This window comes from Eleutherodactylus coqui, chromosome 7 (assembly GCF_035609145.1).
Source record: "Eleutherodactylus coqui strain aEleCoq1 chromosome 7, aEleCoq1.hap1, whole genome shotgun sequence".
NCBI classification, from domain to species: Eukaryota; Metazoa; Chordata; class Amphibia; order Anura; family Eleutherodactylidae; genus Eleutherodactylus; species Eleutherodactylus coqui.
Window position 1 is genome coordinate 67125032 of NC_089843.1, and position 144179 is coordinate 67269210.

The following is a 144179-nucleotide window of genomic DNA, read 5'->3' on the forward strand; positions in this document are numbered from 1 at the left end:
CCTTACTGTAAATTGTAACAACGTTCATAGTTGACTACTGTGCGCGCTGCAGCAGTATGGACCCCCAAATTTTGGAAACTATTTTAATTTCAGTGTTGTTTGGGGGACCATTTTATGACGACAACAAGTTCTTAGCCATTTGCCGTGCTCTGCTTCCACTTTTCCCGCATTTCAACCACCTGTAACAAAAATGCAAACCATTTCACACAGCTACCTTTTTCTTGCCACGCTGTTTGTAGTGTTTTGGTGTGTGAATCAATTTTATTTTGGGAGTGGTGCAACAAAAAGTTTAGATGTATGCTAATGCAGTGTACTAGGTAAACTCTCCTCTCAACCAATCTAGTAGCATACTGAACGCAACATTTGGCATGCGTCAGAGTATATTCCCACAAAGATATATATCGTCAAACAGCATTTGGTTCTTTATAATCTTGTAGTGACACGCAGTCCTCTGACACGGGGGAAAAATGGTACGTCACTGTGTTACTGAATTCAAGCACGCTTGAGTGTGCTTACTGCTAATTTCCAAGGTGTCTACACAGATAAAAAGTAATGAAAACAGCGTGACGTTGACAACTAAAGAATGGGAAATGTGCAGTGAAATACTAGACTTTAGAAAGTGTATTGGCATGCAGAAAGCAGTAACCACATTACTAAACTGTCATAATGAAAAAGATTTTGACAACGCATTTCATGTAGGAGCACCCCAAGCATATAACATATGAGGGTGATAACTGTTGACAGTTTACAGCTACATTGGCGATCTGAGGATGTGTTGCGTTATTGATCTGTAATAAACAACAAAAAACGCGACGATCATGTATGAATAATTGCAACCATTTATCAAGCACGTTTCCCCAAAATTGGTTTCACTGTCACACTATGTCAAACTAGTTACTGCAATGCACTTGATTATTATCGGAAGACACAAAGCCATAAACATTACCGATGTACTTTGTCCGCTGGACATAACTTGTTTGTATTTGTTCCCTCTTTTCACACGGTTTAGGTATTGGGCCATGCACAGAAATGTCCGATCATCTTCGGAACCTCATTGTTAAGTGTATTGGAATGGTACTAGCGCAACAGAATGTTCTTAACTCGCTTCTGGAAAGGCTTGCCGACCTTGAAGAATGGAGGCAAATCCACATTGGCACTAGACTGTAGTTGTTAAATTGGTGCCACAAACATAATGTATAATGCTAAATGTATGCACTGCAAGTTCCATTTGCAATGGTTGATAGCAGTCATAGTTTTATTAATGTTGCTGCATTTATGGCGTTTTTCCTACGATACAGGATTGGCTCACAATGATCCTTCCAATGCTGGAAATTTATACACTTTAGTTCGTGGAATGCCTTAGGTGCGCTTAAAATACACCTTACACATTCATTAATATATGTAAATACATAGACTTCACGCCCTTCGTCAGACGACAGTTTTTCCAGGCATTTTGCCGATCACCACACGGATGTGTTTCTGCCAATTGCGTGGCTGTGGCCCAAGTTAATCACTCGGAAAATCGGGTGATACGCACGTTTGCTTTGAAACGCGCGGGACATGCCCAACGCATGGAATGCAATGGAGCCGGCAATGCAGCCAACTCTTTGAAAGCAATGTGCTGCCGGCGTGCACCGGATGACTTGTTGGGAAGGCCAGAAATTGATAAGCCCTTCCCTGCAATGCATCCTGGAAAGTGTGACAAACAGCCCAGAAATAAAAAAAAACAAAAACCAGCAGACTGAGTTCATGGCGGCCGGCCAGCAGGGGATGTGAAGGGGGTGCGATTCATACTTGCCTTTGGTTTGCGCAGCGTTGAGCCTATCAGGGGGAAGCCTGCCTAACACCCCCTTCCCACCCACTGCTGCCCTGCCGCTATGAACTCTGTCTGCCGGCACAAGGTGAGTACATAAATGGGTTTTTTTTTAACACATTTCTGGATGACTTGCAGGGAAGGGATTATGTATGTAAGCCCTTCCCGACAATTCATCCCGCGCACGCCGGCAGCCCATTGCTGTCAATGCCGCGACCTGTTTTGCCCGCTGCAGTGAATTCAATGGGCACACATCGCTCTTCTCTGCCACAGCTGTTACAGAGAAGAAAGATTTGTCTTCTATATGTCCTCAATGTGGTTGGCGCTGCTGCTACCGGCCCCATTGCGCGCATATCGACAAGAAAACAGGAATCGCATCAAGTTGTGATCTGCGATGTCTATTGTGATATGTCAGGGACTAGCGCATAAGAAACGGTCATGTCTCCCATTCCATTGCTAACAAATGGCTCTTAAAAAACGTCAGACACATGGGCATGCGCACATTGCGGGACAAAAAGCCGATGTGACTGAGGCCTACTAGCCACATGGAAGGCAAACGAGTCTGTGTTGTAAACCTTGCCTATGAACCTCTGTTTTAGGAGTGTGGCCACACCACCGCTATGCAACTGTGTTGTGGTATTCCACTGTTTATTGCTGCATTGCCCACTTTTTTGGGTGCTTTAATCACATTTGTCGTTAAATGTTGAAACATGTCTTTAGCTCTTGGAACTAAAAAAAACAGTTTGCCTTAACTGCATGTGAGTGTGATTGGTGCATTTGCAATGCTTACTGTAGAGATGTCTGGCGTCAAAACTGTATTACAGACCAAACGGATTATTATATAAGCAACAGCTGTACCTTATAATTAACATGTGGCACGCAGCATTGTACATTAACGTCTCCAGGTTTGTTTTTCCAGTCGTTAATACAACATTGTGTTTCTCTTAGAAAGCTGTATTTGCGGTGTGTTTTTGTGTTTTTTTTTTGGTTAACATTATTTATTTTTTTTTGGGCCTTTTAAACACTACACAAGTTCAATGACACCACATTGCCTGGCCAAATGCAAGATACTTGCAGTGCTTTAAGAACATGCATGACCCGTTATAACTTGGAAAGCTTGCTCACATATTATGGTATTTTTGATGCATTATGACATGCAAGAAGGCGATTTTTTTTTTTCCTTTTCCTGGGCCGTAACTTTTCTCCTACAGTACAGAAACAGATACATAGCTCTGTTTAGTTAGTAAACATGAGTGCGTTGTCTGTGAAACAGTAAATTGCTTGACTGTAATAATATTTGTGAGTATGCCTGCGGTAGTCCTTGAAGACTTACTTGCCGACACGGCACAGGAATCTGCAGTGAGCAGCATGCAGGAAAGGAGGGGAACACTTTCTCACACTGTTGCATCCGCTCTCCTGACTTCCCTGCTGCGACTCAACTAACAGCCGTAGCTGCCCCCAAATTTCCAGGAATGAGCAGTATAATACTCGGAGAAAGCACATTCCGTTAGCGCGCATTGCTGTTGCGAGTATGGTGCTTCCGGCCAAGTCCGTAACTCTTCACAACATATTAACATCTACTGTGGAATTGGATTTCTTTTGCTCCTTATTTTGGCTACAATGCTATAGCAAAGTGTTAAAGGTTTTACAAGTGTTTGCCTAGTAGGTAAGTGAGTAAAAGTCTAACTGAACCTTTTGGCGGATGCAAATGTACATGACGGCAAGTAGGCTATACAACAATAAGCTGCTTATTACTCAGAAACATCCAACACTTAAAGTAAAGTACAGCACTGTAATGCGCCAACTACATGCATGCTATGCTAAACTGATGTCTCTAAGTTCAGAGTTACGCGCCAATACATCATTAACACTAGAGATGAGCGAGCGTACTCGGATAAGCAGTACTTGCTGGAGTAATTTGCTTCATCCGAGTATCACTGTGCTCGGGTCTACATATTAGGGTGCCGGCACGGAGCGGGGAGCTGCAGGGGAGAGCGCGGAGGAACAGAGGTAAGATTTTTCTCTCCCTCTGTGCCGCCTGCTCTCCCCTGCTCCCCGCTGCGACTCACTTGTCAGCCGCAGCGGCACCCGAATCTTTAGACCCGAGCACAGCGATACTCGGATAAAGCCAATTACTTGCACGAGTTGTGCTTTTCCGAGTACGCTCGCTCATCTCTAAAGAACAACTATAACACGCAATAGTACTTGCAAATCAGAAATGGAGTTGATATCGCATAATGTGGCGTTAAGGAAAGTTTCAGACAATACACACTGTTGAACAAAGGATTTTACTGTAGAACCAAAAGAGTATGTACAATATTGTGGGCGTTACATAAACATATATATGCGAGGAAAAAAGCAGAACTTATAAGCGCTTGGCAAACATAAAAACTTTACTGCATCATTATTAATGAACTAATACACTTTGCCATCCAAAAAGTATACGCTCGCTAGAATTAAACCAATACGATAATCTTTACATTTTGATTAATGTTTCCAACACAAATATGCAAAGTGCCAAAGGAGATTTAAAAAGAACAAAAGTCAAACGCTGTGCAATTAATCCGAATCTGTAAGAAATTCAGTGTCCGACATATGTAGTAATGGTGTTTTTCTTGGGGGGGCAGAAGAATAAGAGTCCTTTTTCCGCCGGGAATATTTGCGCTGCCTGCGGAAAAACGTGTGCACATCCCGCGAACAACCGGCCTGTTCCGAGAGTGTACCCGGCAATGGCACCATGCTTTGCAAAGGCAAAGTGGCACCCGCTCCAGAAGTGGCCACTGGGTTTGAGGCACAACTTTGTCTAGCGCCTAATTTTGCCTCAGAAACCATGGGACCAGTTGTGTCGTTTCCAGAGGAAGTAGTCTGCCACTCGCTCCGGCCATACCGAGGATGTGTCTGTTTGGCAGCCTTTTTCCGGAGGGACTTAACTGTTTCGACCATGCCAATGTGGGGAACTGTGTCTGAAACATCTGGTGTTCTTTGGCCAGAAGTGCTGATCGGCAAATCGGTATGTAAGGCAGAGCCGACACACTGGTCGTTGGACCCAGGAGGAGGCGGAGCATCCAATTGCTGGCCCTGTGTTTCGCTGGTTACAGCTGCAGGTAAATCTGGCACATTGGTGACGGCCACGTCACTTGTAGAGGCCGCCGGCCTAACGGGTTCGCTATGCTCCTGCAGCAAGCTCTCCAGGAATGGCGACAAATCAGAGTCTGGGTCTGGCCTTATCTCTTGTGGAGAGACGGGTTCAGCAGACGGTGGCATCGAAAAATCAGCCCTTTTGGGAAAGCGCCCACGGCCGTGGAGACTCCAGTGAGCCAGGAGGCAAAAACACTCCTCAGTTGGATTCGTGCCCAATACAGAGTCAAACAGAGTCTCCACGGCCACCTTCATCTTGGGTACCAAGTTGGGCGGCAGGGCACGAAAACTGTGTACCAATGAGGCACAATAGATCTCCGCCCAATCGGCACCCTGCCGCCCACGCAGATACCCAAGCACCGCCTCATCAACCCGCGAGCATGGTAACAAGCTCCTTCTTGGCTCCTGGAATGCTGGGGGGCTTGTGCCTTGTTCCCTCGTCCGGGGACGAGCTTGTCTTAAATTGGGCTGCGCCTCATCTGTTACATCACTGGCCATTTCCTCCGTTGCAGTCTGCCTGCTCTCTCTTGACCTTTGACTGCTGGCCAGTACATTACTTGGCTGTTGCCTCCTGGTTTGTTGTGCATCTGAGTCTTGGCTCCTCCTTGGCAAACTTGATGTTGTTCTACAGTTAAAAGACAAAAACTGGTTAGAAAATCAGTATAGAACAAGGCAATAAAAAGGGAAGAAATGATCAACATTAAAGTTGTGTTATCATCTATTCAAGCAACACCAACACACGTACATATAAGACACCAGTTGAGGGTCTGAGCAAAAGATTGTGATTGCAGCAAGGGTGGCAATTCTTTGGATGGTAATCAGGATTTGATATTAGACTTTTTTTTATAATGTAAAGCTGTTATGACTGAACCATAACTTAGGCATTTTATTTTTTTTTTATTTGCCCCCAAGCGCAACAGTCCAAGCAAACTAGTGTCATACTTGTAAGTATGCGTGTAGCATTGCGCGCTTGGTCTCAAATGTGTAACAGTGCAGCCATAAAACATGACTGTGAACGCTTACACTGCTATATTTGCACCCCTAATAGGCAGTAATTCAACATTGATGGTAAACAAAATGGTGCTAATTAGTAGAAGTGTTCAGCGCTCGGACATAAAACACAATTGGCATATAACTTGCACAAGTGTTATCAAAGTAATCATTTACATAATGTGATGGGGGCCAATAAAGGAAAGTGCAATGCTACTTAACTGCACATTGCTTCTGAAAAACCACTGCAGAAAGCCTAAAAATGCACCAGCAATGACAAATGTAGAAACTGGGATACGACAATTCAAGAGGTTAGAGTTGTGTGCGTAATTTAATTATGGGGTTCTGACATGAATAATTTTTTTATGCTTTAGCAGCCATTGTTCCCTGGTCTGCCTAATGGACCCAGGGAACCCATGGGTTAATGGCTGCTAAAGCATAAAAATCTTATACTTACCTTGTCTCATGTTGTTGTTATCGGGGAGTCATCTCCCGGCAGCATATTAGCACTTTCTGCATAGGTTAAGCAGCCTGACTAGAGCCACCTGATTGGTGCACGCTGTGCAGTCACGTGGTGCCGAAGAGCCAATCAGGTGGCTCTAATCAGCAGCGCTGCTTAACCTAAGCAGAAAGTGCTAGTATGCCTCCCGGCAGGCAGTCTTCTTCCTCCAGCAGCCGCGCCGCTTCGGGATCGCGCGCATGCGCAGTGGAGAGGTGCCCTCTGACAGGAGTCAGGACAAGCTGCGTCTACACTGCGCATGCTCAGCACTCTGGAGTTCAGCCGGACGGACGGGCCGCCCACAGCAAGCACTGCTTGTGACGTGCTTGCTGTGGTGGTCCGTCCGTTGACCTCGGAAGTGCCTGACGGACGGACCAGAGCAGGAAGCCGTCTTTTTGACCGCTCCTGCTCTGGTTTAAAGGCACAGAAGAAGATGCCGGCTGGAGGGGACATGCCTGGTGATCTGCCAGGCCAGGCAAGGTGAGTACAATTTTTTTTTTTTCATGTCAGAACCCCTTTAAGCACACATTAGTGCAGAAGGCAAAACACTGCTGTACAAATGCAATCATACCATTGTTGTTGATCACAGCAGGACACGTATAGTTCAAAAGATTTACCACAAAGATTGCCAAGTGAGGTTGCAAAAGCACACCTGGACAGTTACATTTTTACCTATAGTTCCCTAGATGAATTTGGCCAAGTGTGTACTATGTAGGCGAAAGTGATTATTGACTGCATGTTTAGATAGAAAGTAACGTAATAGTTAGGGCCCAAAGAAAACAAAAAACGGCAAAACGTAAGGGAATCACACAAACAAACAATGTACTACAAGTATTTTGTGAAATTAAAAAAAAACCAAAAATTTAGTGTGGCTTTGCAGAATGTAACCAAACACCAGGGACTAAAACAGAAAAGGTGGACCCTGTGACTATTTGCCGTGTTACACAAAGCAATTACACTTGCTACACTCTGGACGTTGTTGGGTTAATGTAAGCGGAGCATATGCCACCACTTCAGTAACTCGACACCATTCCATGATGTGTAGCAGGAAGCATGCCCTTTTTTTTTTTAAAACATTAAATGGCAAATGTTATGCCAAAAAAACCCCAGGTGGTTATAATTGTTAACACAGCGCTATGTGCCTTCACAATTGACCCACGGTAGTTCTACATTTAGGGATTGCTGGTATGAACATGTGCAACAAGCAGCAAAGACTGATAAAACAAACGGTTATAAAAGTAATGCAAACATGTAATTGCATCTCGCAATAAAGTGTGCAAAAACATTTTAAAAATAGAGGGATGTGCTAACCGTTAATGTTTAGTCATAGCTGTGCAAAACAAACGTACACTGTCACGGTCTTATGCAAATTGCAGCCCTGTGTCTGTGCTTTTACAATTGGATAGTGTTGGGCTGCAAGCAAAACAACATAATGCTGATATACAAATCCAAAAGAACATGCAATATCTACAGACAACTTACGGGCCAACATCCAATAAAATGTCCAAGAAACCCAGAAGGTGGCTGTACTTGTACGGCTTTTTGGCTATCTGCGTCGAATTATGTGCCATGCGTGCCTCTCGCCGGTACTGATCGCGCGCCGACTTCCATCGGCGCTGCACATCGCCAACTGTATTTAAAAAGGTAACAATAGTTTTCAACAAAGGCTGCTCATTTAACTATAAATCTACATACAGCAAAGAAGGACTACAATGTAAAGCAAGTGTTAAAGGTGCAAACGGTATCAATCAGAAAAGTCTAACAACCGCATACGCCATTTTCAGCGAACATTTTGCATTTCAAAGTGCATATAAGGCAAAAAGAAGATGCGCATTAGTTGCGACTATGTTAAGCAAGTGTGAACAGTGCAAACGGTATCATTCCTGAAAGACAAACAATCGCATACACCATTTTGAACGAACATTTCGCATTGCACAGTGTGTATATAAGGCCCAAAAAAAGATGCGCATTTGTTGCGACTATGTAAAGCAAGTGTTAACGGACCAAACAGTATCATTCAGGAAACACCAATAACCGCATACGCCTTTTTCAAAGAACATTTTGCAATTCACAGTGTGTAAAAGGCCCAAAAAATATGTGCATTTGTAGGGAGTATGTAAAGCAAGTGTTAACGGTGCAAACGGTACCATTCTGGAAACGCCAACAACCGCATACGCCAGTTTCAGCGAACATTTGGCATTTCAAAGTGTATATAAGGCCAAAAGAAGATGCGCATTTGTTGCGACTATGTAAAGCAAGTGTGAACAGTGCAAACGGAATCATTCATGAAAGACAAAGAATCGCATACACCGGTTTCAACGAACATTTCCCATTGCAAAGTGTGTATATAAGGCCAAATAAAGATGCGCATTTGTTGCGAGTATGTTAAGCAAATGGTTACGGACCAAACGGTATCAATCAGGAAACACAAATAACCACATACGCCTTTTTCAAAGAACATTTTGCAATTCAAAGTGTGTATAAGGGCCAAAAAATATGCGCTTTTGTTGGGAGTATGTAAAGCAAGTGTTAACGGTGCAAATGGTATCATTCAGGAAAGACAAACAACCGCATACGCCATTTTCAAATTACTTTTTGCATTTCAAAGTGTGTATATAAGGCCAAACAAAGATACGCATGTGTTGCGACTATGTAAAGCAAGTGTTAACGGTGCAAACGGTATCATTCATGAAATGAACCAAAAAAATACCAATTCCCCCGGACATTTTGCTTTTCCAAGTGTGTATATAAGACCAAAAAAAGGCGAAAATGGTGCGACAATTTGTTATCATCACAGTGAAAACACACGCCACGGCTAATGACAAATCAGCGCAGCCAAACCAGGAAATCGAGAGCAATAGTTTTTGTTGCAATTCAATAAAGTCTTGCTTAGTTGGCACCGCAGCATCTACACAGGCTATGCGCACAAAGCATTTAAAAATAAATTACATTTTTCGAACTTACCCAACGTCGCACGCTGCTCATGGCTTGCACGGCTCCATTCCAGTTCGTAGGTGATTCCGGCAACTTCTCGCCACAAGGTTTCTTTTTTCGCTGTATTCCGGTAATGTCTGTGCCTTATGTCCCACAGAGGTGGACGTGCCTCGACGGCGGGGATTAATTTATTCATAATGCATGAACAAATTTTAGGCGACAGACACTGAAATCGTTCTGAAGCCCAATGTACACTGGCCCAGTCACTTTTTTATTTGCTACCATCGCTCAACGACAGGTGTGTGTATAATTAAGTAGTTAACACTTTCGCCGCTATTTCGGCTACGCATCGACAATTCTCACCTGCTGCAAGCACTAAGCAATTGTAATCAGCATAATTGCAATACACTGTGGATTTTGAAAGTATAACGCTAATACGCCGCCAACTCCGTTTTCGCACAACATTCTCGTATTAACATCGCGTATGAACGCATTTTTTCTACATCGATGACTTTACGCGACGTACATTCGCTCGTGTGCACTAATTCACTAGATGATGCCTATAACTATGGGAACGTATACACGATGCAACGTTTTTCAGCGCCGTATACACGCTCGTCTGCCCGCGCCCTCAAGGACTATGCTCAGCATATAGGTTCTGCAGTGTTGCAACACAGTTATTTCGGCCAGCACAGTCTGGCTGCCAGTAAGCTGAAAACTGTCAACATAGCAAAACGCATGAGCAAACGGTTCCAAATGTAACTTGTGCATAGCTAAAGCAGTGTCTGCGTTGGAAGTTGAAAAGAACAAAGTTGGCAGCAGCCTTCAGCTTCCTTTATTGTTGATGAGGGAAGGTCAAAACGTGAGATGGAAATCTTTATCGTTAGGACCGTTTGATAACCAAATGAAGCAGCCCGACAGAAATGACGTAGCACGAATGTATAGGTTAAATGTTAATTAAAAAAAAAACAAAAAACTTCACTATTCCCACCATTAGCATTCCACTTTGGCAACCCTGCCTTATGTTGCTTCGGTAGATGCTCAGTTTAGTAACGGTGCAAGCACGTCTGCACTTTCACTAGAAATAGATGGGAAAACAGTGTATTCAGTGTGCGAGTTAGCACTTATGATCATGATGGCTGTCTAACAAGTATCTTCGAACGGCGTGAAGGTCTGGTTTGCTTTTGTGATATTGTTTAAAAAAAACAACCTATAATTAATATTTCTAAAGGGCAAAGTGTCGTGAGTTCAAATTACAGTTTATGCAATGCGTGTCTGGCCATCCAGATTTATCTCGACCTAGTTAATGTCGCTGACCTCTTTCCCACAGGCTTAGATTTGTCGACTTCTGGAGATGCGACTGAGAATCTAAGGAAGCAGATTGTTGCCTGCACTGCAATGGTATTAGCGCGGCAGAGATTGCTCAACGGTGTTCTTGAGCGACTTGCAGACATGGAAGAGTGGCGGCAAACCAACATTGGCACAAGGCTGTGACACATTATTTCTCTGTTAAACACTAGTTATATTATACAGATTTCTTAGCTTGCCTTACTCTCTGTAATTGGTAGAATAATTTGTGTACACCTTTTCATTGCACACGTTAGTTTTCAATGCAGGTTGAAGTGCGCAAGTGGTTGTGGATGAAGATGCTTGAGCTTGCGATCAAACACAATGCTTTGATAACGCATTAGCTGCTCATGTACGATGCAAGGCTTGCAGTCTTTGTGATTGTATAGTGTTATTTTAGAAATACTGTGATGCAAAAAGCATTGGTGCATTAAGGGTTTTGTATGGTTTTACGTGTTGCCCATTTTTTGCTTACGCTACACACTGTCTTCACAAACACGTTGGACAGTAACGTAAGTTCCAGAAAGGCAGCTCTCAAGTTTGAAGTTTTTTGCACCACCCTGGGATATATAAACAACGCACTCTTGCAGCACACCTTTACAGAGCTGTTTAGTGGCACACTAAGTGTTCAGCAAAATAGCTAGTAAAACTAGTGCAAATGACGCTGTAAATGGCATGTCTATTTAAAATAAAGGCTTGTTTGCCATAAAAACGTAGTGCTAATTGATTTAATGTAATCTGATAGTAGATATTGGGTTTGTATTTTTCTAGTCCTGTAGCGATCAGTTCTGCAATAAAGTAGTGGCCCCTGAAATGTCAGTAATAGCGTTGGACAATGCTTTGTCCGAGGCAGCATGTGCACATTGACTTCAGGGTTGTTTCCAAAAAAAAAAAAAACACACAAAAAAGCGTAGTTACAGCAATGCAATACATTTGGTAGTCTCACAAGGTATGTGTCAGTAGATACTAGGAAAGAGCTGTTTGCGCCTTAAGCAGGCTTTACAGAACTGCCTTATCGTTAGTTACATGCTTCTGGACCAACAGCAGCACCTGCATGGCGTATATTGCTCCGAAGTGTGCAACTTTTTAAAGGGACAGCTGTTTTCGCAGCAGAAATAAGTGTGATTGCACCAGTTGTTTGTATCATTGAAACATAAAATTAAAATGTAAGGAATCAGTAATAGTATGAGTGCAAAAACGTTATAGTGTGACTGCTGCAGCAAGAGCTTTGTGTGCTGTGGCATGGATGCAGGTAGGTGCTGTAAGAATTGACGGGTATGTATTGCTGCAAATATAGAAAGAATTCCAAGGTTACATATATATATTGGTTAGTGTTGTTGGACACTGAGTAAAACTTTTGAGTGCTCCACTGCCGTTTGCAATGCGAAACAGAGAGCGGTTGTTTTCAACGGTATAGCCGTGTAGCCCCCAAAATAGCAGTTGCGGAACAAAGTAGCTGGACTAGGGAACAGATATTTTTGGTATAACTTACCGTAAAATCTCTTTCTCGTCACGTTCATTGGGGGCCACAGCCTAGACCATGGGATATAGCCACTGCCCTAGGAGGCGACACTAAGCAAAAAAGTTAGCTCCTCCCCCTGGCTATATCCCCCCTGCAGGCACTCAGCTAATTAGTCTGTCTGCAAGCAGTAGGAAGCCAGTGGGAGTACGATTATACATATTATGTTTTATACATACCAAAATACATATTTTGGCATAATTCTCTGCCAAACAATGACCGAAGAACAGAAAGTTCCAGCAACCGCTTAAATAAACAAGGGGTAGGTGCTGTGGCCGCCAATGAACGTGACGAGAAAGAGATTTTACGGTAAGTTATACCAAAAATATCTGTTTCTCGTCCGTATCATTGGGGGCCACAGCCTAGACCATGGGACGTCCACAAGCAGTCCCGAAAATATGTATATTGGGTGGGCATGTAAAGTTTGACCGTGTGGTCAAAGGACCGCCGTCTGCAAGATCTTCCGGCCGAGCGCGGCGTCCGATGATGCAGATATGTGGACCTTATAAAACTTTGAAAACGTATGTAAGGAAGTCCAGGTGGCTGCCGTACACACCTGAAGTGCCGAGGCTCCGTGCCGGACCGCCCAGGAGGTCCCTACCGCCCGTGTGGAGTGGGCCGTAACCTGAAATGGTGGCGTGCGTCCTGAGGTGCGATACACCTCTGTTATTAAGGACCTTATCCACTTAGATAGGGTGACCTTTGAGGCTGCCGAGCCCCTCCGGAATCACGAAGAGGGTGTCAGTTTTACGGAATTATTTGGTTCTTTTTACATGGATCAGCAGCGCCCTTACCAAGTCCAGGTGGTGCAGCGTTTTTTCCCTTGTGTGTACTGGCGTTGGGCAGATGGAAGGCAAGACAATTTCTTCATTGATGTGAAACTCCGAGACTACTTTCGGTAGAAACTCTGGTGATGGTCTCAGTACCACTTTATCTTGATGGAAAGTCATATAGGGGGTCTGTATAGACAAGGCCGCCAGCTCCGAGACCCTACGAATAGAGGTAATAGCGACGAGGAATACTACCTTCCAGGTCAGTAGTCGCATAGGAATCTCTTTCAGCGGCTCAAACAGTTGGTCTGTCATAGCCTCCAACACGAGATTAAGATCCCATGTTTGAACCGAGGGTTTCAACAGGGGCGTCGTATGGGCGACTCCCTTTAGGAATGTACGCACAGCCATTCTGTTTGCGATTGGCCTCTGAAACAGCACCGTCAGTGCTGACACCTGCCCCCTTAGCGAGCCTACCCTTAATCCTATTTCAAAACCCGATTGTAGGAATGCCAGTATTCTGGCCACCGAAAATTGCATCGGCTGCACTCGCCGCTCCTCACACCAGGTGAAGAAACGCTTCCAGACTCTGTAATAAATAGCCGACGAGGCTGGTTTCCTGGCCCGTATCATTGTCTGAATCACCTTCTCCGAGTAACCTTTTCTTCTTAACACCTCGGTCTCAACGGCCAGGCCGTCAAATGTAGAGACCTGGAATCCGGGTGTAGCAAAGGCCCTTGGGATAGCAGGTCTCTTCGATCCGGTAGGTGCCATGGTGTGTCGGTCAACATTTCTATGATGGTCGCGTACCAGCTTCTTCTTGGCCAATCTGGCGCTATTAATATCGCTGGTTGCCCTTCCTGTTTGATTTTCCCTAGGATTCTTGGTATGAGAGGGATTGGTGGAAACACGTACAGGAGTTTGTATCCTCCCCACGGGATGGTCAGTGCGTCTGTCGCCGCCGCTTGCGGATCCCGTGCTCAGGCCACAAATGGAAGAATTTTGTAATTCAGTCTGGACGCCATGAGGTCCACGTCCGGTGTACCCCATTTCAGACATATCGTCCGGAATACTTCTGTGTGCAACCCCCATTCGCCGGGATCCACCGTTTCCCGACTTAGGTAATCTGCCACCCAGTTGTCTACTCCGGGAATGTAGACTGCTGATATTGAGTTCAGATGATTCTCCGCCCACGTCAGTATGCAAGCTACTTCGTTCATTACTGACGCGCTCCGTGTGCCCCCTTGATGGTTGACATAGGCCACAGCTGTGGTGTTGTCCGTCTGGATGCGCACATCCTTCTTCTTGAGACTGGACCCGAAGTGCCGGAGAGTCAGGTAAATGGCCCCTAATTCTAGGATGTTGATGTGCAACTCTCTGAGACCAAACTCCCTGAACAGACTGGCCCCCCAGTGTTCCGCCCCAGCCTGAGTGGCTGGCGTCCGTCGTCAATACTACCCATCGTTTTGGGCCCAAAGGCCGTCCCACCTGAAGCCTCCCAGGTTTCAACCACTACTTCAACGCATCCTGGACTTGAGGGGTTATCCGGATTCATTGTTCCAGGGTCAGTGTGGACCTGTTCCAGCGGGACAATATCAGATGTTGTAGTATCCTTGACCGGAACAGGGCAAAGGGGACCGCCTCGAAGGCTGCTACCATCTGGCCCAGAATACTCATACAGTGTCTGATGGTTAGCGTTCTCTTCTGCATTAGAGACTGAATACCGTGTAGAAGCTTGTCTACCTTTGTTTGAGGTAGTAGAACTCGGTGCTGGCTGGTGTCGAATATCATGCCTAAGAACTCCAACCGTTGTGCTGGTATTAGGCACGATTTTTCGCGGTTTACTATCCAGCCAAATTCTTCTAAAGTTTCCATCGTGACGTGTAAACTCCTGATGTTGCCGTCCCGTGACGGTGCTTTTACTAGCACATCGTCCAGGTATGGTATGGCCGCTATACCCTTTGCATGGAGTAGTGCCATCACTGCTGCTAGTACTTTCGTAAATACTCTTGGGGAAGTTGACAGGCCGAATGGCAGAGCCGTGAATTGAATTTTTGGTGTGCTTCCCGAATCGGAATATGGAGGTATGCGTCCTTGATGTCTATTGAGGACAAAAATTCCCCCGGCTGCATGGAGGCTATCACGGATTTGATCGCCTCCATACGGAAATGCTTTGTTTTGATGAATTGTTTCAGTCTCCTTAAATCCAGTACTGGCCTGACCCTGCTGTCTTTTTTGGGCACTAGAAAAAGATTTGAGTAGAACCCTTGCTTCTCTTGCGCCCCTGGCACTGGTTTTACAACCCCCTGTGCCAGAAGATTTTCCACTGCCAATTGTAGGTTGGCTGCTCCTTCCGGGGTGGCAGGCACTCTGGACTTGCAAAACGAATTTTGTGGCAGAGTCGCGAATTCGATCGCGTACCCGGATGCCACGATCTCCTGCACCCACTTGTCGCTCACGCGTCTCCACCATGTCTCCCGAAATTGGGAGAGCCTGCCCCCCCCCCACCCTGGTGACACTGGGTGGGGGCGGCGCCTCATGCGTTCTTTGATCCCGCCGCCTTAGATGTTCCAGGTTGGGATCGCCATGCTTGTTTCGTCTTGAAGGTTGGACCCTTCCTTGCGTCTGTCGGGGTCCTCCTAGATTGGGACCACTGCCCTAACCCAGAACAGGACGAGAAACGCCGAAATGACCTAAAAAACGGTTTCCTCTTCAATGGAACCTTTTTCTTTCTTGTTGGAATTTGTGGCAATGACGTGCTTTTGCCGCCTGTGGCGTCCTTTATCAAGTCATCTAACTTAGGTCCAAAGAGCCTATTTCCCTCAAATGGCAACTTTGTTAGGACCATCTTGGACGCTGAATCGGCTGACCAGCTCTTCAGCCAGAGGCTTCGCCTTGCCGCGACAGATGCGTCGGATGCCCGAGCCACGAACGTAGCTGCATCTAGCTCTGCTGCGCATACGAACTTGTTCGCTTGTATGAGATTGTCTGTTGCTTCCAGTAGTTCACTAGGTGGAGCGCCTGCCAGAATGTTTTTCCGCAGCTGTTTGGCCCAGGCTATGGACGCTTTACTGACCCATGCGGCCGCGAAGCTCAGCTGCAGGGCGGTGCCCATAGCCTGAAACACTGATTTCGTCAATGTATCCAGTTTTCTGTCTTGGGGATTAGCCAGAGTTGCCACTTCGGCTGTTGGCAACGCCGTGCTTCTAGATAGCCGTGACACCTGCGGATCGACTACTGGGGGTACCGCCCAACCCTTTTTCAGACTTCCTGGGAATGGGTATGTAACTTCCCAAGTTTTCCCAGGTTGCCTAAATTTTTTGTCAGGGTTCTGCCATTCTTTATTAAGGACATCCGCGAAATCCTGATGGTCTGGGAAGACCTTCGCGATCTCCTCTGCCGTCTAAACGACACCGTAGAAGGAGTCGTCTCTACTGGTTCCTCCGTTACTTGGAGGGTTTCTCTTACAGCTATTACTAGGCTGTCCATTAGGCTCGCCAGCAGCGAAACCTGTTCATCGTCCAGATCAGAAGCAGACGAGACCACGGAGCATTCGTCGTCTTCTGACCCACTGCTCTCGCCCGCTGTTTGGGCTGTATCCTGAGAAGCCCGCGAGCACGATGCTCGGGGGGAGTCATGGCGAGCCCAGGCCGGTCTTGCAGAGTACCGGGACCGCGAAGAATGCCTTGACCTGTGGTAAGTATGGATGGACTCCCTGGAGCCATGGGAAACATGAGTCTCTCGACCGCCTGGACTTGGAGGGTCTAGACGACCTCCTGGTATGGCGAGATTTACGGGAGGTGTCCTCGCTGCTGTGGGACCTCCTTCTTTTACGTGCCCTCCCGCGCGCATATTCCGAAGAGGAAACCTCCGAGCTGGATTCTAACCGGCGTAAAATCGCCGCAGAAGATGTGACCAGGCCGGAAACGGCAGCGGACAGGGACCTCGCCCATTGGGGTTCGGGCCCTGGCTCCACAGGGGCACCGGGATCCCTGGAACCGCGCGTGCCGTGGTACACTTAGCGCAGCGGGGGTCGACTTGACCGCAGGCAAACTTAACGCTGCAAGCTGTGCAAGCGTAATGCTTCACCCTCCCCTTGACCGGGCTGGAACCCTCTGATCTAGGGTCAGACATGGCAAACAGAAAACCTCCGGGTAGAGGGGATGCTACGTACTGCCACAGGAGTACCTGCAGGGGAAACGGGAGGGGAGACACCGCGAAGTGCTGCCTTGGCAGGGCTTACCCGGTCCAGCAGCTTTTAGTGGTTCCCCTGATCCAGCTGGAGCCTCTGGTCCTGAAGCTTGAAGGCCGTCAGGAGTCGACCTGGGTCCACCACACGGAAATAGTAGTGTTGGTGACCCGGCAGGTGTGTGGCAGGAACTGCTGCGGTGCTGCTACAGCTGCTGGTGCCCGTTACAGAAGGTGCTGCTGCTGTCCGGGTGCTCACTCTGTAGCCAAAAGTCTGCAGGGCCGTATAAGGGCTGGATGCTGCTGTGTGCTGTGAGCTGCGCACAGTGCTGGGCTCAGTAGTGCCAGACAAACGGAGTCCCTTGCTGCTGAGAGCGGCCATTCCTCTGCCTGGCTGCTTCTTTTAAGTCTACCGCGGTCGGAGGGAGCGTGGCTTGCCCCGGAAGTGACATTTTTCGGCCCTAGCATCGGCGCCCGGAAGTGACCTGCCCAGCCAGCGCCCCGGCGTCCTGCTAGCATGCCGTGCTCCTACCCCTGCTACCGGGAGAGCTGCTGCTGCCATCATGATGTCCGTTCTGCTCCATTACGTCCGCCCTGAGGTACCGTGCGTCGTGTCAGGGAAGACACAGCCTGTCCGCACATCGACCTGTCTCCAGCAGTGCTGCCCCCTATGCGTCACTAGTCAGACAGTGCGCTAATCCAGGGAGGGGGAGCCCTATGGCTGGCGGGTAACCGACGCCAATGCACATTGCAGGGTCGGGCCTCTTTTTCTTCTCTGGGTGAGACGCCGCAGAAGTGGTGGAGACACCCCCTGCCTGCGTCTCCCCCGGGAGGCCAGTAGAGCCAGGGAAAAGCCCCGACTCCCTGGATTCCCGCGAATAGCCACGTCTGCCTCCTAGCAGACACTAAGCTAAAGACTAATTAGCTGAGTGCCTGCAGGGGGGATACAGCCAGGGGGGAGGAGCTAACACTTTTTTGCTTAGTGTCGCCTCCTAGGGCAGTGGCTATATCCCATGGTCTAGGCTGTGGCCCCCAATGATACGGACGAGAAAGATATGTTGTAACGTTGCTACGCATTTATGCAGAAGCACAGCGTACGCTCAATATCTATGTGTGGCTATAGGCAAAATGTTGACGTAATACTTGCCATAATTTAAAAGTCATGTTTAAAAACCTGTAATTGTTCAAACAGAAGGTGTAAAAGTACAATATTACATAGCAAACATCTTGTGAACAGTACCAGAAACGCGAACAAACAATGAGTTGGAGAAACGCATCAGAATTTTCTAAACTAATTGGAAATCAACTTGGGGAAACCCCTAACAATGTGTTTCTATAAGAGTTAAGATTTCTTGTTTGTCCATCGTGTTGATGGTCAAACAGTGAAATCTCTGTGTGGGAAAGCATAGGTGCGTCACACGCAAAGATGGCAGCGGTAATGTGGTGCGTTATTTGCCCAACCAAAATCAGTAAGCCGCACAGCATGAGGTTGCATACTTTTGTATTTGTGGAAAAGGTTTCCTCATGGATGTTTCCCCACCTCAAAAGTAAGTCAATTACTGGGAATTCCTGAAAACTAACCCCCGGTTTCAATGGAAGAGTTAAACATTTGGACTATAATGTTAAAGTGTACAGCTGTAGACACCGTTGAAGGGCAAATCATTGGCTTTGCTCAGGTCCAATGAGCATCTACCTTTAGCAAGTATACATTTAGGATTATGAAAAACAAAAGTAAAACTACCCAACGGGAAGATAATTATTGATAATGTGCTGCTGAACTAGCTGCGAAAGTCGTTTCCTACTGGAAAACTGATGTTTAATAGAATGCTTGCAATTGGGCAGTGACATAGCGGCAAACTGAAATAAGAAAGATATTACGAATGCATATGTCAACGGTTGATGCATGAACGTGGAACAGTAGTCGTTGACAATGCGTTAAACCCATCGATGCAAAATTTCAAAATGTATTACATTTTATTTACAAGAACTAAATTTTGGATTTAGGTTCAAAGAAAAAAACACTGTTTGGATAACACATTGCATTGTTGTGGGACATACAGCAACTGTCATTCAATGCTGTCCGGGAACCTTTGTGTTGCCAGCGACACAAAATTTGCAAGCTAAAATGCGCTGGGTGTGTTAAGCGTGGCATAACAGTAAGATAGAAACCGTTAATCCGGTTCGCTTTCTGTTGATGTTTCATGTGGACTTAGGTGAATGTTAGACAGTGGACGCTTGCCCCAACGACAACGCTGCAAACGCTCAATGCGCTGTGTTTTGGCAAAGATAGTACTGTCTTTTGCTGTTTCAATACTGGGTAAACGCAATGGCGGTAAATTACTTGCTACAGTGTCAGCACGATTAATAACTGGAGATTTCTCTATTACAGCACTACTAGCTCCAGCAACCGCGGGAATGCATTTGCGAGCAATATATCGTCTTTGCTGAATGTCCTCCTCACTAGTAGTAGTCTCCCATCCATGGCGAACATGCTGGGTTACGGATGACCTTGATGCTGCTTTCCATTGCAATTTCACCTTTGGGAGGCTTGGTCTCTGACACGGCGTTGCCAATTGCTTTGGTGTACTGTTTGGCCTCACATTTTGGGGAGTGTGTAACTGTTCAGGGTTTTCCGTTGCCGGGCTTGTTTGATGCGGTGCAGGACATAAATCATGTGGAATGCTGCCCTTCGTGGATCACGTGGGCATCATGGCTGGTTCTTGCAGTTGCGACACGGTGCATGGATGGTGGCGCACTGGTTGGAGCAGGTAGTTGTGGGCTCAGCAAGCTCTCCAAAAAAGGTGAGAAATCTGATACAGGTTCTGCCCCGTGCTCCAACGGGTTGACAGGTCTTGCAGGCGGTTGTGCGTTATAGTCTTCCCTGTTCGGGTAGCGCCCGCGGTGTGGAGACTCCATTGCGCCAAAATCCAAAAGCATTCTTCAGTTGGATTTGCGCCTATCGCTGCCTCAAATAGTCTCCACGGCCACTTTCATTTTGTGTACGAAGTATGGAGGGAGAGCGCGGAAACTGGGCACCAAAGAGGCACAGTATAACTCTGCCCAGTCCGCGCCCTCCCTGCCACGCAGGTACCCAAGAACCGCCTGGTCAACCCGTGAGCACGGGGACAGATTTGGAGGCTGGTGCTGGTCTGTTCGTGGAGCTTGCTGCTGTTGTTCTTCAGCCTCGTTCTCTATGCGCTCGTGAATTGAGGGCTCTGAGTCGGAGCTTAGGTCGCTTATCTTCCCTCTACGTCGACCTCGGTGGCGTGGAAGTGGAGTAGAGCCAGCACTCTGCTGCCTTCCCTGCTGCAATCTTGGTGCCGACTGATCGCCCGGTGGCAAACTGCTGGTAACCCTGTGCAAAATGAGAAACAACATTAAAGAAATGTGCAACAGCAAGGAAGGCAAACAAATTATCATTAAAGGTTTATCATTTGTTAAAAACATATGTTACTAGCCAATAAGAATGGCATGTAATTACTGTAACCAATAGTCAAACTTACACATTTACAGTGTTTTCTGTGGGGATTAGGTGATAAATTGGGGCACAGCCCAAATACGTAATTGTAAATCAACTGCTAGTTCCGACAACTGTACTGTTCGGGGTAAGCCGTGCTGTTGCTAAAAATGGTAGGAAGAGAGAAGGTGCAGGAATAATGCTAATGTTGCATTTGGACAAACTTTCTGGCCTTGTAGTAACAATCGACTGCCAATTGCTTTTTCGCAAACAACAAACGTGTGTATTGGATTACAAAAATAAACTGTAAGCCCTCGTTTGATCAAAGGCCAAACAGTGACCACTGGAAGTATACAATTACCTGTTAGTTAAACGGCTTTAGCGCCATTTAACTGCAGGAAAAAAATTAACAGATATTTGGCTTTCACAATTATTTGAAACACAACGGTTGTGAAGGTCATAAGCAAAGGAAATAAGTTTGCTTTCCTTGCAAGTAAAACTACAGTTAGTGTAATAGTTAAGCGGGATAGATAGGACACCTTGAAAAAAGACAATGGCCGTGGACTGCTGCTAGCTCTGGGAAATGTTCCGTGATTCTCTCGTAATAGGAATGTAATGGCTCAGTAGCCCAAATAACGTGTAGACAACGTTGTGAATGTAGATAATCAGTAGTATACAAATAGTTATTTGGACTAGTGTTGGCAGAGCTGCACTGACCGTCCGACTTCCCCCTCCTTGGTGTGGTAGTTTGACAATGCGGCACAGTAGGTGGAAGCACAAGACGGCGAAACGCCTGGTAAGCAAAGCGCTCAAACATAAAATTGCAAAAATCCCAAATTTCCTGACAAGTAACTGAAGGATTGCAGTACTTTAAAGGGGTGCGGTTAGGAGTCAGCTTGAATTAAATTGTAAAAAATAATGTCGCGTTAAGTTTTAGGCGTGTTAGCACAGCGCAGCGTATTGTATGAAGCATTGTAGTAACTACACTCGCCTGCGCTTGCAGTGAACTTTTTACTACCTTTTCCCTGTAATGTGGCGTGTGGAATTAGTGTGTGATGGAAGTGCACATTTGCTGGTGCAACTTATGGCCGGAACACTACTAAAATCAAACATATTGTTCAGCAAGTGCATCGTACTAATGGGCGCAGACGTTACAGCTAGCACATTATCCAACTTATTTTTGAGTTAGCAAAGTACAAAGCAATAGACATGCGCATGAAACTACTAACACGAGTATATAGCTATGGCGTGCGAACAGCTTTTGTAAAAGGGCAATAAAATATCGAAAAACAATTGCAGGGAAAGGTTGCAAATGTGCAATGTAACTTCAAAATCGTTGCCTTTGTTACTGTAGCATTGCGAGTAGATGAGGAATTTTACAGCAAATACTAATAATTGTAAAGCTAGGCTGTAAAACAACTACAACTCTGACAGTGTGTGTCCGTCCACAAATAAAAGTGAACGGCTAATTGCAAATAAGTTGCAATTGTAATTGCAACAGCCGGCAATTGCAGACAAATATGTATGTTATAATAGAACTTGATCAACGTGAAACCAGCAATGACAGAATTGCAATTCAAGAAACAATAAGGCTGCATATTTAAAAGTTGTGTTATAAGACTGAGAAGCAATTGAACGACAGCATTTTTTTAGACTGAAAATATTAAGCACACTCAAAAAATAAAACCATTTTTATTAAGGGTCTTGAAAAAGTGATGTGGCACTGCGTACTTCAGCAGGGTAGTTTGGATGAAAGTGCTGCTTTACTTTCCAGCCATTCCATCCAGCCATACAAGTGATTTGCAGTGCTACGCAAGTCGTCTTGTTTGCGTGTTTAAATAGTACAGCAACAACCACGAGGCATAACATTTAGAAGTTAATTAGTAGTAAAGTGGGTCACCAAAGCTACATTTGGTCAATGCTGAAACATGTACAGAAGTCAGGGGGAAAGTTTTGCTATTGCAGTGCAATTGCTGCAGTGGGAAAAAATATGGGCGCTTTTAAACCTTAAAGGGGTTGTCCCGCGCCGAAACGGGTTTTTTTTTTTTTTCAACCCCCCCCCGTTCGGCGCGAGACAACCCCGATGCAGGGACCTAAAGAAAGCTTACCGGAGCGCTTACCTTAATCCCCGCGCTCCGGTGACTTCTATACTTACCGGTGAAGATGGCCGCCGGCATCCTCTTCCTCCGTGGACCGCAGCTCTTCTGTGCGGTCCATTGCCGATTCCAGCCTCCTGATTGGCTGGAATCGGCACGTGACGGGGCGGAGCTACACGGAGCCCCATAGAGAACAGGAGAAGACCCGGACTGCGCAAGCGCGGCTAATTTGGCCATCGGAGGGCGAAAATTAGTCGGCACCATGGAGACGAGGACGCCAGCAACGGAGCAGGTAAGTATAAAACTTTTTATAACTTCTGTATGGCTCATAATTAATGCACAATGTATATTACAAAGTGCATTATTATGGCCATACAGAAGTGTATAGACCCACTTGCTGCCGCGGGACAACCCCTTTAAATGTAACAGCCATTCCAGTAAAGGCAATTAATTTGTGAACAGGTGCTAGCGCAACCAGGGCCCCAAGTAGATACAAAACAGAAGCCTCAAACTTACAAGGTGCGGTAAGTGAAGCTTTCAAGGCTACTAAACAGCAGCAGCTTCCACGCACAGCTACAGTGATAGTTCAGAGCGTCCAAAGAAATTTACAGTAAAGCATGCACTGACACCAAGAGATTGGACAGGAAGGAAAGATGTAGAGCTGATAGTTCAAGAAATGGCAACAAAGCAACTAAAACATTGTCTTGTAATACTTACGCTCCAACATCCATTAGCACGTCCAGAAATCCAACCAAATGTGCATTTTTGTATGGTTTTTTGCAAATATTTTCACCACTTTGCGCCAGCCGGGCTTCACGCCGATATTGGTCGCGGGCGGATTTCCAGCTCCTCTGGACCGAGACCACTGTTGAAAGAGTACATGTTTATTATAGTTAAAGTTAATGCCATTAATTGCAATTGTAGACCTTTCAAATTTCGCCTTAGTTTTCGCAAGTTGTTGGTAAATGGAACATAACCAGCCTACTTTCCAACTCAGCTAAGTAGTCAATGTTTGTACTTATGCACTAACAAAAAGCACCACAGCTATCACAAAAACTGCACAAGAGTACATAAATTTTTGCAGTGTATGCGACAGCCGCTCGCATTACTATGAGAAAAAGCAGACATGAATTGCGTATAACTTAGCACTGCAAGTATGTTTTAGGTCTGCAAACAAAAGGGGTAATCGGGGTGTTTTTCGCCGCAAGGGGCGAAAAATCTAGCGCAACGAACATTTGCAAAGACTGTAGAAATATATGCGACAGTATGGATAAAATGTTCTTACCAAATTCCGCCCTCTCTTGATGGTTGGCCGAACGCCACTGGTTGGCGTGAGTCACTTGCGCCACTTCTCTCCAAAGAGCGTCTTTTTTGTGGACATTTCTGTAGTGCCTATGCCGGGTGTCCCAAAGAGGGGGACGCGCTTCTACAGCTGGAATGAGTCTGTTCCTCATGGCAGGCAACAGGCACCGTGAAAATGCTGAAGCCCAAAGCGCATAGACAGTTCATAACTTTTATATGCTATCACCACCTATCGCCAGGTGACGGCATAATCAGGAGTTAAACAGCTTTTCAGCGACAACAACATCGCATCCAACATACACAGCTGTTACATCGCCAGTCACTGCTAATCGGGGAAAGGAGCAAAACCTGTGCTATAAGATAGACGTACGCGTCGATACGCCAGGCGCAGCGTTTTCTTACGACGGTATCGTATATACGTCGCGTACATTGCGAATGATTCCGGTCGGCGACCTTACGCGACGTACATTCGCTCGTGTGTACCAGCACATTGCAAGGCTATTGTCAGACTTGCGACGTATATATGCTTCGTCGTTTTTTCGTAGCGTATATGCGCTCGTGTGAACGCACCCTAATGGATAGCTGTATCAGCTTGTTATTAATAGCTGGTGAAACACTTAAATGCGAATCCATCATGTCCTACCAATCTTGTGGTGATAATGTATGGATGTAGGTTTTCCATTTATCATATACGGCTAAAGGTTGTGACAAATATGGGCTGACAGTATGTGTATATAGTACAGACTTCAAGCCCTTAGGTCCCTGAGATTTCAATGTTCCTATGGTGGGGTAAATAGATATTTTACCTGAGGTAGTGGGGATTTGAGAGTTTAGCACATGACACAGTTGAAAATACATGACCCGGGAAGGGCAGACCCACCTATGCTGTAGCCCCCTCCGCAATAACAACACAACAACTTTCTTTGGATAAATTGGCCTTGGCAGCCAGTTTATTACTAACAATAAATAACATTGAAATTATTACTCAGAAAACCAATTACGGGGGAGGGTCCTTGGAGCCACAAAATCTGGTGCAACTATACCACTCTGAAAAATACTTCGCCCCACAGCCGGACTACCAGGCTCAAGGACAACATTAACCGCCCATTGGGTGGCTAACACTCCCATTACTTAAACCGGAGGGAGTCTACTGCCCCCTCCACCAACCAAGTAACCGCACCAGACAGCATCCAATATGCTAAGGAGGGAGTCTAAGCAGGTGAGCACTTTGCCCACCCAACTCCCCCCCCCCCCCAATTTCCACTGACTCCAAGGACCCCCCCACCCGCTAAAGCAAGCACGGCTTACCCCTAAGCCTGCGCCGCCCCCAACAAACCCAATGCCCTCTCTATCCCTTCTTGAATCCCAACTACCCAAATGTCAATCCCAATATCATTGAGGTGAACACCGTCTCCAGCCCAATAGTTACCTTCCACTTTCTCCAAATCGATATGCCTAACACGGACTCCTCCATTCCTTGTCACAAACGCTGAAACATGCCTATTGAGCTTCACCCTTGCCCTATTGATTCCTACTAATGTCAGGGTAAATTTTAAGTACAGCACCAATCAGGCCCACCCCACTTGCCCCGCTGCCGGCGGTAAAGAAGAAACCACACGGAGGTCTGGTATAGTTTCTCACACGGGGACATGACTGCGCTGCGCGCTTTATTACAGATTACATGAGATCTTATACCCTTTGGTCTCATAACTAGGAATGGGTGATGGGCTCATTGGCTAAAATTCACAGCATAACCATATATGGGAAGTCCGGATTTCCGGCCTGAGACAGTGAAAGTTATGTACGTAGTTGAACAGTCGTTATCTTGCTACGGCGCCTCTGGAAAAACAGCCAAGCACACGGCCTTGTCCGATTCTTCTTTGCTGTGTTTAAAATACATTTTGTCTTCGCCTTGCAAGGCCTCTTGGCATATCTGATGTAAGGCGACATATAAGTTTTTTTCTCATTTTAACTTTGAATAGAACTTGCATACAGGTATAAAAGCATAAAGAACATATGGCAATATATACATATACCCTCACAAACCCCCCTAAAAACTTATATGGAGATCAAGCATCAGACCTTGCACTCTTCCTCGGTCGTCTCTCTCCCTTGCGTCAGGGTTTCTCCACTGCCCGTAAGTCCCTACTCCTAGGAGGGGGGATCCCTACCTCACCTCAGAAGGAGGCCATGGATTCCCTGGGCTCATTTCCGGGCATCCATACCCTCTATCTGTATGAGTTAACACCCCGCAGAGTGCCCCCTCGCTGGAACCTATGGTCTTCTGCGCTGTCCCTAGGCATATGGGAATTCCACTGACAATTCATCTTAGGAGACCGAGGTAGGTGTAGTACTAGTCCATCTCTCCATTCTTCTGGTAACGTACGTGGTTGGCATTGTCGGAACTGGCTCTTCATCTTTTTCAAACAAGGGAAATGTTGGTGTCACATTGTCCAGTCCCTTACTCATACTCTTTTTGATCAAAGGGATAATACACGTACAGGAAATTACATACCCCACCTCTTTCTGCTAAAATCATATCCACGGCCACTCTGTTTTAGAACGCCATGGATGCAGTGGGCCCTTACTGGTCCGCTAACCCTTATAAAGCATCCCTGGTGTAGTTTACAAACCTCTGCTGATTGTAATAGATATAATTCATCCAATCTACATTATTATTAACAGTGACAAAAGCAAATAAGGACTCAAAACCTGCTTTAACCTGATCTCTAGAATTAAATTAATCTCGCACCCCCCTTGGCACTCCTATTACATCTATGTATACATGTGGATCAAAGTTATCACCTGGAGTCTCAACTTATCTCTTAGCACGATGCGGTGTTGGATTCTCACCCTCAGTGTAGTCTTCATATTGCACATTTGATTGTATTAATTTGTTCTGTAACAGGGGGCTAGTGTACAGTAGTCAAAGGTGTGTGTTAGAGGAATTGTACCACATTATAGCATTTAAAGGATATGCAGGATCATGAGTTTTTTGCAGTGCGAAGTGTGGATCCAAGTGGGCTTTCCTTCGAGCTTGACTGCAGTTGGGGTGGTAAGCAACATCTGGTAAGGACCTTTAAACCGGGTCTCTCTCTCAAACTTTTTCACATAGACCCTGTCACCTGGTTTTAGATTGTGATACTCATCTGTAGGACCTGGGAGAAAAGCAGAGACTGCAGAATGCATTATTGACAATTCCTTGGAGAGGCCTAGGACAAAATTAACAAGAGAATCATTCCCCAAACTCGGATACTGTGGCATGTACCCTCCGGAGAAAAAGAAAAACTAATGGAAGACACTCAATTCAAGATTTGACCATTTTCTTCATTGCCTTTTGGATCTACTTTCCCCCTACTCCGCGGGCGGTAGGGTGTGTGAAAAGCCTGGCATATACCCAAAGCAGACATGATGTGTTGCATTATTTCACCTGTGACATTTGTACCTTTGTTTGACTCAATCACTTCCGGTACCCCGTATCTGCGGATTACCTCAGTCATGAGCTTCTATGCGGTTACCTGCTTATTTACTTTGGTAACAGAGTAGGTCTCCAACCTGAAAAGACATCAACAACAAGCACATATTCATACTTCCCAACAAGTGGGAGCTGAGTGCAGCCAATTTTCAATCTCTGAAATGGGTAGAGTGGTCCCGGCAAGTGTGATGTGGCAAATTTACTTCTGCCCTGTTGCTTTACGGCAAAGATCATGCAAAATTGGACAAATGATGCAGCAGCTACAGAAAACCCAGGAGCCACCCGTCCTCGTTCAAGCGTCGACACCATTGCTGCTTTGAGAGGTGTGTCTTTCCGTGCGTCAGCTGGGCCATCATGGGGCACAGGGACCGTGGTAGGCAAGTGCTGTTGACTGTTCACCATATGCCGTCTCTTTTTAGTCCATTCGTCTTTTTCTTCCTTGCTTTCTTGTAACTGTAAAGTCTTTAGCATATCAAAGTCCAAGTTCATATCAAAGTCCAAGTTTTTTGTCAAAGTCCAAGTTTCTTATCAAAGTCCAGGTTTAGTCAAAGTCCAAAGTTATTGTTAAATTCTTCTTTTCTTCTTTCTTCCACGGCTTGAGGGCCGCTGCCTTTGCTGTGTAGTCTGTGATGGCGTTGCCTCTTGCTTCTCCGGTGTAGGAATTGGTGTGAGCTCTCTACTTTGTCAGGTAGAAGTAGAGCCTCTGTGAGGCTCTGCACCGCTGCATCATTCTTAATTGGCTGTCCTGCTGAGGTAACAAACTGTCTGGCCTTCCATTTTGGGCCGTAATCTTGAGCCATGCCAAATGCATACCTGGAGTCAGTGTAAATGTTTGCCGTCTTACCTTCTGCCACTCTACACGCCTCAGTGAGGGCTTTTTTAGTTCCGCTTCTTATACTGCGACATGCGGAGGCATTCTGCTTTTAGGACATCTTGTTGCATGACCACTGCATATCCAGTGTGGAGTCGTCAATCACCCTGGGTACCATCTATAAAAAACAACTCAAAATATGCATTATTAACAAGGGCTTTCAGTAACTTTTTAAAACTTAAATTTTCTTGTTGCATCACTGCTAGACAATCAGGCTGGTATTTTATTTCAAAAAGATCAGAATCTTGTTGCAAAAAATTTAAAAATGGCCGATTTGCAATACCTAGATCATCTATGCCTTCTCCTCCCCCCTTTGAACCAGGGTACTCAATTGTAAGAAGAGTAATAGCCGGGTTCAAGTTAGTACCACATTGTAAAAAGATTTGATGGATGCAGATAAGGCCTGTAAGATGTTAGCACCAATAACAGAGACATGAGTTACATCAGGGCAGAATAATCTACAAACATCTATTAATATTGCAAATGTGATATCCCTTTAAGCAAATTCATTATTAATCTGATCCTGCCTGCAATGTCTAATCAAATTTGAGAGAGAGAAAAAACAAAAAAAAACTTTTACTAGCTGCTCAAGATTCTCACCCCCTCCCTTGTCGAGAAGAGGGATGAAACATTACGTACTATTACATCATCTAGCTCCACCCCTTCGATACTGGCTGCGTGCGTCTTTTTTTCACCTTCATTTAAGCTCTACAGTCTAAGCATCCACATCTCAAACAAGTAAAGTCTTATGCATGGGGGGGGGGGGGAACTTTTATCCCCAGTCATTAACTCTCATCCATCCATGCGCTCAAGTCTGCTTTGTCACCCCCTATTGAAGGTGTACCAGTACATACAGATGCACAGACAAAAAAAGTTTGACAAACAAACCTACATCAGTTGAAAAACATTGAGGTGAGTGCTATAATGTTATAAAGTACATGATTCTATTGAGATGAGATTGTGAATGAGCGCTATCTTTGACAAATTATGTGAAAAAAATTTGCTGAGTGACTGAGACATTCTATCTTTCTTATTTACTGAAACTATTATATGCTGTATTAAACACTAAAGTATTTTGGAATGCGTGACCCTGAGCTTAGAGTGAATCTGAAAGCCCCCACCTTTGTAAAATATCTGTTATCTCTCTACAAATATGACACACAGACTGAACAGAGTTGTTTTAGTTTAACTATTCCCTGCATTTGAACTCATAATTAACACATATCCTGGGACCTTGCAACATGTTCATTTTCAACCCCTGTATAAGTAAGAATATATCTTAGAAATTGCTATATTTCCTGCCTACTAAGACAGTATAATTAATTAAATTCATTTCAAGCCTCCATTCCATTTAAGCAAGCAGATATTTTCCAGGGTCAGTATTGCATTCTCTCTGCTTTGTTATCGCTTGACCTTGAAAACTAAACACAAGCTCTACAGCTTCATGTAAACAATCTTTCTCATCTAAAAGCAAGCTCAGTTAACTATTTGCACATACAGTATATACATACATATATATCTATCTATATCTATCTAGTATTAAACACCTTTAAACAATTATACACCTTTAAACAAATAATGTGTACATACTTAACTTTCTCTGACTATCTCTCTGCTTCTCACTCCAGCACTTTCTAGCAAACCTTGATCTTTCAAGGCACGCTTCTTGGTCCTAAAGACCTCCTAGTCACCATACTGTAATCTACCGTGCGGGTCCTTGTTACACATTTTCATAAGTTTTCTTACATTCTACAGATTGTGACCCTTGTCTCTCCGCCATCAATTGATCCGCACGGCGGCAGCCCGTAAGGGGCTCTGTCTTCTTTAATAAGGTCTTACGCATATTAGAACATCAACAACAATAATAATAATAACACGCTCCATAGAGTGCATCCTTCTGACCCGAATTGTCAGCCCCTTATATATGGCAAAACAACCGAAGGCATCTTCTTCTATGGAACCAGTCCCAAAGAGTGCATCCCTCTCCACCATCAACAACTTAACTAAACTAAAACCGAGGGTCTCCTCTTCTATGAGACCTAACTCATAGAGTGTATCCCTCTCTGCTAAGCCATAACTAAACTAAAACCGAGGGTCTCTTCTTCTGTGGAACCTGTCTCACAGAGTGCATCCCTCTCCTTAGCTAAACCATTAACAACTAAAACAACCGAGGGTTCCTTCTTCTGTGAGACCAAATGAAAAAGAAAGAGAAAAAAAATTCTGCAGATACAACAAACAATCTCCACTATCGTTAAAACACTACGGACTTCAAAGTACAAATAGACTACAGACTAGTTTCTGGGTGAGCGATTGGTGCGCATATCACGGTCAGTGGTCCATGACGGCAAACCCGAAGCCCACACGAGTTACCGTGTAGAACTCTTAACCCAATCCGTCCGGTCACAAACCACAGATAGTCCCTCCTGCTGCAAGACTCGCAGTGTAAAACACAACATAAATATATGCTGGTCTTACCTGGAGTTCTGTGAGTTGATCAGGCTCGGTTTGCAGCAGGACGGCTTTCCCGTGGCGTGGATGCGGGTGGAATGCGTTGTACGGCTCCGGTTTTGTCGCCCCAGTTGGTTGCGCCAAATTGTCAGGGTAAATTTTAAGTACAGCACCAATCAGGCCCACCCCACTTGCCCCGCTGCCGGCGGTAAAGAAGAAAACACCACACGGAGGTCTGGTATAGTTTCTCACACGGGGACATGACTGCGCTACGCGCTTTATTACAGATTACATGAGATCTTATACCCTTTGGTCTCATAACTAGAAATGGGTGATGGGCTCATTGGCTAAAATTCACAGCATAACCATATATGGGAAGTCCGGATTTCCGGCCTGAGACAGTGAAAGTTATGTACGTAGTTGAACAGTCGTTATCTTGCTACGGCGCCTCTGGAAAAACAGCCAAGCACACGGCCTTGTCCGATTCTTCTTTGCTGTGTTTAAAATACATTTTGTCTTCGCCTTGCAAGGCCTCTTGGCATATCTGATGTAAGGCGACATATAAGTTTTTTCTCATTTTAACTTTGAATAGAACTTGCATACAGGTATAAAAGCATAAAGAACATATGGCAATATATACATATACCCTCACACTAAGGAACGGGCACCCCTCTAACTCTTTCTTGGTATAATCTCTGACCATACCACTATCATCTGAGGGAACAGGCAACGTAAACGCAAAAAATCGTACTGTATGTCAAGGCGCAATTCTCGCGCCGGACGATTCCCCAAGTCGTTCCCTCCCACGTGTAGCACCAAAATATCTGGACTACTGTCCATTCTGGCGTAAGAGTCCACCTGCCTCAGCACCTGGCCCCATTTCATTCCCCCTTCTCCTAGCCAACGCACTACGACCGCTTCTTTGCTAAACCCCAACTGCCTCCCCATAGGACGAACCTTTGCCTTCTCTGCAGCCCAATAAACGTACGAATGGCCCATCAGCCAGACCAACTCTGGATCCCTGAGACCTGTAAATGGAATAAAACCACAAATAATTCCACAAATCACCCAACCAGCTGCAAAACAAAGTTTTTTTTGTTTTTTTTTTTATATATACATAACCCTCACATTTACTGCCACTTACACCAGATCCGGACGAACATATAATTGAAATCTCCTCGACTCCCATCTCCCAATCCTCTTCACAACCTCTCCAGATAAACCCAACCGTGTCGCCTCCGTCACAGCCCCTATATGAAATGAATGTGACGAATATCCTCCTCCAACTAAACTCAAAGCCGCCACGATTCCCTTTAACACCGCATTAAACTGATAGCACGACAAGAAGGCCCCATTTCTGTGACATGAAAATGGTCCCCCAACCCCTTGTCGCAACTCCGCATATTCCTCAAAGCAACGTACTGGACACATCAATGCACCTGCACCAAACACACTTTTTTACCTTTTCCAGCTTGATCTGTTTTTGCCCGTCGCAACCAAATATGCAACACTCTGTCTACCAAATCTATGTCCCCAAAATCTAAACCCCCTTTTACCAACTTACTGGGTGACAGCAATTCACTCAACCTGAATGCCCCAAAAAAATGCAAAAGAAAATGCACAGCGAAACAACCGCCTTTCATAAACATGAACAAAAACTCCCGAACTCTGCCCCCATCCTCTCCAACAACTCAAAAGTAATGGGACGCCTCCTATCCTTCTACCGCCTACCCCTCCGGAACCCTTTCAATGCCTGCCGCACCAAAAAGACTTTAGTCAAATCCCGCAGCCCTCTAAACTTGAAACCGAATGCTAACCCTGCTATAAATCGATTGACTCTCGCCACTGACCAGCGCATAATAGCTACGTTTCCCAACCAAGCCAATAGCGCATTAGCCTGCTCATCTTCTGACAAATCCCCCCCCAAAGCCCCCAACCAACGCTGCCAATCCTCTCAAGCTGCAAGATAAGTGGTCCATGTGACCTGTGTCAACGACCAGGCAATCAGCTGCTCCGCCGCACGTCGACCACGTTCCATAGCTCCGGTGGACAATGCAGACCCTCCCGTTCCGCTTCCGGCGCCAACTCCCGAAAACGATCCCACTGAAAACGAGAAAGGGAATCTGCTATATTGTTGTCCACCCCCGGAACATGGACTGCGACCACCCACGCGGTCAATGACAAGCAAAGCAAAACTAACTGACGCAATAAATCAACCACTGGCGGCGACCGAGCTGACACGCTGTTAATCACTTGTACTACTCCCATGTTGTCACAATGGAACCGAACCTTCTTGTTCCTGAACCATTCCCCCCAAACCGACACCGCTACTACAATTGGAAACAGCTCCAATAACACAAAATTTTTCACAGCCCTGTATCGCCGCCATTCCTCCGGCTATTGACCGGCACACCATTGCCCCAGAAAAAATGCCCCGAAACCGAAAGCCCCTGCCGCATCCGTAAATAACTGGCAGTCAAAATTACCCACCGCCTGGTCGATAAATAACGACCTCCCATTGTATTTTACCAAAAAGAAGACCAAACCGCCAAATCTGCGCGGATCTCCGCTGAGATCTGAACGAAGTGATGACCGGCCTTCACTCCCGCCGTCGCTCCTGCCATTTTTCTGCAAAACACTCGCCCCATTGGCATAATCCGACAAGCGAAGTTTAACTTCCCGAGCAACGACTGTAACGTTTTTAAGGTAACCTTTTTAGATCGAGACACCGTCTGCAAATCTAACCGAAGTGAATTCAATTTATCCTCCGGCAGGCGACATTCCATCCTTTCAGTATCAATTGTGATACCAAGAAAATTCAGACTCGTAACCGGACCCTCAGTCTTTTATGGCGCCAGAGGAACACCAAATTTTTTAGCCACCCACTGCACCGTAGACAACAGGGCACTGCACACACCGGAACCTGCCGGACCAACACACAAAAAATAGTCCAAGTAATGCAAAATAAATTGCAAACCGGACACGTCCTTAACAACCCACTCCAGGAAGGAACTAAATGCCTCAAAAAGGGCGCAAGAAATAGAGCACCCCATTGGCAGGCATTGGTCAACAAAAAACTTTCCCTCCCAAACACACCCCAATAAATAAACACTATCGGAATGAACCGGAAGCAACCGGAATGCTGATTCAACATCTCTTTGCCAGCAGTGCCCCTCTACCGCATCTCTGCACCCATCTTGTGGCTGCGTCAAAAGACGTGTAAACTACCGAACAGAGTTCATCAGCTATCCCGTCATTCACTGACTCACCTTTTGGAAAAGACAGATGATGAATCAATCGAAACTTTCCCGGTCCTTCTTCGGAACCACCCCCAATGGAGAGATTACTAAATTGGGAACCGGAGGAGACGAAAACGGCCCCGCCATGCGTCCCAACAGCACCTCCTTCTCTAACTTATCTCTAACAACCGACAGAAATTGTAATGCTGAACGCAAATTTTTTGACGCGCAGAGCACCCGATGCGTAGGTGCTGGAATTTTAAAACCTTCAGAAAAACCCTGCAACAACAACCGGCCCTTTTCTACATCAGGATACCTATTTAGAAAGGGGGCCATCTCGTGAACCCTCACCGGCGTCCTCCCTTTTCCCGTCTGTCCCTCCGGTCTTACCCTTTCCCCGTTTAAAACATTTGGAGGCCCCATGGGACGTTCCGCTACACACGGAGCAATTGTGTTTAAAACGACAACTTGCTCCAAAGTTACACTGGCCTTCATTATATTGCCAGCAGAAACCCGCCTTTCGCACTCCTGACGTCCCGCCACTCGCGGCAGAGCTTCCTCCACTGCTTGCGCCGGACGGACCGGCGCTCCCAGGAAAGGACTGTCCGTACCGCGTTGGGGCCATCACCCTGAGCCACAAGCCAATATCCTTGTGATCCCACTGGATATTGGGGCGCACTGCTTTGCGCTGCCGAAATTGTTCGTCATAGCGCAACCACGCCTGACCACCTTATGTCCTATATGCCTCTCCGATACAGTCCATATAGCAGAAGAGGGCCGAACAATTTTCGGGCGCCTTCTTTCCAATGACCCCGGCCAAAATAGCAAACGCCTGCAACCAATTTGCAAATGTTTGGGGGATAAGTCTCCACCGTTTCTTTTCCTCCTCCTCTTTTTTTTGACTCCGTTTGCTTTCCTTTCTCTAGATTAAATTTTTCCAGAGGTAGCAATGAAAAGATCTCGACGTATTCGTCTTTCCAGATCTTTTCACGCACCTATTTCTTCAAATGGGCCCCCAGCGGACCCTCGAAGCAGACATAAACTTCCCCTTTGGCCCTGTCGTCTAACCTAACTGCTTCCTCATCCTTCTGCACTGCCACTGTAACCCGCCCGGCACCGTGACCTACTGATGTACCCGGGCCGTCCCCTATCCCCGACGCACTTCCGCTCCTTACCGGAACCCAAGCCGCCACCGGAGTCGGGGTTAATAAACCCGCACCGCTGTCCCTATCACAACGCTGCAACAACTCCCGTACCGTCCCTAACAATTCCCTCAATTCACCCCCAAATTCACCACCCACTCCAGCAGCACTCGCACCCCCCCTTTCATCCACAGCAACACAATCACGTAAAGCATTTAACATATAAGACATGACTCTATGCTCACCAGGCTGCATGGCCGCTGTGTCACCACCAGCCGGATCCCCGGACATCATCGCCGCGTCGTCGCTCCCTGAATCTTCAACTTCTCCTTCCTCCAGCCTCCAGCTCACCTGCCGCACTCCTACTGGTCCCCGCTCGTTGCTCCTGACCCGGAACAAACACTGCTGACCGGACTCTGTGTGCGCTGCTCCCGCTAGCGCCCTCCACATTCTGTCGCTGACTGACCAAAGGTTGTTGCCCCTTCTTGTTCAGCCTGGTCCGACCCCTGGCCGGTACATCGCCACGCGGGGCCACCGTAGGGAGGCTCCTCCTCCCACTGCTCCGATCGCTGACACCGGCCCCAACGGCCGTTCTTCTGCTCTCCGGCTGCTTCCCAGAGGCTCCCCCAGCCGGTACATCACTAGGGGAGACCTTTGTTCTGTCCTGCTGCCTGATGTCAGATGCTGCAGGCCCCGCCCCCCGACCGGAGTGAGGGCCCCTGCTCACCGTGCCCGCCAGCCGCCTGACAGGATTCCTTCTGACCTGCTGCTCCCTGCCCTGGTCCTTAGGGAGAGAACCGCAGCCCCGAGGGTCCCCGGAGGGGCTCCGCAGCCACCGGCGAGTTGGAGGGGTGACCTCATCCTCCCTCAGTCGCGATAGAGGTCTGGCCCGCCACGACCTCCTCTCCTGTACTGCCGGAACCACCGCACCGCCGCTGCTCGTACCTAACATCCCGGCCACCTGCTCTTGCAGCCAGTCCTGACCGTGGATACCGTCCGCTGCCCTGAGCAGTGTCTCTATCCCAGACATGGTAAGTGTCACACTTGTCACTCTCACTTCTAGCTCTAAGATGGCGCTGCCTCACACCCCCCTTATCTTATATATCCCCCCACCTCCTAAATTTTCTACCAATCAATGCCATACCACCCTTAGGGTGCGTTCACACGAGCGTCGCCGTTTATGCGCTGAAGCGTGTGCTACGTAAATGCGAAAAGTCGGTCGTATTTTCCGCCGGACGTTTCCCTTTGTGTCGCCGGTACACACGAGCGTCGCAGCGTTTACGAATAAACGTCGAAAAATTATGAAACCCTGAAAGCTGTGTCGCATACTGCTTAATGATGTAGGCCAACCCCTTGCCATCTCACCTGTATTTACTCTGTTAATCACTACACACTGTCTGATCTTTGCAGCAAGAGACACTGTGTTGAGAGTGTGTTTGTGCTTGGAATACTGGAAATATGCTCCCCATCACGAGACAGGATGCTGCAGCGGTATGGCTTGTGCATCGCCGTTTTTGCAGCAGGCGTAGAAGACACCACAGCGTTCCTGAAGTGGATCTTGCGTTGGGGCAGAATGCCACACCAAACAGTCAGCGGAGGAGACGAAGACATCGACGCTACTGGGTGCACCCCATAATGTTGTCGGCGCATAGTCATGATTTTTTCCAACACATGTATGGCGATTTACGAACGTACCCAGAGCAGTTCGAGTTGTTTTGCCGGCTCTCTATTGCACAGTTTGACTGCCTTCTTGAGGGTCTGCGTGTAGCTCTTACACGCCAAAATACTGTGATGCGGAACTGTATATCACCGCAAGAACGTCTCTTGATAACGTTACGGTAAAATATACTTTTTTTCCTACACCTGCAACTTGTGCACCTAATATTAGAAATTGCACTTTTAGTTTCAAAAGTTCAATTATTCAATAGCTAAACTTGACGTGTTAGTAAGCTGTGGTTAATGACACAGTAATGTTGCCATTGGATGCCGTAAGTTTGAGAAACTTTGTGTTACAATGTCTGCTGCCTTTGTCCCTCACTGTGGCTTTGCCAAATCTTATCGGTGAAAATGACTTATGATAAGCAGTTGTGCATCAACATTTACATCTATACTCACTGGAAGTGTATGATAGGGAAAAAGCAAAATTCAATGAACATATTTTTCAGCTACGCAGCGGGACTGTTGTTAAACACTTTGGCAATAATCTTGTTAAATGTTGGTGCCTTCGATTTAGCAATGGGCAAAGGGAACACGTTACACCTTGTCTACTGTCTTTTAGATACTTGCAAAAGCCCAGCGTGTGCAGTGTATTTGCATTCCTTCGATGTTCCAGCATACAGAAGCTCAAATGTTTGTTTGTTTTTTTTTTCCTTAATGTCACATCTATGCAGCAGTGCCATGCATTTTGTAACATTTTTTTTTTTTTTTTTTCAACACCTTTAACCCATTTATGACCAGCCACTGTATATATACGGCGGCTGGTGCTGGGCTTAAAGGACCACCGATTGTAAAAATACGGCGGTGCTCTAAGCCTCCTGCCTCTGCAATAAGTCAGAGGCAGGTACGGGTTATCAGCTGTTAGTGACAGCTGATAACCTGGAGCAGAAGGCAGGAGGGGTTTTTAACCCTTCCTGCCTTCTGCTTCCCCGATATACAGTGCTCAATGAACACTGTCGGGGCAAAGTGAAAGTAAGAAGTTCTTTCACTACGGGAGCCTCGGGGGGTCATGTGACCTCCCGGGATTCCCTGCTACTGCAGAGCTGGAGGGTCAGACTTAGACCCTGGCAGCTCTGCAGGTGACTAATGTCACCACAGGGGTTGCTTTCCCCTGTAACTGAGGGTCCTATGGACTGCCCAGCTACAGTGGGAAAATGTAAAATAAAGTTAAAAAAAAAAAAAGTGAGTGTCCCCCAGAGGTCTTATATGACGTCATGGGGGACACAGATAGTAAAAAACACAATTACATAAATAAGTAAAACAAAACAACAGAATAAAACAACAAAACATACATAAAAAAGAGAATAACACAAAGCAGACGCCAACAAAAACCGTCACCGTATGCGCCCTATAAACCAAAACCATACATACTATATGTCAAAACGTCCGAAATAAATAGAGGAACCCATTTCCATACTTTATTTTAGTGTAAATATAAAAATAATTTTTTAAAAAACTATAAATGTTAAAAAAATCATTTTTTTTAGCATTTTACCCCCAATAAAACTAAAAAACGGAAAAAAAAGTCAGTGAAAAAGATATTTAAAAAATAGTCCTATATGTCACGGAAAAAAAAACGCAGCAAAAATAATTTTGGTAGCTAAAGGAAAAAAAATAGAGCAGTAAAACCGCCACATGGGTAAAATCCCTAAAAAGTGTCTGGTCCTTAAGGTACAAAACAACCTGGTCCTTAAGGGGTTAAAAAACTTTAAGAAAAGTGTCTTCTCTGCACAATTGTGCAGTATTGTTTGGCCAAACAAAGAAACCTCTGTTAATGTACGCCACACGGCATACATCCCAGCTCAGGCATATTGTGTATCCATGCGTGAAAAAGCCTGTAAATGCAGATGCAGTGACGGGTGGTTGTTAAGGTAGGAAAATTGGTTTACGCACCTATTACTTTTTATATTGTGTTTCAACAAACTTACATATTGTTTGCCTTGAGTTTTCTACAAAATTCAAGCGTAACACCCAGGATTTGCCATTGCCAGACCTGGTGAATTATTTTTCTTGTTTCTCTTTTCTGTTCTTTTTCTTGGAGAATATAAGGCACAGGGCTGGGTGAAGCCCTCCCCCCTCCACGGAGCCCCCCCTTCTCCTGTTTGAGCAGGCATTCCGGTTCTGGGGAAGGAGGGGGAGCTCCGAATATACAATCCAAGATTCGCATAGTTATTGTTGTTGCTACAAGAATATGCATATTATTTGTTTAATCAAGTTCTACCTTCCAACGATTTGCATAACTCAATAGATGTGAATTTTTCATGTTGATATAATACCTGTAAAAACCGAAAAAGTCAATAAACTTGATTTAAAAAAAAAAAAAAAATTCAAGCGTAATACAAAAGTAGTGCATGACTTCTAACCTTATGCCCTTTTTTGTGTTTTATAGGTTTCTGGCAACCGGCCATTCGTACGCTGCCCTGAAGTTTGCGTTTCACAGGGGCCGCTCGACTATCTCTACGATAGTAGCCGAAACATCAACTCTAATATGGGAGCATCTCGTTCCAATAGTCATGGCCCCTCCATCGCAACAAGATTAGCAAGACGTTGTGAGTGCCTTCTGGGAGCGGGCCAACTTTCCAAATTGTCTAGGGGCATTGGACGGTAAACATATACGTGTTCAAAAGCCTCCGCACTCTGGCTCCAGATATTTTAACTATAGGCAATTTTTTTCAGTGGTCCTTCTTGCCGTCGCCGATAGCAACTACTGCTTCCGCATAGTTGATATAGGAGCATATGGAAGTAGTGCTGACGCACGCATTTTTAGCACTTCACGAATGAGTAGGAGGCTTTTGGCTGGCCAGCTTGCCCTTCCTGAACCACGTGCGCTTCCAGGTATGACAGAGCCAGCCATTCCTTTTGTTTTTGTGGCTGATCTTGGCTTTGGCTTGTCAAATAATGTCATGCGGCCCTTTGCTCGCAGAAACATTGACACCAGGAAGCAGGTTTTTAATTATCGGCTTACACGTGCAAGGCGTTTTGTGGAGTGTGCGTTTGGATTGCTGTGTAACCGCTGGAGGGTTCTTCACACTTCAATGCAACTAACGCCAGCGCACGTGTGTGCTGTTATTAAAGCTGCCGTGGTTCTGCCTAACTTATGTAGGCGAAGTAATGTTGAATGGAATGCTGTTGATGGTCAGTTTGCAGTTCCTAGTGCAAACTTAAACCTGATTCAGTATGCAAGGCCTCAGCAAACTGCTGTGCGAGTGCGAGACACCTTTGCTAATTTTTTCCTAAGTACGCATGGACACATTCCCTGGCAGATGGATCATGTGCAGGGAGGCAGTTAAGCGTGGCATTTCTATCAGCATTTTTTTTTTTTTAAGCCTGTTATCTGATAAATATTAAAAACTCTTTTTATTTTTGGCTTTTTCAAAATCAAATGTTAGGGATTCGCAAGTATCGAGCACCCGTGACGTGGGTTGCGAGCTTTCACATAATATGCCTTACAGTTTTGTTGGAGCATTGCATTCCTATTGCAATTCAACAATTAACATTGCACTGCATATTATGCAACTAATACCTCGATGTTACATGTTTACACAAAACAACTCACTCCAGAAGCTGGCAGTTAACAATTATGCGCTTAACAGCGACAAGCCTTTTGCATTTTAAATGTAAGCACATTACAGTTTAGTTTTTCAATCATTGCTGCAATAATTATTATTATACACAGTTTAAAAGGATCGCTGCCAATTTCACTGTGCAGCTGTACCCTCAACGTGCAAAGTTCCCTCAGAGTCTGAATTTTTTTTTTTTTTAAACTTTGTTTTAACAACGTACACCTGATTGGTGCTTCGAAAAGGTATTATCTGCATAACTGTTAGCAAACATAATGCCATAAATGCAACGATTAGGATTCTACAAATATTAAATGTATGTAGCAGTATGATTGCTGCAGTCACATTTAGCCGCTGTCAGACAATTTACATCTTTTTGCTATTTTTGCTTTACTACTGCCTGTGGTATTGGCAAAATTACCAGTCTCATATAGTAGTTGTAAAAAATGAGATTACGGAGCAATTGGGAATCGTTACCTGGCGTAAAACATCGTTTGAACGTTGCATATCCACATCTGCTCAATTGCGATCAGTGGCCTTGTGAAATTTGTAGTATAACTGAATAGTAAAACTAGTTACTATTCTTGTGGGATACGACAATGTCTGGTTTGCACGTTTCCACTGCTACGGTCGTTGTTAAAATAAAAAAACTTAACGTTTGTTTAGTTCAGTGTTTCTCAACTCCAGTCCTCAGGACCCCCCAACAGGTCAGGTTTTCAGGATTTCCTCAGTATTGCACAGGTGATGTAATTATTGTCAGCGCCTCAGACATTGCCACAGGTGTTCTTACTATAGGAGATCCTGAAAACATGACCTGTTGGGGGGTCCTGAGGACTGGAGTTGAGAAACACTGGTTTAGTTGTTAATGGAAGATTCCCTATAATCTGAGTACACCTTTAATTAATGTGTGTGTGTGTACGCCACAACCACTTATAAATTGTCTTACTGTTACCGCGCCGCTACAAAACACCACATTTTTTACCTTTTTTTTAAGCTACACCATCAACAAATGGAATGATTGCTGCATTGCATCTATACTCCCCTTTACTCGCTTTTATGCGCAGCTCCACTTATTTCTTCAACCGCCACAACAAGCACCAAGCAGTCATTATACGCCATTGCTATGTGTTATGACAGCATTAACATGCTCAATTGTTTTAGGAAAATTTGGCACAGCAATGTAACATGTGCTAGACCTACAACTCAATGCAACTATTGTAGGGCCAAAGGTAAGGCAATGAAATTTTCCAAAATTTCAAAAAGGTAGTGATGTTACATTTTGAATTTAAATAGTTTTTCAAATTTATTGGCGATAATCCGTAATGCTGCTATGACGCAGTGTTCTCCATTTGGAAGAGTGTTAAGTTGAAGCAAATGATGTCATGCTTGCCTAGAGCAACCCACTCTGTAGGAGGTTTTGGTGTTTTTTTGACGAAAAAGGGTTAAAAAAAAGCATAAGGAACGTCCCACTTGGCACTTGACATTTACACCTTTATTGCATAGCAATGTACAACGGCCCACATTAGTACATGATTATGAATTGTGTTTTAAGTGCTGGAAAAAGCTTGGACAATGCAAAAAGAACGTTTACCATAAATCCTGCAAAAAATTAAGAAAATGGTGGTTTATATAAACATTTATCATACTTTGCTGGAAGCAAGTTTTTTTATGACCTTGTTTTTTCTCCTGGATTTTTGCACCATACGCATCAAATTGGATTTTCTATATCCCTCCTCACTTTAATGGCAAGCATGAGTGTCAACACTTTTACACCTTGCCTCTATTTTTTGTTAGGTGTGGACCTGCAGCCCGAGATTGGAGAAAGCCCCGACGTCAGGCAAGCTATTGTGAGCTGCACCGCTTCACTGCTTGCGGCGCAGCATAGCATATCGTGTGCCCTAGAGCAGATAGCTGAGCTTGAGGCATGGAGGGAGGAACAGCTCGGGACACGACTGTAATTTAAATGATTTGTTTATTTCCGTTGTAATTGTTTATACAGTTGTACCAATGTACATGTTGTTAAAAAATTTTATTGCATTCCATAACGTGGAAACATTGTTGGCGTTTTATGAAAATAGAAAAAAAATTAATATATAGTAAAAGATTATTACAAATATATGAAAACAGATGTGCATTTTATTGCTATACTTCTTTTTCCTCTTGCAAAACTAATGTGTACATTCATGACAATCAGTTAGCACATTGCACATTGCAAACGGTAAAGTAACATAGTATGTAAGGCCGAATGAAGACATTGTCCATCTAGTCCAGCCTGTCTATCCTACTGTGTTGATCCAGAGGAAGGCAAAAAACCCCAAGGCCAGAAGCCAATTAGCCCTTTTGGGGGAAAAATTCCTTTCCGACTCCCTAATGGCAATCAGACTGTTCCCTGGATCAACCCCTAATAGTTCCTACCTGCCTATATACCTGGACTGACCCTTACCTAATATTTATATCCTGTAATATCATTCTCCAGAAAGACATCAAATCCCCTTTTAAACTCCTCTATGGATTTCGCCATCACCACTTCCTCCGGTAGAGAGTTCCACAGTCTAACTGCTCTTACAGTAAAGAACCCCTTTCTGTGTTGGTGATGAAACCTACTTTCCTCTAATCCTCTAATCGGTTTCAACAATGATTACTTTCTTTCTTTCGCCCATCTACTAAAAGAATAACGCCCGATTTAGTAGTTTACATACATCGTATCTAACTACAATTTGAACACCACCATAATTTAAATAAAATAAAATATATTAAATACAAATAAATAGTATCAAATGTTACTCTATATATAGTTTATATTTTAGTATGCCACATGATAAACTTAATGTAAAACCAACTATTACTGTAAAAACACATTATATCCCGACAATTCATTCTTCATTATAACATGACTTCTTAAAATTACTATCAATAAATATTAAAATTAATTTCATATTTTCTCCAACATTTCGTTGAGCCCTGCGGGAACTAATGTATTTAGCCTATAGATCCAATACATTTCCTTTTTTCTCAATATTGAAATGGATCTAGAGTCTATGCATTCTAATGGAGTTACTAGCATTTTGGATGCATCTCCATCATGGATGTCATAAAAATGTCGGGAAAGGCTATGATTCCGAACATTTTTTAAAATATTCTGCCGATGATTACCAACTTTATTTTTTAATTTATTTATTGTTCTCCCTACATAGTTCAATTTACAAAGGCATTCGATGAGATAAATAACTTTGGAGCTATTGCAATTCAATTTTTGGGAAATTTTAAAAACCACATTTTTGTTGTTTAAAACCTCTGTTCTATTATGTGAAATCAATGGACAGCACTTACAGTTCCTTTGAAAACATTTAAAAACCCCAGTTTTTTTTTAAGTATCATATTTATTTTTGTTCTCATTTTTATTCTTGTTGGGATTAGAAGGAGCAATTATATTTTGTAGACTTTTATTGCGTTTAAAAACTAAGGTCGGTTTTTTATCTAAAAATTTTGACAAAAAAGGGTCACTCTGTAGAATTGGCCAATGTTTACTAATTATTTTTCTTATTTCTTTATTATCATTATATCTAGTTAAAAATATTGGATTTATTTTATCATGTTTTAAAAAAAAAAATTTTTCTACATTTTTATTTTCTTGATTTGTCGGGACTAATAATTTTTTATGTGCATCTTCTATTATTTTTAAGGGGTACCTTTTTTCTTTAAATCTATCCTTAATAATTTGTGCTTGTTTATTAAAATCATCGTCGTGATAGCAATTCCTTCTCACTCTTTTTAGTTGACTGTAAGGTATGTTATTCTTCCAGCTAGTGGCATGACAGCTGCGGTAGTCAAGATAAGAATTTTTATCAATCTTTTTAAAATGGGTCTTACTAACTAGTTTATCATTAAAAGGCATTAAAACTAAGTCTAAGAACACTATTTTATTATAACTAAAATTGTATGTGAACTTTAAATTATTGTTGTTCCTATTTAAATAATCAATATATAAAAGAAGGCTCGTTTCCGACCCCTTCCACACTAGTAAAATATCATCTATGAATCAGCGATATAAAACAATATTATCGTTACTTATTTTATCCTGTTCAAAAAATCCCATATATAGATTAGCTAACGCGGGTGCGGCTTTACAGCCCATTGCTGTACCCTGCGTTTGTAAATTAAATTTTTTATTATAAGTAAAATAATTATTCGTTAATAAAAAATCTATAGCTTCTAAAATAAATCGTTTTTGGTTTATGGGCATCAAAGGATCGCTATCTAAAAAATTTTTTATAGCTAAAATACCTAATTGGTGAGGGATGCAAGTATATAAAGATTCAACATCTAAAGTGCACAGAATATATTCGTTTTCCCATTTAAAATTTTTTATTAAATTTAAAAGGTGGCCTGTGTCTTTTAAAAAAGTTGGGAGTGTTAAAACATATTTTTGTAAAATTCGATCTATATATTGTGCTAAGCCACTCGTACAGAATTTACTCCGGAGATGATGGGTCTCCCCGGTGGATTAATTGTGCACTTATGCACTTTAGGTAAATGATATAAGAAAGGAGTCTCTGATTCTATTGATGTAATAAATAATGCTTCTTTCTTTGTAAGACTATTATTTAAGAGGCCTTCTTCTACCAATTTTTTTAGTTTTTTTTGGATAATTTCTGTAGGATCGTTAGGCAATTTTTTATAATTGTCTGTGTTGTTTAGCATTTTTAAATTAATTTCATCATAACGGACATAGTCCATTATCACAATGCCCCCCCCCCCTTATCAGCCCGTTTTATCACTATTTCTTTATTATTACGTAAATCTTGGATCGCATTTTTTTCTTTCATGGATAGATTAAATTTATTAATCCTTGTTTTTACATCTGTATCACACATAAGGGTAAAATCTTTTAAAACGTTATAATAAAATGATTCTATAAATATTCCTTTAGTTTCTGTTGGATAAAAATTGTTTTTTTGTTTCAAATCGGTAGTGATGGGATCATTAATGTTAAAATCAATTGTTGTTTCTACTAAATCATTTTTTTCATTCATTATAAAATATTTATTTAATGTTATTTTGCGAATGTATTGTTTGAGATCAATAAAAAGATCAAATAAATTTGAAACTGATGATGGACAGAACGATAAACCTTTACTTAACAATTGTAGTTCATTTTTTGTTATTTTATGGCTTGATATATTAAATATACCGTGGGCCGCTACTAATTGGTTGTCAATTTCTTGGTTCGTATTATTATTTTGTTTCTTGCTAATCCTTTTCCCTCCTCTTTTTCCCCGTCTCCTTTTGAATTTTTTGGAGTTACTAATGTTGAGGGCTGGAAAAAGTGCATGATTTTTGATCTTGTTACGGGTGGTGTCACTACTACTGGGATCGTTTTTTTCTTTTTTATTGAGATCATTTCTGGATTTATAGAAGGTCCTAGTTTTATTTTGGGGCGCGCTCCTAAAAAATTAGTATTAATTTTTTGGGTGTTTGGCTTTTGACTGACTAATAAAGGTGATATCGTTATTGTACTAGCGATAGGTGTTTTCGGTGTCTCTATTCTTTTATCTATCTTATTTATCTTATCATTAATCTCACTGAAATTTGGAGGTGATTGGCACGGGTATAGTTTTAAAAGTGTTTGTTCCAATTGTACTAACAGTTTATGTGGAATTATTGTTTCAGTTGTTTCATTTCTATTCACTATCATTAGTTAAAGAATTAGAGATAACATTGGTTTTATTATTCTTTTTGTCTGTTGAAGACGGATTTTTTTGTATTTTTTCTATTTTTTGAAACTAAATTGGCTGAATTAATTGTGTTAGATCTTTTAAAAACTCTTGATTCTCCTGTCCAAATTGTGACTCGTTTCGAATTATGATTTTTCTTTTTTAAAAGATCTTGATGCAAAATGTATGGTTATTTGCGAATATTCGCATTCACGCATTGGTTGCGAATAATCGCTATGAACTAGATTCAAATATTCCCGCAAAATCTTGTGTCGCTTTTAATAACTACGTACCCATTTCACGTCGTCGGTTTCGGCGCCTAATTTCGCGCAGTCCCGCAGGGTCCTTGGCCTTCAGGTCCGACCATTTCTTTTGTAGTTGTCCATGGGTGCGTTTAGTACCAAAGCGGCGCTCTAGCGTTTCCATTACCCCCTCAGTATGCGCCGTTTGTGCACATTAGGCCGCAGGTATGGCCCCTTCAGCCCGTCATAATCCCGACGGTCCATTATCATCACGAACGCTTGGACTTCTCGTTTCCCGAGAGGCGAGGTGCGGCGAGCCATCTTGCAGAAATAGAGTCAACTTCCGTCTTTTTTCCCCCGCCAAAGCAGTAATATTTCCCGCCGCAGGATGTTTTTGGCGCGCTAACGACTCGTACTTCCGGCTCGCGGAGGCTCCATTATAGTGTTGTAAAGGTAAAAATTAGAAGAAACTTACGCCAACATTTCGCTTTGCATAGTGTAGTTATCGCGTAGTATTAACAGCTAATGTACGAGATGTTTGAACGCATCCGTAAATCGCTTTCTTCGTAAGATTTCCAAATTAACAACAGCTAGAGCAATGCATTCACACACTTCAATATACGTATTAGCGATGCGACCACGTAGCAAGTTAATGACTGTAGAATTATGAATTTGCATTGTTGTGTACGCAACAGCTAGTAACTATTGTAGGATTATGTTTTGTTGTAAGTCTTTCCTCATTACATTTCCATTACAGCTCCTGTCTTTGATATTTTTACGAATTGTACATTGGTGAAAAATGTTCTGTAACGATTCATAGTCGACCGCTGGACACATTTTTTGACACAACTACACAAAGACAAATTTAAAGGCCTTGTCTTCGCTTCCTGATGGAATAGAAAGCAGCGAGCACAGTTGCCCATTTGCGTGTGACTTTTGGGACTGAAGCAACATTGTTTGTTGCAAGTGTGAGGATCGCGCACAAACATTTTAGGAACAAGGGGAAGCGATGTGTGTGTGTGTGAAAACCATGGACTCCATGGCTTAGCTGGTAAATCAACGGATAAATTCTGGCTGCTATATATAGTTGTATGTGCCATTGTTTGACAAAGATGTTACTTGCAATGGATTGTACCGATATTTCGTAAGTGCTGCTAAAGGTGACATATTCAAACATTTTTGTCCTTCATCAGTTCTTTACATACACATTTTTTTGGGAAAATTAGGCAACAATGACATTGAAATGTCAAGTCGTCTTGTTTGGCAACAATAATAAGTGCTGTATTGGAGTATGTGGAGGCAATGAGGAAGAGTATAAGCATTGTTAAAATGTGAAGGCGCAATACCCCACTATCATACAAGGAACGTATTGTGATTGTGTAGTACTGTTTTGTAGACAGTAAAGCATGATAAAAAACGGCTTAAAAAAAACCAACACATTGCAATAGTTTTTTCCTAAATGCTTATTTTTGGGTAACACCAACAAAGGACAGTAGTTACAACACTGTTACTTGCATCAGTAAGCGTTAGTAATTGGAAACGTGAATGTTTGCATCATTAAACAAATATTGGCAACATAAATAACAGCAGAATTACAACTGTACAATTGAATAGATTTAAATAAAGGGGGGAAAAAAAAAACCCTCAAGATGTCCCTTGGAAATTCTGTAATACTGTTGATACTTCACGTGCTGTATTACATTGCTACATTGCAAAATACAAAAAGGGCTAATGCCTTTATTGAAAGTTGGGACAATGTAAAGGAAAAAAATTACGTTTGGTTAATATCACTATCTGATTCAGTGGAAAGTTGGGGAAGGGGGCGAAGCTTTGTTTTGTCTGAGTGCAAGGCTGTAAATGAGTCCGAGCGTTGCAGTGCCCCACTAGTTCCCATGCTTGGTACTACACGGTTTTGCCCCGAAAGCTCAGCAGCCCTTTTTGTTGGAGCAGTTGTACGTCTTGGAGACGTTGGCGAGTTTGTAAGCCAACCAGAACCACTTTCAGCCATGGAAGATGGCCGTTTGGGTGCTCGTGCCGACAAGTTATTGGAATTGTCCTCGCTTGAGCTTGTTGCCCAGTCAAGACGTGCCGTCCTAACAGATGATGAACAAGCGGCCGCTTGCCGTTGTAGTTTCACACTTGGAGGTCTGGCCTGCAGTGAAGAGCTCGACATTGCAATTGGAGTTATGTCTGCAGACGCTGACCGAGTCTGTTCTCTGGTGTGCATGCCTGTGCCTGTAATTGATTGGACAGGAGATGGCCGGATTGTTGTGCGGATGCTCTCCGGAGCCAAAGTTGCACTTGGTAATGCGCTAGTGACGTGGGCTGGCATGGACTGGGATGTAGTGCTAAAACTGTGCGTTGTTGGAGGAGGATCATGGAGTAGTAATTGGTGTAGAAAGGGGGATAGATCTGAGACCGGTTCTGGCCCGTGCTCGGAGGGGTTGCCATGCGGGAAAACGTGGTCCGAGGAATACGTTCCTCTGTTGGGGTACGGCCCGCGGCCGTGTAGATTCCATTGAGCCAGCAACCAAATACACTCCTCCATAGCATTTTCCCCAGTTGCTGACTCAAAAAGAGTCTCCACGGCCACTTTCATCTTTGGAACAAGATGTGGAGGGAGAGCGTGGAAAATGGGGACCAACGAAGCACAGTACAGTTCAGCCCAGTCCGCGCCCTCCCTACCACGGAGGTACCCCAACACAGCATGGTCAACCCGCGAGCACGGGGACAGATTGCGTGCAGTTTCATTTTGAGGTCTCACTACTGCCTCTCGGGTGTCCGGAGCATCGTGCTCCATCCATCCTCGAACTACCTCTTCAGACTCGCTGCTTACAAGTGGCCGTCTAGCAGTCCGTTGTGGTTGATGACGCAGTGGTGTGCCACCTGTTCCTCTCCCCAGGCGCTGCTGTGAGTGCTCCTGCATGGATGCAGGCGAGTCTGGTCTGCCAGGTAAATTGGTGGTGACACTGTCAAACATGGAAAACAATGTTAAATTACAGTGCAAGAACTAAGGCAGTTGAGTCATTAAATTATTAGTGTGCAAAAAAAATAACCTTTACGTTACTTTTGTTAACATATTAACTGTGACCTTGTTGATTGCCTACATTACGCAGGCAATGTTCACTACAGTACTGAAAAGCATTATTTGAGGAACAGTTGTACATAAATCCAACGCAACATTTTTTAAACAATGCATTACAAGTTGATAGTAGGTAGTGTTAAAGGAGCAAAGGCAAAGTAGGTGAGGCAGTACAACGAGGGATAAGGTATGCTTTTAAGCGTTTTGCACGTTTGTGGGCATAAATAAATGTAATGTGAATTTTGCTGTATTTTACAAGTATTACTTGCCATACTGGTATATTATCTTATTTCTGAGCAGTGTTAATGCACAAGAGTGAGTAAAGTGGCTTTAGAAATCAGGAGTAAGGTATGGAACTCTAACAATAATAAAAGATACGCTTGCCAAATTGTCATACAACTAAAAGATTGTAAATTGTGCAAACCACGTGGCGTTAACAATAATTCATGCACACAATTTTTTCACAAACACATGCGGAATTATCACTAGCACAATATATGTGCATTAGTTTTACTGATTTCTATACTAGAGGTAACACATTTCACATTTCTCGCAAGCACTAAATGTCATTGCAACAGAGTTCATTTTCATCGTCAACGCTGCCTTGTTGGAAACATTTCAAAATGATGGTAGATATGCCCTGGAATGCGGATGTAGAAGCAATGAATACACATGCAGCAACATACACGTATTCATTATATTTATTGTTTTGTTACTGCAAGACAACACTGTTCCAAGCAGCAGCGTTACACAGTTAAAGGGAAATGTAGCACTTAAAATTCTCAACGCATCGTGCAGCAATGTTAATTCACACTTGTCAGAAAATTACAAGTGTTTGAAGTGTGTGTCATGAAGCTAACCGTAGCAATGCTTCTAAGACATGTAGTGTCTTCACCTGTTCTACATTACAATAATGTCTTAAAACATTTTATGTAGGAGCTACAAATCTACGCCGCTTTAAGGTGGCTAAAAAGCGCTACGCTTGTGCAAGGAAATGCCTTTGTAACGATTGCATGGCATAGCAACAATCCAAAGAAACTGTATGGTAGAGATCTAACGTACTGTACTATACTTATGGGTGATGTTCTACTTACATTCACTGTTATAGAATTATTCAATGACCTAAAATGGTTAGTGGTGTTAATTGCTTATAGTTTGTTTTACAACATAAGATGTGAAGTCTTTTTTACATGCATGTGTGTGGCGAGTAGGGGTTATATGTGATGGTGGTCGCTGTTGCAAGTATAGTACATGATGAACAAGTAGTTGTCACAAAAATGTTCGTACACCTGTTCTGCAGCTGCTAATGTGTTCTATGAAATTTGCTGTTCCTTTAATCAGCATGCCAGGACTCGCGCATAAGCTGTTGACGCGTTTGTTGCTGTAAAATAAATACTTTGACTATATTGCTTTTTATTTAAACCAATCGGCTGGAGTGTAGCAATGCATTTAGTTTTGCAGTGCATATACGTCCGTCTTCAAACGGAAACAACTTCCATAACGCACAGCAGACAATGTGTTGCCTATGTAATGCATGCATTACCTATACATAGACAGAAATTGAGAGTTTCCTGCATAGGTAGTGCCACTGCAATGTTTTGTGTGCAGTGTGCCATGTCGAGGTTGCTCACACGAAGCGCAACTTTTCAGACCCAAACGTTGACAATGTATAGGGAGCACATTTGTATAGTAGCGATTTTTCCGTTGATCAGCTAAGGCAAGTTGTAGTTGAATGGTTAAACAGTTCTGGAAAAGGGGCATAGAGCATGCTACTGTGCATTGCTGTTTGTTGAAACAGTTTGTTAAGCTGACAGAATTTGTTATGTCCCTTTTCAATAAATGGCAATAATTCGGGGGAAAAAACCCCGAAACTATTACCTAGAAAACTGTTTCTTGTGCTGAAGTTCTACAAATCTGCAGAAATGCAAGCGGCATACTTTGTTGACATAGTATACGCTTAAATGCTTGAACGGCAAGGATGGTTGTTGTGAATGGTAATACTAACTGATAAATGAGCACATATTTTGCAAAATCATGGTTAAATTGCAGTAGTTTATAAAGATTTCAAATGGTGCAAATACAACAGTATTCAGAGTTTAAAGTTGTTTAAGCATGGGGATGTAGACCACAATGTCAATACTTTGAGGCAAGGAGAGTGCTGTTAACATTAAATAACGTGTGAAAAATACAAACGTGTATCTTTATATACTAACAAAATTCATTATGGTCCCCATAGGTGTTAAAATGAAGAAGAAGAAAAAAAAAAAAACCCTACCGGCCCAAGAATTCCGTCCCTTACTTATGTTCCCAAAACATTTACCAAGAGTGGCATTAAAATTTAGCCATGATGTAGAGAAAATACAGTGCTTGACAGCATATATGACCGACAGACATTTACAAGGCAGTTTAAATGAACTTACGCTCCGACATCCATGAGAATGTCCAAAAATCCCAATAAATGCGCAAATTTATATCGCCTCTTTGCAAAAGTTTCGCTGCTCTGCGCCAGTCGAGCTTCCCTCCGATATTGGTCGCGAGCCGACTTCCATTGTCTCTGCACCGCTGCGACTGTAGTGATAGGAAAAATAAAATTTCATGGCACTGCAATACATATACTAGAGTTTTCGGAGCGTTCGTGTCTCAACATAGTTGTCAGCTTGTTTCCGTGAGAATTTGACATTTGTCACCGAGCTGCAATACACATTTTTCACTAGGAATTAGTTTCCAGTATTGGAGATGCTTTGCCAGTTACAAGCATTAGCTACACAGTAATACCTCTAACCAATTGCTAAGTAAACGCTGCGTGTCGGAATGTTTATAAAAACATTTGCAAAACATGGAATTTAAACGTTATAGAAAACGGGGAATTGATGCAAGAAGTCCCAACATTACGACACTTCTGGCCTAATAAACAGCTCCAGCTTTGTAACAGCGACAATTTAAAGGAGCATGGCAGAGTATGCGAAGAGATGTATTTACGGTCCTTACCAAATTCCGCACGCTCCTGGGTGTTAGCGGTCCGCCACTCACTGGTATACGTCGCTTGGGCGACTTGACGCCAAAGGGCGTCCTTTTTTGAAACATTCCGATAGTCGTGGTGCCGCGTGTCCCAAAGTGGGGGGCGCACTTCCACAGCAGGAATCAACTTGTTCATCATTTTCGCTGGGTACAATGGCGAGATTGCGGAAGGAATTATCGTATGCTGAGCTCATTACTTTATCCAGTAAACACCGCCTACCGCCAGGTGTGTTAGTAATTAGACACTAAAGCACATCGCTGCAAGAGCCACATCGCACGCATGAAACACACGTTATGCTTCCGGCAATTACTGCTAAATTGCTAAAATTTTTTTCAGCCGTGCCCATCGCACAACGCTCCCGACAATACGCCGAACGCGGCGTCCGGCTACGGCGACATCGTTAATACGTCGCGTACAAAGCGAGTTCTTACTGGCGACGTACATACGCGACGTACATTCGCTCGTGTGAACCAAAGAATTGCAAAGCTATTGCGACGTATGTGCGCTTCGCCGTTTTTTCGCCGCGTATATGCGCTCGTGTGAACGCACCCTCAGTAAGAGGTTATATGTTAGACATAATCTGACTAGCACACGAACTAACTGGTGCTGACCAGCTCTTACCAACAATCACTCCATAATCATTATCCACTGATGTCAGCACCTCATGATAACTCCTCCGCTTCCACAAGCTCCCATCACCAAGCTGACTGACCATTAAAGTCAAAGATACCAACCATACCACTAGATCCTGCTTTAGCTCCCTTGACCTCCGCGCATGCAATGTATGGGACTTCCAACTGCTCGTCACCGCACATAACCTGTGGGAATACCTGCAACCAATAATAATCACCTGTGAAGCCAAACAGGACCGACCTGCTAACCGCTGCAACTCCCTCCATGTAATTGTACTTCATACATAATGACTAGAGATGAGCGAGCGTACTCGGAAAAGCACTACTCGCTCGAGTAATTTGCTTTATCCGAGTATCGCTGTGCTCGTCCCTGAAGATTCGGGTGCCGGCACGGAGCGGGGAGCTGCAGGGGAGAGCGGGGAGGAACGGAGGTAAGATCTTTCTCTCCCTCTCTCCCGCCCGCTCTCCCCTGCTCCCCGCTGTGACTCACCTGTCAGCCGCAGCGGCACCCGAATCTTCAGACCCCAGCACAGCGATACTCGGATAAAGCACATTACTCGAGCGAGTAGTGCTTTTCCGAGTACGCTCGCTCATCTCTAATAATAACATTGGCAATTAGAAAAGCCAATACCATTTTTTCCGTTCGCCAGCGGCACCCCCAAAACCTCTATCCTGACCACATGCCCTCTAAAACTTGTGCACCCCTTCTTACCTGATGCCCCATAAACAAAAATCATCTAAGCAGTGTATTACATCTACATCAGGAGATTCCTTCCTCCTACCTACTCTAACAATGAGGATAGTCCTAAATAATAATAGGATGCCTTAGATCCCATCGGTAACGCCAATCCGGAAACCAAAGAATTAACATCCCAACCAATAAGAGGTTATCTGAATACTGCATCACATGACCGAAGTGCCATAATAAAGCCAATGTAGTCACATGATGCATATCTTAATGCCAGCAGCTCAGGAGCCTCAGCATTCAGAGACAACTGCTTGGGGTAAGATAGATGATAAATAACCAGGAGGAGATAGACTACTTCTGCGGCATCACCCTTAAAGGGGACAACCTCAAGTGGAAAAAAGGGGGGTATCAAAATGACCCGCAACTCTGCCCTCATCTGTGTGCTTAGCAATTTAACTAGACCAGGATCATAAACAACTGAAATTAACTTATTAACCCCTTCACAGCTGAGTCTCTTTAACTCATGCACATGTAAGCCGTACCGGGATCCTTCTTTAATGAGCCGGGCCTACTTCCAATATGGTGGCCTCACTGGAGTCTTGCCCTATTGTAGGAAATTGTCTATTTCCTGGATGCAAGGAATTTGTACTGATTTCTGACTAAAGCCACCATAAATGGATGAGAGCGGCCCAATATGAGCCCTCATGTCAGTACCCACAGCTCTTACCTCAGTACCCACACCTCTCCATTACCTCAATCCCATAACTGTAACCGCACATCCAGGTAGTGAGGCGCCCCAAGGATGTCTGACAACCACCTGACTAGTTACACCGAGGTAGTGAGGCGCCCCAAGGATGTCTAACAACCACCTGACTAGTTACACCGAGGTAGTGAGGCGCCCCAAGGATATCTAACAACCACCTGACTAGTTACACCGAGGTAGTGAGGCGCCCCAAGAATGTCTATAAACCACCTAACTAGTTACACCGAGGAAACACCAACACCCCGGTAACCATTATTAACCATCTCTGTTCCTCCGGTCATCATTAGATTCTGATTCTTTTTATATGAACGTAACCGTTATAAAATAACAAGTAATTATAAACCAAATCTGATTAACAGCAGCCGCCGCCTCAACCACAGACTGCGGGCAGTGGTTACCTCACAGCTGATAGGCGACCAGTTATAGCAGTGGTTAGAGCTGACAGTCTGCATACAGTGGTCACCTCAGAACAGTCTCCTGCAGCGCTCAGTCACCCCAGCGCTCAGTCACCCCAGCGCTCAGTCACCCCACAGCTCAGTCACCTCAGAGCTCAGTCACCTCAGAGCTCAGTCACCCCAGAGCTCAGTCACCCCAGAGCTCAGTCACCCCAGAGCTCAGTCACCCCAGAGCTCAGTCACCCCAGAGCTCAGTCACCCCAGAGCTCAGTCACCTCAGAGCTCAGTCACCCCAGAGCTCAGTCACCCCAGAGCTCAGTTACCTCAGAGCTCAGTCACCCCAGAGCTCAGTCACCCCAGAGCTCAGTTAGCTCAGAGCTCAGTCACCCCAGAGCTCAGTCACCCCAGAGCTCAGTCACCCCAGAGCTCAGTCACCCCAGAGCTCAGTCAGCTCAGCTCAGACATGACACCATTAATAAAACACAATAGTTAAGCAGACATACCTTCCCCATCATGACCCTGACTAGCCCTTTCTTTACAGCCTAGTAAGGGTTAACACTAACACATTTAAAACTGACCAATCTACCTTAGGGGGCGCTCACACGATGGCCCCCATGCCCAGCACCTTGTGAGCCAAAGCCAGGAGCAGAGAGAAAGCATAATGGAAAGATTCACATGTCTTCCCCATAATAGACCGGCTCCTGGCTCCGGCCCGCCAAATCCGAGCACAAAAACCGCCGTGCGAAATCACTCCCAACTGGTACACAAGCTAACTCCTTCTATACACAGGTGCCAGTAACCAGGGGTACCACCTGTTACCGGGGGTCTCACCACTTGTAGAGCTTCACCTGTACGCTGCCATTACAGCAGCACAGGACTTGGCAGAGGGGCCGTTGCCATCTTGTCGAGCTTCACCCATACCCTGCACCCACAGCAGTACAGGACTTGGTGTTGGCATCTGGTGTCACTGTTCCTGCTGGTGTTGGCATCTGGTGGCACTGCTCCCGCTGCCAGGTTTCAGCGCAGGGGATTCCAGAAATCTGTGAAACTGTTCCTCACTGACCACTTCATCCTCGCTGACGATCAGCCGCTGTAGAAGGTCCTCCATCTTCACAGAGACTCTGAAGCTGTGACAGGAATTGTGAGGGGAGCTGACAGGAACAGGGAGCTGTCACCTGGATGCTGCATGCTGCTTCCTTTCCAGATGATGATGGCCCACATCTCTGCACCTCCATATCTCACTGCTGCTCCTCCCAGCTTGTTCCTCTGGACCAATCACCAGCCACTATCAGGCCACCAGATTCTGCCTGACAACCACAGGCATTTCCCGCCATTTTTCTTCAGCCAATCATCTGCTGCTGCCAACCAGTCCATCACTGGGCAGAACTCACTCTCTTCCATCTCATCTGACCCAGTAATGACCTTTGTAATATATCATGGTTAACCAGAAAACTTCCTCCATAGAAGGTGACATGTCATCCATCTATCCTGTATATAAAGCTCCCAGATCCCATGAGGCTTTCCTTCCTAACTGTCCCTCAAGCCTTACAATAGATATACTTGCTGCTAATGCACTGCGTACACCGCCATTGCCTACATACTCCTCACTGCTATGCATGCACTTCACAAAATCCCCTGCTCCATCTGCGGGGCATTGATAATATTTTTATCATGTGAAGCTTCTGTATTTTATCCCCTTCCCGCCCCAGGACGTAAGGGTACGTCATGGCATGCAGGTACTTCCCGCAAAATGACGTACCCTTACATCATGGGGATAGCGCGAGATCATAGCAGCTCTCGCGCTATCCCGCAGTGGGAGCCGGCTGTCACTAGTAGCCGGCGTCCCGCTGCAACAGCGGGGGGCATCGGAGAAGCGCCCCCGCTGTTAACCCCTTCCCTGCCGCGATCTAAGTAGATGGGTTGCGAGCTCAAGTAATATGGTCAAAATTTGCTCTAGTGACTATTTGTCTTTTAGCTAACTTTGACCATATTATGAACCAATACCTCATTTTTTCCTTGGGATGGAATTTGAAAAAAAAAATTAGTCCTAATAAAAACTGTTTTTGGAAAATCTGTTTCTTGTCATTTATGTTATAACTTTATGCAGCGTCTTTTGAGCGATAATCGTTGTGTGTAACTGCACTGACTTGGTCCAGTTTTCTTTAAGCCGTCACCCATCATTGTCTTCCAGCATGCTGAAAGACAGAGATGAGCCTTATCAGCGATTCACATTTGGATATAGCTGATACTATTGTTTCAGCTGTATCCCGCTGCCTGATGACAGGCGGAGTATGGAGAAAAAAGTGGCCCAGCTGTCTTCTGCATTCCCTGCTCGGAGCGCTCCACTTTATAACAGCTGGGTCTTCCTGAGCAGACGACCACCTGGATGTAGAAGACAAGCGGCTCCCCGCTTGTCCTCTGCAACCTCCACTGGGAGCACTCGGCTGTATGACAGCCGGTTGCTTACAGTGGGGAAAAGCCAGATACAGAAGACAAGCGGAAACGCTTGACCTCTATATCCCCTGCTACGAGTGCAAGGGTGAAGCACTAACCAGGAAAGCAGACTACAGTAAATCAAACATTGTAAAAGATTACATTAAAAAATGGCTCGTAAAAAAAAGAATAAGAAAAGGTATCTTAACAATTTTTATTGCATTTTTTTTGGTAATAAAATATTTTACTTTAATCGTTTTTCTTTTAAAAAAAAAAAAAAAACCTTATGTAATTTTTTAGTATAACACATAATACAAACATTGCCAAAAAACATTTTCACATTATAAGTTTTGATAATGAGGGGGATTAGTTTGGGATGTTGAGGGCACTTCGTGGGCCCAATCTTGCCCGGAGCTGCTCCTTTCATATTGTGGGTAGGGTGGCTGCCAGACTGTTGAACAACCATGTTCCCCTGCTTGATGTCCATAGTAGGCAGACGGGCTTTGTGGGGGAGGAGTGGGTGGTGGTAGTGCCAGACACCCAGCTGCCATTTGGCCTTGCAAAAACCTTAGTTTGCATTGGTCGACCGATGCGAATACCTCATATGGCTGGTTGGGTGGCGTTGCCATCTCGATTATATATGTGAAACATCCCTGCACCCGAATGCAGATGTCTTCCGGCATTGCGCACAGAGACGCAGTTAAGTACTGCCCATACGCCTCTAGTGTGTCTACAGGCTCCTTTGACCCCCGCAACACCTCAAGGACCTCTTGGCGTATTTGGTTTTTTGCAGCTGCTGCGGCCTCTGCGGCTAAATCCGCGGCAGAGGGCCTGACTCTTCTTCTTTTAGCTGGTGCAGCAGAACTGGAAGACTCGCCACAGCTCTCCGCCTGCTCTTCTGCTGCGGCCACAGAGACCGGTGTGTTTGGCGAGGCCACACTGCCTTCCACGGACTCAATGGAAGGGCTCTGCTCCCTTTCAGGTAAACGATCACTTGTCCTGTGAAGAAATGACAAATTAGTAGTTAACCTCTCAGAACAGCTGTTTTTAACCCCTTCTCTTCACTTGACGTCAGGGTAGGTCTTGGCAGCAGAGTACTTTCTGCTACAGAACGTACCCATACGTCATAGGGATAGCACAAGATCATAACAGATCTAAAGAAGAAAAGAAAGTAACAGCAGCACTCCAATCTAAGAAACACCACTGGTGCAAGGTATCATGAAGAGCCTAGAACCGGATCCCAACTCCAGGGATCCACCATAAAGTGTAGATGTAAAGAGTAGAAGTCGTCCAGGCAGCATCCGTTAAAATAGCTTCTTTATTTAGATATAGAACATCACAGGTGAGGCAAGCAGCAGCCATGTATCGACCCCAAGGCTTGAGAAAGACCCATGTATAGGGTCGATACATGGCTGCTGCTTGCCTCACCTGTGATGTTCTATATCTAAATAAAGAAGCTATTTTAACGGATGCTGCCTGGACGACTTCTACTCTTTACATCATAACAGATCGCACGCCATATGGTAGAGGGAGCTGGTAGTCACTGATAGTCTGCCTGCCGCGATCTATGTAGCTCGCGGTATTAAAAGGGCTTACAGAGGGAACGTGCTCCATTGTGATCTCTGCGGGCTCTCACAATGTAATAGCAGAGAGCTTGGCTGGTTGCCATGATAGGACGCCACCTATAACCCCCCCCCCGGTATTATCATTGGCCATGATTGCTGTAATAACTGATAAGGCATTGCAGGAGAGAAGTCCTGCCACGCCTTATCATAGTGATCATCATGGCATGATGTAAGCCCCTACAGGGACACACATGGTTTAAAAAAAAGATCAAAATTATGTGCAAAAATTAAAAATGGTAAGAAAAAAGGGAAAAAAACACCTTTTTGGATTGTTCTTTTCTTATTAGCATTTAAAAACAAATAACCTATTTGTCCTGCCATGCCTTATCATAGTGATCATCATGGCATGATGTAAGCCCCTACAGGGACACACATGGTTTAAAAAAAAGATCAAAATTATGTGCAAAAATTAAAAATGGTAAGAAAAAAGGGAAAAAAACACCTTTTTGGATTGTTCTTTTCTTATTAGCATTTAAAAACAAATAACCTATTTGGTATCATCATCTCCGCAATGACACGTTCAATAAATTCAACTTCCTTTTTCTGCACGTTAAAAAGCGTAAAAATATACAAAAAAAATAGGCCACAATGCTATTTTTTTAGCATTTTCCAATGACAATAAGTTATCCCAAAAGTCGTATGTACCTCAAAATGGTACCAATAAAAATTAGCAAAAACCAAACCTTTATTCAACAGTGTTGAAAGAAAATTACAAAGAGGTATGGTTTTTTGAGAAATGGAGATTAACATCTGCCCAAAATCATTGCTTAACAAGCCCCAAATAGAAGGGGTTAACACGTGTCAGTGCGAATGTATACTTACGGCCTCATCCCAACTGTACGGCCTAGGTATCCCATTTCGTGCAAATACAAATATTGCCGCTTTGCCTTTCCTCCAGCGCCACTCCTAGGAACTGCCAAATAATTCTTCCTCCACTGGTCCTTGGCGCTCCTCCACCTCTCTCGCATTTTATCCACTGCAACAGAGAATTAAGGGGGAAAAAGGTAAAAATAATTATTTCAAAGCGTAACAAAATGCAATTCTGAAAATATGCAGCATACTTGCCAACACGCATGCGGCATGCACATGCATGCATACAAACATTCACCAACGCATGCATGCACACTGACATGCACAAACACATGTACACTGACATGCACACACACACATGTACACTGGCATGCCCACACGATGTACACTGGCATGCGCACGGATACGTACACTGGCACGCGCGCGCATGCACACGTGCATGCACACTGGCATGCGTGTGCACACCGGCACGCGCACACTGGCATACACACGCATGTACACTGCCATGCGCATGCACACTGACATACACACGCGCATGTACACTGGCATGTGCATGCACACTGACATAAACACGCGCATGTACACTGACATGCACACACGCATGTACACTGGCATGCGCATGCACACACGCATGCACACTGGCATGCGCATGCACACTGGCATGCGCATGCACACTGACATGCACACACGCATGCACACTGACATGCACACTGACATGCATACACACTGACATGCATACACACGTGCACACTGACATGCGCACACGGATGCACAAACATGCATACACGGATGCACAAACATGCACACGCACACATGCATGTACACACATGCACAAACGCATGCACACTGACATGCGCACACACACACACACATGCACACTTACAAATAAATGAGGGGAAAAGGGCCACAAAAGGCATAATCATTGAACATTCACTCAGGTGTCTTGCGCTAGAGTTGCCACATTGCATTCTCCTTTTTGCAGTAGCTACAGCTGCGAACTTATTCTGGAGTTGCAATTGCGCACACTATAGTTGGCTTCCGCCGTCGTAGGATCACGTCTTCAAAGGAGCAGCAATGCGAGCGACTTTTCGTGCCAAAAATTTTGTGCGGGAAAACAGTGGTTACGCAATAAGCCGCCATATTGGAGAGTAGTCTAAGAAAATGTCTTGCCGCACATTCCCGCTCGGCCGGCGCGAGGTGCACGCTTTTGTAAAAATTATGCATCGCCGGGACTATGACAGCCTGAAAGGCCCGTACCTGCACCCAAACCAACACAAATGCAATATTTTGCAAGAGGTCGCCCGGGTATTGGAGCACCGCTACGGGACCGTCCGTACCCGCTGTCAACTCCAGAAAAAATGGAGTGATCTAAAGGGCAAAGACCCGGGTGGCTTACGTGCCATCCGGAGGCGCATCCGGCTTAGGGAGCGAGGTAGGGCTTGAAATCTGTTGAGTGTGATGGTTTTATGAATGTGCAGCGGCAAGAGATGCACGCAAAATGTTCGCTCGCGTGTATCGTATCGAACTGGAGGCGCACATTACTGCGAAATGTTGCTGGTAATTGGCGAATGACAGTGTTTAAAAAAAAAAAAAGGGCAAATTATTAACATTCTTGCGCAACATAAGCGATTATTCAGTTCGGCACAGGCAGACAGTATGTATTTCCTGCAATGCTACCACTACCAAATACGCCACTTTATTCTTGATTCTCCATAAGTTTTTTTTTGTCAAAACCTCTTATGTCATCAGCTATGGCGCATCATCCAGCTTCCATATTCTTACAGTATTTCTGCAAAGATAGAGAAACGTATACTGCAATGCAACGGCAAAGTTGCTCATAATCTTAAGAATTTTCTTGTGAAAATAACTTGAAAACCTCACACTTTCACAATCCTTATGGAAAATATTTTAGGCATCCAAAATACTGTTAAGGAGCATTCTTAGATTTCTTCTCTATACGCGATTGATAAAGTAGTTGTTGTGCAAGCGAATAGCTAGACGGCGATTGTAAAGCACTACTGTGTTGCTCTACCTCAATATTTAATCATTATTGACAGCTAGGACAGTTCCACGGAAAGTCTGTCATTTTTCTTTTACGCCTACTATGTCCGGCCTTTCATAGCTGTTAACACAACTTACACAGGTACATCCAGAGGTTTAACGCTATGGAAATAATGATAGATTGCCCCCTAGAATAATACACAATTTGCTAGTACAGTTTGCGTCAGGCTCTAAATGTTTTATGATCCGCGTTTCTAAGGCTAAAAAAAATATTCTTCCTTTCCTCCCTTTCCAACAGCACGCGCACAGGACAGCCACCAATGAGGAATACGGCCGAAAGCCAAAATGTGCGGCACGCAGACACTGCAAGCAGACAGCACTTGAGATTTCCAGTGTCAGCAGGTTAAAGGCTATTGCATTGCAGAGTGCAAAGTCGACCATGGTATTATATCTTTATGTTAACTTTAATGGTTTTGTTGTTCAGACAGACCCTCTGATCGAAGGGCACAAGCATGGTTGATGGTTGTGCAAGGTGGCAGCATGCCTTCCCCAGACGGTTCTCCAATGTTCCCCGTTGGTGCTCCTGCGACCGAACAGTGGTGAGGAGTGGTTTATTGGAATAAAGCTGCACGTAATTGTATTGTAGGCCGACCTTCAACAGTGACGACCGTTCATAAAACGCAACAGAGAACCGGCGTTGGCGCATCGCATTCTCCTTTTCGCTGCGCCTATAGCGGCGAACAGAATCTGGAGGTGAAATTGTACCCGCTATTGATGGGATCCGCCGTCGTTGGACCACGCCTCCAAGGCGCTAGCAATGTGAACAAATTTTCGCGGGAAAACTTTGCTTACGCAATACGACGCCATTTTGCAGAGACTGCTGAACAAAATGTCACGCCAAACCGCTAGGCTGCCGTGAGGTACAAACCTTGGTGCAGATAATTGATCGGCGGGATTATGACGGACTGAAAGGGCCATATGTCCACCCAAATCAACATAAACGTAGTATAATCCGGGAGGTCGCCCGGACGTTGGAGCGGCGTTATGGCACCGTCAAGACCCGTGCGCAGCTCCAGAAGAAATGGAGCGATCTCAAGGTGAAAGACCCTGGCGGTTTGCGTGCGATTCGTAGACTCATCCGACTGAGGGAGCGAGGTAGGATTGCAAATCTATTGACTGTAAGTTATGAAAAAACTTTATGAGAAAATTGTCAACGATTTTAGTCACTAAATTCTGCTTTAGCAGAAGGTACTGCAACGTGAACTGTAATGACCAAGCGAGCTGAAAATTCTGCATAGCATGCTGGCTGCACTCTAGGTGGTTGAAATACATTCTGGCCAGAGCACAATTGCCAAAGTAGATGATGAAGCTTGGCATATTTCTATGTGTTGGCAATCCCATGTTAATTCTATAATACATTAGGAAGGAGCCTTAGCATCAGTCCATAGTAACGATTTGTCCATTTAATTGATTTGTGCATGGCAATACAACACATTTTGCAACCAGCAGCTGTTCCTTTCACCACTGCATTATTCTCCACGTAAATTTGAGTGCATAAACTTTTCAGCCTTGTTAATTGCCTTGCGCCGACACATGACCCTAGCAGTATCTCCAACTTTATTAGAGGTACTCGCATATGCGGTTCTAACTACTGCCTTCATACTATTTTTGTTTTTTCCCTTTACAATAACAAGCTCTTTCCTTGCAGCAGTGCTACTAACTTAAATGGTAAACTTCACAGCCATTACAGTGGCCCATGTTTGGGCAGATAGTAATGGTATGTGTCTCTGAATTGAAAATGAGTTACGTCTACTTTAACTTGACCCTTTTCATTATTTTTTCAGCCTTGGACTGGTACCCAAGGGGCGAGGACACGGGCGAGCTGCGGAGGCACATAGTAGCGTGCACAGCTCTACTTCTCACCAGCGAGACTCTGGACCGGTTGACCGAGCTGGAAGAGTAGCGGCAAGTAAATATCGGTACGCGGCTTTGAGGCATGCGGCAGCCCTTATTCCGAGTTAAATTTTATAATTGGAATACTTGAACTTGTTTAATAATGTTGTAATTAAAGTGTGTATGTTCTGTACAGTTTTCTGCGTTTGCTATTCTATAGGCAAACCTGAATCTTAATGGTTATTATGCAATTATTGTGCCTTTCTGCATGTTGTGCATTTGCATATTTTACTGCAACAGGTTTCATTAGTAATTAAAAAAAAAATTTGAAAAAAATATATGCCTACATCTTTTTCTTATCACATAATTGCAAATACGTGTTGTTCTTACAAGAAATGAAATGTCTGCCTACATACATGTTTTTAACACTAGCTTTATATATACAAATAGTATTTGTTATGCGTGTATTAGGATATATAAAAAGTGAACAATCGTACTTGCCCAACTGATTGCTCTTCATTCTGAGCATTACCAAAAACATGCACAGCAATTCACCATCTTTTAGCAAAAGCAAATCTGTAACTGCCGCTTATGGGCGCACTGCAAATTTGAGTAGCTTTTATAAAATCTTTGGCCAATTAAAGTTTATGTTGCTTACATGCGATGTTAACCTGGGTTTCAATGTATGGCAACCCATTTATATCTAATGTTAAGAATCAGACATATTGTTAATTGTCATACACCATGGAAACAGCATTAACAAATTCACAATGGATTACGGGCATTAGCAATGAAGGTGGAAAGCTAAGCGTTGCACTTCACTACTACATTTCAATGCTACAATGTAAAGCTACCGCTATGTTCAGCTAGAAGTTAGTTCCAAGATGAGCAATAAAAGCGTAGAAAGGCATATTGCCCTTTTGCTCGATCTTCTGTTGTCTTTTTCATTGCATTACTTGTAATACTTTTGGTTGTTGGTTGATTTGCGAGTGGAATTTTAGCGCTACAACTTGACTTACGGGCATCCGCAAAGACAAATCACACGCATATGCAGAATGGATGTGCTCTGTATGTTCCCGTTAGCAATTGTACCGTACAGTGTGTTTTGTGGGGCGACTATTTCCTAAAGCTGCCCCCTATGCCGATTAAATCCAAGGTACTGTCCATTTACATTCTTCTATCAATAAAAGGTTCAGCACCTTGACCTTTATTCCTTGTTTAGTGACCCAATCATATGCTTGTGTTATGGGTAAAATGCATTTGAATTCGAGTATCTGCACAGCTAGGCACCACTTAATGTGATAAAAGATGGGTGAGATGCGCATTAGTATGGAGGTACGGTTGTCTAAGGCTTTCTTGATCACGCTGGTCCATAATTTTTACCAGCAGTTGTACCGCTTGCCGGCCAAGAGTAGATGTCCTGCGTGCCATCTTTAAAACGTATACTACAAAATGGCGTCTGATTTCTACATTACTGTGTTCACCCTGGCGAACAGCTTTGGCGCAAACATTCGCTCGGAATGGACACATGTTGAAGACGTGATCCAGCAACGGTGTTTGGCATCTATCGAGCATACAATCACGACTTTTGTATTTTTTAGGCCAATGAAGGGGCAGCAAAAAGGAAAATGTAATGCGGTTAGACCTGGGCAAGACACCTTAGCTAATGTTAAAGTGTGTGCATTAGGTGTGCATTTAGCTTCCATATTTAGTTCCGTTGCATTAGGAGCCGTAACAACAAATCAACGCCGTCCGCCATTCTGGCATGGTGATAGTTTTCAAATAGCAGCAGATCACCAATGTGCGTCCATGAACGCTTATTCTGCACGCAGAGAATTCACTCCTCATCGCATGTTTGCTCCAAGTAAAACCAGGCGCACAGAGTTTCGTTCCTGCCATGTTTGACCAGAAAATTGTCTAATCAGCGTTGTGGACCTACTGCATTTGTGTTTAATAAAGCTGTCCCGCTTACAAGTGTGGTGTTCCTGATGTGACGTTTTGGTTAATCACAGCCCGAACACTTTGTATATCGAATCATCAGACAAAATGTCATCTGGTGTTGGTGCAGTAAAATATGCTTGATTAAATGTGTCAATAGTTTTACAATTATCCATGTAAACTGTTTAGCGAGTAAAAGCCACATTGTATTTGGAGTTTATCAGAAATGATAAGGTACTCTGACAGTCAGGGTTTCTTTATTTGCCCAGCATTATTCCCATAGGCTTATTTATGGCAATGCAAGGTTGCATCAGTACCTGTGAATATCTCTAAACGTGGCGCGCTGCTATATTTGAGTTTAACATCTAATGAACACGCAGCAATTAAGTGCACATAGTAATGGTTTCCTTCTTCTTCAGAACAAACATTACTATTAGAGATGAGCGAGAAGGTTCGGCTGCCGGCGCTGGTGACAGGTGAGTTGCAGCAGTCAGCAGGGGGGAGCGAGGGAGAGAGAGATCTCCCCTCCGTTCCTCCCCGCTCTCCCCTGCAGCTCCCCGCCGGCAGCCGAATCTTTGCTCCTGAGCGGGCAGGTACTCGCTAAGGGCAATGCTTGCTCAAGCAATTGCCCTTAGCGAGTATACTCGCTCATCTCTAATTACTATGTAGCGGGGTTTGCCTACCTTCAGATGAACTGTACTGCAACAGCTTACGCGTTACCACTATGTGTCGATGTTTTGAATAGCTCAGATGTTTATGCAGTACACTCACTAGACCCAGTGAGACGCGGCCAGAGGTGTATAGAATTGTATTGCAGTTGTACTACTGTAAAACTCTGCAACAAATGATCCCTTGCAGATTTAATCGCTAATTTCACACATACAAGTGTTTATATTAATGACAACCAACAACACATGCTACCTGTAATTGGTGTGTATGTTCTTAGCATACGTTTATGACAGTGACAGATTGGTGACCCAACAACTTGCAACTACCTTTAACAAATAACCCATGACGAAAAGCTAACGTCCTGCTTTGTGCAAAAGAGAGTGCATCCATGTAATGTTACATGCAGGTTAGTAGTACACAAGAACATTACACATTTGTCATTTGCACTAATTCATTCTTCCCTATTAAATCTCAAATACAAATACATTATATACAAAGCTTGCTAGTTGTATCGCAGTCCGGGGGCATTTTAATTGCACATGGCAAATGTTTTAAAACTATTGTGCCGGAGGATGGAACTTATGAGGAATGAACAAAATATGTAGTACATACAATTGGTCACATTGATTGTCATCTGAACCGCTGTGAGGAAAGAACCTGACACACGCGAACAGCACTTGTAACTAAGATATGAACATGGTGTTTTTGTCTTTAGTATTACGGGTCAGGAATGACAGTACTAGCAATTGTGTTCATTGGGATTTGTCATGAACTGTCACAGGTTAAACACTATACGGCTATTCAAAATGTGGGTTGTGAATTAAAAAGCAAAGCAACACGCTGATTAAAAGGTACTACAATACCCAAAACTAAACTTGCCTACTTGCAGGAGTTAGGTATGGATGCGAGGAGAAGTGTCCAAGGTGTTGCTATTGTTGACGGACCAAATGTATACTTTAAGACTTCAGCGCTGGGCCAAAAAATTTCTACATTTAACTTAACACTTGTTTACATTTTGGAAAATGTTGCGGCGCGTGAAAACTGTAAGTGCAATTTAGGAGCCATCAAAACGCAATATTGGTTATCCCTAAGGTTCACAAAACACACAATTTTAAAAAAATAAACCAAAATCACTGTTTAATTACAGTATATAAAGTATCGCCTGCATGTTAATGTGCTATTCAAGCTTTTTAAACTAAAAACTAATGAATTTACAAACTATCACTGAATGCAGGCAACGTCATAGCATGCAATGTTTTGGGACCCACAGCCAGTTCATACAACACTGAAAAGCTATGTTAGCGTGGTTAATTTCAATATGTGAATATACATACACATGTATTGTGGCAGTCAACTTAGTCTGAAAAAGAATCAATTTCCGACCGTGTATGCGTAGTAACTAACGCTTTATGGGTACTTTTGGCCCCCGACCAACATTAATAGACAGATGTGTCTGCCTAGTAAAAGTTGGATGCTGGTCCGCTACACGATCTGACGACTCAACACCAGAAGGTTGCACACTAGTAGTATGCTGATGAACTACTGCACTGTGATCAGTGCTTGGCATTTGTTTGGGCGTATTGGCAGACATCGCAGTGGTTTTTCTGGAAGCTACATGACGCCCTGACTGGACTATTTCGACATCGGAACTCGTGTCCCATTCATGTGGTCCAGCTCTCAATCGCAAAGTGGCTGTACCCTGACGCTTTACTAACTTTGCCACGCGCAGCAGAGGCCTATGTCTATGCCGTGGATGACGGATTGGTGTTACTGTTTGGTGTAGAATATTGATGGTGGATGCTTTTGGGCTAGAAGTTTGTTGCACTGCCACCGGGTCAAGGAGGACATTGGTAGTTGGAGCTGCCCAACCAACTGGGTTTTCGGCAAGTTCTGCTTGTTCGATAGTTTGTTGTGGCAATGGTGGCTGCACAGATGGTTCTGCTACTTCCCAGGCCCCATGAGGGCTTAGCAACGACTCCAAAAAGGGCAAGAAATCAGAAACCGGTTCTGTTTCTTGCTGTTGACCATTATCCCCACAGCTGTTGGGCACAGAGGTGTACTGTGCTCTCTCTGCATGGAAAGCGGCCACGACCGTGGAGACTCCACTGCGAGAGTAACCAAAAGCATTCCTCTGTCGGTTGGGAGCCTAGGACAGATTCAAATAGAGTCTCCACGGCCACCTTCATCTTGGGAATCAGAGCAGGGGGGAGTGCACGGAAGCTTGGTTAAAGAGACGCACAGTACAGCTCCGGCCCGGTCTACACCCTCCCTGCCCCGTAAATACCCTAGCACTGCATGGTCGACACGTGAAAATGGTGATAGGCTACATGTCACACCTGCATGTGCTCCTGAAAGCGGTGGCAGCCACTGCCCATGCTGCACATTTCAACTCCAGAATAAGTTTGCCGCTGTAGCCGCTGCGAAAATGCGAATGTGATGCGACAATGATAGCACAAGATACGTGAGCGAATGTTCAAAGATTATGCGTTTTATTGCCATTTTCCCCTCATTTATTTGTTGCGTACTATGAACTACCAACACTGTTGATGGACGAGCTACGAAATAGTAACATGTAGTTGTATGACACTAAACAGTTCTTAACCACTGGTCGGTCATGAGTGCTTATTTTTCCCAAACGAGTATTCGCAGGACATCGCATGTGTACTGCGAATACAACCATGCGACCAGCCTGTTAATCGCTCATTGTTGTTCTGCAAGCTACATTGTTAGCATAATGGGCCACATGTTTGGGATAATTACAACGGTGTCCCAGTGACGAGTGTGTGGCTCAGTATGTACAGTTTGACTTTATCACAGTGTCCACACAGTCCACAGGCAATATGGTTTTGTGACGTAATGAGTTCTCACCAATAGTCACTGCAGTGTTTGGCTTTGCAAAATAAAGTTGTTTTTAGACTTAAGAAGTCCACACTGTTTTTTTGTGGTTGCGCTCCGATACGCTATTCACACAGAATATCTGTCTTTATTGCCCTGACATATTCCACATATAATTTAAAATTACAGCAAGTGGTTAAATCGCTGCTTGGACACAACTCAAATGTGATGTGTTTAATTCTGGAGCCAAATGGAATGAAAATACAACTAATAATTGTACATAATGATGGTTCCTTTTTGTCTTCAGATATTACATATCAATGTCGCTGGTGTTTGGATATGTGCTTTTGATCTTTATGTCTATATTTGGTCAGTAAGAGCTATGCTCTCATGGAATGCAAACGCTATTGTCTATACATATGAAACTTTCAAGATCCAGAGAGACGCAAGCAGTAATGTAAAGAAATGTATTATTCCTGCATGGCTGTACAGCAGATGGAAACGAATTAACGCTCACAAACGGCATGGCAAACCAAACTACCGTGTTTCCCCCGAAAATAGAACATCCCCTGAAAGTAAGACATAGAAGAGGTTTTGCAGAAGTGCCAAATATAAGGCATCCCCCGATAGTAAGACATAGTAAAGTGTTTTTGTATGGAAGCATGCCTGCCGAACAGAACACCAGAGCATGCAGCTGTGATTCTTTTTAGCCCACCGCCGCTGTCCCCTACCTTCACCGTCCTTTGCAGAGCAGTTGCATGCAGGACATGAAGACAGTCACCTGCCGCCGATCCCGATGTTCCCTTCTGCAGCCATCGCTTGTAAATGTGCAGGCAAGTCATCAAGAGGCCCGTCCCCTGCTGCCATTCCCATTGTCTCCTACCGCCAGATGTACCGGTAGATCTGCCCACAGTCTGGCGTTACCCTGTCTCCTGCCGCCATTATCCTGTCCCTGCTGTGCTGTATGAGCGTGCAGTCGTGAACTCCCCCTGCTGGCTGTAAAAGTCCATACTGTACGTTCTGTTCCTGCTGTACACGTCTGCTGTGATGAGCTCTCCCTGGTGTCTGGAAGCTGCAATACCATTAAAGGGGTTGTCCCGCGAAACAAAGTGGGTCTATACACTTCTGTATGGCCATATTAATGCACTTTGTAATGTACATTGTGCATTAATTATGAGCCATACAGAAGTTATTCACTTACCTGTTCCGTTGCTAGCGTCCTCGTCTCCATGGTGCCGTCTAATTTTCAGCGTCTAATCGCCCGATTAGACGCGCTTGCGCAGTCCGGTCTTCTCCGTGTTGAATGGGGCTGCTCGTGCTGGAGAGCTGCTCCTCGTAGCTCCGCCCCGTCACGTGTGCCGATTCCAGCCAATCAGGAGGCTGGAATCGGCAATGGACCGCACAGAAGACCTGCGGTCCACCGAGGGTGAAGATCCCGGTGGCCATCTTCGCAAGGTAAGTAAGAAGTCACCGGAGCGCGGGGATTCGGGTAAGTACTATCCGTTTTTTTTTTTCAACACATGCATCGGGTTTGTCTCGCGCCGACCGGGGGGGCTATTGAAAATAAAGAAAAACCCGTTTCGGCGCGGGACAACCCCTTTAATATTGCATTATAAATGTTCATTTTTTGGGTTTAACAATAAATGTGAATTCTTCATTGAAAAATAAGACACCCCCTGAAAATAAGAGTTGTTTCTGTTTAGATAAAAGTCATCTTTATTCCTCAATACAATGATAGCGCCGTTTCATTCCTCAGATCTTTGTCAAGCATAACATGGACACAGACAGAGACAGAATATATATCCACAGATAAAGAAATCACAACCAATCATGCACTGGGTCAGACACAGTGTCCAACCCACAAGTGGTGACAGCAAATCCAGAGCAGGGCAGTACAGCTGATCTCCGTTCAATGTGAATTATATATGCATAGAAAGAGAGTATACTACACCTGTCTGAAATCCTCAGGTTCCCCATAATGAGCTCATGGAACTGCTGCCTGGCGTCTCTCAATCATCAGGGCACAGGCGCCGCCTCTATCTCACTCCCAGGAGTGCCCTTACCCTGCGGTGCCACAGTTGGGCAGCCTTCCAGATCAAGCATTATTGCAACATTCAAAATTATGCGTGGCATTATCAAAATAGTTTTTTCTAATGGATGTTTTCTCTAAAAAATGTTTTTTCTAAAGATGTTTTTTCCAAAAATGGTTTTTGGACTTTGAATTTATTTAATAAAGATTTTCTTTGCGCATTAATGGAGTCTGACATTCTCATATTCCTACAATGTTATCTGGTTTGGGTGGTCTATGACCCTAGTGCAAGGACAATTTAGTATAGGGTGGATTTGTGTTTGAGTCTTTTCCTTGAGCATTAGTATAAAGTGTGGTTGGTCCTCACATGGGTTATAATACCGCTTGTTTCATACATTTATTGCTATTTCAATTACGCTTTAAATTATGCTACCTTGCTGCTTATGGGCATATAGGTCTTCTTATGCATATTTCCCAGCCATTATAGTATATCTAGATCTTGATAGACGGACATCTGATATTTTAGTATATTACATCGTCCCGCTGCTGTCTTCCACTGAGTTTTGCAGTATGTGAAACCTCTAGTCCCGTGGAAGCGCGGTTAACATTACACAGGGCTGGGTAGCCTGTTTGTGTATTGCCTGGCAACCGGGAGAGGTGAGACACCGCCCTTTGGCTGACGTAAGTGGATGACGTCACCGCGCATGCGCGGTTGCTCCTGCGGGTCTAGTCAGGGTAAGGGCACTCCTGGGAGTGAGATAGAGGTGGCGCCTGCGCCCTGATGATTGAGAGATGCCAGGATCTATGGCGCGCATGCGCAATAGAGCGTGTGACGCACTGCTGCGTCGTGTGACGCACTGCTGCGTCATGTGACGTGACGGTCGCGTGATATGACACGCCCACAGCATGATATGCTGCGCCGGCCACGCCATATGACGCGGGAAAGCAGGTTCACGCTATCTTCCGCTGTGCTACAGCGGAAGATAGAGTGACGGACTACTTCCATTGACTGCTATGGAAGCCGTCCGCACGTACATCCGCGGCAAATAGAGCATGCCGCGCGTGAGGCCGGTTGTTTTTAACAGTGTGGAAGTCCGCGGTGGAATTCCGCACCGTAAGCATTGTGCTATTAGGTTAAATAGAACCTAATAGCTGCGGGCAACGCAACGGATTTCCGCCGCGCATTACGTGGGAAGGAGGCCAAATAGAACATGCCGCGGGTGATAAAGTGTGATTTCACGGGGCAGAATTTTACAGTGGAAATCCGCCCCATGAGCATTGTGCTATTTGGTCTAATAGAAACTAATAGGCGCGGGCCAACTGCATGGATTTTCGATGCGTGATACGCAGCGGAAATCTGCACGTGGGAATTAGGCCTTACTTCTAAGCATGCCTGTACCCGATGTTTTCAAACACATGCTGTAGTTACAGCACCACTATGATTGGATGGGCGATTTTCATAGAGTACAATGGAGGGGAACCGTCAATTAATCTTTCTTTTTGCCCTGCCTACATCTCTATTGTTTTGTAAACAGGTATTGTATATTCGGCAGCTAAGACGACGGGGCATATAAGACGGACCCCGACTTTTGGTCTAATAGGCCATGAATACAGTTTCCCCCCTAAAAAAAAATGCAAAACTCACCTCTGTCAGCGCACCTGCAGGCTGTTGCACACTCGTGCACGTCGTCAGAGCGGTGCATGCTGCAAGGGGGACTTAACATAGGCTGGCGTTAGCCAATCCCAGCCATAACATGCTGTCAATAAATGTTGCATTCAAGCTCCGCTTGCAGGAAGTTATGCTCCGCCGGTCTGCAAGAGGGAGCGACAGGCTTGGTCAGCGGTGCTGGCGTTTTTTTGTTTTTTTTTTGTTTAGGGACACTGTATTCCTGGTATATAAGGCGAGCTCTGACTTTACAGTTGAATTTTTGGGGTTTAAAGGGTCATCGTATACACCCCAAAAAAGGGTATATTAGCTTTTTACATTTTTTCCCCTTACATTTGCCATTCTTAAATATTATTTCTCCCTAATTTTCTTCCCAATTTAAATCCCTAGTTGCTGATCTCCGCAAAAAATGGAGAAGCTGCCGGGATCAGTACAAGAAAGAAATTGCAAAGCAACAGAGAAGTGGAGCGGGGGCGACAAGCAGAAGACAGTACTATCTCACACAAACGTTAATGTTTCTGCGTCCACTACAGGATCTTCGACCGTAAGTATGCACTGCGTATGTTTTTTGTTTTTTTGGGGGAGAGGGGGGGGGGGGGGTGCAAATGTCCAATGTCACGCACACAAGTTGAACTTGCATACGGGAATAGGAATTATTGAAAGGTTTAGCGCTATTGGTGATCATGCTATTTTTTTCTCTAGATGTCTTGAGACCTTGTGATGCAGTTATCTGTGTTTGCAATTTTTTAAATTTTTGGGGGGACAGCTAATGGACGTTGTAATACTGTTGGCAGCATGGCTGGCATATGCCCCTTGCTAGCCATTTTTTCACAACTGTTCCTCTTTAATGTCCTTTCTCCCGCACAGCGCCAAATTTTGTCTTGGAAAAAAGGCCGGGCCAAACTCAATTCTCTGAGTTTCCCCAACCCAAAAATAGTTAGTGCTATAGACTATTAATGCCGTATTGCTAAGGCCTATTTGGGCGTGGAGGACCATACGATTTCTGGGTTTTTTTCATCTCCATTTTTCAACAGCCATGACTTTTCCATTGTACTGTCAACACGGCAGCTAATGGCTTTGTTTTAGCGTGATGGACTGCAGTTTTTATTGGTTCCATTTTCTGGTACATTGACTAAATTGTCAAATTTTTTTAAATAAAATGATCGCAGGTAGAGGAAACTCATCAATTTCAGCCATAGATTGTTGGGGGTTTGTTTGGGGTGAAAAATTATGCTACATAAATGTTAAATATTTTTTTGGTGTTATTCCACGTTTCCAGAACTATGGCCCAGTTTTCGGGTTTTTTTCCCCAAAACTCACTGAAATCAAAGCCCTGTAAAATTTTAATTTTCCCATGGACGGAGCTCTTTGGGGCTTATCTTTGGTGAGAAGTGCTGCCTTCTTTATTGGTACGCTAATGAGGTGCATAGGTTTTTTTTATCAATTTCATTGCATTTTTGGTGATGCAAAATGCTAAAAAGTAGCATTTTGTCTCAGTTTTGTAGCATTGCTTCTAACGCTTTTGGTCGTGCTGTATAAAAAGCTTGTTCAGAGTAGTGTATGCGTTGTTACGGGCACGCCTATACAAAGTATGTGGTTTTGGTTTTTTGTTTTTTTTTATATTGGGCGCAAAATATAAAAAAGGTGTAAAATTCTAAAAATGTTTAGGCATTAACAGGTATATGTTTCAGAATTGATGTATAATTTTTTGGGGCTAATAAACCCTTTCCTGACTGTTTGAAATAGGACCGCTGATAACTTGAGTGGACAGCCAGAAATTGCCACAGAAGCAGACACAGAGAGCAGCAACGTGCCGGAAACGCAGGAAAGTGAACAGGATCAAGAGGCAAAGGCGGGTTCGGGAACTCAAGACCCCTCTTCCTCCACACCTCTTCCTATCCAAACAGCGCCACCCATACGGCGACCTACATGCCAGAGGCGCAACAGGCTTGAAACGCCTGTTGGTCGCTATGTTGACCAGGAGGTCTTTAAGTTTCTTAGCGCTCAGCCCGACATGGATTGGGCCACACACTGGCGACTTTAAGTCGCCGCATTAACCCAGCCAAGCAGATGCAACTCAATGCGGCTCTTTTGTCAGCCTTGCTGCAGTTGATGCGCCCGCTGACATTTTGTTTCAGGCAATGAGGCAGTTTGCCCACAACCGCACATTTCCCATTTTGAAACCTGTTTGGCCCATTCCTGCAGCCCAATCGGGCCCTCTCAGGCAACATGATAGGGCACCCGGAAATAACCTTGAAGGGCTTTATGCCCCAGTGGGCACACCGGCACGCAGCATCCAGTCGGTGTGTTCCCAGAGCCAAATGGAACCACAGCCTGGCCCCTCCCAAGGCTTCCCTCTCGACCTTGCTCACGGGATAAGCTATGATGCAGAGGGAGGCTCATTCTTTAATTTGTAATTGATTACTTTGCTGTTTCACTGTTATTTTCTAAAATGCAAACACTTTTTGCCGAACCAGGACCGAATTCGGAGAGCATAAAACTTCTTGGGCGCGTTAACAAATTGTATAAATAAAACTTTAACATTATAATGTTTGTGTTTTTTTTCCCAAGAAAACATTTTGGTTCGGGTAAATTAAAGGTGTTCAGGCACAATAAAAAAGAAAATGTGAACTTACCTTGCCTGGCGACGGTAGATCGCCAGCCATGTCCCCAACGCCGGGAATCTTCTTCGATGGCTTCTAGAAGCAGAGTTGGAGTGTTCCAAAGGACCGCTTCGTGCTCTGCTCCATCCAGAAGCCACTCCAAAGGTAAATGCACGGCCTGCCCACTGCAAGCTCATCACCAGCAGTACTTGCTGTGACCAGCCCGCCCGCCCCAACTGAACTCCAGAGTGCTGCGCATGCGCATTGGAGAGGTGGCCCGTCCTGACTCCTGTCACAGAGCCACTGTCTTCTGCACACGCATGGATTCCTGGCGGGGAACCGCTCGACATGCCTCGGGGGAGGAAGAAGAAGAGGCAGCTGCAAGATGACGCCGCTGCAGAACACAACACGAATAAAGGTACGCCTGAGATTTTTATGATTTCGCAGCCGTTGACTGGAGGTTCCCTGTGTCCATAAGGCAGAGCAGGGAACAATGGCTGCTAAAGCAGAAAAATCTGACTCGTGTCAGAACCCCTTTAAAACTATAACACACGCCCTTCTTCCAAAAACATGATAATTCCCTTCTTTCCCCTACCCCTTTGGAAGCATTGCCTTTTTTTTGTGTTGTGAACCGAAGGGTATTTTTGAGTTGTTAACCAAAAGCCAGCGCGGCACAGACAACAATAACAAAATGCAGTACTAATTCCAATACTAGTTTGCTGCGCTGACAACTACCCAGTCGTGCATTGTAGCAAATGGATGGCGCCTTAATGTACCTTCCCAATCCACATCTAAGTGTAGTTGGCTGATCGACATAAGTGAGGTTGGTTTTACCTAAACACAGAATAAGCACCTAAAAAGCAAATAGCGTGGCTACGTGTAAGCAATTATTTGGGGGATGACCAAAGCTTGGAGGGTTCGAAAGAGTCAATGTTGAGCTCCGCAGCTTGAAGACATGAAATTTTTTGGGATTTTATAGTCTTTTTGATTTACACAAATGTTTTTTTTAATAATGACAATATGTGCGGACAAATGAACGCAACTGTTAGCCCTCAGTACATTCCGTAGTGCGTTTTAACATGTTGGGCATAAACAGACGCCTCCGTGCAATGATAAGACATGCGCACACCCTACTGAATGGACGCCAGGTTTAAAAGTAGCGCCTCGGGTGCTGCTGCTGGCTGTATTGAAAACATGCACGCAGCTGCAAACACGTGTGCGTTTGTTCGTATGTAGGTGCGCACCTATGTACGCAACTAGGTACTCGCGAAAACACACTCGTGACACCCCACCCTTAATCGTGTAAATGAAACTTTCAGCACAACATTGGCACAGCATGACACATTACATTAGTCGACAGAAGCGAACAGCAGCCAATAAATTTTGGATTTAACGTGGCTAAATTACATCCAGCTGTGTATGCATTTGCTGTGCTTGTAAAATTGGTATTCGCGCATCAGCAAGTCCTGCGTTAAGTGGTCGTATGTAACATTCGGAGAGGCAACTGACTTACCATAATATTAACATGCGCAGCATGGAAACTTGCAACTTGTTAAGGGCACAGTCACACGGGCGCATTGGCAGCCCTACAGCGGCGCCAATGCGCCCGTGTGACCGACAGAAGACGGCCGTACCTGAAGATGGCCGCCTCTCTCCAGCGCTGGTGAAAGAACACGACTGACAATGAAGGCCGCACATGTTCTTCCTCCCGGCGCTGCGGGGAGATGTCCGTCTTCAGGTACGGCCGTCTACTGGCTGCAGTAACACGGGCGCCGATGCGCCCGTGTGACTCAGCCCTAACTGTGGGATTTCTCTAACTATTGTTGCCTGTCCCACTGTGTAATGTGGTAGAAATGAGTATTGAGGGTTGAACGCTGTCCGTTACACGCAATAACAACCATTTAATGCAGGCTCTAACCATGGATCTCTGCTGGAGCCTTTGTACCGCCGATGCGCCCATGTGACTCAGCCCTAACTGTGGGATTTCTCTAACTAGTGTTGCCTGTCCCACTGTGTAATGTGGTAGAAATGAGTATTGAGGGTTGAACGCTGTCCGTTACACGCAATAACAACCATTCAATGCAGGCTCTAACCATGGATCTCTGCTGGAGCCTTTGTACCGCCGATGCGCCCATGTGACTCAGCCCTAACTGTGGGATTTCTCTAACTAGTGTTGCCTGTCCCACTGTGTAATGTGGTAGAAATGAGTATTAAGAGTTGAAAGCTGTCCGTTACACGCAATAACAACCATTCAATGCAGGCTGTAACCATGGATCTCTGCTGGAACCTTTGTACCGCCGATGCGCCCGTGTGACTCAGCCCTAACTGTGGGATTTCTCTAACTATTGTTGCCTGTCCCACTGTGTAATGTGGTAGAAATGAGTATTAAGAGTTGAAAGCTGTCCGTTACACGCAATAACAACCATTCAATGCAAGCTCTAACCATGGATCTCTGCTGGAGCCTTTGTACCGCCGATGCGCCCGTGTGACTCAGCCCTAACTGTGGGATTTCTCTAACTATTGTTGCCTGTACCACTGTGTAATGTGGTAGAAATGAGTATTGAGAGTTGAAAGCTGTCAGTTACACGCAATAACAACCATTCAATGCAGGCTCTAACCATGGATCTCTGCTGGAGCCTTTGTACCGCCGATGCGCCCGTGTGACTCAGCCCTAACTGTGGGATTTCTCTAACTATTGTTGCCTGTCCCACTGTGTAATGTGGTAGAAATGAGTATTGAGAGTTGAAAGCTGTCCGTTACACGCAATAACAACCATTCAATGCAGGCTCTAACCATGGATCTCTGCTGCAGCCTTTGTACCGCCGATGCGCCCGTGTGACTCAGCCCTAACTGTGGGATTTATCTAACTATTGTTGCCTGTCCCACTGTGTAATGTGGTAGAAATGAGTATTGAGAGTTGGAAGCTGTCCGTTACACGCAATAACAACCATTCAATGCAGGCTCTAACCATGGATCTCTGCTGGAGCCTTTGTACCGCCGATGCGCCCGTGTGACTCAGCCCTAACTGTGGGATTTCTCTAACTATTGTTGCCTGTCCCACTGTGTAATGTGGTAGAAATGAGTATTGAGAGTTGAAAGCTGTCCGTTACACGCAATAACAACCATTCAATGCAGGCTGTAACCATGGATCTCTGCTGGAGCCTTTGTACCGCCGATGCGCCCATGTGACTCAGCCCTAACTGTGGGATTTCTCTAACTATTGTTGCCTGTCCCACTGTGTAATGTGGTAGAAATGAGTATTGAGGGTTGAAAGCTGTCCGTTACACGCAATAACAATCAATCAATGCAGGCTCTAACCATGGATCTCTGCTGGAGCCTTTGTACCGCCCAAGAGAAGTGCAAAAAGCTCACACAAGAGTTCTAAGTTCGATCCATGAGCTGCATAGGAGCATACTGTGTGTGTTTCCTAGTGTAAAGTCTTTATTACCTTGTATGTGCATGTGACAACTAATATTTATTAATAAAAAAATAAACACAGGTTTGCATGTTTTTGTTGGGAAAAAACTTTTTTACTTTTAAACTGGCAGGTAGCCAACATGGCTCAAAACGTTTTCCTGAAAAAAATGGCAGGGAGCCAACATGGCTCAAAATTTTTTTTTTTACAAAAAACGGCAGGGCGCCAACATGGCGCAAATTTTGGCCCAAAATGGGCAGAGAGCCAACATGGCTCAAGAATGTCTTTTCAGGGATGTCACGAAACACAACTCTTAAGATGATGGGCCAGCTGGCACGATGGGCAAGCATGGACCCTTCAGCACCCCCACAAAGATTTTCAGGTTGATCTTGAAAGGTCCAAGGGCGATGGTGTGGATGGGGACTGTGATGAGCTGGCATGATGGTGGAGCGACCTCGTTTCCATCGTCGGGAAGTGATGCACTCCCCACTGATGGAGGTTGGCCAGCCTTTCACGCAATCCGTCTAGCCCCTGCTGCAGAAAATCTGCAGGTGGCATAGACTGATTTCATGGATGTACCAGGCCACCCACTCATCAGGGGGGACATCTCTCCACACTGTGACAAAAGAGAAAGACCGGCGATCAGGCATGTGAAAATGTGCGCCTTGCTCTCCTACTGTGTGTTTAAATTTCTGTAGCCTACTCTGGTGATTGTGTGTACAGCCAAAAATGTCAGAAAAATGTTTTCAGGATGGTACTGTGTAGAGGCCCAAGTGTGTCGTCCTTACCTGTCACAGGGCGGCCAGGGTCCAGACTGGGCCTATCCACCTCCACCAGAGGCTGTGGTGACATCAGGGGAGGCAGGCTCCATGGGGACCCCTCTGCAGATGTGGTTGTAGTTGCAGGGGGGTCTTGAGCTGACAAGAAAAATGGAGTGTTAGAAATTTTGGAGGGTACATCAAAGGTTGACTATCCACGTCCTTTTTTTAGGTCCCTGCAAAATTTTGCGGGACTTCAATGTTAAAATCGAGATCGCGCAAATTTGCAATCTAGCGCGATCTCGAGATTTTGCGCCCTTACGCTTTTAGGCTGGGTTCACACAATCTCGGGATTAGCCAGCCATGTGGACGAGATTTCTCAGAAATCTCGTCCACACGGGACGCCAATCTGCTGCAGTAAGTCCAGCTGGAACCGCGGCCGCAGCCGCGGTTTCAGAATATGCAGCATGTCCATTCTTTCTTTCATTCTCCTGCGGCCGCGCTCTCCTCTATGGGAGCGCCGGCCGCAGCGAAAGAGCGAGTGGCCGGGCCGCTCCAAAGCCGCTGCGGCTTAAACCGCGGCGGTTCTCCCGGCGGAAATCTCGCGGTTTTTGCTGTGGCCAAACCGTGATATTTCCGACGGGAATTCGCCCCGTGTGAACCCAGGCTTAACATGACAAGTTCCATAGCTCCCTGCAGAAAAAAAAGCAGTGAATTTCAGAGTAGAAAAAAAAAAGGAGTGGGTAGTCACCCAAAAGCTGAAGTAGGTCTCCCACACACTTGCGCTGATGTTTTTGGGTACTCAGATTGACAATGTGACTTCATGTTTCAAAAATAAAACGGACGGCACAGTGCTGTTGGCGCATTGCGTTTTTAACTTTAGAAAGTCCCATTGTCAATCGCGTAAAGCCCAAAACGCAATCGCAAGTGTGTTGGAGCCCTATTTAGGTCGTCAATTGAGACTTGCGAAAAAGTTGCACAGACTATTTAGGCTGGGTTCACACAGGGCAGATTTGCCACGCGGCAAATCCGCCCGCGGCCGCTAATCTCGGGATTAGCCAGCCATGTGGACGAGATTTCTCAGAAACCTTGTCCACACGGGACGGCCAATCCGCTGCAGTAAATCCGGCTGAAACCGCGGCTGCGGCCACCGCGGTTTCAGAATATGCAGCAAGTCTATTTACTTTTTTTTTGTTTATTTTTGTCGCTGCGGCCGCGCTCTCCTCTATGGGAGCGCCGGCCGCAACGGAAAAGCAACCGGCCGGCCCGCTTCAAAGCCGCCGCGGCTTAAACCGCGGTGGTTTTCCCGGCGGAAATCTCGCTGTTTTTGCTGCGGCCAAACCCCGAGATTTCCGACGGGAATCTGCCCCGTGTGAACCCAGCCTTAGACTTACCGACTGCCTCCTCTTGAGTGGCTTCTGGTGAAGATGGAGGTGTAGGTGCTTGTGCTGGAGAGGGATGGTGTTCCTCTCCAGAATCTGCCCTGTGACCTTGTGTTGCATCTGTTGGAACAGTAACATGAACATTTTTAATGTTTTAAACTATTTTTGGCAACTCTTATGCAAAAAAATACAAAACAATTACATAACCTTCAAGGCGTGCCTGAGAAATAAGCCCCGCCCACTTAACTCTGCCACCATGCCAAATTGCTTGCAATTTCAGAGCACAACACCCCACACCACGCAGTGTGCTTACCTCCTTCCCGACGACTTAGGCGCCGCCTGATGGCCTCAAGACGCTCAGGGTCCTTGAGCTTGAGGTCGCTCCACCTTTTCTGCAGCTGTATACGGCTCCTAACTGTCCCGAATTCCCGCACCATTGCCCTTCGGACCTTGCGCAGAATCTTCTGCTTTCGCTTGTGGGGGTGCTGGTACGGGCCATGGTGACCATCATAATCCAGCCGGTCCATCATCTGGACCAGCAGCCGCGTCTCGCGACGTCCCAGAGGTGAGCTGCGGCCCGACATGTTAAATGCCCAAAGTGTGGCCACAAAATGGCACCGCGCAGCGACTGCCGCGCGTAATGCTCAGGGGTGGGGCACGCGCTGATGATGCCAGACGCACACTTTCGCCCGCCTAGACAATACTCGGGCGATTTTTCGTCCGATAGCGAAAAAAAGGGAACGAAAACTTTCACACTACCTAACCCCCCCCCCCCCTCAAAAAAACCCGTTTGGCCAGGTTGTGTCACGCTATTTCTCATCTATTGTGCGCTCAAGTAGCGGCGCGAAAATTTTGTTCGTTTATAAAATACATATTGCAAATATTTGATAAGATAACCTGTTGCCCCCGTATTACTACCAGCTTGTCAGGCTTTGCCATTTCATTCAAGTAATCACTTCCTAGAAGACTATGCACTCGTGCAGATGACGGCAGTTCAGTGAGACGTGCTCGCCAGCGAAAAAACTAAGCTAGTTGCAGTACATGCCGTTGGTGCGCACAATTAATCGCAGGGCACAGTTAGGCTCGTTCTGTGAATCGTTCGGTCCTATAATTTATCGCACATCCTCATAAAAAACGGACATGTGAGCGATCCGATTGCGAACCGTTGGCCCAATATATACGCGGATCGCATATGCATGCGAAACTCGCGCGAAAAAAACGCCCGTGGGACTGAAGCCCTGATGGTTATACTTTTGAAACATTTCAAACAAAACCAATACACACAATAAAACGAAATTTAATTCACAACATTAAAAAATTTCATGCCCCAACAAAACAAAAAACAAGTTCTTGGGAACTTTTTTATTTAATTTAAATTCAACCACACTTTTCATTTATTGCATGACACAAATGAAAGAGGACTGCAATGCCTCCAAAGCAGAAGCAAAAGAGTTGGTTTCAGTGTGTGGCATTTCTAGCTGAAAGACATAATGACATGACTTGTCAACGCTATCAAGACGAAAACGTATGAAACTGGCTTTTAGTCATAAGCGAAATACATTGAAACGCACAGTTGCCCCCAAAAAACATGCAAGTGCAAAGTTGTGCCATATTGCTATCAACACATATTTTACTGTTTGAATTTTTCAAAAACACGATTATCAACATCTGCTTTCCTTTAAGTTCACATGATGTGTTTTTTTGACAAAAATTCTGAAATCAATTTGAAAGTAATTTTTCATGGGTTTCCACAACTTTATTTAAAAAAAACAAAAAAAACCTAAAGCAATAACTCATTAGCACGAAAAATCCTTTTTTGTTTCACTGCGATGTGCTCCCCTCTTCTTTCAAAATAGTTTCCGGGCTACTGCTACATGTGTAATTTTTTGATATCCCCTTAAAAAGAGGAAACATTAATGAAAACAATTTCCACTTTTTAGGGGCAAAATGCAAATAATTCATATGTTATCACATACAGGTTTTTCCAACGTTGCCTCCATAATACTACAATTGTGTCTTTTGCTTCTTTGGTGGCATGAAACAGAACTAGGACTTTATGTACTGTTGCCATTAGGTGTTGTAAAGAATGCATACCGAATTTAAAGCTACATATATCCCACAATATTTTGATAGAAAAAAGTGCCTTGAAATGACATACCATTCTACTCATTATTTGTAAATAGCTGGCTTTGCCCACCTACCATCAATTCATCAGTGAGCTCTTTATTAAAGCTTTATTTTACAGCCACCTTTTTCTTTTTTTATAGTTCACAATCAATGTTGCAAACATCTGTCTTGCCAATACACTGCGCCTTCTGGCGAGACAAAGTAATCAGTTAATTGGTCACGCACGCGTAAACCCAACGTGGGTGGACGACTCAGTGGAATATTTGCTAAATGGTCAGATTGCGCCGGTGGCCAACTATTTCCCCAGTGAAATTACTGTCAACTATACGGCAATAATTGTGAAGCACCACACAAGCTTTTATTACTCCAACAGCGCGGTCTGGAGACAACTGTAACGTTGAATCTAAAACGCGCCATCTGGACAAAAACATTCCACATTCTATAAATCTGCGTGCTCTAGATAGGCGGTAATTAAATATACATCGGCTGGGTGTTAGATGCCGTCACGGATACGGCCTCATGACATTTTGGCTTAGGGCAAAGCCTTCATTCGCCACAAGTAGGTAAGGGACAGGTGGGCCAGCGGATCCAGGTAGAATTTGCGGTTGTGGAAGGTGCAGCTTGTCATTCAGCATCCTCTGCCGAATTCGGGATGTGGCAAAGATTTGAGAGTCGGCTGTACTGCCATACGCACCTATGTCAACAAGTACGAATTGGCTTTGAGAGTCAACAATGGCCATAAGTACAATTGAAAAGTAGCGTTTATAAGTAAAGTAACGTGAGCCTGAATGTGGAGGCTAGCGCACACGAACATGTATCCCATCCAGCGCTCCAATACATCGAGGGAATTGTGTTGTGTAACAAAAAGCCAAAGCTATGTTTCTCCACGCAGTTGTGTCAGGTTGTGGTAAAACTTCGGACACCAGCCGGGTCCACAGTGCCTGACATGTAGAGTGGACAATTTGTGTGACGGTCGATAGCCCCAGGAGAAAGTCCAACTGAAGGGCTGAGAACAACACTTCAGTAGCTAAAAACCTGTTGTAAAAAAACCCAGAATGGTCAGGAAAACTTTAACGGAACACCACCCCCCCAAAAAAAATAGGCCTTAACCACTTCCAATTCTTTAGGAAAAAATTAGGGAAACACACAAAAAAGGCTAATACCCCCCCCCCCCCCCCCCAAAAAAAAAGGTTAGTCTCATATTATACATGCGTTGAACCTCGTAAAATATTTAATTGTTAACCACATTTTATTAAGGACAACATGTGGAAATGGGGAAAAGACTTGTTTTGCGCACCCTCTTTTAATTTGTTGCCACTTTTTCTATAGGTTTGTCTGCCTCTGTGAGTCTGTCAGTCGCTTTCTCAACTTCTCTGTCATTTTCCGTCCCTCTCTGTTTTTCGAAAGATTTTTCAATTTTCTGCCAATCCAATACTGTCAGTCTATGTGACTCTCTTGTTCTCGTCTATGGCAATATTTTGCCCCTCTCAGTTGTCCTCACTCTATCTGTCTCCATTGTTCTCACTGCTATTTTATTTGTAGTAATCTTTCTGTCTCTTTATGTTTCTCATTTTCTTACCCCCTATCACAAAGTTTTTAGGTAGCTATAGGACTGTAGCAATCTGTCCGTATTGATGTCTGTAAAACAAATTCTATATGTTGTTTCGGGACAGTCATTACCTCTATGCCTCTTTACCACGACCTCCGCTGGCATTCAGTCTGACACTGCATTGCTCGTTTCCTACACAACTGCCTATGCATCTCTGCTTTTTGAATGTAATTGCTTGGGGGGGGGGGGGGGGGGGGGCAGGGGACATTCTAGGCGTCCAGTCAATTTTGCAACGAAAAATAGTAGTCATACTATTCAACACCATAATACAGTAAGCACCCCATTAAAACTAAACAAAAGCGTATTGTTTTACAAATACTTCACCCCAGTTGCAAAACTCCTGACTTGCCTCCATCCCTGACCCACACCCTCCCATTGCAAATAGTGGTGAAGTTGGCCGGCATTAATACCCGCCCAATGTACTGTTGTCTGAATAAGCCCATAAAAAATTAAAAAACATATACATTTTTTGGAATTCTGAATAGCTACGCACCCGCAAATTTTCCAGTTTTTCTAAGCTTTGTGCAACTGTTTGTATGTCTGAAATGTCACAGCACAAGCGCCTGGGCAGAAAAATATTTCATTTCCACGATAACTAGGAGGCTTTTTTTTACATGTTTACATTTGCCACTAGCTTGCCGTTGATTGTGAAACAGTGCTGGTAACTTTTGGTTGAATACTAACTAATCTTCCTATTCCTAATGGCACGGACCAAAAAGGGACTAAGCTGTTTATTGCGCTTGCCACGTGAACTGTTTAAAAACCGGAAAAAAATACACCCAAACCTTTCTTAACGCCTCCTTTTGTGCCATTACATGTACGCAGCCTTAATTTAACCTCATGGCAACATTAAAAGTCTACAGCTGCTTCCAAAGGGCACAAGTTGTCAGTTGGGTCTCTTTGCTGCATTAAAGGGGTTGTCCCGCGCCGAAACGGGTTTTTTTTTTTTTCAACCCCCCCCCCGTTCGGCGCGAGACAACCCCGATGCAGGGAGGTAAAGAAAGCTCACCGGAGCGCTTACCTGAATCCCCGCGCTCCGGTGACTTCTCTACTCACCGCTGAAGATGGCCTCTTCCTCCGTGGACCGCAGCTCTTCTGTGCGGTCCACTGCCGATTCCAGCCTCCTGATTGGCTGGAATCGGCACGTGACGGGGCGGAGCTACACGGAGCTACACGGAGCCCCATAGAAGACTGCAGAAGACCCGGACTGCGCAAGCGCGGCTAATTTGGCCATCGGAGGGCGAAAATTAGTCGGCACCATGGAGACGAGGACGCCAGCAACGGAACAGGTAAGTATAAAACTTTTTATAACTTCTGCATGGCTCATAATTAATGCACAATGTACATTACAAAGTGCATTATTATGGCCATGCAGAAGTGTACAGACCCACTTGCTGCCTCGGGACAACCCCTTTAATGGTGTGGATGCTGGGCGGCTGAGGAGTAGGTATGTTATTGCGGTGCAGTAATGAAACAATTTGAGGGGGGGGGGGGGGATTCTAAACAATAATTTACCAACCTAATTTACCAACAGTTTTAAGACATTGGAAAAAAAGGATGACAATTCATCATACCTTAATGATACTAGGAGCCGCTCTTCAGCTGAGATACACCTTCGTAAACGGGTGTTTTGGTACGTCAGGTCCGGCCGTAGTTTCTCGAGAAGGCTATCAAAAGCATGAACAGACAGCCGCGTGTAAGCCATAAATTTATCAGGGTGACGCCTCAATTCTTCATAAATTTGCCTAAATTGCCCTAATAATGGGCGGCGTGCCAAAAGTGGGTGCACCCAAAGCCTTCGAAATCCAACCCTTCGATGTTCGAGTGCCAAGGGTTGTTCGCCAAACAAGCGAGAAGCCAGCCAGTTGAGTAGCACCACGTTCCGACATTATTGTTCGCTTCAGCTTGCAGCTCTTCACTGTTTACCTCAGCAATAATGAACCTAAGCGAAAAATGGTCAGATGTATAAAAGCACAGCTGGATAGCGTGTGGTCCAGGCCCACGGTAATTGCTCAGGAGAGAACAGCTGGTAAAGAGGATCGCACCAAAAATCGCAACTATCAAAAACCGCTAAAGACTTGGGAGTTTCTGCGATATTTTGCAAGCAAAAATCGCAGCGATATCGCAGTGACATCACAACTGGAACCTGCGATATTGCTGCGATTTTTATCGCAGCGCAATCGCAAACACCAGTGTGTGGGAACCCTTACAGACACGAGTTTACCACCACCAAACTCTCCCCCAAGTTTACCTGCCCACCCGCCTAATGCGGGCGACAATCCCCCATTAACTACACCGCGACAAACCTAAGGGAGCGAGGGCGGGATGCTGCTTCCTTTCCAGATGATGATGGCCCACATCTCTGCACCTCCATATCACACTGTTGCTCCTCTCAGCTTGTTCCTCTGGACCAATCACCAGCCACTGTAAGGCCACCAGATTCTGCCTCACAACCACAGGCATTTTCCGCCATTTTTCTTCAGCCAATCATTTGCTGCTGCCAACCAGTCCATCAGTGGGCAGAACTCACTCTCTGCCACCTCAGCTTTATTCACTGAAAAGGACCCACTAAAGAAATATCCTATACTATTTAAAAATTAAAGGGGTTGTCCCGCGCCGAAACGGGTTTTTTTTTTTTTTTTTTTTAACCCCCCCCCCCCCCCCCCCGTTCGGCGCGAGACAACCCCGATGCAGGGGTTAAAAAAACAACCCGCACAGCGCTTACCTGAATCCCGGCGGTCCGGCGTCTTCATACTCACCTGCTGAAGATGGCCGCCGGGATCCTCTGTCTCCATGGACCGCAGGGCTTCTGTGCGGTCCATTGCCGATTCCAGCCTCCTGATTGGCTGGAATCGGCACGTGACGGGGCGGAGCTACACGGAGCCCCATTCAGAAAAGAAGAAGACCCGGACTGCGCAAGCGCGGCTAATTTGGCCATCGGAGGGCGAAAATTAGTCGGCACCATGGAGACGAGGACGCCAGCAACGGAGCAGGTAAGTATAAAACTTTTTATAACTTCTGTATGGCTCATAATTAATGCACGATGTACATTACAAAGTGCATTAATATGGCCATACAGAAGTGTATAGACCCACTTGCTGCCGCGGGACAACCCCTTTAACTTTTATTTATTCTGTTAAAAATAAAGACAAGCGCTTGTAGTGACACACAAATTAATAACACCTCTATTTATTTTAAACAATGCGAGTCCTGACGGTGTATAAAGACCTATATTGCTTCTCTCCTAGAGGTGTAGATGTATATAGCCACCCTAATTACGGTCTGCTATAATGAGACACTTGGTCTCAATCATGTATATTAGATGATGAAAATTATTTCAATTCAATATTGTAAATCTCATATGTATATTAATCATAGATTGCTAGGGGCACTTAGTTATATTCCTTATATTCTGTGCACTTTTTATGTCTCCCAGGCTCGACGCGTTTCCACGGCCTCTTTTAATCTAGGGCCGATTCATCAGGATCAAGGAGTAATTTTATTACATATGTTGATGTTCACTTAGGTGGTACACCAAAAAATCCAGGTACCACTATCACTTCTTTTGAGGGTCCCTGGTTAGATACTTTAATATGAATTGGAAATGGGACACTATTGATCCATATTGAACGTGATAGTCAATGGTGAGAGAGTCCTGAGCACTTTACTAAAAATATGCGAGTAAGCTATATCTTTGAGATGATATTTTAGCTTATGTCTCACTGAATCTTATATGCCACTCTAGATCATGCTGATATAATGTAGCTCATGTCTCAGAGAGGCCTGATATGTGCATATACTAATGGCTTTTTTTGCCAAGATATATTAAATAGTATATTGCTACAGTGAGAACCGCTACAATCGCATTTAAAACACTTGCTCGCTAGGAATCTCTCTGTCTATGATAATGTCTGATGAGATTTAGTGGCACAGTCGTAGACATATGAGGATACTCAGAGCGTGTTATGTCCGTGGTGTTTCTTACATATGAATGATTGTTGTGGTGATGAGTGAGCTAGATATTGCCGCTCATTTCACCCAAACAGCCTTTCTATGTTGATTAGTGCAACACAATCGTCCACTTAGAATCACTGGATAAGCTAAGTATTGCTGCTTATTGAAGCTGATTCGCCCCTATGCTGCTCGTTTTTGCAGTAAGGAGAATCCTACTGTCTCAGTGAATAAATCTGCCATCTCATCTGACCCAGTAATGACCTTTGTAACATATCTTGGTTAACCATAAAAGCTCTTCCATAGAAGGTCACATATCATCCATCCATCATGTACCTAAAGCTCCCAGATCCCATGAGGCTTTCCCTCCTAACTGTCCCTCAAGCCTTACATGGGATCTTACGCTTTATTAAAACCTTACCAAACTCTTATAAACAACCGACACAGACACCAATATTGGATAAAGAAGGCCGCGGTGTTTATTAACGGGGTTACAAACATTTGGGGAGAAATGTAACCAATAATAACCATAACACTTCCTGTAAACTGTTTTACAGACCCAAGTTTATTAACCAATCAGTAACCATAACAGTTCGTGTAAACTCTGGCTTACAGACACGAGTTTACCACCACCAAACTCTCCCCAAGTTTACCTGCCCACCCGCCTAATGGGGGCGACAATCCTCCACCAGGCCATGGCATCCACTAATGACATGGCTCCCCCAACACCCGCAGCCTCCTCAATCATCTACACAAATCCATATTAAAAATATCCAACGCAATCTCTGACAAGTATACTAGATCATTCCTATGGAAGCCTGGAACCAAACCTTCCATATCAGCATATCTAAAAAGAAAACATCCACTCCTGGCATGAGCTCTCTACCATCGGGTTAACCCTTCTCCGAATCCTCTCGCTATATATAGACCTCGGCAATGACTATAATAATCGAGGAACAATATCTGAAAAAGCTATCACTGTATCTGGAACCTTGTTTTAATGTTCCACTTCTCCCTTTCAATGTCCCATGACATATCAATGTGTTCTCTTCTATGTCATTAATCCCTAAGTGTAAAAATAAAACATCTGGACAGGGCCCACGTGACTCTCCAAGCCCACCTGACTCTTAAAACATCAGTGCAGCCATTAATCCACTCCACCTCATACATCTATTTATGCCCAAAAATTTCAAATTGTGATCTGTACAATTCCACATTTTCGGAATAACAGCGATCTGCTGCCCTTCTCCAAGCCCGGTACACTAAGGAGGGTCCAACAATCCACACAATACTTTTCTTAATTCCTAGAATGAAAAGAGAATTAGTACACCATATTATTCAGGCGCATGTACAACTTAAAATGAGATGAACCCCCATCTGTCTACTTTTTCTTCAATAAAACCACACCTATAAACAATTTTAAGCACCATTATACATTAAAAGCAAGATAATGACTGTCCATCATCCCTGTCTTCCCGAAAACAAGACAGGGCCTTCCACTAATTTTTGCTCCATAAGATCTTACTCTTGCCATGTATAGCTGCCTGGACACCATTTACATTGACTTTTTTTAAAAATTAACTGCAACTAGGGCTTAATTTTGGAATAGCACTTAACGTTCAAGTATCTCAAAAACCCTAAAAACCCTGCTAGGGCTTATTTCAGGGTAGCTTTTATCACCAGGGAAGCAAGGTACATGGGTCAACGAAGAACCTGGTGCTTGCGGGCATAGACACATAAACGCCTGCAAATTCCTAACCAGGTGCATATTCTCATGAAAATGAGCAAACAAGCGAATCCACACCCCTTTACCCATTTTCTTTTTTTTTTTTAATTATTATAAAGCTACCATGGTTTTACACATCCTTAAGGCCCCAAAGTCACAATTAAACAGCTGTACCTCATATGCTGATCTACACACTTCAGGCAATACTTTTACCAACTTCCCTAGTAAGCTACATGGGATAGCAGAGCGTTGATCAGCGGCATACACTACTGCCTTACAGCCCCTGATCAACTGCTCTACCTGAAAAACAGAATTAATAGGTACGAGATTATACCATCTTTGAAAGAAAGCAATACCCGACAATACCTTCCAAACTGAGCCATAAGAGTTGCATCTTACATTTTGGACTCTTCTTCCCTGAATTGCTGCATCCGCAAACAAGACTATGAAACAGCAGCCGCATTAACCCTTTCCAATCCATTTATTTTTTCTCATCCATTCTCCCCAGCTGCACCCTCCTGAACTGTCAGGCCACCAGATTCTGCCTGACTACCACAGGCATTTCCCGCCATTTCTCTTCAGCCAATCATTTGCTGCTGCCAACCAGTCCATCACTGGGCAGAACTCACTCTCTGCCATCTCATCTGACCCAGTAATGACCTTTGTAACATATCTTGGTTAACCAGAAAACCTCTTCCATAGAAGGTGACATATCATCCATCCATCATGTACATAAAGCTCCCAGATCCCATGAGGCTCCATAGAGAGTGACATATCATCCATCCATCATGTACATAAAGCTCCCAGATCCCATGAGGCTTTCCCTCCTAACTGTCCCTCAAGCCTTACAATAGCAGTCAGTGCACAATGTGATGCCATACATGCTTTGCTATACCTGTCGCTTGTAAATGCTGCTGGCGTTTGGGCAAACAGGAACACAAAGCTGATTAGCGCGAACTGTTTCTTCAGCACCAACTTAAACACGCCAGTACAGCTTGGAACCCCAATGTATTAAGATAGATACCTGCAAGCGTTATGCGTACACATTGAGGTAGCGCACAGAGTATTGAACAACGCATGTCACGACAATGGGGGTGCGTAGGGGCAATGTACTTGAGTATGTTGGTATGTTTGAAAAGACTTTGACATGCTCTTCTATATTCTTTAGAAGTGCCTAGCTGTGCCGCTGTTTGGGACTGGCGAGCTTCACGTCGATACTGATCCCTGGCCGACTTCCAATTCCTTTGCACAGATGCAACTGCAGTTTGCGGAAACAGGTGGAAGGGTTAGAGGTTAACATATAAACAATTTGAGTTGAAGTGTAAAGCAGTACAGCAAAGGTGACAACGATGCTCAGTAAAAGTTTTAAGGGATCCCACAAAATGCATACTAGTAGGAAAAGTTAGAAATCCCACCTTTATAACAAGCCACTATATTTCCGCAACAGCAGCAATGCAGTAAACACACAGTTACAAATCATGCTTGCTGTTTATTGAGGATCAGTTCCAATATCACCCAACAATAGGCTTGTAAGCCCCAGGGGCACACTTAGGCCTCCTTCACACGGGCGACAGTGATATCGCAGTGATGTGCATGCTACTTTATCATGTCTAGGCTGCCATTTTGTAGCAGGAAAAAATCGCGTTGCATCGCATGGAACACGCGACTTTGTGGCATGACAGAGTGGATCAAGGTGCAGGTGTTCATTTTAAAAGTTGGCCCTGCCCCCTCGCAACCTCCTTCAAAGTTATTTTCCGTTTTTTGTGAGGAGAGCAAAGTGGGCAGCAGTGTACGACGGTAGAGGGAGAAATGCATACCCGAACGTGTGATTTTTTTTTTTTTGCTAACGTGGTTAATTTCGCGATTGTTTGGTCCACAGCACAGGCAACTGTCCAATGCGCCACGGTTCTCCCACCGAATGTGGGTTCACCCCATACTTGAGCAGCGCATGCTGCATGGCCATTTCTGGGCCCTACTTGCGGATCTATGCTGTTACCCAGATAACTTTGTTCGCTTTGTCCGCCTCACCCCTTCTTCATTTGACTGACTTCTTAGTCTGGTACGACAGGACCTCACTTATGCAGATACAAACATGCAGAGGTGCATACCAGCGGAGGAAAGACTCCTGCTAACATTAAGGTATGTTGGTTATTGCATTCTCTTTCTTTGTTTTCTGGGCAAAAAAAGTTAAGCCTCTTCGTAGGATACAGGAATGGGGGCTTTTATGCAATGTTTCCATCTTGTCTTTTTGCCATAGTTCGCAGTTTTGTCATTTTGCTGTGTAGCGCGTTGTATGTTGCTCAAATTGCACAACTATTGACCTATTTCGAGCGGTCAGCCTTCTTGTACTGGCCCACATATTACTGTTGGGGGTTTGCGTGGGCCAGTGGTTTTTAAGTTAATCAGGGTTGTTTAGCTAAATATTTTTCACTTGATGTGGTGAAAGTGTGACATTTTGGTGGGGTGTGCATGTATTACCTTTAGCCCACATAATAGATGAAAGGGTAAGTTTCATGATGTTATTGCTGGTTCTATAATATTTTAACATTTTCCACTTTGCCTCACATGTTTGCACAAGTGCGGTATTATCTTAACTGGCAGCATTGTTGCAACTTGTGCCTTTTCTTGATGTGCGCGTGTAGGTCTTGCACATGCATATATATAGGACAGTTAGTTTGGATTTGAGAGGTCTTATTGCTTTTTTGCGCAAGGAATTTTGTAATGTTAAAGTGGCACTAGTGAGAAAATTGGCCCCCTACTTGGGCATAAATTTTGCTTGAGTACTCTTGGAATCTGCGAATTTCAAGGCGCCAAGCATACTTGTCACATTGCATAGTTAAGTAATGTTGGAAACTGGGACCCTTATGCGCCAATGTTTATGAACTAATGCATTGTAAATAGAGATGAGCGAACGTACTCGGTAAGGCCGATTTCGCAATCGAGCACCGCGATTTTCGAGTACTTCACTACTCGGGTGAAAAGTACTGGGGGGCGCTGTGGGTGAGCGGGGGGTTGCAGAGGGGAGTGGGGGGTAGAGAGAGAGAGAGCTCCCACCTGTTCCGCGCTGCTACCCCCCGCTCCACCACGCCCCGACCCGACCCCCGAATCTTTTCACCCGAGTAGTGAAGTACTCGAAAATCGCGGTGCTCGATTGCGAAATCGGCCTTACCGAGTACGTTCGCTCATCTCTACTTGTAAACCAATGCATCAGAGGGGCAGCGTATCGGGCGACCGTGAGAACATGGCCGAAATCTGCCCGCGTGAATCCAGCCTTAGCTTGAAGATGTTACTGATGTTTATCTTTTTTTTTCTCCACAGATTTCTTGCCACGGGAGAATCTTTCTCGTCTCTACGCTTTCAATTTCGCATTGGATTATCAACTATTTCAGGAATCATTCTGCAAACATGTGAAATACTGTGGAGTCGCCTGCTTCCGCATGTATTAACTGTTCCGACCACAGCAAAATGGCAGGGAATAGCTGAAGGTTATTGGAAAACAACTGGTTTTCCAAACTGCATTGGTGCCTTGGACGGGATTCACGTGCGTGTGCGCAAGCCACCCCATTCTGGCTCACGATATTTTAATTATAAAAAGAAAAATTCTGTCGTGCTCCTGGTGGTTGTCGACAGCAACTGCCAGTTATTGCTTGTCGACATAGGAGCATACGGAAGCACGGTTGATTCCCGCGCATTTGTTGCTTCCCGTTTAGGGCACCAATTGCAGGATGGTCAACTAGGTATTCCTCCGCCTACCAGGGACCGACAACCCACCTGTGCCTTAATGCCTTGTTGCGGATGAGGCTTTCGCACTTGCACACCAGGTAATGAGGCCCTTTCCCCACAGGCGACTCACTGAGGAGCATAGGGTCTTCAATTCCCGCCTAGCAAGAGCCCGCAGAACAGTGGAGCAGGCCTTCGGAATTCACTGCAAGATGGCGTGTTCTTGCTGGTGCTATCCAACTAGCCCCAGACAGCGCAGTTGCATTAATACAAGCGTGCATTGCACTACATAACTTTGTTAACCTTATTGATGGGCTGGATGACATAGAACTTGAAGAGCCTGTTATGAATGCAATGGTGGCAGATGGTGTTAGTGTAAGTGGCCACAGAAGACCCGCAGCTGCATGTGTGAGGGAACACTTTGTTAGTTTTTTTTTCAGCCACTACCCCCTCTGTGACTGCTTAGACATTTTGGAGGCTGGATCATATACATAATGTATGGGGTTTTTTCTGCCAATCGGATGTAAATCAAAACTCTACCCAAAGTTAGGTTTTGTTTTGTTTTTTTAAATAAATTTTTTGGTACAGGAATACCAAAAAATGTCTTTTTGAATGCAGCCTTTATATGTGTGACCTAAACTTGATCTTCTAAAACCTGTCATCTTCAGTGCCAGGCACTTGTAAATAAATTATTTTGACGTAAACCTGGTGTATGCTAATGAATAATGTAAAGATTTAATAATTTGGCACCCCTGAATGAGGGAATGCTGTTCTTGCACACTGTGCCAGAAAGTAAAGCTTAGCACCACAATTTTCTGAAAACTGACTACAGTCCTCAGCCACATTAATGTTTTTTGAGCATTTGTAGATGTGTGTCATTTAATTTAGCAAACTACAAGTGTTCAAAAGCGGAGGACCGTCAAAAGAAAATTATTGCCATTGGTTTCTCGTGCTGTGGTTGTGACAACTACAGCAGGGGATTCCTTGAAGGTGTAACCCCTGGATGAAGTCACATCCAGGGGTTTCAGCTAGTTAATGGGGAAGGCCCCAGTAAAAAAGCAGAGAGAAGATGTGATCCCCTGCAACAGCTGACACATCTGTGGCTGAGGAGCACAATGTTGTGGCATTGCTTAGAATGGGACTAGTGCTGCCGTACCATTGTCAGCAGGTAAATGAAGGCAAACATGGATCAAGGAATGTAGTGTGGTGGCTGGTAAATTAAGGCCTAACCTGAAAATTTCTTTGGAGCAATTGGGGGGGAAAAAACATATAGAAGTGCTGTCATACAAAGCTCAATGGTGTAAGTTAATGTTGTTCGAACTTTCAGGTCCCCGCCTAAGGGTGCATTCAGACGAGCGTATGCATATGCATACATGGGTGCTCTCAAAAGCGTGCACCCAAGAACGTGCACAAAGACGCGTGAATGCAGACCTGTCAAGGATTGCTTTCAATGTGACCACGGCTGCTGCAGGGGCCCCATTGAAGACAATGGGATGCTGGCATTCACTGCAGTGAGTTTTAGGGAAGGGCTTGAAATATAAGCCTTTCCCTGAAAATCATCCCTAGTTTGGGTAAAAAAAAAAAAAGGAGTGAATTTCTTAGCGAAAATTCCTTTTTTTCGAGTCATCCTGACGGCAGACATGGAGGTTGCACCTTGACCTCGTAGGGACAGGAAGCAAGAGACTTCAAAAGGCTCCTCCCGCCTCCCATTCACCAGTGTCTTCTAAATTACTTACATGGACATGTCGTGGTTAACCAAGGAAGATATTTATTTGCTCCGAAAAAAATAACATTGTTAGTTCCATTTGAACATAAACAAGAAGAGGATTGCTTACCCGGACTTAACACAGGATAATATGCACAAATTTACCGCATAAAGGGAAATGTCCAACATAGGAGCCTCTGGGCTACAGATTCGTGCCCGCACAAACGTGTGAATTTTTGGGAGGGAAATACGTGCCGTCAGGATGACTCGGAAAAAAGGAATTTTCGGTAAGAAATTCACTCCTTTTCCCCCGCGTCATCCTGGCGGCAGACATGGAGTATACCAGATTAACTCTTTAGGGAGGGACCACTGCTTGCAAGACCTTTCTTCCGAATGAGAGATCGGAGGAGAGGTCCGCATTCAGCCTGTAATATTTTGCGAATGTGTGCAGGTTGGACCATGTGGCTGCCTTACAAATTTGGTCCGGTGTCGCCATAGCCCTCTCTGCCCAGGAGCAGGATACTGCCCTGGTTGAATGGGCCTTGAGTCCTTCTGGGATAGTTCTGTTGCAGGACGAGTAGGCCTGCTGGATGGTGGATTTTATCCAGCGGCTAATGGATCTCCTAGAAGCCGCTCTTCCTCTGCCCGGCCCCTGGAATTGAACAAAAAGACAGTCAGCCTTCCTAAAGGATGATGTCTGCTCTAGGTAACCTAGAATGGCCCTCCTTACATCCAGGCTATGGTAGTCTCTTTCCCTATCGTTTTGGGGATTTTGACAGAAGGATGGGAGAATAATTTCTTGCTGTCTGTGAAATTTTGAGGCTACCTTTGGAAGAAAAAAGGGGTCTGTTTTTAGTATGACCTTATCGTCCTGGACTAATAGGTAAGGTGTTTTACAAGATAGGGCCTGGAGCTCGCTTACGCGCCTCACTGTTGTGATGGCTACCAGGAACACAGTTTTAAACGTGAGGAACCTAATTGGAATCTGATCGATAGGTTCGAAGGGGTCTTTGCAGAGGCTTTGGAGAACTAGGTTCAGGTCCCATGGGGGGACCGTACTACGGCTAACTGGCCTCATTCTTTCTGCCGCTTTCATGAACCTGCGGATCAGTCTATGATCCGCCAAAGGTTGGTCTAGAATGGCCGAGAGCGCAGATACCTGTACTTTCAGGGTTCCTGGTCTCAGGTTTTTATCTAGACCCTCCTGGAGGAAGTCCAAAATCTCCGCCACCAAAGTGTTAAGATTGGAGACTTCCAGCCCCCTCCAGGAGGAGAATTTTTTCCAGATCTTATAAATAGCTGAGGTAACAGGTTTTCGGGACTGGCGTAGAGTCGCGATTACTCTGGAGGACAGACCTTGCCTTAGTAGTGTCTGTTCCTCAATATCCACACCGCGAGCTTCAGTCTCTCTAGGTTAGGGCAAAGAACTGGGCCTTGCGCTAGAAGGTCCTTCCTGGATGGAAGGCAGATTGGCTCCGAGATAGCGAGCTTTAGGAGCACCGGAAACCATGCCCTTTTTTCCAGTGTGGGGCGATCAGGATCAGCGTGATGTTGCTCTGCTGGACCTTCTGAAGAACTCTCGGGATCAGGGGTATGGGGGGAAGGCGTATGCCAGACTGAAATCCCAACTCTGGGAAAAAGAGTCTAACCCCTCGGCCTTGTCCCTCGGATCTAGGGAAAAATAGGCGGGGCATTTTGAATTTTTGCTGCTCGCAAACAGGTCCACCTATGAACTGCCCCAGGTTTCTGTAATGAGACGAAATTCCTCTTGATTTAGAGACCATTCCCCGGGGTCTAGGCGTCTTTGACTGAGAAAGTCGGCTGTCAGGTTCTTGGATCCTTTGAGATGGACCGCTGTCAGGGACTGTACCGTGGACTTGGCCCATCAGAAGATCGAGGCTGTTAATTTCAGCAGGTGAAAGTTTGTGGTGCCTCCCTGGTGGCGAATAAGTGAAACGGCGGTCACGTTATCAGAGAAGATCTTAACATGTCTCTTCTTTAGGATATCCTGAGCTCTGTGAAGCGCCTCCCAGATGGCCCTAAGCTCTCTGAAATTTGAGGTCTGGGCACGCAATGTTGGACCCTATTTGCCCTGGAGCAAACGCTGCCCCACTTGCGCTCCCCAGCCAAACTGGCTTGCGTCGGTGACTACGGAGATGAAGGGCTCTGTCACCCATGGGGACTCCGCCTCTAGGTTGCCAGTTGACCGCCACCAGCGGAGGGACCTTGTGACCAATAATGACACGGCATTCTGCTGTCCAGAGAGGTTGTTGCCCCGTCCCAGTTGCCCAGGGTGGCCCTCTGTAGCGTCCTTGAGTGCGCCTGGGCCCAAGGAATAATGCCGATACAGGAGGTCATGAGGCCCAGGAGCCTCATTGCGTCCCTAATCGTTATTTGTTTCTTCTGGCCGCATTTCTGTGCTGCCAGCCTAAGGTTTTCCTGCCGGGGTGGAGGCAAAGACAAGGTCTGAGACACTGAGTCTATCTGTACCCCCAGGAAGGTCTTTCGCGTCTCGGGGAGAAGACTAGATTTAGGGAAGTTAACTATCCACCCCAGTCTCTGAAATAGGGAGATGACTCGGCTGGTATCCTCTTTGAGGATCTTCGGCGAGGATGCAATTACCAGGAAATCGCCCAGGTATGGGACAATGTTTACTCCTGCCACATGGAGATGCGCCAGCATCTCTGCCACTATTTTAGAGAATATCCTGGGTGCCGTTGAAATTCCAAAGGGTAGGCACTGAAATTGAAAATGGTGTACACGGCTGCCCATCCTGATGGCAAACCGCAGGTACTTGTGATGTTCCGGCAGGACTGGGACGTGGTAGTACGCGTCCTTTAGATCGACGGTACTCATAAAGTCCCCTCTTTTGATCAGAGTTACTGCAGACCTGACGGTTTCCATCTTAAACCTTTTGTAGGTAATAAACCTGTTCAGGCCCTTCAGATTAAGGATCATCCGAAAACTGCCGTTCGGTTTTTTGATCAGAAATAGGAGTGAGTAGAACCCCAAGCCCTGTTCTACTGCGGGGACCCGGACTACCGCCCCCATCTGTAGCAGCTTAGAAATTTCATTTTTAAAGATATCCTGCAGGGCGGGGGATTGCGTGGGGGTGACTCTGAAATTACTGGGGGGCCGGGTGAAGAATTCTATTCTGTACCTTTGGGCTATGACCTGCAGGACCCACGGGTTGTCTGTAATCCCCTGCCATTCCTGGGAAAAGCTCAATAGTCTGCCCCCCACCTGGTACTCGCCTACAGAGGAAGGGGTTGTTTCTGTCTTATCCCTGCCTCCTTTGGGGTAGGACCAGCGCCCCGATTTCCTTTGCCTCGGTATGGCTTGAAGGATGGCTGACGTTTGTGGGGAAATCCTGTTCTTGCTTGGTCCGGGAAACTGTGGGTCTTGTTGGTAGCTCTTTTTAGGATCTCCTCCAAGTCCGTGCCAAAGATGTGCTGGCCATGAAACAGGATGTTACACAGCCTTCCTTTGGAAGCCGTATCTGCTTTCCATGTTTTCAGCCAGACCGCCCGCCTGGCCATGTTAGACAATGCGGAGCTCCTGGCTGCCAGCCTCATAGATTCGGCAGACGCATCTGCCAGGAAGCCTGTTGCTGATCTAAGTAGAGGCATGCATTCCAGTAACGCATCTCTAGGAGCCTTCTGTTTAATCTGGTCGTCGAGTTCCCCCAACCAGAGGAACATCAACCTTGCCACAGAAGTCGCTGCGATATTGGACTTCAGCGTATAGGCCGTTGTTTGCCAGGCCCGTTTCATCAAGGCGTCAACCCTGTTGTCCATCGGGTCTTTAAGATGAGAGGAGTCCTCGAATGGCAGGGCTGTCTTTTTGGCCATTCTGGCCACCTGTGCGTTCACCTTGGGGACCTCCTCGTAGATGCTCACGTCTTTCTCCGCAAAGCGGAGTCTCTCTTTATATTCGTGGGACAAATAGAGGTGTTTGTCCGCGCAAGCCCAGTCATCCGTGATTACTTTCTTCAGGGTATCATTAACCGGAAACACTATGCGGTTCCTTGGTCTGAGCCCGCCGAACATGTCGTCCTGTACGGACTTTGGCTCGACCACATCCTCAACCTTCATCGTATCCCTCACTGCTTTGATCAGGTCATCCAGGTCCGCAGATGAGAAATAGTACTTTTTATTCTCATCCCTGGCGTCAGGGGGACGGTCAAAGAGTTCGCCATCTGACAAGTCGCCCAGGGATTGCTCAGACTCTGAGCTCGTTAGCGGTATGTGGCTCGCCCTTTTAGCGGCCCTTCTTTCCCGCTGAGCTGGGGGGAGACTGGAAATCGATGCCCGGACCTCCTCTCTAACCAGGGATCTAATATCTTCCTGAATGCGGCCTGTTCATCCGTAAGAATCTTGGAGGTACAATCAGGACATAGCGGTTTTTTATACGCCTCGTCCAGTTTTTTTAAGACACAGGGCGCATTTCCTGTGTTTTTTCTTAAGGTCCTGTTTAGACCGAGTGGATTCCCTGTCCTGCAAAGATATATGCATGCACATAAGAGAAAACCCCCCACACAATGCTAAATCCCTGAGCATAACATCCCTGCAACAAGTAACACTTACAGTTTGCAGGGCTTCCATTTCTGGTTCCTTTGTGGTCATGATGCAGAAAACGCAGACAGAACCAGATTAGATGGATAAATCCTTCTCTGAAGGTGTGCTGTCAGTGGAAGCTTGCCGGGGGGGTCTCTATTTTTAAATCTCCCGCTGTTCCGGGTCAGCTGACTGCGTCTGACGTCACCGCGTCACGCCCCGTCATTAGCTCCGCCCCCCAACGTTGAGGTGAGGGGGGAACAGCCCTGTGGACCGTTCCCCCAACTGTCATCCTGCAGCTCCCTGGAGGGAGCTCCTCTTGCATGTCCCTGTAGGGACAGGAAGCACTGGTGAATGGGAGGCGGGAGGAGCCTTTTGAAGTCTCTTGCTTCCTGTCCCTACGAGATCAAGGTGCAACCTCCATGTCTGCCGTCAGGATGACGCCGGGGAAAATTTTATATATATATATATATATATATACACTCACCTCTCTGTTGCTGCCAAGTAAATATTTCCCGCAGAGAGTTCCCTTGTCATTGAACAGTGTAACAGTACTGTCAATGAATGACCGAGCTCTGCCTGTGATTGGCTGAGCACTATGACCAATCACAGGCAGCGCTCAGCTGTCGTTCTATAAATGCCTGAGTGCTGCCTGTGATTGGCTGAGCGCTCAGCCAATCATATCCCGACCTTTCAGCAGTCGGGGATGTTAAATCCCCGCCTGCTGAACGAGATACATAACAGTGCTGGGAGAATACGCGGCTGGACACGTTTTGAGGTCCGGCAGCAGCGGATAGGGATAGTTTATTTAAAATTTTCCCCAAAAATCCCTGCAGAGCTTGCCAGCAGCCCAAAGCTTTCAATGGGGCTGCCGAAGCGCCAGTCCTATTGAAAACAATTGGAGAACATCGCGATCCTCTGCCACAGGTTTGACAGCTGTGGCAGGGGATTCCTTATTCCCCGCGGAGATAAAGAAATCCCCTGCCACAGATGTGTCAAAGGATTTTTTTTTAACCATAATAGGCTCACCACCAGCATACATATGACATATATTAAGCACAGTCCCAAAATAAAATTGCACAACAAACTGCTGGGCAAACACAAATATTTTAATTGCCTTACAAAACTGTAAAAACATTTATTTCCAGCCATTATGGCCTGTAAAAAGCAAAGTAACATTTCAAATAAAGAACAATTGGTGCAATTTAAAACTTTCATAACGGAAAATATGTGCGCGGCTCTTCGTCTTGCTGCCGACTTCCTTGAGAACTTGACTCTTGTCGTGTCGACGGGCCAGGGGCAAATTCTGCTGAGGCAATGCAGCGCTGCAGTGCGGCATGACAAGGACCTGCCTCAGGCATCTGCTCGAAGGGTTCCTGATGGCCCACAACATTAGGCGGATTAGCTTCCGCAACATAGCGGCCCATCGGAGGTAGTGGCTGGGGAGGTCTGAAGGGCAGAGGAAACCGCTATCTATATCTTGTCCAGTCTGCATAGCGGGAAGAAATAGTGGCCAGCATTTCCCTAGCTGCAGGTGGATCCTGACCCATAGCAATAAGTTCAGAGATGCCAGCCTGCATTGGGAGCAGTAAATCACTTGGGAACTGCCTCAGTGTCACTTCACCTCTTTGTGCCACGCCCTCGGCAAAAATCGACAGTCCGTTTCTCACGGACAAAGCCCAGGACCTCATGTTCCACTTGATGCCGTTGTCGATCAGCAGCGACATGTCTTCGGCGGTGACGTGATGACCGCTGTGCTGGTTGTGGTTGATGCACTGCTGGGGTTGGTGATGAGGCCTCTGGCTGTGTCTGAGGTGGTGCAGATGCAGCAGAAGGGCCTTCGCCTGCGGATTCTGCATCCTGTGTGCTCTCTAAGTAGGAGGATGAATCCTCCTGGCCCAGCCAAGGAATGTTATCTAAAGTCCTGCAAATACAGTATATGAAATTAGTCACACTAGCACATTTATTTCAAAAACAGATGCATGCACATATGTTCAACGTAAGTAAACCTAAGCGCATTTTGTACAGGAAAAGGGGCAAAGTTTTAAGATGTTTGGGAATGCAAAGAGCACAAGTTACCCTCTAATTGTTCAAGATAGGACATTATACCCAGCAAAGCAGTTGTACTGAAAAGAAGGCGGCACACAGATATGCGGGCAACAGCTGGCTGGAATTTGCCCAAACTCATTACTGAAATGCCACAAATTGAGCCCTAGACTGCAGACTGTTGGGGATTGTAGCCCGTGTACAAACGGACGTATTAGCACTGTGGGCTTCAAAGTGTGCACCCATCTTCCCATTCCACAGCCAATACTGGCAACAGGGCTGTAATCTTAAAAATGCTCCCCATTTAAGGCCACAAAATTCTCCAAAGGTTTCACACTTGCAGGGTGTACCAAAAATTGAAATTGCAGTTGGTTGCCGACTTATGCGACTACAATTGCAAGCGAAAAGACACAGAACACCCTACAAGCTTTTACATCTGAGAGTACTGCTAAACTGTGGTTGTATAGATGGGAAATTCCTGCAATGGGCCACTGCACTGCGTACTGTATATGGGCACCGATTCAATGACCAGCACGCCAACAGTACTGAGGCAGGGAACAATGAACAGATTACATTTGAATGGTTAGTTCGGTAATGGGCCCTGGGTTCCACTCTGAAACAAGGCCACACTCCATTAACTGAGGGTGTCAGGGTACATACGCTGTCACTTATATCCCTAACTAACAAGAGACAGCTTTCAGCAAGGGGAACTCCGATTGGTGTAAGTGACAAACACAACCTTTACTTTGGGCGTCCTTTCCTAAGGTTTGCATTGATATTCAAGCAAACCTGCCAGCATTTGATTATCAACACAGCAAAAAAGTAAAAAAAAAGGCCATGGTGCCTACTGATAAAATGGGTGTGCAGAAAAGGACTACAATTAACTGTTTTTGGCTATTAGAAAGTTTGATTGGCTAAACGACTCAAGGGCCTTTTAGACAAAACGATTTTCGCTCATCAATTGCTCAAAGCCGGATTTTGAGCGATAATCATTGTATCTAACTATACTGACATCCTGCAGTTTTTGTTAATCCGTCGCTGATTGCTGATCTTTTTGCATGCTGAAAGATCAGCGATCAGTTATCTGCAATTCACAGCGGGATACAGCTGATATTATTGTTTCATCTGTATCCCGCTTCCTGATGACAGGCGGGGTATGAAGAACACAGCTGTGTTCCCAATACCTCGCTCGGAACACTCAGCTGTATAACAGTCGGGTGCTCCAAGCAGAGAACAGCTGGTTGCAGAAGACAAGCTGCCCTGCTTGTCTTCTGCATCCCCCACTTGGTGCACTTGGCTATATAACACCCGGGTGCTGCTGAACTGGATCATATTTTCCTCCAGCAGGTTTCAGGGTATTCTGTAGCTTCCAAATTGTATAGTGTGCACACATAATGAAAGAATCCGATCAGACACAAGTCATCAGCCTTGAATCCCACCAGCTCTCTGAGTTAAAATCCTCAGAGCTCTAGTTTTATTGAAACACATGATACCTGCCCTTTATGGGCGTGCAACAGATTACATCAGTAACATATTCTTATTCGCTGGGTCATATAGAATCCCCAGCCTCCTTCTCCTCCTCTCAAGTCCTGTGTAGCGTGGACTTTGTCCTCTTAGCATGCAGTCAGCTTAAGGAATTTCTGTGTACGTGACAAGTCATTGTTTAAGTAGTTTCTGTGTTATTTAAGATGTTTCTGTGTGGGGGCAGGGTTGGGGAAACATCCAAGATGAACACAAGCAATACATATAGAACTGTGATTTAACTCTTTCCTTATGCAGCAGAACTCCACATTTGGCTGAAGTCACAAAACACACATCTTTCACCATGCCATTGTCCAGCAACTACTATAATGAAATTATGCAGTCATTAGCCTCTATAGAGTCAAATCACTACAGCTGCGTAATACTTCCAGTTCATTACAAATCAATAGACATTTTACGCTAACTAATCATCATGTCTATCACACTGCAAGCGGGGAACAGCTGGATGCAGAAGACAAGCGTACCCGTTTGTCTTCTGCATTCCCCGCTCAGAGAGCTCAGCTGTATAGCAGCCGGACGCTCTGAGCAGGGAACATCTGCATTCCACTGCTCGGAGTGCTAGGTGATTGCTCAACATTTGAGCGATCACCTTGCAAAAGCACACATAACGATTACCGCTCAAACGTTTTTTTGAGCGATAAGCGAGGTGTTTAGACCAGCCATAAGATGTGTCCAAAACTTTTTTGTAACAAGGGTATATGTAGTTGATAAATGTAATTACTTACTGCCGCTGCTGTAATATCTTGCGCATAAATTCCATTTGCCCAGCTAGATAAAACGGCTTTTTCCTAGCAGCCTCAGCATCTCCTGATTGCTGCCTTGCTAATTCGCGCCACATTTGATCGCGACAGGACCGCCATTTTGTTTGGAAGTCTTGCACTAGAATAAAAAGGAAAACTATCATTGCACTACAGTCATTGCAGGAACTGCAAACACAGAAGAAGGCTGTGTAACAAAGGGGGGGGGGGGAACTAAATAATCAGCAAGGAAAATGCATGTAAACTATACTTTCAATGGGTGCATATGCAGTTCTCCAGTAAGACCTTACTAGACAGTGAAAGGTGTGCGCTGTGAAAAAAGTACCTTAGGCAGGGTCTTGGAGACATGTGCAGCCAGCTTAGGTCCAGACAACCTTTTGCAGGAGCGACATGATGCACACTCAGCGCCGATACCGTGCTCTGAACCTGCGTGTGCCGAACGTCCTTGCAGTTCTAAAACGTATGCCCAGAAGATTCTGCTAGTAGCTCCGCCAAGATGAAATCGCTGAGATCCCGACACATTGCCATGGCAACAGGACGACAACTAGAGGCATCCTGTATTGCCACTGCCTATGATTGCTATAGCAAGTGATAAGGCAATGCAGGTCAGAAGTCCAACAATGCCTTATAGCGATCATAGGTGTTATTGTAGATGTCCCCTACAAAGACATCAAATGTGTTAAAAAAAAACACTTTTAACCCCTTAGTGACATAGTTTTTTTGCTGTTTTCCATTTTTGTTTTTTCCTACTCCCTTTTAAAAAAATCGTAGTTCCTTTATTTATCCACCGACATCGCTGTATAAGGGCTTGTTTTTTGCAGGATGAGTTGTATTTTTCAATGCCACTATCTGTTGTACCATATAATTTACTGAAAAACTTTTTAAAAATTCTAAGCGGAGAGAAATGGGGAAAAAAACCACATTCCACCATTATTCGGTGCGTCCTGTTTCTACGGCGCATAAACTGCAACAAAAACGACCTGATATTTTTATTCTAGGGGTCAGTACGATTACTACGTTACCAAACTTATACATTTTTTTTGCTGTAGTACTTTTTTTTTAAGATATTCAATTTTTTAAAATTATGTTCAGTGTCCATTTTCTGCGCACAATAACTTTTTAATTTTTTTTGCAACGCAGTTGTGTGAGGGCTCATTTTGTGCGGTATGTCCTGACGTTTCCGTTGGTACCATTTTCGCATACAGTTGAATTTTTGCTCACCTTTTATTACATTTTTCCTCGGAGATAGGGTGACTAAAAAAGCCCATTTTGGGCATTCTTTATTTATTTATTTTTTTCGGAAGACTTCACCGTGCGGGGTAAATAATACATTACTTTAATAGATCGGACTTTTACGGACGCAGTGATACCAAACACGTATTTTTGGTTTATTATTTAGATTTTTTTATTGCAAATATGGCAAAAGGGGTGGGGGGGGTTGAACTTTTATTACTTTTTTTTTTTTTTAATAATAATTAAAACTTTATTGTTCTTTTTTTACACTTTCTTTCAGTCCCCAGAGAGGACTTTAGCATGCAATGCTTTGATCGCTTCTGCAGTATGACGTAATGCTATAGCATTACGTCATACTGCTTTTTCACAGGCAGTCTATCAACCACCCCACGGGGATGGCTTGATAGGCAGTCTGCTAAGGCAGCCCTGGGGCCTTTCAGAAGGCCGCCGGCAGCCATGACGCCTGCACAGCTCCCCCGATTTCACCGCGGGGGAGTCGTACAGGACCCCCGATGTTCGGGGGATTAAAATGCCACTGTCAGAATTGACAGCGGCATCTGAAGGGTTAATAGCCACAATCGGACAACCGGCCGAACGCTGCTATTGCCCGCGGGTGTTAGTTGTAATAAACAGCTGACGCCCGCGCTGTATGGAGGGACATAGCGTTGTTATCTCCCTCCAAACACGTCCTGCAACAGCAGGACGTAGAAAGACGCTAGCGGTGTCACTAAGGGGTTAAATGGGGGGAATAAAAAAACATTTTTTTAAAAATTTATTTTAAACAGACATATTTGGGTTTGCTGTTTCAATAATAATGCGTGCAAGGAATCACACATGCCTTTTTATCCTGCATGCCAAAAACAGGGGGAAAGGGGAAAAAAAATTTAAAATGTGAGGCAAAATGCTAATTTTTTTTGCACTTTGCTTTCCAAAAAGCGCAACAAAAGTGTTCAAAAAGGCAATATGTACTTAAAAATGGCACCAATCAAATCTATAGTTGGTCTTGCAAAACAACCCAAAAGAAAACGCACAGAGCTCCAACTATGGAAGAATAAAACAGTTATAGGACTTTGAACGAGGCGATTTAGAAAAAACTATAAATGTCTCCAAAAATGTTGTTGCCGAAAAGTGGGAAAACCTATAAAAAAAATGTTGGCATTGATGTAATCGAACTGACATGCAGGAAATATGCATTGTTATTTATGCAGCATGAGTAAAAAAAAACTAAAAAACTGACAGAATTGATGTGTTTTCTCGCCCTGCAATCATAGCAAAACATTAAGGCCACCTGTCCACGGACGTTGCGGTATCCCGTGGCGAATGACAGCCGCGAGAGCCGCCGCACGACAGCAGAAACCGGCAGACGGTTCTCTGCAGGTCATCCTATCTACGATATTGGCTCACCGCGGAGAATCGGGGCAATTCGCAGCATGCTGCAATTTGTCGGCCGTGGGCGCAGAATCGCAAAGATTCTCCGCTCGTGGACACGTGGGCAGTGCTTTTCATAGCAACGTTATGGAAAGCTTCAGATAGCGCGATTTGCTGGTGATTTACCGCTGACAAAAGCATACCCATGGACAGGGGGCCTTATAAGAGTTTTAGAATAGAGTCTACGTACCTCAAAAGCAGCACCAATATTAACTACAGTTCACCACACAAAAAAAACAAGGCCTTATACAGCAGTGTCGGTGGAAAAATAAAAAAGGTTATGGCTTGTGAAATATGGAGATGAAAATCCGCCAAAAATCGCTGCGCTCTTAGGCCTAAAATAGGCCATGTCCTTAAGGGGTTAAAGGGCCAGGAGGACTATAATGCTAGGCTAAGAACAAGACCTACAAAGGCGGAGATAAGCTGAGCCCTTGTTGCCACGACAAAATAGCGACATACAACTATCGTCTAACGCTGCTAGTTTGTCACTTTTACAGTAACCATAATACTATGTTCAAGATTGTAAAAAGCAAATCAACACTTACACATTTTGGTGCGGGCTTCGCCAAAAAGGCCCTCCGCCACCTCCGCCCAGGCATGATCGCAACGGCCATGCAGGTAGTAATCTTCGGGACCGCTGTCCCACAAGACTGGGCAATCCTTGACTAGGCCAATTAACTGCTGTTTATTAGCTACAGGAGGAGCCATCTTCATAAAATGTGCTAGCAAAGCTCCAATGCCTGGCAGTGGCCACACGTTACTGGGAAAACCCCTGTGCAAAGCACTATGGTAAAAGCCCGCCTTCTACAGTCATCACCATAGTTACTTGCTACTTTATCGCATAGCATGCGGGCTGCACATGCAACGCGATAAAGCAGCACTCCATAGGAAAACATGGGTGACAAAGTTATGCGAGTCGCGGGCATATCGCAGGACCTGAGAGGTATTTGCATCGCACTGTCGCATGCTACAAAAAATAAATAAATTTTAAAAAATCGCATGTGTGAAGTAGCCCATAGGAAAGCATGGTCTTCACATACATGCGATTTGTAGCATCGTAGCAACGCGACAAAATTGCGCGACTTTGTCGGTGGTGAGAAGGAGGCCTTAATGTTGTGGGCCACTCACGACATGGTAGACGTGTAGGACTAAGTGGACCTAACAAAACAGTCAGAGGTGTACATACATGGGTTTTACGTACCCCAAATTAAACAGTTGTAATAACGAACAACATACCGAATTCCACTCGCTGTTCTGTTGTAGCAGCACACCACTGTTTCACGTGCACATGCTGCGCCACTTCTCGCCACAAGGCATCCTTCCTGTGGACATTCCTATAGTGCCAATGACGTGTGTCCCACAGCGGTGGTCTTGCTTCTACGGCTGGAATTAGACTGTTCATGTCTGTTTGTGTGGGATACCGGCAAAATGCAGCAGCCCACTGTAGATTTCCACAGCAGAACTTATATTGCCTGCAGCCGCCTATGTACAGGTGCCTGCATAATTAACGGGTAAATGCCTTCGCTGCGGCGTCGAAAGCGCTGCGAAAACAACACACCTGGTCAACCGCTAAATTGTACAGATCACAGCAATCGACAAAACCTGGTGATTCCCAGTGAATTACGCACACGGCCAAACGTCGACCGGAACGTTTACATACGACCACATCGTATATACGTCCCGTTAATACTACATTATTATATGCGCCGTATATTCGCTCATGAGGACACATGCATTACAATGAACTAGCCACAATTGTCGCATATATACGCTCGGGCGTATTTATGCGCCGTATATTCGCTCGTGTGAATGCACCCTTGGGGTTTTAAAATCAAGCCTGCTTCAAGGCTCCGCTCTGTAAGGTGGACAAACAATCAGTCCTTAGTTTCGTGTTTGGTAAGCATTGAAGGAGAGGATACTATGAGTTTGGGTATCTTCTTGGCCTAGAATCTCTACAGAGAGGCCTAAATCTTCCATAACCAACAGCTCTATGCATCCTCTGAGTTGATGATGTTGGCATGGAGTAGTTCCGAAGGAACGGTATTATAAATTTTTGTTTAGCTCTGAAAGAACCTGATAAAACCGGATGCTGCAGGACTGTTTGAAGCAGAACCTAACTTTTAGGCTGCATTCACACGAACGTATATCGGTTCGGTTTTCACGCCGAGCCGATATACGTTGTCTCTCTGCAATGGGGGGAGGATGGAAGAGCCAGGAGCAGGACCTGAGCTCCCGCCTCCTCTCTGCCTCCTTTCCACCCCTCTGCACTATTTGCAATGGGGAGAGGCGGAACGGGGGTGGGGCTAATTCGCGACACTTAGCCCCGCCCCTGCCCGCCTCCTCATTGCAAATAGTGCAGAGGGGCGGAGAGGGGGCGGGAGCTCAGTTCCTGCTCCTGGCTCTTCCATTCCCCCCCCCCCCTGCAGATGAGGATGACGTATATCGGCTCGGCGTGAAAACTGAGCTTATATACGTTCGTGTGAATGCACCCTTAGGCTGGATTCACACGAACGTATATTATCTGCTGGGTTTTCACGCCCAGCCGATATAAGTCGTCTCTCTGCAGGGGGGGGGGGGGGCTGGAAGAGCCAGGAGCAGGAACTGAGCTCCCACCCCCTCTCCGCCCCTCTGCACTATTTGCAATGGCGTGAAAACCCAGCCGATATACGTTCTCCTGAATCCAGCCTTCACCTTTAATTTTCTTTTCCTTTGCCACAAGGAGTGTAATAAGAGCATTTGCCGGGATGTTCATTGAGACAAAAGGCTTAATCTTTTTTCTTATGTTATCAAGATTGCCTTTCAACAAGCTCAGTATCAGCCTTTGATTCCCACTCTTCTCGTCCATATGCCTTAGACCAGTGTTCCCCAACTCCAGTCCTCAGGGACCGCCAACAGGTCATGTTTTCAGGATCTCCTCAGTGTTGCACAGGTGATGTAATTATTGTCAGTGCCTGAGCCATTGCCACGGGTGTTCTTACCATAGGAGATCCTGAAAACATGACCTGTTGGTGGTCCCTGAGGACTGGAGTTGGGGACCCCTGCCTTAGACGATCTTTGTGCTTCATGTAATAAGCCTGTGTGTTGTATTCAAAAGTCCATTTACATCTTTCCTCTGATTGCTTTATCAGTCATTCTATCACAAGTCTTGCTCAAATTCTAGGTCATGTTCAATATATTGTAATTACACCATTGCCAAGTCTTTATATCTCCACCCATATCTACACACTCACATGCATGGATCAATAAAAGTCCAGAAAATGTAATCGACTCCATTCACTGTGTATCAAGCAGCTGGGTAGCGCACGCGGAATACATGGTGAAAACATGGTTGTGAATATGAACCATTATTATAACAATGCATACAGGGGTGTGTGAAATTTCAAATTCACTGCAGTTACCCTACACACCTCTTACTAGACACTCCAAAGTCCTTTTATGTCATATGGGCTGCTGTAAGTAGTACAGCATGCATTCTTCTAACATCCTCTGTCTTCCAAAGGTATGTTGTCATGAGTGCTACACTATCTGCTATAGTGTGCCATCCATAACAGGTAGTGGAACCAGGGTTGCGGTATTACGTCAGCCTGGTAATGTGGTTATGCCTTCAACTCTGCTGTTTGCCTTTTACCTGTCACTGCAAAAAGTCCCTGTGACATTGTCTGTTGGAAATACCTCACTTGGGGCCTCCCTCTCCACTCTGCTGTAACATCTCCTATGGTGTATGGACTGATTGGCCAACACAGGGGAACACACCTCCCTGTGGACCAATCAGCCATAGTGTGAGTTTATTTAACCCGGTCACACCCATTCCAGGGTGTGGTTCATTCTGTAGTCTAGCTGTTTGTGTGAGGATGTGTGCTGTTCAGCTCTCTGTCTGGGTCTAGCTCTATGTTGCATTAGATGGGTGTAGTCTGTTGGTGTTTGAGTCTAGACTGTTCTATTGGTGTATGCCTGGATCCAGGTTGGAACTCATGTTTGTTCCCCTCCATCCGTAGGTGTGCAGATGCCTGGTCAGGTCTGAATGTATCCCTTCTGTCTGTATTTGTGCAGACACCTGAATTCCTGTCTTGTTTAGAGTGTGGGGTGAGCATGCGATATCTGTGTTGCGTAGCTATGGGGTTTATCATTCTGGCCCCTTTCCTACCATCTAGGAACAGACTAGGCTCTTAGGTATGAGATGCAGGGCCATTCTTGTCAGGCCGATAACCCTTCTTGTAGGCAGGGTCCTCTTCCCCAAATAGAACATGGTGCTTTCTTTTTTGTGCTATGGTATTACGCAATTCTTACACAATGTGAGCAAACCAGCGTAAGGCAATGCATTTGCTTGTGAATTACTGCGCATCACTAGTGCGTACACCGCTTATGTAATAGGCGGTAATCTTGCACTTGAGTAAGCCCGGCCTAACTGATACTTCCTTACCAGATTTTTTTATTTGTGACACATGGCAGGCAGCTCTCTAGTGGTCTGCACTACAGATTGCAATTAGAAGGAGCTCTTGTAATTTGCACTTAGAAATTTGTAGGAAATAAAACAAAAACTTCTTCTGCCCTCTTTCACTCGTATCTGATGTTATGACTAGGCCACAAAGATGTTGGACTAAACTTTACTATGGTATCATAAATTTGTGTTGTATCGGGGAGGTCATGAACAAATTCTCCCTTCAGCCTATGCCTAGGAGGACAGCTCTCACATGAGCATTTTTTTTTAGTAATTCGCACAACACTAAACCTCTATGTATAGTATCATAGAATGGTAGCGTTGGATGGGACCTCCAGGGTCATCGAATCCAACCCCCTGCTCAGTGCAAGATTTACTAAATCATCCCAGACAGATGTCTGTCCAGCCTTTGTTTGAAGACTTCCACTGAAGGAGAACCCACCACCTCCTGTGGTAACCTGTTCCACTCATTGATCACCCTCACTGTCTAATATTTTGACAAACCCGCAGTAAATGTACAATTGCACCTGTAATACTGCGGTTTACTGTTTGTTTTTTTTTTAAATGGGGGGGGGGGTTATACGCAGGTTGCTATGCTACCAGGAGGGGGAAAAACTTATGACATCAGCTTGCTTGTCTCTGTTTTTACTGTGCAAAAATATGCAGTAAAACCGCTAACAAATGCACACAAACACATCCCTACATGCATTAAAAATGCTCCGTTTCTATTTACGGTTGTGCATGAGTGGCCTTTGGCTGTAAATTGTCAGTTCTGTTGGCTTTTCTGTGGGACACAATTCTGTTTTCTCTGCAGACCATAGTGGCCAGTGGAGGAAGGTTTTTTAGTATAGTGGGAATGGCAACTTCCAAATGGAATAGTAACAAGTCTAAAAAGGTTGTAGAATGTTTGCAAAAATGAGGGTATGGTTGCCATATCGTATGTCCAGATGATATCACTAACAAAGCAACTGGACAGATGACATGTAAAGAAAATTAATGAACCTTTCCACCATTCTGCAACCAAATTTGCAATGGAAAGGGAAGATTTTGATCCAATTGAAACATCAAACCTATATTCTACAAATAGTATGTATGACTGAGCATGAAATAATTGCTGTCCAGTAAAAACAAAAAAAATGTAATGCCAATATAATTTCTTTCAAGATTTCACCAAAGTTATCTGATATTTTACAATGTTATTACAGCAATCCCTACTTCTTTAGGTATACTAGTGTAGAAGGACTCAATGTCACATGTTAGCAGGAATATTGAGACTGCCAGTTAGCACGTTGAACTATAGATATGACATGTTTTGCGTCCTTAGGAAACCTGGTCATAAACTATCAGCTTTAACAAGCTGCAGTGTGTGTAATATATATATATATTCGTAAGCTATACACATACATATATGCTCACTCAAACATACACTGCATACACAAATATATTGCACCTTTGAGGTAGAGTGTGAAAGATCCAGCCCCCGAGGAATTGCTGTGATCAAGGCATAAGTATCATGCTGCTCAGTCTAGTAGAGAGGTGGGGATGTCAAGTTGCTCATCAGATATGGATTTTCAACCCCGGTCAAGTTCACAAAGACTCAATGTCACACATTAGCCAGGAATATTGAGACTCCTAGGGAATATGTTGAACTCTAGATGACATGTTTGGTATACCTTAGGAAACCTGGGCCTTAGCTAACAATTAGCTGTAACATGCTATCTACTCATTTATGCAGATGCTCATTTTATAGAATCTTTTCCCACCATGACAGGTCGCATTGGTGGTAGGAATTCTTATGCAGCTTCAAAAATGAGAAATAATAAGAAAAAAAGACCGGGAGAGACAGGACTCCCTTAGGTTATGCCAAGCTTGCCTACAAGGCAACAAATGCGCAAGGCAAACAACTTGTTTACACTGCGGAATAAGTCAGCACCATACAAATAAAGATTATTCTTAACAAATGCCCAAAATTATGTCAACCCTAGCATAAAACAAATCTTTATTGTATAGTGTACAATGAACAGGCAAATGTGATTTAAAAGCCGAAGGATGCTGGGAGTTCGTGTTCAATAGGTTGTATACAGAATGTTTAGATTCTGTAATGTATTCATACATATAGTTAGTATGATACTAAATCCTTTTTTGTGCCGTGGGGGCTAATACAGGGTCATTTTTGCAGCTACAACGGCTCTGCTTTCACCCCTTTGAAACTGGCAATATGTCTCTAGTGGGGCCACACTGATCTGATATTTCCCGGAACTTCAGAACTGCCAGGGTCATAGTTGTGCCAATGGGCCATTTGTGTGAATATATGGCCACAATATGATGCAGCCCGGAGTGCACTGTTTCAAATTGTTTTGGTTGGCTTTTATTGACTTCTGTTTGGAAAATGGTATTGTGCCTGCTATGCCTCCTCTTATTTGCCAAATACAATTGGGTGTTTATTCTGTCACCTGCTATGGCCCATAATGTATTGAATCTTTTTTTTTTTTGTTTCCTCACCTGCAGGACTGTCTAAAACATTCCTTGAGCAAGGCAAGCAGCAACAACATCTGAAAGCGTTGCCAGCCCACCAGCTACATTCCCAGCCATTAGGCAACCAGGCCAAGTAGCTGCATGCAGCAAAAGAGGTGGTGGTGCCTAGTTCATTAGCCCCAGGTCCCTCGCAGGCCCAATGTCAAAACATCCAGGAATGTCCTTGGCCTTCCAGCTTGTTTCAATATGGAAATACACCATGCATGGAGTCGTTCAAAGGAATAGGGCATTACACAAACATTCTCATGATTCAGTTGTGGCACGGTTTGCTGCTAGGACAGGGCTTGCATTCTATGGGTGTCCATTGGGGTCTTGTGTCTCACACGGAAAATCTCATCCCCGCTAAAAGAAAAGCTTGAACACAGTTCCTATCTTTGCAGGCAACTAGTGGTAAAAAACAAAGGCACTCATCACAAGTGGATAGAAGTGCTTTAGTGCTTACCACTGCATTCTGCCCTGGGCTTGAAAGACCCTGTTATTTCATCCATGTGCACGAATAAAGTATGTCTGTGGAAGGTCAGGCAGTCCCTACCTTCCTGCCAGGTCCACCGGATATTTGAGGTCGAGCGACAAGTTTGCGGAGTTATAGCATGGGAAAGTAATCTGCCTTCTGTCTCGGTGCAGCAACGGGGACAGACACATTTCGTTTGGCCATGAATGAGCTTAGTTTCCTTCTCCGTACACCCAGCTATACCTACGATGTTACTGTGCATGTGTTGTCCCAAGACGAGGGTCAGAGAGTAGTAGTCCTATCTTACTTGTCTGGGGCTACACTATGTCATGAGATGCTTTTGCAAAGCCAGACTGGTAATACCTTGGCTTGTTTTAGAAAAAAAAAAACTATCACGGCCCTCTACCCCTTGTTAAAATATGCATTATGTCCTGACTTGTAAGTCACAAACGCACCTGCAGCTCACTTTACTCCAGAAATCGCCAATCACAGTAGAGATCAATTTCCAGCAGCACTGCAATAGTCCTCTATTAGAGTCAGGCAGAAAAAATGCAAACGCCAGTGACAGAGCCCAAACCAGACGAGCTCCACAAATACAGTCCAGATAAAGAGAATAGTAACTGGCAGCAATCAAAGATGTAGAAAGATACAAAAAATGTTTATTTACCCCAATACATAGAAAAAAGCAACGTTTCGGTCAAATAGACCTTCCTCAAGCTACTAATACATAGTCCTCTAAGTGCACACTATATAAAGGCAATGTGAAGTGAACAAACCAATAGTCATAATATACACAGGTGTACCTCATCCATCGCTGATTGCCCCGTTCTCCACGTCCTGGCTGTTGCCTGGCGCATGATAGATGATGTCATAGCCTAGTCGACTCAATCCATGTAGACACAGTCATATATGCCTCGCAGCGCCATCCTCCTCACTGCGCATGCACGGGATCTCCGTCGTCGCGAGAGCCGATACTCGGCCTCATCAGAGCACAGAAACACCTTATGTGTTCCCAGCGCATGCGCTGTATGCCAAAAGCATCTGTTTGACTCCTCTTAGATGCATGACGAGATCCCACTGCTCTCAGGAGGCACAGCGATCTATATATTACACAATCAACCATCCTACTTTGTCTCATCAGGGATGGACAGACCTGTATACCTTCTAATTATATTATATTAATTTTGCATAAATATATCCCTGTATTCATCTCCCATATGCATACAGGGAGAGGAAGTTATTTACCCCAAATAATAGATATGAAATGCATTACAATAAATGGATTGTGCTCAAAATGGTAAAATATACTGCATATATGCATAATATCCCTGTACAGTCCAGTAAATTATTTATATAATGTCCGACGCAGGGGATTATATCAGCTTATAATAAGCCTCTCTATTTCCAAGGGATGGGGACAGAGACAACCAACCGGTTATGTCCATATCATATCCCCATAAACACCTGGAACTATAATACATGCTATATTGACTATTCCCCCTCGGTGATAGAAAGGAATTTAGAGACAAAGATGGTATCTGACGTGTCAAATCACAATTTTATTACTATTACATGCAGGTTTTTCAAAGACAACATATTGTAGTCACAGCTGACGTGAGGCGAGGGAACCAGCGATAGAGAATTCCTGTGAAAACAAACAAATATAAATATAATTACACATATACCAAGACATAGAATCAACAAATAAATTTACATAGTTAAAAACATGTGCACAGTCAATATAATGATGTGTGTCCCAAGATCTCAGAGAAATGGCTGAAAAATATATTCTTGGTTAAGCCCCTTAGGGTGCATGGTATCGAGCTCCTATATCCATTTCAACTCACATTTCTTGAGTAATGACTCTCTATCCCCACCCTTCAGAAGCAGGGGGATATGGTCAATGACCCTATATTTGAGTTGACTAATATTATGCTTAGTCTCCACAAAATGTCGTGATACCGGTAACTTCAAATTTCTCATCCGGATAGTGCTCTTGTGCTTCACCATATGTGATCTCACCTCCATGGTTGTTTCGCCAACATACCCCATGCCACAAGGGCAGGTAATGAGGTAGATCACGTATGATGAAGCACAAGTATACCTCTCGCCAATCACAGTAGTCACATTGTAGCCACAGGAGGCAAAATATTGTCAAGAGCCCATGTAGGCTAGCAAACTTTAAGCATTTGTAGGTTCCCATACTTTTGAAGCACCCAGGCCTTGGCTTGCAGCTGGGTCGCCAAAGGGAATGGGCCAGAGGCCACAATGGGAGAAATATGGGACACGCATGCTGAGTATGACACTTTTAAACTAATGTGTTGGATGAATGCCAAAATGCAATAAAGGTGCCCAGTCCGCCATTCCCTCTACTGGAATCCTCAATAGTGCTCTCACATTCTCCAAGACTTATGAAAAAAGTCTTTGCCAAGCTTTCCCTTGGTTGTCAATGCCATGTATTCAATGGTATACCATGCTAAACGAACTCTGGCGAGTGTTTGCTTTAGGATTGTTTAACCAAATTAACCAAGGCTAATGCTCTGAATACCCAGGAAGTCTGCCACCTGTAGATTGACGATCTGCCTTTGGGACATAGACACACATGGCCATAATAACAAAATATAAACGAGGGTGACAATTTGCAAAGGTAGAAACAATACACAGTTTTTGGTGGTTTTATTTGCCAGGTTATATAAACTCCTGGAAGGGACCAAAATGTAGGGTGTTCCTTTCGGCATACAGCAATAAATAATACAAAGGGAAGGCCATCACATGTGGCTCGAGCAGCACAAAAAAAGGGAAAACATAACAGAAAAAGTACATATGGTGTATTTGGACCAGGACTACTGCTATCACTGTCGACCTGGCAGACTGGCTTGCTGTCAAGGCACCGAGCCCGCAAGGGAGGCAAAGTAACTTGCAAACAGCTCCCTCACGGAGGGCAGATGATGTGGGTTTGGTCCATGGCTGGCACAACTTTGACCGTATATGTAGATTTTCTCAGAGCTCCTGTGCAACAACGTGTGGGTCATCATGGATTTAGCAATAGTTATGTAGAGCTACAGTGCTACCCGAAGCCAGCTGAATCGCCCCCCGCCAAAACATGCTATGTGCCAACTAGGATGCCAAAAGCGCACTTGACAGTACGCTGGGTCCTCACAAGTTGAGTTAAATATCCGGCGTGAGTCGGTGAGGTGTTGGAGCAGAAATGGTTGCAGTACATGCTAACTTAGGCCAAAGCCCTTGTTTATAACGAAGCAATAGGGTACGGAAGGTTCTTTCTTTCTAGGAAAGGGATGCAGGGGAGGGACTATGAAGTCTTCGACCTGAAGTTGCTGCCTCATATAGGAAGCCATGAATGCCTGTGCATCCGTCGTGCTTCCATAGGCCCCGATATTAACCAGTACAAACTGGAACTAGCTGTCTCCAACTGTCAAAAGAAAAGAAAAAAACTGTTTAAAATGTAAATTTTGGGACCTGGAGTACAGCAGCTTTACGCACACAAATATGCTCCCTGTCTAGGGCACCAATACAGTTCTGTAATTCTGTGAAGCTCAAAAACCCTTCTGCAATATTTCTCCAAGGTTTCATTCTGGGCGGTGGAAGAACCTTGGACAGCGGTTTTCTCACGATAATCTTGCAGGTGTGTTGCGCAATACCGGAAATTGTAGAGATGCCCAAGAGAAATTTGAAACTGGAGCGAGGTAAACGAATTTCCCCGTGGCCGGAAATCTGCAGAAAAAAAGGGAAGGTATTTGTCCTACCTGTCCTGTTTTGACACCCAAAAATGCAAGCTAGTGTCTATAAACTCAGGTAGACTTTACATGACCCGGGGAGGGCAGAACCCCCTTCGCTGTAGCCAACCTTCAACCCTTTTCCCCAATAAAAACACTTAGTCTTTTCTTTGGCTAAATTGGCCACAGCAGCCAGTTTATTAACAAACAATAAATAACATATAAAAACAAGATTATACAACGTACGAGGGGAAGTCCTTGGAGCCACGAAATCTGGTGCGACTATAACTATAAAACAATAACTTAGCCCCACAGCCAGGCAGACAGGCTCAAGGGCAACAGGCCACCCATTGGGTGGCTACCACTACCGTCACTTAAGCCGGAGGAAGTCTACTGCCCCCTCCACCAGCCAAGTAATCGCACCAGACACCATATCAATACCTAAGGAGGGAGTCTAAGCAGGTGAGCCCATGCTCACCCAACTCCCCCCCCCCCCCATACAAATTCCAACGACTCCAAGGACCCCCCACCCGCCAACGCAAGCACGGCTTACACCTAAGTCTGCGCCGCCCCCAACAAGCCCAATGCCCTCTCTACGCCTTCCTGAATCGCAACTGCCCATATATCAGTCCTGATATCGTTTAGATGAACCCCATCGGCTGCCCAGTAGTTACAATCACCTTTTTCCAGGTCAATGTGGCGCACGCTGACTTCCCCCATTCCTTGCAACGAAAGCCGACACGTGCCTGTTCAGCTTTACCCTAGCCCAGTTAATTCCTTCAGTCGAGCAAACCCCCCTCCAGCTCTTCCTTGGGATAATTTCCGACCACACGATGATCGTGCACGGAAAGAGGCAATGCAAGCGAAGAAAATCATACTGGATGTCACGGCGCAACTCGCGCGCCGGACGACTCCCCAGGTCATTGCCTCCAACATGCAAGACCAAAATGTCCGGACTCCTGTCTAATCTAGCATAATTGTCCACCTGCCCCAACACCTGGCTCCACTTCATACCCTTCACACCCAGCCATCGCACTAATACCCGTTCTTTTGCTAACCCTAACTGCCTCCCTGTCGGTCGCACCCTTGCCCTCTCTGCCGCCCAGTAAACGAAAGAATGGCCCATCAGCCAGACCAAAACTGGATACCTGAGACCTGTAATGGGATAGAAAAATGACGAATCACCCCAACTCCACTTGACCGACTGTATCATTATAATTTTTTTAAATTTTTTTTTAAAAACCATACATCTAAATAATTGGCAGTACACACACCACTCATACCACTACCAATTACACCAGTTCAGGACAAACATACAGTTGGTACCTACTGGACTCCCATCTTCCAATCCTTTTCACCGCCTCTGATAAGCCCCAATGAGCCGCCTCCGTTGCTGCCCCAATACAAAAGAAATGAGACGAATACCCAGCTTCTCCTAAACCCAAAACCGACAGTTTTTTTCAAGACCACATTAAACTGATACTGAGACAAAAAGGCCCCGTCCTTATGACAAAACAACGGCCCCGTAACCCCTTGGCACAACTGCACATAATCCTTAAAGCATCGCACTGGACACATCAACGCGCCATGCACCTGCGCCAAACATACTTTCCTGCCCTTGCACATCTGATCTGTCTTAGACCGTCTCAACCAAATCTGCAACCTGTTGTCAAGCAATACCACATCTGCCCTAGCTAAACCCCCCTGAACTGCCTTACTGGGAGAAACCAATTCCCCCAACCTAAATGCCCCGAAAAATGCAAACGTGAATGCACAACGAAATAACTGCAACTCATAACAGTCTGTGCAAAAACTTTCCAACTCAGCCCCCATCCTTCCCAACAACTCAAAAGTAATTGGCCGCCTCCTATCTTTTACCCACTTATCCTTCCGAAAACCTCTCAACGCCTGCCGCACCAAAAAGGCTTTTGTTAAATCCCGCTGCCGTCGAGACTTAAAACCAAATGCCAACCCTGCCATAAAACGATTAACCCTAGCAACTGACCACTCCATAAGGGCCACATTCCCCAACCAAGCAAGCAACGCCATCACCTGATCATCTTCCGACAACTCACTCCCCAATTCACTTAACCATCGCTGCCATTGCTCCCAAGCCGCTAAATAAGCGGACCATGTGACCTGTGCCAACGACCCAGCAATCAACTGCTCCGCCGCACGTGTACCACGTTCAATAGCTCCGGTGGACAACGCAGGCCCTCCAGTTCCGCCTTCGGCGCCAACTCCCGAAAACGATCCCACTGGAAACGAGAAAGAGCATCTGCTAATTGTTCTCCACCCCAGGAACATGGACCACAACCACCCATGCATTCAATGACAAGCAAGACAAAACTAAATGCCGTAACAAGTCCACTACTGGCGGCGACCGGGCCGACACGCTATTAATCACCTGCACTACTCCCATATTATCGCAGTGGAAGCGCACCTTCTTATTACTGAACCATTCACCCCAAATCAACACGGCCACCACGATTGGGAACAGCTCCAGCAATAGCAAATTTTTTACAGCCCCGTATCGCCGCCAATCGTCCGGTCATTGACCGGCGCACCACTGTCCCCGAAAGAAAGCTCCAAAACCAAAAGCCCCAGCCACGTCCGTGAATAATTCACAGTCAAAATTATCCACCGCCTCGTCCATGAACAACGACCTCCCATTATACTTAAGCAAAAAGGAGGACCAAACTGACAGATCTGCCCGGATCTCTGTAGAGATACGCACAAAATGATGACTCGCTTTAACACCGGCCGTCGCTCGCGCCATTTTTCTACAAAACACTCGCCCCATCGGCATAATCTGACTCGCAAAATTCAACTTACCGAGCAACGACTGCAAATCCCTCAAAGTGACCTTCTTCAACTGAGCCACCCTCTCCAAATGCAAATGTAGCGCAATCAATTTTTCCTCCGGCAGGCGGCATTGCATCTTCTCAGTATCAATTGTGATAGCAAGAAAACTCAGGCAAGTAACTGGACCCTCCGTCTTTTCGGGTGCCAATGGAACCCCAAATTTCTCAGCCACCCATTGCACCGTAGACAAAAGGGAACCGCACATGCTCGAACCTGCCGGACCTATACACAAAAAATCGTCCAAGTAATGCAAAATAGATTGCAAACTGGACACATCCCTAACCACCCACTCTAAAAACGAACTAAAGGCCTCAAAATAGGCGCACGAAATTGAGCACCCCATAGGCAAACATTGGTCAACAAAAAACTTCCCCTCCCAGACACAGCCCAATAAATGAACGCTATCGGGGTGAACCGGCAGCAAACAAAAAGCCGATTCAACATTTGTCTTTGCTAATAACGCCCCCTACCGCATCTCTGCACCCATTTTGCAGCTGCATCAAATGACGTGTAAACCACCGAACATAGTTTGGGAGCTATCCCGTCATTCACCGATCCGCCTTTTGGAAAAGACAAATGGTGAATAAGCCGAAACTTCCCTGGCTCCTTCTTAGGAACCACCCCCAATGGAGAAATCACCAGATTAGGAAATGGAGGGGCCCCAAATGGCCCTGCCATGCGTCCCAACTGGACTTCCTTCTCCAGCTTCTCCTTTAACACCGACGGAAATTGTAACGCCGAACGTAGGTTTTTTTTATCTCGCAAGGAACCGGATGCAAAGGCGCCGGAATTACAAAACCCTCAGAAAAACCCAACAACAGCCGCCCTTTCTCCACATCTGGATACTTACTTAGAAAGGGGGCCATCTCTTGAACCCTCACCGGTGTCCTCCCTTTTACTATCCGACCCTGCATTTTTTCCCTTTCCGCGCTTAAAGCATTTTGCTGCTCCATGGGATGAGCCGCTGCACACGGAGCAATTGTGTTTGAAACGACAACTTGCTCCAAATTTACACTGGCCTTCGTTAAATTGCCAGCAAACCCCCCCCCCCCCCCCCCGCCTTCCGCACTCCTGATGCCCCGCCGCTCGCGCCAGAGCTTCCTCCACTGCTTGCGCCGGAAGATCCGGCACTCCCAGGAAAGGACTTGGGGCCATAACCTTAAGCCACAAGCCAATATCCTTGTGATCCCACCGGATATTGGGGCGCACTGCTTTGCGTTAACGAAATTGTTCGTTATAACGCAACCACTCCTGACCCCCGTACATCCTATATGCCTCCCCTATGGAATCCATGTAGCAGAAAAGGGCCGAACAATTTTCCGGCGCCTTTTCCACTATGACTCCAGCCAAAATAGCAAACGCCTGAAGCCAGTTCGCAAACGTTTGCGGAATAAGCCTCCAACGTTTCTTCTCCTCCTCCTCTTTTTTATACTCTGTTCTCTAACCCCTTTTTAGATTGAACTTTTCCATAGGTAGCAATGAAAAGATCTCGACGTATTCGTCTTTCCAGATCTTTTCACGCACCACCTTCTTTAAATGAGCCCCAAGCGGGCCCTCAAAGCAGACATAGACCTCACCTTTTGCCCTGTCATCCAGCCTTACTGCCTCCCCATCCTTCTCTGTCTGCACTGCCACCGTCACCCCCTCGCCACGCTGAACCTCCGCCGGCACTAGCAAACCCAGGCCATCCCCGACTTTCACTGCACCTCTAGCCCCTTGCGGAACCCACGCCGCCACTGGAGATGGGATTAGTAATCCTGCTCCTCTATCACTATCACAACGATGCAAAAGTTCCCTAACATTCCCTAACAACTCCCGTAATTCACCCCCAAATTCACCGCTCACTCTACCGACATTCACATCAAAACTTTCATTCCCTACCACTCTATCACAAATTACATTTGACGCACAAGACAAGGAGCAATGCTGCATGGAAGCTGTGTCACCACCAGCCGGGTCCCCGGATGTCGTCATTTCAGTGTCACTCTCCGATCCTTCCAATTCGCCATCTTCCAGCCGCCGTCCTGCCAGCTCGACCGTTGCGCTCCGACTGGTCCCCGCTCGTTGCTCCCGACCCGGAACAACCACCACTGACCGGACTCCAACCGTGCTGCTGCCAGCAGCACCCTCCAAAATTTGTCGCCGACCGTCCATGTTCAGAGATTGCCGACTTGCCCTGGTCTGTCTGGACCGACCCCTGGCCGGTACATCACCACGGGGGGGCGCCGTAGGGAAACTGCTCCTCCCCACTGCTCCTGTCGCTGCCACCAGCCCCTGCGGCCGTTCCTCTCCTCTCTGGACGCTTGCCAGAAGCTCCCCCGACCAGTGCATCACCAGGGGAGGCTTCCGTTCCTCCTGACTGCTCTAAGCCGACTGATGCTGCAGGCCCTGCCCCCCGACCGGAGCGGGAGCCCCGCTCACCGTGCCCGCCGGCAGCCTGCATGGATTCCTCCTGGACCGCTGCTCCGCTCCCTGAGGCTTAGGAAGGGAACCGCTGCCCAGAGGGTCCCCGGAGGGACTCCGGAGCCGCCGACGAGCTGGAGGGGTGACGTCATCGTCTCGCAGCTGCGACGGATGTCTAGCCCGCCGCGACCTCCTCTCCTCCACTGCTGGAACCGCCGTTCCTCCACTGTCCCCGCCAAGCAGACCAGATACCTGGGCTTGCAGCCAGTCCTGGCCATGAACAGTCACCGCTGCCCGGACCTCCTGCAGCAATCTCTCAATCTCTGCCATAGTAGAGTAGTCCCTGTTAAGTTCTCTCTCACTCAAAATTCCCAGAACAAGATGGCCCCTGTATCCACCCCTCTCCTTATATAACCCCCCGCCTCCTACCCTTTCTACCAATCCCAGTAAACTACCCCTGATTCCAGAAACTTCTAAAAGCCTCTTTAACTTTCCTTAACCCTTTCTTTACCTCCCCCCTCCCCTTAGGTTGTCAACCCCCCCCCCCCCCCCCCCCCGTGTCATGCACGGCTTCCACTCTATGAGGCCTTTGTCCCCTGCGTTACTGCCTTAGACTTGCATGCAAGAAGGGACAAAGTAGGGACCTTTTTAATAGTGACCATTTTATAAAAACAATACATTTTAATTAGTGTGTGGTTTGCATTTATGCGTAGTGGTCGATCTTCATTTTGTGCTAACCATACCCAGACACATTACATCATGTCTGCACATATGTAAAAAGAATATCTCTCTAGGAGTATCTGTAAATCGTTGCGGTTATTGTCTCAGTCTAAGAGTAACCCCAACCAAACAAGAGGTAAGATCAAACAGAAAATATACAGCAGTCTTATAGTATGCATAAATAACTCCCTTCAGGGGCCCAAGTCATTCATATCATGGGGTCATTAGAAGCTATAGGTGGAGTCCACATCCAAAGCATGGCGACGTGGACTACCCCGATTGCTGGTACAAAAATTATATTGCGTTTTATAGAAAGCAGCCAAAGGAGAGTGGTTCATTTAAACCCTTTGGGGAAACACAATCGATCCTATAGATCCATTCACATTCCTTTTGTAAAAGCCTTTTATTAACATTTCCATGTCGCCCCCAAGATTTTATTGATTCTACACCCTGAAACTAGTTTTTCGGGATTTTCCCTATGGTGCTGGTGCATGTGGTCAGCCTCTCCTAATGTTACCTATATGTGCCATGATACGTCTTCTGAACTGTTGGCTGGTCTTGCCCACTTCATTTACGGGGCAAGGACAGGTGGCAATATACACAGTTTGTGACAATTTATGAATTCCTTGATCTTATATGTACAAAGGTTAGGGAGAGCGCCATCGCAAAAAAGAAAAATTAAAATTAATATATAACCATAGAGGATTCTACTTACCAGGTGTCAGGCGGGGCAACAAAAATAAATTTGTGTCCCACCTGCACCGGGAATCCAAGTTCGCCTTTAGAGGGTTTCTTTGCCAGTTGGTAGAGTTTTATCCAGAAAAACTGGTACTTGAGAATCTGATAGTTCTAATCTGGAGAGCAGCAGCTCGAAAAGTACCCCAAAAGTTCCAGAGAACAAATTGGGGAAAGAAATACAATCATATATATAGAAAAAACTTTTCCAATAGCTGCGCTACACTCACAACCCAGAACGTACTGTGGGAATAAGCTCCTAAGAACCAAAGTCAATAGTAAGTTGTAATTTTATTCCCCATATTCCACATACAAATATATTAAAAGCCACGCGTTTCTGCGTCCACTGACGCCATTTTTTATGAAGCTACATGCCACACATTTACCACAACTATAGGTACCTACTTGATTCACCTTATCAAGCCAGGTTGATGTAGTTTCCTGCCGGAGGTGACTTTTCACCACTCTGTCTCTAAGATTTCGTCCTCAGCAGAATGTAATAGGGGGACTTTCTGGAAGTATTTTTCTCAAGTCTGGGTAATCCATAAGAATGTCCCAATAATGGGAGAGTAAATTGAGCATTTGTGTGACCCCATTATTATAAGTACCAATAATACGTATCTTCTGATCAGGATACCGGTTGCGCGTAGCCAATAAATCAAATTTTTTGGAGTTATTTGCACGTTTAAAGGCTTTCGTGATTACCTCCTCTGTGTAACCCCTTTTGGTGAACCTTAGATGTAATTTACCATTTTCATGCATAAAATCCTCTTCAGAGGAGCAGTTTCATCTTAGAACTGCCCCTTAGGCATGCCCTTTTTAAGAGGTGCAGGGTGATGACTACCCCAGGCTAGCAAGTTGTTAGTTGCTGTAGGCTTTCGGTATAGTGTGGACATCAAATCTCCATTTTCTGTCTTGCTGATTTTTATATCCAGAAACGAGATCACTGTATTATGAATTTCAGAAGTAATCCGGAGGTTGATGTCATTGCTATTTAGATGGTCGACAAAGCTTCTGAACTGCTCAGAAGTACCAGACCATAACAGAAGGCTATAATCCAAAATATAATTTTCGCTGACCACTCTGTATTTGCCTCGCAGAAGACCATTCTTTCCTCCCACGAGCCCAGGAATACATTTGTGTAAGATGGGGCGTATGGGCTCCCCATCAGTGTACCCCTGAGCTTGTAGAAGAAATGGAGGTTGAAGAGAAAGTTATGGGTGAGTATAAAACTCAGTAGATCTATCACAAAAGCACTATGTCTCCCAAGAGCCCATCCCCTCTGTTTATGAAAATAACCAACCGCCTCTAATCCTTTGTCAAAGTATATAATCGTTTTACTTCATATATAAAATTTAAACTAAAATTATAAGTACAAAATCACAGAGGTGAGAGGGAAAAACAAAAGTATATTTCACTGAAAAAGAGCCAAAATGCAGTACCTAATAAGGAGCAGAGCAGGCACAATCGCCATAATGCCGACACAATGGCCGTAGGCCCTAACAAAAAGCAGCAAACCAGACTATTAACTCGAGGAGCTAAATTATCCACTACAGACGTATACGCAGCCACCCACTCAAGCCAGCCCAGATTGGGGAGGAGTGACTGCAGAGGAGCCTTCATGGGGGCATCCCACAATACATCTATATATACTATATATAATGCCATAGAGGCCTACATGGGGGTGTCCCACAATACAGCTATATATATATATATAGCTTTATTGTGGGACGCCCCCATGTAGGCTTCTATGGCATTGTTCACATTGCAGACTAGGTTCCTCAGCAGTCACTCCTCCCCAATCTGGGCTGTATATGTGTGTGTGGAGATATATATATAGCTAAAAACAACAGTGGCAACATATAATGTAAAAAAAATGGGAGGGGGGAGTAATCCATCAATAAATCATTGTACATATATTACTATAACACAAACAATACGAACATTAAAAACCTGCCTAGAAATAACAGAATACAGGTGTGTGTGTGTGTGTGTATATATATATATATATATATATATATATATATATATATATATATAAATATATAATGTATAAAGTCAAATGGTAAAAATAGATATGCACAGAAAGTGCCCATAAGGTGAAAGGCAAGGGAAAAAGCATATATTAAAAGGAATTCGCTTTGGAACAATAATGGTAGAAGTTACAGTGGCCTATGAGTCCTTATAAACTAACAATTCTTCACCGACAAGAACTTGACTGATGCGAAAATTTTAAACCTTTATTTATATATATTTAAAAAAGAGCCGTATGCATATCTGCACAAATAAATTCCTTTAAAAAGCTTATATGTCCGTATGATGTTAGGACGAAGCGAAAATGGCTATCAGTCGTTTGTGTATATAGCCAGATTTTTCCAATACCCACAGTCGCGGAGGGTGTCAAAATAGATCAAACCTGACACACCCCGTTACGTTCGTAGAACTTTTAACTGTTAATTTTTACTCTCTTATCACACTAAACCAGTGAAGCAAAATTGTTTATTACAGTGTAGATAGTTTTTCTTCACATGTATATACAGTATTGCAGTTATTCGTGAGCCTGTTTGATAAGTGTTTTTACGGTCAAACTTTCTCACGAATATGGAGCTTTATTCAGTTGATTCAATCTATAAATCCATCTAAATCCATCGACGCGTTTCTATGACACTACACATACGTGTCATTTCATCAGGATGGAAAATATTTTTATATCACACTCTGGCTTGTTAAAGCCCTTCTGTTGTCTCTTTAACTGTGTACACTCCAATTCATACACGTTATGACCTGCTTTATTTAGATTGGTTCCGTTTATAAGAACCCAGAAGTCTGCACTGATAAAGACAGACCAAAGTTCAGTGCATCAGCCTAGAGTAACTCGCAGATGTCTTACCAAAAGCAATCTATCGGTTTCTAAAGCTGATCACTTTCTCCTCCTCTCAAAACCCACATTTACGGGGTAAATACAGATACTGAATCAATCTTGCTTGTACTGTCTACATTGATAGCAATAGACAATAGGTGCGTCAGCCCCTGCTTGTTGCAATTAGAATATATGTAAGCTCATAAGGCTGGGCACCAGTCTGTTCTCACAGCCAAAAGCCCACATTTACGGGGCGTGTAGAGTCAAGAAGAGCCCACATTTATGGGGCAAATATTACTCAACAAGCCCGCGTTTATGCGGCAAATAATGCTTAGAAAGCCCACATTTACGGGGCAGAAAAGTCAAGAGGCCCACATTTACGCGGCAGAGGAGTCAAAAAGCCCACAATTACGGGGCATAGAAGAGAGTTACAGCCACGCTGGCCGCGATGTTAAACTAGCAGCCAACCTGACCGCAGTGAGACAGAGCTGGTCTGTGGGTGTACTTCCCTTCCTTAAGTATGCGTAGCTCCACCTCTCTTGTTTGGGGCTTGTCCTTTCTGTCCAATCAGCACACTGCCTCGTTACACTCCCCCAGCGAAGTCTCGCGATACCTGTGACGTCATCGCGTCACAACGTCACTCCGCACACAGCGCTGTAGGATCATGTGATCTCCTTCACCTTGTCAAGATATCGCCCTGGTTACCGGGACGCCAAGTGCTTGCGCATGCGTCCTGCTGTCAAATCAGGTAATAGGCGATTTCTCTTTCTGATGGTGTTGCCATTGCTGCCTGGTTACCGGAACGCCAAGTGCTTGCGCATGCGTTCTGCTGTCAAATCAGGTAATAGGCGATTTCTCTTCCTGATGGTGTTGCCATTGCTGCTAGAATGCAAGACACCATATAAATTCATTCTGTTTATCTAGTAGATGATAAATTGTTCTACCTATAGCATCTTTTATGGCTTCTATACCTTGTGTTTATGATGTTTCCATAAACTTCAGACATCTTTGTTTTCTTATATGCGCTTCTAAATAAAGAGTGAGACAGTTATGCCAGGACTTTGTGTCCCATCCAAGATGATGTAGAAAGCAAAAGTCAGTTTTATTAGCCAGACATTTCAGATCAACTTTTTAGGTTCACAGCCAATAGGTGAGTATTATTATTTGTTTGTTTTTATTTTTACTATTATGTATTCGATTTGTTGGGAGGTAAGGCTCATCTGTATCATTTTTGGCTATATTTCTGTCAAATGGTTTAGTCTTCCACCTTTCCTGTAATGAATTCATATAGTTCATGAACTTAATAAACTATAGTCTTCATTACGTATATCTTTTGAAGACAATGGATATTGATCGAATTCATATTTCAACATCTAGACATTATTTATATATGCGTAATTTACACATCATACAGTTCGCATCTTTTCCTATCATTTTAAGACAGTAAATTAATAGGAGTATGGATAAGATCCATTAATTTAAATAAACGATGTAAAGGATAAACATTCGTTTAATCCTTTGGGTGCACATGAATCCAATCTAAAAATCCACCCAGATTCTTTTTGTTGGAGCTTTTTATCCATATCTCCTCGTCTGCCGTTGCTTCTGATCATTTCAATCCCGCGAAACGTTACTGCGTCAGGATTTCCACCATGCTTCTCCTTGACATGTAATGCCAGGCTTGTTTGCTCATTACGGTTTATATTTCCCACGTGTGCGAGTATTCTACGACGCAGTCGTTGCATCGTTTTACCGACATAATCTCTTGGGCAGGGGCAAGTTGCCATATATACAACACCATTTGTTCTACAATTGATGAAATCTTGTATCACATATTCCTTGCCTGTTGATGAACTTTTGAATGTCTTGCATCGACGCATGAATTTACATGCCTTACACCCTGAACATGGGTATGAGCCCTTAACTGGTTCTTTTTGCAGCCAGGTGTTTCTGGATGATATCTGTGGCAGGTGACTATGGACCAGACGATCTTTGAGATTTCTCCCACGTCTGTATGTGATCATAGGCCATTCTGATAGGAATTCTTTGATGTCTACATCTTTCATAAGGATATCCCAATATTTACTAAGAATATTGCACACATCTTGAGATTTTTCATCAAACGAGCCTATCACTCTAATCAGTTTGTCATTTTTTGCTTTAGATTTTACTTCTAGAAGATCCTCCCTTCTTGATTGTTTTGCTTGATTCTGGGCTTCTGTCACTACATTCTCCGGATAGCCTCTATCAAGAAATCTTTTATGCATTTCTTGAGATTTTGCAGTAAATTCTTCTTCATTAGAGCAATTCCGTTTTACCCTGATAAACTGACTTTTTGGAATTCCTCTTTTTAGTGATGGTGGATGGTGGCTACTCCAATGAAGGAGGGTGTTTGATGCTGTCTTTTTTCGGAAAATTGTGGTTTCCAAATGGTCATCTTCAGTTTTGGAAATGTAGAGGTAGAGGAATGTAATTTTTGTCGGGTTGAAATTCAAATTGTTGTTATTCAAGCTTGATATGAAATTGTGGAAATCCACCGTATCACCAGTCCACAGGATCAGTACGTCATCTATGAATCGTAACCATAATTCAATAGATGTTGTCCATTTCTCGTTTTCTTCACAAAACACCCTTGTCTCCTCCCACCAGCCCAGGTACAGGTTGGCATAACTGGGGACACATGGGCTCCCCATAGCCATACCCCTGAGCTGGTGGGAGAATTTTCCTTCGAACAAAAAATAGTTGTGTTCGAGGACAAATGTTAACAGATGTGACAAAAATGCGTTGTGCTCTTTCAGATGATTACCTCTCTGAGACAAAAAATTCTACAGCTTCCACCCCTCTTGCATGAGGGATGGAGCTGTAGAGGGATTCCACATCAAGGCTTGCCAACATAGTTCCTGGAGACAAGGATATTCCCTCTATCTTCTTCAACACATCCATCGTGTCTCTGACGTAGGTAGGTAAAGCCTCGACAAATGGCCTGAATATCTGATCAAGATACTTACTGATCCCCTGGGTTAAGCTGTTTATACCCGAGACGATAGGTCTCCCTTTTAGGGGTGTTAAACCCTTATGTACTTTGGGCAACCCGCAAAAAGTCGCGATCTGAGGATTTTTTGGATACATGAAGGAGAATTCTTTTTCACTAATCAGTGACTTTTCTTTAGCTGATGTAAGAATAACTCCAAGTTTTTTAAGAAAGCTATCAGTCGGGTCATACCCCAAAGTTTTATAGGTTGATTTGTCATTAAGAATCTTGAGACACATTTGTCGATAGTCCTCCCGATTTAGGATTACAATGTTGCCCCCCTTGTCTTAGGGTTTCACTATAATTTCCGTGTCCTTTTCAAGAGCTAGCAACGCATTCTTCTGTCTAGGTGTTAGATTTTGTTGTTTAAAGTTCTTCTTTTGAGACAAATCCTTAAGGTCCCTTTGAACCATCGATTCAAAGAGATCAATAAAAGGACAATCTCCTACTGGTGAACTGGTGCTTTTAAGTCTGAGATCCGTGAACGGTCCATGTCCAGGATCCCTTTCATTCTCCTGTTCTAGACATTCAAGCATTTCAAGGGCTTCCCGATCCTCAGGATCCAACCCCATTTCTCTACACTTTTTCTTCCCTTCAATAGCAAAATGTTTTCTCCAATGCAATTTGCGTAAAAAGAGAGATATATCTTTTGTCCACTCAAAACAGTTAAACCGATTGGTGGGAATAAATGAAAGACCTTTTTTCAGAAGTATTTGTTCATCCACTGATAGTTCTTGAAGAAAGATTTATTATTTGCAATTCATCCCCATTGGGATCACCTAGGTTATCTCTTATACCACTCGTTTTTGATATTTGGTCATTGGTTTTTACTGGAAGGCCCCCGTGTTCCCTCGATCTCTCAGCATATAGCTGGAGATCGGTTGACCTAAAAAACGGCCATCATTAGAGCCATATCTCCCTTTCCCCCGTGCTCTAGACCTATTGCCTCCTTTCCCTCTGAATTTTTCAGGGAAACGGCCTCTTCTCGATGTTTCTGTGCTGGAGAGTTCGCCTTCAGATGAGCTTAGCTCCGATTCCGTGTGAGAGCGTGATTCATATACCCTGTTTTCTTTGAAGTCAGTAAGATCTCTTTTGAACTGAAAGTGTTTACGTTCTTTTAGATAACAGGTCTATTTTTCTATTGTTAGTTTAAGTGTGTTCTCTCTTCTCAAAATCTTGCTCACTAGAAAATTTCTTTGTTTCCTTTATCAATTCTTCTAATGTTTTACTGTTTCTATCAAGATTCTGTTTTTCTTCCTCTAAAAGGAGGTTCATAAATCTGAAGGAGCTCTCCGTTGCTTCTTGTTCCCATTTAGCTAAGAAGGGGCTATTGCGTAGCTTTGGGGGCGGGGAGATATGGACCCTCAGACCTCGTGGTACAATCTTGCTCTCTAAATAATTTGAGAGACCTTGGACCTCCCACCATGTCCGTACATAGTCCTTATAGGCTTTTGTGAGGCTTTTGAATGCCTGATTAATAGATGTGACCTGAAAATTAGTGTCCAAATCTTGGCTTGAAAATACAGACTTTGCTTCTGTTAGCCAGGAGCCAGCGTGGCTGTAACTCTCTTCTATGCCCCGTAAATGTGGGCTTTTTGACTCCTCTGCCCCGTAAATGTGGCCCTCTTGACTTTTCTGCCCCGTAAATGTGGGCCTCTTGACTTTTCTGCCCCGTAAATGTGGGCCTCTTGACTTTTCTGCCCCGTAAATGTGGGCTTTCTAAGCATTATTTGCCGCATAAACGCGGGCTTGTTGAGTAATATTTGCCCCATAAATGTGGGCTCTTCTTGACTCTACACGCCCCGTAAATGTGGGCTTTTGGCTGTGAGAACAGACTGGTGCTCAGCCTTATGAGCTTACATATATTCTAATTGCAACAAGCAGGGGCTGACGCACCTATTGTCTATCACTATCAGTGTAGACAGTACAAGCAAGATTGATTCAGTATCTGTATTTACCCCGTAAATGTGGGTTTTGAGAGGAGGAGAAAGTGATCAGCTTTAGAAACCGATATTGTTTTTGGTAAGACATCTGCGAGTTACTCTAGGCTGATGCACTGAACTTTGGTCTGTTTTTATCAGTGCAGATTTCTGGGTTCTTATAAACGGAACCAATCTAAATAAAGCAGGTCATAACGTGTATGAATTGGAGTATACACAGTTAAAGAGACAACAGAAGGGCTTTAACAAGCCAGAGTGTGATATAAAAATATTTTCCATCCTGATGAAATGACACGTATGTGTAGTGTCATAGAAACGCGTCGATGGATTTAGATGGATTTATAGATTGAATCAACTGAATAAAGCTCCATATTCGTGAGAAAGTTTGACCGTAAAAACACTTATCAAACAGGCTCACGAATAACTGCAATACTGTATATACATGTGAAGAAAAACTATCTACACTGTAATAAACAATTTTGCTTCACTGGTTTAGTGTGATAAGAGAGTAAAAATTTACAGTTAAAAGTTCTACGAACGTAACGGGGTGTGTCAGGTTTGATCTATTTTGACACCCTCCGCGACTGTGGGTATTGGAAAAATCTGGCTATATACACAAACGACTGATAGCCATTTTCGCTTTGTCCTAACATCATACGGACATATAAGCTTTTTAAAGGAATTTATTTGTGCAGATATGCATACGGCTCTTTTTTAAATATATATAAATAAGGGAACAATAATGGTAAATCTAATCAAAAAACAAACAAAAAAAATCTAGCAGACCACATAGAGGCAATCAGGATAGAGAAGGTTAAATACACAGGTCTACAACAACATAATGAAAAAAGTAGATCTAATGTTAATCGTCTAACAGACCACATGATAGCAATCAGGATGGATAGGGTTAATGGAACAGTTTTAGGACAACATAGAGCGGACTATATAATGTAAATGGTTGCAGGGTAAAAGGAATGTCACTGTGGGACTTACCCTGAAGATTCTCTATTGTGTGGGGGACTGCAGTAAAAGGACTGGTATATATATTTAAAGATGGCGCAAGAAATCCCTGTTCTCGCGGGTGGAGCTAGACGTAGTCATGCGTTCCAAATGCAATGGTGCAGGAAATCGCATTAGAACTTAGAAGAGGTGAAAAAGCTGTTAAAGCTATATTAAAATGGGTATAACCACAGGAAAAGGAGGTTCCACAAAAATTAGGAAACATGTTTGATAAAGATAAATGGAAATAAAAAAATAGATATTGGAATAAAACTAACATTAGTTTTTTTAGCTTGTAAGAAGCTGTTTTAGAAAATCTACTAAAAGGCAGTTGATTACTGCCAAGAGTAATGATTGCGGCAGCATATATGGTGCAAATAATCTTTTTATTTCTCCATGTTCGGCCACAGACTGCCTTTGTCAAGCTCAATTAAACTATGAAATTTGACAGTAATATATAGCACCAGACAGACATGACTAGTCCAATCACAACATAATATACACCCATCATGTGATTAGTCTCACTTGTTAACAATCTATCACATCATAAAACTTATTTGTTTTCAAAGAAAAAGTCCCGCTTCCAAACGCCACCCATCATCTCCAGAATCAAATGTTTAAACATTCTCAGCGTCTCAAAATCTGAACAGCGCATGCACAATTCTTTACCACATCACGCAAGATAATCCAGCTATCACCTAGAGGGGCGCATGCATCCGGAAGCCTGGGACACCAGCTAAGGTTGTTGCGCAGGTGCCATTCAATTAATGATCGTGCAGAGTATATGGCCGCATCTGCGCATGCGTGGGAGACTCCTGGGCATAGCGAGATTCCGTCATTTAACCTCACCATGAACGCTGGATAACCTAGTCACCCAAAATGTGTAAAAGTCTGTATATGTGCAGGGATCACCCGGACCTCGTGAGATTACCTCACTAAACAGCACCATGAAAACCTAACGCTGAGTATAGCGCATACTCAACATAAGATCCGTACCTATTTTTTCTCTATAACTGGAATACAGCTATGATTGAAACCCTCTCTCATCATATAACAATTTAATAAGTCATTTATTCAAAGTAATGCCAATGCTAATCTGTATATAATTTTAATTAGCACATAATAGCCTGAGTGCATAAGTCGGCATGAATGCATAGGTCAACAACATGGTAAATGATATATAAATATTAATAATATTTCTACCACATCACGCAAGATAATCCAACTATCAGCTAAAGGGGCTGGGTAAGAAAGGCAGTTGATTACTGGTGTATCATAATGAGTTGGTCATATTAGGGGAGAAAAATCAGTCCCAGCTGAGGAGGAGAGGTAAGGATACTGATTATGATTAAATTATATAAATTGATTAATGAAACCTGATCGGGCGGGAGGGGAAGAGAGAAGAAAAAAGTCGTTATTCGATTTTCTCAAGGAAATCTTAATGGATTGTTCCGGAGGGATACTGATTTCTTGTTTGCCGTGGTTGATGTTTAGGCAATAGGCAGCATTTACATCTGTTTGTATTGCATCTGTATGAACCTCAAGTTGTGCTTTTGGGAGGGAGGATTAATACTTTTCATTATAGATTTCGGGTAGGATGGGGCCAGAATATTTTTTCAGTGATCTGCTTCTACAAAAAATAACATTCGGAGTGGTAGGTCACTTTCTAGAAAAGGATGACTTTTTAGTATACTCCAATGTCGTCTCAGAATACTTTTTAGATTTTTTATGTTTGTTGTAATTTGTAATAAAAGGGACTCTCAATCTTTTTTTATTTTTTTTAGCAAAATTACTGGTCATCTCTTTGGCCAAAGGTGGCTTTAGCTAATGCCTCTGAAAAGCTTCTAGAAGAAAGTGGCCCTCACCTTCTCTCCCTACCCAAAAATGCATCTTCCCAGAAACAGAAACCCACCTCCCAGAAAAAAAAGTTTGCAAATGTGCCTGCGCCCACAAAGGTCATTAACTGCAATGAAAGCTTTAGAGGCACTTCAAAACTTCAAAAGGGGAAAACAGCTATCAATATTTCCTATGGCGAGCGCTAGTAGTCTGTTTTTATAAGGGGGCGCAAGGAACCCTCCCCCCCAAAAACACCTTCAACCCGAACACACAAAATACTTCTATGACCATCCTGAAAGGGAGTCCGCTCCCCCCCACCCCCCCCCCCCCCAAAAAAAAAAAAACAAGCAAAATCAACACTTTACAATGCATAAAAAGCAAATGCAGAGCGGGATGCGTAAAAAAGACAGACGGATCAATCTAGTCATAGTAGTTAGGCATAGCTTAGCAACTCCATATGGAACATGAATAGGAGACCAAGAGCAGAAAGGTCCCAATTACAGGGGCCGATAACATTGTATCGCGCAAGCCACCTGTGACTGGGTAAAATCTCTGACACGTACCTTAACCTAATCAAAAGACGCTCCTCCTCTAAAATGCACCTTAACATGTTGGTGTCCTTAAAAGTTATCTCCTACCCACCTGTTATGATTGTGTCTGTAAGTAATAGGGCTGCATTGTCAGAGAGAGATCCATTGTTAACGTGGGCAGTAAGGATGATATAGGGGCTGTCATGATGTTTCTGGTTCCTCATTTGATGGCCAAGAGAGCTAAATGATTAGTGCTGGCCCTCTGCTGCAGATGTTCAGCGCATCTCACAACCACACTGTATAGTCTTTTTTATTTTTTGGATGGTCATTGTAAAACAAGTTGGGTATTTCTGATCTGCATGATGTTAATGGGATGATAGTTTTTGGATCATGCAGAATATACAAAGCTGAAATCTCTAAAAAGCTGCTGAGATTTTATGCGGGGCGGTACTTCCTTGTTGCGTAGAGTGGCAGTAAGGTTTAGGTCCCCCCGAACTGGCATCAGTATTTTAGGAGAACTGCTGTTCTGTTTTCCACATCACTCCAGTTTATAGCTAATAAAAATGGTTCTTTTATGTGTCCTTTTGACTCCCAGTCAACTGAGATTTTTTTTTTCAGAAGTTTTTAAGATTACCACGGTCCCTTAGGTTAGGAACTCTGGTTAGGGAGGGGTTGGTGGTGATAGGAAAATTGATCTCAGAATCGGTCAAAGCAGAAAAAAGATAGCAATCTGTGGGACATCATGTACAAAGTCACTCCCAGAGCAAAGAAGTCAAGCCCTCACCCATATTCCATGCACATGATCATTTCTCGGGCGGGGAATCCTGTTATTACGTGCTCTTAGACATTCATTATATAAATAGCAAAATTTGGCTATTTTGATCTGGCCCTTTATGGTTAGTTTGATGTTACTTGCACAAATAAGTTACTTTACTTGCTTATTGTAGTTAACATAGGCCCATACTTGATATTAATCAAAATGGTGTAACTGTGTAAATAAAAGGGCTCTATAGCAATATACAAAGTCAAATAAATAGGTCAGCACATAGAGCTGAATAAAAAGTATCACACTTTCTTTATACACATGTAAATATAAAATAACAAATTTTAAATCACACACAAGAGGAGATGACATCTGAATATGCAGGGATAGAATGTAGCAATTCAATTACAGTGATAGGTCACAGCATAAATAGTACATATATTATAGTGAGAGATCCACAATTTTTAAGTAAAGGTTTACATCAAATCATTGAAATACATATCAAAAGGACAGTGGGCTCACAAAAAAATAATCATAAGCTTACTTTACCATATAATACCACCCTTGGTCACTTGCGCCCCAATACATGTTTCGCGATAGCTTCCTCGGGGGGGTATAGTCCTGAACTAAGGAAATTGTGCTTAAATAGCAAAAAATGGTTCCACTGCTGAGGAGACACCTGCATGGTCATAGGATCATAGGCACTCCCAAGAAGAAATCATTCAGAGGAAGGAAATTCCCTTTCCTCCATACCCAGGTGTGGTCACCATCTAATAGTATGTGATGTTGCCCATAACAAAAATGGCATCAAAGCAAGTTTTCACACGATACAGATGGGAACACCTGTTGTTCCCTCTAATACGTATTTCCAAATAGAAAGAAATGCCAGTATCCAAGATAGCGTCACCGTCCATCTTTGGGCAAACAGACCACTTCCTTATGTTACAGCAAGTGGTGTCACTGATAATCGTATATAAATAATGAGAATCCTCTTTCTTTGTATAGCACAAACTTATTCCGCAGAGCTTGTGAGGCACATGGGGAACTCTACAAAAATTACATAAATTACAAAAGTTACATGTGGTATTCAATAATTTTGGATACAGAAGGTACAGGGGCAGGAGGTGGCGCAAGGGGAAACACAGCAATGCGATGATGTGATGTACAGTGGTTTTTTTAGGACACAAACGGGGTGGGGTGAATACTTTGGCCCTGTCTTACAGAGGGGACAGGTGGTGATTCCAGAACCTGCATGCCACGTTGAGGCGGCCCACTTTCCTTATGTTGCCTGTAGGTTTCAGGCTGCCTCCCAAACATAGGCGGTTGGTTCGTCACCTCAAAGGGGGGCAATTGTTGGGAGGAAGTTGGGGTTGTCTGCCATACATGAGTTGTCACTGCTGGTTGCGACACCAGTCAAGATAGCTTGCCATGATCTTAGTGAACACCTGGCTTACGGCTAGGGGATCATTTTCCATAGTCATTAAGGTTATGACTGCTGTCTGCAGTGGTTGGTAGACCTCTGCTGGCAGCCTTCAGGAGGTGGCTTCCACAGTATTGGCAAAACCCTTAGCCCAGTCCTTATTTCGCCTGGCCTCCAAGTAGTTGATGACTTACTGGTCAACTACAACGGCGACTGCGGCGGTGGCAAATCTCTGGGGCCTGTAAGGGTCCTGGGACCATGAAACTTTGCACCATCTGCAGTATAGGTGCAGTTGAAGCCTGAGAACATCCAGAACACCCAGATAATGGGAACATTGTCAGGGAACAAATATTTGCACACTTACTTATTGCATGTCGCAGCCTTGGGATCTAAAGAGTCCATAAGGGCACCTGCACATGGACAGATTTTTGCTGGGGAATCCCTGGCGGTTGTCCGCAGTGTTGATCCTCTGATCAACTGCAATTAGCAATATTTTCCTGCAAATAAGCGTAAATCAATTGTTGGGTTCCCTCGCTGAGGAAAACCCACAGCATACTTTTTTGCACGCATCCCACACAGGCCGCTTCCATTGAAGTCAATGGAAGCTGTCGGATCTTTGGCCCTTCCGCTAATAACATTGAGGAAAGGTTGCAGGACCTGCATCATTGCATAGCGGCTGTGCAGAAAAATCTGTACTGTACATGCCCGATGGAGAGCCATGTGGACCCTCCGCAGTACAGGAAAAAAAAGGTACGCAGGGGTGCTGACGGCTGTTGGGCCTAGATTCTGCATGCAAAATCCGCCTCTGCCATGTGCAGACACTGTTAGGCTCTGTTATCCAGCAGATTTAACAAGCTACAGTGAACTAAATGAAGAAACAAAGCCACTTACACATTTTAGTCCAGAGCAGCGTGCAGTTAGCCAGAAATCTTGAAAAATCTCCTCTGCAACTTGCTCCCATGCTGTATTCTGGCGCCTCCTAATGATACTGGTGCATTTTGTCTCCCTTGGAAGCTAGGGGTTGACCAGGCTTACTTGGAGGTAATGCCCCGGTCACACCCTTAGCTGCTGATTGGCTCTAGGTGTGTGTTGTGCCATCCCCACAGTTAGTTGGCGTCCATTGGAGGGCGGTGGCAGGAGAGTGGAGCTGGGTACACTTACTGCGGTCCCATCAGTGGACACATGGCAGGGCGCTGGCCACTGTCACAGCGGCCCCGGGAGCGGAGATGGGAGGGCGCCGTGAAGGACAACAGTGTCAGTAGAGTGGTAATGGCGGCAGTGGGGAGAGTCACAACGGAGCAGTCGGACCAATGATAGCAGCGGTGTTGGCAGGGGACAATGAAAGCAGTGGGGATGGCAGCCGAGACAGACAGCAGCGAGGCCATCAGGGGAGAGTTACAGCGCCAGATGGACAGCGCAGGAGCTGGCAGGGGAGAAGCCAAAGCAGCAGCCACAGTGACAATAGCTGGGTAGGGGGGAGAGCGATGGGGCTGCAGCTGGCAGGGAAGAGTGTCAGGAGGTGCTAGCAGTGGACATAGCAGCCCTGCACGGTTAAGGTTAGAACTGTGGATTATGGTTAGGAGTGTGTGGAGTGAACAGTAAAGACCTGGGGACCTGACATGCTCACAGCCAGGAGAGGCAGAACATGACATGCTGTGTGCGGGGTCAGCCAATACAGTCTTCGGGGCGTGAACTGCCCCCTCTCCTATAACACAACCCAACCAAGCCATGTTTCCACCCTTTCTTCTGATGGAGACAAGATGCACCAGTACCACTCCTAACATGGTACTCCTGTGTGTGTGTGCCCCAGAGGATGGGGTGATCATGCACAAGAGAAATAAGCTGCTCTTTATTTACTTCAGGAGTAGGCATCTTGATAATCTGGTAATTTCTCTCACAAACAACTTTTCTGCAAACCAACCCCCGCGCTGCTAGGATATCCTCTTTCACAGCTCACAGCCTAAAATGCCTGCCTTGTGAAATTTGCAATCATCTCCATAGCAGCCTGCATTTTATGGCATAGTATGGGCATCACTAGTGTGTGCTATGTGATAAAATAAGAGACTCCATAGAGAAATATGGGCCACAAATCGCAGCTGTATAGAACATGCCTCAATTTTATTTTCTCACAATGTAGCAGCCTACAAAACATTGCTAATGTGAAGGAACCCAGTGAAAACCATGGCATACACATACATGCAATTTGTAGTGCTGTCACATCGCATGAAAATCACATGATTTTGTAGCCCATGTGAAAGCAGCCTATGGGTTCACAGCGGTCTTTGGAGAAATTGGTGGATTTGCCTGGAAGGAATTTGAGACATACGATTTAGCACTCCAACTGTGTGCAAACTGACAACTATAGTTACGGGGGCATGTCAATCACCCTTTGTAGAAAAGCCAAGAGGCGGCTGTATTTATTTGCTTCTTGCTTGTGGTCGCGGACCCTCTATGGCCTTGAGATTCGTACTCCCGGCGGTACAGGTCCCGGGCAGATGGCCAGCTGGTCTTGACATTTTGTACTGTTTTGTGGTGGTTAGCATAATATGTGTAAAGAAAAAAAAAATCCGGCAAGATGAACTATGGAAATATGCTACATGCGAGAGAGTTTGGATTGGTCCTATTTTTCTTGCATGTAGGATTTGCGCAAAAGAAAGCAATGGCTTCACAGTGACATGTTTTTTACGGGCAAGTTTTCTTTCACGTGCAAACGCATTTGTCTGTTTAAGCCCTAAGGCTCTCAACAACATACTCTTTAAGGTCCTGTCTCTCCATACAAGACAAGTTGTACATGCAGTTTTTAGGTAATTTGCAGTTTGTAATAAGATCAACACAGCAATCTGCTACACTGTCCGGTGGCAGTTTATCCACTGCTTCTTTAGCGAGTACATCTGAGAAAATCTTGAGCTTGCAAAAGAGCTATATTAACAGACATACAACAAGGAAGATAGGCAGGACTGCACTAGATGATACCCCCCCTCTCCCAATCAACAGTAGGGTTGTATAACCTCAACACCATGGCAAACTGATCCCCACCTGTGTAGGGAGAGTCTTCTTAACAAATAGAATTGCTTCTGAATGGAACCTTCTAATTTTTAAACATATGCTACATCAGGAACGCTATTTTAAACAGCTTTTAGAGAGAAATGAAGAATCAATAGCTGAAACTGGGTTAGTCTAAAGGTTTTAAGAATAATCCCAAACATTTTGCCACATTTTGACAAATCAAATTTAATTCCAGCACCACTATCTACAAATAGTCTCTGGAAGATTTCCTGTACTCAGAATTATCTCAGCGGGAAGGGCCAGCCTGGAAGATGACATCCAGGCAGTTTGTGGATCCAGAGGGATCTCCACCCTAACCTCCAGGCCAGCCTCTGAAAGAGTTCCGAAATGAACAAACCTGTACAAAATGACCTGTCAGACCACAGTAGAAGTAGGGACTCTCGCACAAACGTCTCTGCCAGCGATTATTCTTTTTTCAGAGCCCTCAATTGCATGGGTTCTTCTGAATTAGATGTCACCAAGGATATGACCTCTAAATGCTCACATGTTCTCTTTCTCATCCGACGATCAACATGGATGGCTAAAGTCATAGCTTCATCAAGGGTCTTAGGAATAGGATATTGAATCTTTAATTCCATCAAATAAATGAAAACAAAATTGACTTTTCAGCGTCAGCTCGTTCCATTGCGTCTTTGTAGTTCAGCGGCGGAATACTGCGCAGAAGTCCCCTATAGATGATCTGAATTTACTCTCACCTAAAGTGATTAGATCCAAATCATCATATAGTAAACTTGAGGAAAAGAAGAATTGTCAACAGATGAGAAAGCGACAAGGAAAAATCCCAATCCAGAGAGTCCTTATGCAACTGTGAGATTATGATCCAAGTCCTTTGGGATTCATCACCAGAGGATGAGGGACGTAGCAACTTGAAATATAATTTGCAGGATTCACGGAAAGTGACAAAATCCTGTCTTTTGCCAGAGAAGCGATCAGGCAAATCCACCTTAGGCTCTTTATTAGGGACTGACCAAACTGTGCCTAGGTGGAAATGGGGAGTGCCTATAAACAGATGAAAATACAATAGACATAACTATAGCTGTAGCTATAGCTGAAGTTAAACCAATATATAAATATACACCAGCTACCTATCTTAAAGGAGATGTCTCGAGGAAGCAGTGATTTTTTTTTTTTGCCCAGTCCCCCTAATTAAACATACATTACTAATTACCCCTGTAAATTACTTTCCTAGCTGGTTTCTACTTACCGTTCCAGCGTTTCAGCAACTTATAAAAGTTTCCCCAAGATGGCCGCCGGCTCTTTCCCCGTCGCTCGCTGCAGCCCGACGTGCGCGCTCCCGAGACGCTGCCAGCTGTGTCTCCATGGCAACCGGACGCCAAGCAGCCGCCGACCGGACGTCCCGCAGCCGTTGACCAGTCACCCACCGCCAGGCAGAAGGTAACCGGCGCTAGCCCCCCCCCCCCCATCACAGCGGCAGCCCCCCCGGCGCAGCGACAGCCCCCCCGGCCTAGCGCTAGTTCCCCCATCACAGCGGCAGCCCCCCCGGCGCAGCGACAGCCCCCCCCGGCCTAGCGCTAGTTCCCCCATCACAGCGGCAGCCCCCCCAGCGCAGCGACAGCCCCCCCCCGGCCTAGCGCTAGTTCCCCCATCACAGCGACAGCCCCCCCCCCGGTGCAGCGACAGCCCCCCCCGGCGCAGCGACAGCCCCCCCCGGCGCAGCGACAGCCCCCCCCCCCCGGCGCAGCGACAGCCCCCCCCCCCGGCGCAGCGACAGCCCCCCCGGCCCAGCCCGGCGCAGCGGCAGCCCCCCCCGACCCATCACTTACCTGGGACGCTTCTCGGGGCTGCTGGGCTGGGCTTCTCCGGGCTTCTCCGCTGGGCAGCTCCAGTTTCTGCACCTTCCTCTAACAGAGGAAGGTACAGAATGGCCGCTCCAGCGCGCTCCCGAGCAGTGACAGCTCGTCTGCGCATGCGCAGAAGAGCTGTAGCGGGGAGCACACTGAAGCGGCTCGTGCTGAATGGAGAAGACCGGACTGCGCAAGCGCGTCTAAAAAAGCAAGCTGCCGGCGAATTTAGACGGAACCATGGAGACGAGGACGCTAGCAACGGAGCAGGTAAGTGAATAACTTCTGTATGGCTCATATTTAATGCACGATGTATATTACAAAGTGCATTAATATGGCCATACGGAAGTGTATAACCCCACTTTGTTTCGCGAGACCACCCCTTTAACTAAGATGGCTGCACCCAGAGGGATGTAGACCATACTAACTTCACCAACATATAATACTATATTTTAGGTAGTCGATAAAATGCAGCAGTTATTGGATGCTCTGAACATAGGAGAGTGGCTTCTTTATTTGGTATAGCTCCCAAGCATTGTCCTTCTTCCAAAAGG